Below are 102,299 nucleotides of genomic sequence, written 5' to 3' on the forward strand. Positions count from 1 at the left end.
TGGTTTGGAGGGAAAGCACATTACATAAATTACAATGTATGTAATTGTGGATATAACATTATTCTTCGTATTTAATCTTTGACCATTACTCTTGTGTTCATCAGTGTCCGACTAATTAATGACATTCTATTAAAAGACTGAGGAACCAAGAGTTACACTAGTCTTTAAACTGCAATGTGTTAAGTATAAGTCTTGGTACTTTTACTTTCTATAATTAAGATCATTTGAAGGTAAGTTACTTTGAAGTAAGATACTTTAAGGCACATATGTTGAATTTTCAGAAATTAAAAGTTGTGAGGACAAACCACCTAGAGCTAGAAAATTCGAACATATCACCCCAGTTCTCTCGTCCCTACACTGGCTACCTGTAAAATTTCGCATTGACTATAAAATACTTCTCTTAGCTTATAAATGTCTAAATGGTTTAGGCCCGCAGTATCTTACTGAACTTCTCATACCTTATCGCCCGTCACGTACACTTCGTTCACAGGATGCCCATCTACTCTTTGTTCCTCGCATTAAGAAAAACACTGCAGGAGGAAGAGCCTTTTCTCACAAACCTCCTCAACTCTGGAATAGCCTTACTGTTACTGTTCGGGGCTCAGACACACTCTCAATCTTTAAATCTAGATTAAAAACCTACCTTTTCAAACAAGCTTTTGGTTAATCACTCACTTTCAGGTTACTCCTTCTATATTGGTGTTCGGGCTGGTTTTCATATTATCACTGTTCTGTATTAACCCTGTCATATCACCATAGCTACAGCATTCTTAGTTAGCGTTGTAGTACCAACACACTGTCTGTCGCTGGGTTCTCTTGCCTGACCAGTGGAAGCTTTTTTCGCAGGACAAATTTGCCCGTTCTTTACCATGACCCTACTAACCTCTGTATTTTTATTTGTTCCCTTTGTCTGGCTTTCTTTCTCCTGTCTCTCTCTCATGCTTTGAGATGTCCTGCTGCTCTCCAGGTGTTGCCCTGATCCAGCCCGTGTCCCGTACAAGATCCTGGCCTTGTCTCATCTACACTATCATGCTTGGCCATGCTGTTTTATCTCAGATTAACTCTGCACCTAATTTTAACTCACACAGAATCCCTGATCACCTCCTCCTTCATCAGACTCATACATCACTAATATCATCATCCTCATCGTTTTCTTTTCTGCTTCTCCATCATCACTAATATACTACATTTATATTACTATAACCCCTTCATCGGTCATCATTTCACTTTTACTTCTGTTCTCTGTTGTTTCTCCGGTGTCGACCCGAGGAGGATGGGTTCCCCGTATGAGTCTTGGTTCCTTCCAAGGTTTCTTCCTCGTGTGCTGAGGGAGTTTTTCCTTGCCACTGTTGCCCCTGGCTTGCTCATAGGAGGCTTGGACCAGGATCTCTGTAAAGCTGCTTTGTGACGACTTTTTGTTGTGAAAAGCGCTATATAAATAAAATTTGATTGATTGATTGATTGACCACCTATTTATTATATCTTGGAATTCATTAGAAATGTTGGATGAGAAGATGTACACAAACATTTGTTGATATATTTGTTCAAATTCCTCCAGTAAAAACCTTGCCTATAATTACTTAACTGCTTTATTAAAAATGAGGATGAAAAACATGTATAGATTTTTTTATTACAAAAATAATTGGCTATTTACATCAAATGAATAATGAAGTGACTGACTGAATAAGAGATTGCGTTCCATCTGTTTGGGAAAGGTGACTCCTGAAAAGATTTTGGTGTTTGGTTAAAGCTGTTTATCGGAATTTTTCAGCCAGTACTGCAGCGTAAGCTGACAGGTACTTGTCTGTCGCTGCATGTGCATAAGGAGAGAACTCTTCCCCAAGGTAGCAGGCTAATGTCACCAGCATACAGTGATTGAAAAGCTGTGGGGAAAAAGAGGTTTTATTCAGAGAAAATACATTTTAGATTTTTATCTTTAGAATTTATATTTACGAGAACATAAATGTTTTATATTCCGTTGAAATAAAATATTCTTACTTAAAATGATGGTTTAAACCTTTTTTTTTTTTTACTTCAAGCAGTTTAATAAAATCCATTCAGTACGAAACAGAACAATTTCTAAAGTCTGTGAATAACCATGTACAATGGTTTTCCATCATAAAGAGGACACCTGTATATGAAAAAAAAGTGAAGGTGGGATTTACACAGTATAGCACATGAATACAACATGATATATAAAAACCTTGAAGTTGGTGGGATGTATTCGGAGTTGGTAGGCATGGAATCTGCTGAGATAGCTGAGGTTGGATGTGAACTGGGCAGTGCCAATGTGTCTGGTGCCATCAGCTATAGCCTCTATTATGTTTTTCCCAATGGAGCGCAAAGCCTCAGACTGTGCACTCAGGTCCAGATGAGAGAAATATGTCTTAGTCTTGGGAAATGTTGTAAACATCCTGAGAGGTAACACACATATACATAATTTATTAAATCTACTTAAATTCCTAACATGTTTCTAATTTTACAGCCATGAAATGCAAAGAAAATTATGCCAATCCTGACCATAACAGCTAGATACACACAGCTCTGCTGGTTAGTTTTTTTTTTTTGGCTTCTCTCCTCATAACTATTATAAACTGATCAACCATAACTTTATGCCCACCCCTTTTTTATAAACTCACTGTCCCTACAGAGGAACTTTGTTTTTCTGTAATTACAAATTAAAGTCCAATTTCAATGGTCAGGAACCACACAGGACCACCACAGAGCAGTGGTGGTGGATTATTTTCAGTGTTGCAGTGACACTGACGTTGGTGGTGGTGGTGTGTTAATGTGGGTTGCGCTTTTACAATTGAATCAGACACAGCAGTGCTGCTGGAGTTTTTAAACCCTGTGTCCACTCACCGTCCACTTTGTTAGACACGCCTACCTTGTTGATCCACCTTGTAGATGTAATGTCAGATACGGTAGCCCCTCGATTTCTGTACAGTTTGTGTTGGTCGTCCTTCATCAATGGACACTAGACTCTGCCCACAGGATGCTGTTTCCTGGATGTTTTTGATTGGTGAACTATTCTTAGTAGAGCTGTGACACTGAGAGGCTAAAAAAAACTCCAGTAGCTCTGCTATGTCTGATTCTCTCATACCAGAAAAACACACACTCCCACCACATCAATCACTGCAGCACTGAAAATGATCGACCATGAAAATCATACCTGCCCTGTGGTTGTCCTGTGAGGGTCCCGACCATTATGCATTATAACAACATTGTGATATTTTAAGATAGATAGAGAAAGTAAAATGGTCTAAATAAACATTCAAAATTTCTCATTTGTGATAGAGGCAGGGAAGAGGAAAGAAAAGTAGGTAGAGGAGTAGAAATAGAGGAGCAAGAGATAAATTTAAGTGATTTCAAAATGCAAACACTGATTCTCATATTTTTAAGCCTATGCTGTGAATAAAGTTGATTTTTATATTCAATTTATATTTATAGCTTCTATAAATGTGACTGAATAACATCATATTAAAATTTTTTCAAAAATGGTACAAAATGTTTATATTACTTATATTAGTCATATTTAGTTATATATGTCAATTTATCTAATAACACTTGAGCACTTTTGAATGCTACATGAAACTTTTAAAGGGCCTTTAAATAACCATATTATTTTATATTTTAAAGGACATTTAAATAACCATATACAATATTGTATTATAAATTCCCAAAAATTTCTATATTTTCATGACCCTTTTAGTTTTTAGCGTTTTCTTTGATCAGTATTTAATTCAGTTTAATAATGAATCAGCAAACTGATATGTCAACATATTTTCAGTTTGTAGGTCAGTCTGCCCTTTCTTATCACAGATGCCAGCTTAATCTTCTGGCATATAATATCCTACACATTCATTGTGTAATGTCCATACATTGACAACACTAAGGTATCCCAGTCCACATATAAAAATTACGTGTATGAGACATAAGTTCTACTTCAGTGCTATTCAGATACTACACAGAAAAAGGCAAATTTAAGTATCTACACTGTACGATATGGTGCTTATGATTTCTGAATATAATTTCCTATATCAGTCCTGTTCTTAAGAGGTGACTGAGTTGTTGTAACACTTTTACTTTCAACAGACACATCTAAATCGTCTCATTTCAACCTAAGAAAACTTTCAGCAAAAGAGATAATGCCAGCCTGGACAAAAGCTGGTTACTTAGTTAGTCAGTCAATCAGTTAAAACATTACTCAGACAATAATAATTTATTCAGTTAGTCAGATAGTTACTCAGTCAATAAACCAGTTCAGTTACTCAGTCAGGTAGTCTGTTATTCAGTTATAAAGTAATTAACTAAGTATTTAACTTTGTTAGATATAACGGTATTTAATATCTAAAAGACGACAGAAACAACCCATTGAATGTGATAGATATAATGAAGCACTGTGGTTTGTGCAACATAGATTAAACCTGTTACAAATCTCAGCACTAATTCCAAAAGCAATAAACTACACTAAAATTCATTTTTGAGAATTTGTCAAACAAACAAAAAATAATAATAAAACGGACGTACCTTAAAAGGGCTTCAGAGCCAATGTCTTCCGCCACTGGAATGAGTTTATCCCACAGCTCTATTAGTAACTCTCTCTCTCGCACTGACAGCATTGTTGCATCCTGTGAGGAAATATACTTTTAAGCAGAGCTGTTTTAAAAATATTACAGTGGAAAACTGAAGAAAATTATGATGAAAATTATGAAGCAACGTTAATGTCAATGTGACAAAGCGAGGCTCGGTTCAGCAGAGGAGTTTTGTCACGTGATCTCCTGCAGCTCTGCGTCATTCACTAACTACTACCTTTTGGCAACACTGATGGAATCACTACAGAGGAGGATCACACAGTCATTTTAATTCGTAGAAAAAAAATCACAGATACAACGCAAAAACTTTCGTTTAATTGCTGAATATTCAGGCTTATTTAGATATGCATTAAAGAAATGTACAATATGTATCCCAAATAAAGGCATTGACAGAAATGGAGGATGGAACATTGCTATCCTGAGTGAGTGAATGTGTGTGTGTTGCCCTGTGAAGGACTGGCGCCCATTCCAGGGTGTCTTCCTGCCTTGGTTCATTAGCATCCTGAAAAAAGGACTTTTTCATCAGCAAACATATTTTCTATTAATGAAATGGGACAAGTATCTGAAATTTCAGTGTACACACACACATTCACATTTGAGGTCAATATGGCCATCTCACCTGGTCCTTTTCCATTACCTAGGTAACAAATGACTAGGAAATCTGTCTGTTTTTGTTAAACAGCACCAGATTAAATTTCCAGCATAATTAATCATCACTGAATATCACTCTCATCCGATCATCTGCATTCCATGATAGCCTCTCTAGCCCATTGTAACTTTTTCTTCTCTTTAGGTGTTACTGTTGTTTTTTGTTGTGCTCCTTCTTTTATTATTCAGTATTATTCCTTTCAACTATTTCTTATAGTTCTGACACAAACAAAATAGAAAGGTTTTTTTTATGTATATTGATTGAGGTTTCTGTCCTGATGCTTTATATGTAACTTGGTCTACCTCTTTGCTTTCCCTTTTTAACCTTCCCATTTTATTTATATTTCCATTCTTCTTGAAGGAGTTTTACAGTAATTTCAAATAGTTCAACTGACAATTCTCTAGTTGGGACCATATTTTCTTTCAATTAGCCAAATCCAGCTCATGTCCAGCTGCTCCAAAGTATCTCATTAATCAGGGCATTTATCTAGAGATTATGTCATGTGCCACAATGCTAATGTCTATCAAAACTGCACACCATGTAAGGGGTCCTTGCTGATGCTGCTGGCCTTCATTATACACTATAGAATGTAAGAGAAAAATAAGAAAGAGAAGGATTTGATTAACAACCATATTCTAACTAAAGGTTGTGTACTGTATTTTTAAAGGAATGCATTTCTTTACTAATAACTACTGAGCTATTTATTAAATATTTATATTTTTGTCATATTTTGTCACCTCTCAGCTATACTTCAGAACCTGAACTCTCTTTTTTGTAAACTGTGCTAAATGTCAGATTCTCCTTAGTGAAGGCATGGTTTGTGTTTCTGGGAATAGGCGTGTTCACAGGCCTCCAGTGTTCTGCAGATAAAGCCTCCGAGTTGCCCATATCTGTGGCTCAAGCTGGGGGGCGAGGATCTAGAAGAGGGTGGAGGGCTTAATAATCACCCTCACTCACCCTTTATGCTGCGTCATTTAGCACACCGAGTATTTTTCGTGACTCAGCACAGTCAAGGTCCCATCATGGCACTGTTATAAAATAATTATAGAGGATATGCTGAAGACTGCTCTAAAATTCTGATGTTAACAGTCTGCTAATATATGCCGTTGCTCCATACTTTCCCAATTAGCTTACGTGAAGTTATCAGATTTGGTTTCTGGTATGTATTTGATAAAACCTGAATACACTCAAAGGCTATACTGAACAACCTAATTCTATTTTCCTGCCTACAAGACCTACAAGCAAAGTAAAGCTGCACAGTAAATTGTAAGTTAATTGATCTCTTTGCCATTCTGTTCTCCCAGAAGTCCGTAATATTAAAATGAGCTTTAAAATGACTAATTGTAGTGTGCAATATATCATCACTATCAAGTTATAAAAATGTATGTCCAAAAAAAATATATATAATATATATATATATATATATATTATATACGAATATATATATATATATATATATATATATATATATATATATATATAATACGAATAGGCGGCCCGCGTTCCATGTCCGGATAGGACAGCGTCTGCGTAACTGATAAAATGTTAAATGCTGTTTAAATTTGACCACAGTGTATTAAAAATAATAAAAGCTCTTTTGGGACACTTTCGGTTTTTCTGTAAAACCAGAAACTTTAATAAGAAGGGAACGATTACCGTTTGAAATATTCTCAAGACGCTGAACATGGATTCTGTTTACTGATAAAGTACTGCCCTTCAGCAATAAGAGCCATTCAGATTGCTGTTAACGGGTAAAGTCCCGCCCTCCAGCAAATAAAAGCCAATCAGATTACTGGTTATGGAAACGCAGTAAAGATATTAGGTTTTTTTTTTTTAATGATGTATTAGATGAATTATTTGTACATTTTACTTGAAAAGAGTATTTGTTGTTAATTATTATTTATAAATCTTTTGGAAATATGTTGAAATGTAATTGAAAGTGTAATTTGCTTTAACATTCAGTTGTTAACTACATAAAATGTTGCTATTACTACAAGACTGCTATTACTTCAAATGCGCAGGATATGGCACTGATCATAATGCAAGTTATACATTATGTTCCTGACCTTGGCTTGGGAACATTTTCTCTAAATGGGCCTTAATGAATTTTAATTAATTACTCCTGATGTAGACTTTAATTATCATATTAATAGCAAAGGTGGTTCTAGAAATTCCATGAAAGAACTTTTATTTTTATATGTGTGAGGAAGAAAAACATATTTCCCCAGAGTATCCCCACATTATGTGAAAGTTAATCAACAATTTTTAATGTTCCTCTGTAGCTTAATGGGATGGGACAGTGTTGGTCTGTGTTTTCTTCTGTCCTCACTCTGGTCTCCATCCAGAGAGAATTAGAGAGGCCTTAATAGAGACTGAGCATTTGCTGCATTAGAGAACCCTGAGGAGTTGTTTGTTTGCTGAACAAACCTACCTTCTGCAGAGATCTGTAACTATTGAGTTGAAGCAGTTTGGATTTGATACTGAGGTTTCATAGGATCTGTGCATTGACATGGAAGATTTACATGTGCCATCTACCCAAAGAGCATATTTTTTCTACATGTTTTATTTCTTCCACATACATTTTCAGTGAATAACCTTATTTCTAATCATCAGCTATAATTGCATGGTTTATCCTGCTGTTACATAAGCTTGTGTGGCATCAGAATTGCAGTGAAATGAAAAATCAATCCAGAAGATAGTCCACTTTTTACTTTTTAAAGTGGAAGATAGTCCACTTTTAGATATCCAAGTCTGTGGAGTGATATAGCACCATTATGTACTTTTGGAAAGACCTGGAATGGCTTTTACATATACCATCAGTTTCAGAACAATTTAAGATAATTGTTGAAGGGGACCTTAAAAAAGTAATTTTTTAAATTAAAATTAAAAATTTTATTTTAAATATTGATCTATATCTTATACATGTAGATTTATATCTACAGTCAAAGTACACTTTCTACTATGCACTTTGAAATATTCGTTTTGATTGGCTAAAGATTTTGCACAGTAATGTACAAAATACAATATGCTTTCCTGATTGTCATTATATAAACATTATTGCACAGAAGCAAAACAGGCTGAAAAAAACTACAAAAGGAGAGTCCATGACAACCTCCAAACCAAATGTGTACTGATAAAACAGAATAAAAATGGATTTGCAAGAATCAGCTTAGTCTGTTACACTCCACCAGCAATGGCATTGATTACCCCCCAATCCACCCCCAACCCACATTGAACCCACATTCTAATTTATTATTATTATTATATTTATTATTATTATTATTATTATTATTATACACAATAGCTTAGAATATTGGAGTACAGAAAACAAAAACATACAGTTAAAAAAATAGTGCAGGGGAAGCACAAAAATGCACAAAGGGCTTGTACTTTAGTCTAACTTATATATATATATATATATATATATATATATTGTGAATAAACCAAAAAAATAAATAGCTGTATTCTTAAAAAGTATTCTTCTGTATCTTAAAAAGTTGTAGTCCTTTAAGTAAGTTGAAAATGTATATATGCGCAGTGAATTGAGCTATTTTATACTCTCAGGCAACAAAACAGCTGTTTAGACCACAACATTCCTTTAAATAATAAAATAAAATAAAATAAAATAAGTATATAATTAATAATTACCCTAAGATTCATATACCAGGATAGGTATCCTGAGATAATTAATTTGAGAAAGGAAAAACTCAAGTCGCAAGCAGTAGTTTTTTTCCATTATGTATTTTCAGGGGTTTCATAGTAGAGCTGTATTTGATTGTTTAAATACATATTTTATTTCATTTAAATATAAAAACAGTGTTTTTTTTACAAGTACTCATTGAAAATTGATAAAAAGACAACATATTGTCAACAGGAACTTGATCAAACAGTTTGCATCATTCCTTCAGACAGGGAGGATAGCGAGATCGAGATAGGTGCCAGTAAGGGTGCAAAGACCATTGACTAATTTTAAAGGTGTTTGTAAAGCAAAATAAGATTTGTGTGTGTGCTTTTTTGGTATGGCATTAGGCTTTTAATATGGAAATTATATATGACAAATAGAACATCTATTAAAAACGTGATCAAATTTAATGTTTCCTCATTTCTTCATGAAGGTCATAATTTGTCTGCTGATAATGATCCACAGCCTATTACTGAAGATAAATAAAATACAAATCTTGAAACTAACATTAACACGCTTCATCCAGAAACATTTTAATTTAACCTTTTAATGAACAAAGGTGGCGCAGCAGGTAGTGTCTCAGTCACACAGCTCCAGGGGCCTGGAGGTTGTGGGTTCGATTCCCACTCCGGGTGACTGTCTGTGAGGAGTTGGTCTGTTGTCCATGTGGGTTTCCTCCGGGTGCTCCGGTTTCCTCCCACAGTCCAAAAACACACGTTGGTAGGTGGATTGGCGACTCAAAAGTGTCCATAGGTGTGAGTGAATGTGTCTGTGTTGCCCTGTGAAGGACTGGCGCCCCCGCCAGGGTGTATTCCTGCCTTGTGCCCAATGATTCCAGGCAGGCTCTGGACCCACCGCGACCCTGAACTGGATAAGTGGTTACAGATAATGAATGAATGAACAAAATTCCTGTTTCCTGTGGAGCCTGGGAGGGGCAGTGAATAAATATTAATTAAAGTGAACAATTTATTGTACTGTAGAAATTGGTATTTAGCAAAGGGGATTGTGGCAAAGTTGATGATTTTTATTATCAGTGACCCGTGATATCCAAAATATCACCCCAAAATACAAAATGAATACAACAGAGGGACAAATTTATCATAAATTGAAATAGGAAGGTATAGAGCATCTGCATCTTACATTTACATTTATGACATGAGTAGATGCTCTTATCCTGGGTGACTTATAGAAGCACACTGCTTTCTGCTTTGACAGAAATATTTGCTCAACATTTAGAATGCAACTGTTCTTTCATCTGGACTCAGTGAATTGCAAGCAGGCTGTAAGACACAATCACTTCTTCCTGTCTTAGTTTTACTATCAATTTCAAGGCTTTAGGTTCCTTTACTTACTCTTTAGTTATTCTACCAATTTTTTCTCACAGTCAATAAAGACACGCTATATAATGACTACATGCATCAATGATAAGTAATTGTGACCTATAGGTGGCACCGGAGTGTTGTTTATAGGAACAGAGGAAATAGAGCCAACACCATTGTATCACGCACATGGTAAGTAATAAGAGTTCATTTTATAGGCAACATTTTTAGGCAACGTTTACAGCACTTTATAAATTCTGAGGATTTCCTTACCAACTGCCGCCTCTCCAGTGGGTTTGCTTGCTCGAAAGTCTAATGTGTTTTACTAAATCTCAAATGTCTGTAAATGGGTAAAAAGTTATACAAATAAACAAAACATGAAGTATGTTAATGGTTTCCTATACATCCCATAGTTTGTAAAAAGCTATTTTAAAGGCAAAGTCTACTTTAAAGGAACTGCAGTTCTCTCTAGTTAGTTTATGTTCAGATGCTTTTATAGTGGAACGATATATTTGAAGATAAAACCGACTGTTTGCATGTGGCTGAAGTTGAACTTGTCTGTAAGATTTTATTCACAGTTTGAATTACCACCGAAACTCATTTGCACATGGAGTTGTTTCGTTTTGGAGCACTTTCAATCTGTGTTTTTTTTTTTCATGCAGTTAACTCTCAATTAGACTGGGTTCCTAACTAAATAATCAGAAACAGCAAAACAATAAAACAATATTACGTTCAATGTTTGCAGGTTTCTTGGCTGTTTTGGCTGAGAGTCTAGCATGTCTAAGGTTTTTTTCTCATTTAATTACACTATAGTGATTTGTAAAACATTAGACCAGTTTTCAGCATGCAAACAGACTGGAAAGCTAGCGAATGTAGAGGAATCTTCAGAATTTTTTAAACAGTGATAATTGATTAATGTTGAGGACATTTCCTTTACCCTCCCTGGATCGGGCACTTGTTGTGGCGGAAGAGCTTGTGTGGTCTCTTGTGTAGCTCCCAGTAGGGCAAACACAATCCAAGAAGCAACTGTTAGAACTAAGTGTACCCTGCCCAGGAGAGGGTTACTGGGACCTACACCTGGAGCCAGGCCTGGGGGTAGTTTCTGACGGATATCGCCTGGTGGCCGGCAGCCCACGTGACCTGGCTGGGCTCAGCCCAAAAAGGCAGCGTGGAGAGATCATGTGGTCTCACCACCTGCAAGATCCAGAGTAGGGGTGTGGTGCAATGCCCACCGGGCACAGAGTGGGGGCAAGGGGGTCCCTGTTGTCATAGCGCTTGGTAGCGGAAACTGGTTCTTGGTACGTGGAACGTAATCTCATTGGGGGAGGGGGAGAGCCAGAGCTGGTGCATGAGGTCGAGAGAAACCAGCAAGATGTAGTTGGGCTCACCCACACAGTGTGGGCTTTGGAACTCCAAGACCAATAGGGGTTGGTCTCTCTCCTACTCAGGAGTTGCACAGGGTGAGAGGCGCTGGGCAGATGTGGGGATACTCACAAGTCCCCAGCTGGCGGCTGTACAGCTGGCTTCGGCTTGCAGAGAAGAAAATTTTTGACTGTTGTGTGTGCGTATGCACCGAACAGCAGCTCAGAGTATTCTTCTTGGAGGTAGTGAGTGGAGTTCTAGAAAGGATTCCATGCACTAACTATATTGTTTTGCTGGGAGACTTCAATGCCCACGTTGGCAATGACAGGGAAGCCTGGAGAGGAGTGATTGGGAGGAATGGCCTGCCTGATCTGAACCCGAGTGATATGATGTTACTGGACTTTGGTGCTAGTCATGGTTTGTCCATAACAAACACCATGTTTGAACATAAGGTTGCTGATAAGTGTACTTGGTACCAGAGTACCATGGCCCAAAGGTCAATGATCATATTTGTTGTTTGTCATGTCTTCTGATCTGAGGCCATATGTTTTGGACACTCAGGAAAAGAGACGGGCTGAGCTATCAACTGATCACCATCTGGTGTTGAGTTGGATCCGATGGCAGGGACAGACCTGGTAAGCCCTAATGTATATATAGTGAGGGTGTGCGATGAGAAAGTATAGTGGGAAAAGCTGGCAGAGGGCTCTGTCGGGATGGATTTCAATTCTCACCTCCAAGAGAACTTCTCACATGTTCTGGAGGAGGTAGGAGGAATGGAGTTTGAAGTCTGTTCCAGACTTCCACTGTGGAAGCAGCTGCATGTAGCTGTGGTCAAATGCTTGTCTGTGCCTGTTATGGTGGCAACCCAAGAACCCCTTGGTAGACACAGGGGGTGAGGGAACCTGTCAAGTGGAAGAAGGAGGCTTTTTGCACTTGGCTGGCTCTGGGAACTTCCAATGGGTACTGGTAGGAGAAAAAGGCTGTAGCTGTGGCAGTTGCTGAAGCAAAATCCAGAGCATGGGAGGAGTTTGGAGAGGCCATGGAGAATGACTTCAGGGCGGCCTCAAAGAGGTTCTGGAAAACACTCTGACAGCTCAGTAGTTGGAGGGGGGGGCACTGTCCAAGCTGTGCTCAGTAAGAATGGTGAAACTCTAAACTTGACTGAGCGTATTGTTGGGCATCAGAAGGAGCATTTTGAGGAAATACTTAACCCGAGAGACATGCCTCCTGTGCAGGAGGTAGGACCAGACGTGTCTGGGGTGTTAGATTTCTTTTCCTTGGCTGAAGTCACTGAAGTGGTGAAAAAGCTTTGCAGTGGCAAAGACCCAGGAGTGGATGAGAACTGACCCTAGACTTCGATAGACCCCCGTGTTGCGAACCAATAAGCCCAAGGAGTGGTGACCCTCTGGGCTTAATAAGGGGATGTTACAAATGGTCTCCCCTCTGGAAGTCCCCAGAAATTAAAGATGTACAAGAGACACTGGAGAACTGGTAAGACTTAGACCCTGGTGCTGCGATCCAATAAGGGTGGCAACTCTCTGGGCAAAAGGGGATGGTATGAGGGGCCTCCCCAGTTTTGGAAGTCTTGATCCGCAATTTCCATAGGCTCTGGGGCGATGCAAAAGTGATAAGCCAATTCCCACCCCTTGTGCTTTGAGGGGCCTGGGTGTTTCTTCCATTCTCTTCCATACGGTAACTATATCCCGTACAAGTTGTGGTATACCCAGAGCACAAGGGGTGGGCTTCTAATCTGATCCCATGTTTAGAACAATCCTCCCTGCCTCGTGCTCTAGCTTCCGTGGCTCAAGGAACAGGGACCCGTAATAGACTCCATCCCCTTGTCCAAGTCTGTTCCGAGGGTTAAAGACATAGACGATCTGTTGGCTTGGTGGTTCATAACACTTCCAGGTGATGGGCACCTATTCCGGGAAGATTGTTGGATGGCATCTGGCTGGAGGTGAACGACTCACATTGGCTATAGGGGAAAAGCGTAGCCTATCCTCATGGACCAAGGACGAGTGGATCCTCTTTGGTCTGCATTGACGGCGGTCTATCTACGAGGCCGGGGGCAGGGGCGTGAATAAGTCAAGCCCCTCGGCTAAATGGACAAACTGCTCCGGTGGCATATCACTGAGTGGTCACAGACCCTTAGGCTCATGAGGTAACAGCATGAAGCCAATCCTTATAACGGTGTGGACGAGTACATAACCTTCCTGTCTCTTGCTGGTTAGGGATATGATGGGATGGTTTAATGATCATACCGCAGTGACCATGCACTGGGTAGGAGCATCAGCCTGGCCTCACCTGAGGTGGACATACCTACCCAGCCAGGGCACTGTATTAACAGGGTCTCAGAAAATAAAATGTCGACCAGGTGATGCGGAGCTTCTCCCCATTGAAGAATGGGTCTTCCTCCTTGCGACCATACAACCGTTTCACTGCTAAGGTTTGACTGTAAGAACAACGGCCAAAAGGGGAGACATTGCTCACACCAGGCTGGGCCCCTCCCCTTGGTTGGCCTCAATGTGGTACCGGTGGGTTGTGGTCTAGCCTGGACGGACTCCCTAAATATTAGGGAGGGGTGACGGTAAGCTGATCTGTTCGAGCTTGTTCCCTGCTGTGGTGGGAAGATGGTAAGGTAAACAGTATCGTGACAGGTTCCTGTGTTGCGTGCGGGCTTCCCCGCCCTCCCGACTGAGCTGATACCGCCAGTAGGCCATAGTACCATTGCATGAATGGATGAATAAGATTGCCACTGTACCTACCTACAATCCAACGAAACCACAGCCAAGGGAATGGGCTTGGCAAAATCAGCGGGGAAAGAAGTCTCTTCACAGTGACAGACTAGAGTCAAGTTCAACAGGGTCTTAAGGGGTGTAGAATAAATCATCCCGTCCACTCAAACATTTGTCAGGAGAGGTGGGGACCCCTGGTGAATTGAAGGAAACTGGTTGAAATGGGGCGCGAACCCCTGGACATTTAGCTGACATCAGTGAAACTACTAACTTGCACTCATTTGTTTTATGTGGTTATTTGAGTTTATATTATTTAGCTAACTTCAACTAAGACTGAAAGTATGCTTCAATTTTCTCAGCTGCACAACCACAATCTTGCACTGCGGGAGAGATTTTTTTGAATTGTTTTTTTGTCTTTCAAATTTTGGTTCTGCTTATTTTGCCCCACCCCACTACAATTTGACTGGTTATCTCTCTGAAGCAATAATTTTTTCTTTCTGCCCTCAGAGCAAATTTGTTTAACTAAAACTCCCATCTGCGAGGTTTGTGCCAAATCTGCTCGCAAAACTCTGGGATTAGGCGCACAAAACTCTGAGCTCACAGGCACAACACGTGCAGCTGGTGCACCAAACTTAGAGAGCATGCGCAAGAACTCAGGGCTCATGGACAAACATCAGAGCTGGATATTTTGTTTGAAAGTTATAGGTTTTACGTTTGAGATTCATTTTTTTGAATGATTCTTTTTGGCGCACATGAGATTCCATACTAAACGTAGAATGTGCTTTTCATTGGTCTAATGAAATTCCATTATATTTTGACTGGACATCTGAAAATGTAAGGGGGATGAGACTATTTTAGACTTAGAGCAATAAGATTCTTTCAGTTCAGATCGTATTGTAATTAATGAACAATTTAAATAATATTAATTATTATAGTTATTTTAAACTGGTAATACACTACTGCAAAACACACGGACAGATTCTGCTTTGCCATTGTTCAAAAAGGCTACTGACAGGCAGTTCCTGATGGCAGTTGGCTTAATAAATGTCTGACAAATTAAAGAATTTATCTGATTTACTAGAGTCGAAAAGGATTTACAAGTGCATACTGGTCCCCTGGCCTGTGTGTTCCTTATTTTGATTTCAGAAAGTTGGCAACTGTTATGACTGTGTATTTTACAGATATCTGTATATAATGGGTTAGTTGTCTTTTTTTTCTATCTCTAGATGGATGCTCTAGTTGTTTTTGTTTTTGTTGTTTCTTTTGTATAAGCAGTGCCTCCTTTTGGCTTTGGTTAATCTGTACCTCATCAAAGAAATTTCCTGCTATGAGGCAGTTACCACAGATCCCCCTTAAAGCTTAGCACCCCAATCATAAATCTCTAGTGACGGGTCTGTCTGTTGTTCTGAAAGGGACACTCAAGATTATGCATCCATTGATTTTCTGTAATTGCTTTTGCAAGTCATTGTATTCTGTTTTTTTTTTTTAATGTTTTACACAACATCACAACTTCATAGGAATTGGGGTTGTATATACAGGGGTTGGACAATGAAACTGAAACTTAGACCACAATAATTTATTAGTATGGTGTAGGGCCCACTTTTGCGGCCTGAAGGCGGTGCCGTGTATCAGGATGACAATGCACCAAGATGACAGCAAGACTGGTGAAAGACTGGTTTGATGAACATGAAAGTGAAGTTGAACATCTCCCATGGCCTGCACAGTCACCAGATCTAAATATTAATGAGCTACTTTGGGGTGTTTTGGAGGAGCGAGTCAGGAAACGTTTTCCTCCACCAGCATCACGTAGTGACCTGGCCACTATCCTGCAAGAAGTATGGCTTAAAATCCCTCTGACCACTGTGCAAGACTTGTATATGTCAATCCCAAGATGAATTGATGCTGTATTGGCCGCAAAAGGAGGCCCTACACCATACTAATAAATTATTGTGGTCTAAAACCAGGTGTTTCAGTTTCATTATCCAACCCCTTTATATATTTCATGTGAATTACTGAAATAAATTTATATAATAATAATAATTATTATTATTGTAATATTATAATTTATTTAGATGCACCTGTATGTGTAATAAATCTGACACGTTTGGTCTTTCTCAGCATGCCACTGGTAGAATACACGTTTAAAGCAAATTACTGCAATATATAAGTAAATAGCTCCCTAAAGAAATTACAATCAGGTCTGTACACAAATCATAGCATATAAACAGCACTAATTAAGGTGATTAATTATTTTATTTTGACTGAAATCAGTATCTGGAAATGAACTGTCTTATTAACCCTGAATATATGTCCATTTGATAACAATGATTATAAAGTTTTTGTAGATAAGACCTAAAACTCTCAGTACAGTCCTGCAATAGTTTTGCTCATAACTAAAAGGCATGAATTACAGTGTTGAAAGGGAAAACATACATTCTGAGAGTTTATGTTGGCCCCATGCTGAAAGCAGCTAATAAAAATAATGTCTCTTTGACTTCACTGCAATTTTGCCAGCTTTATATATAATGCTGCCCTATCTAACTTGGTTTTGTGGAACACCACTTTTAAGTTGCCCTATCTCATGGGCCCTATCCAAATCTGTCAAAAGTAGCATGCCAATTCTTGGAGCAGACACCTACTGACCACTGTAGCAGGGCCCATGCTCACAGTTGCTGCCAATCAGGTGCCAATCAGGGGTACCAGAAGCTCAAAACAAGTGTCAATAGCAATAGCAAAATAAGCTGTTTGGCATTGGCAGAGAGGATTTGGCAATTTTTTTCATGGGTGCAACCCAAATACTCAACTCTACTGCTCATCCCACAAATGCATGTTCCTTACAAATGTGGCACCATTTAAGATAGGAAATGAACCAGTTTAGGCTACTTTTCTAGGTGACTATTAAGTATGTCATGGTCAAACATAAGCAGAAATAAGATCCAATAGCATGAGGATGGCACAATTTCCTTCATCAACAGTGAGTAGCAAGTCATTTGTATTCTTCAAGAGGGCTGATGGCAAGAGGGCAAAGCCTTAAATCCAGATTGAAAAATCTCAGAAATACCATTTGTATTTAAAAGTGGTAAAATCTGACAGTATACAACCTTTTCCAACAATTTAGCTAAAATAGTAATTTGGAAACAGGCCTATAGTTACTAACCACTGTAGCATCAGGATTATGCTTTTTCAGCAGTGGTGTAACTACAGTATGCTTAAAAGAGGTCAGAACAGTACCATTGACTAGGGAGGTATTGATAATGTTTAGAACAGAAGATCACAAAATATTAATTGCCTTTCTTAACAGTTGTGGAGGCATAACATCAAGTGTTTTCTGCACTAAATCTGTTATTTCAGATACAGAAACAGCCCCAAACTCTTTAAACAAAACTGGGCATGGTGGGGGAGATAGAAAATCTAGACCCAGAGACTTTAAATTATGCAGTAGAATATACTGTGACATCACTGGAGGCAGGAAAATGAGAAATGAGTCATTACCGCCTTTATGCAATCTTTATTAAATTGTCTTACAAGGGGACTAAAAAGTCAGCAAGAGTACCAGTAGCAATTTTTGCCTGTTTTTAGAAAGGTACAGGGGCACCACATGTCCAAAGACTCACTTCTTTGAGACGGTGAACACCCACAACACCCCATTTCACTACACACCAGGCTCAAACATACATACACAACACTCAACACAATAACACCCCCAAATAACAGCATTAACATGCTCAGCTTCCCCACTAATGAGCGCTGCCACAAATATATTTAGGCAGGAATACACCATATTTATGTGTGTTCTCTGTAGACTGATACATAAAAAACCACATATAGATAAACAACAAAACATGTAGTTTTTCCAGTGGTGTTTTTGCATAAAGCTTTGGCCCTGACTGTCACCAAATCACAGCATGTGATCCCCTTATCAATTTTTTCCCCCAGATTTCTCTGAGTGTAGTTTTTATTCTTGTTGAACCCTATTGCAGAACGTGGCACGTTTCAATTATAGACAAAAAGCTCATGCTCCAAAAAAACCTGCCAATTAAGTTCTTTAAATGTAGGCTACTACCCTTGATCCTACCTTTCAGGCTCTTTTCTGTTCTTAACGACGTGCAGGAAATCCAAAAACCCTTTGGCTTTGTGGGGCCTGATTACAATGCACAGCCAAAACACAGGCCTTCGTTGCATTACTGTGTTCAAAGCCCCAGCAAAACCACAAACAGGAAGCTGAATTTTAAATGTCATCTATTTACTTGTAGGTTCGTTAAACTCAACACATCTACACATTATGAGTAAAACCCTCAGGGTAGCAAGGTACACAAAACAAAGTATTATATATTGAATTAGGCTGGTATGTAAGTTTTTTTCTCTTATGGAGTAGTAATGAGACTGGTAGTGTGAGTGTAGAGATATAGGTTAAACACTTTCTTTCAGCAGGAGGACAAGGAGTTTAGAGACAACCTGACTTATACAGCCTTTAAGAGTCCAAAGAAAAACATATATCTCCAAAACAGCAACTTTATACAAGGAAAAAACCTTCTTAACATTCATTAGAAGTCAATTTATCCAAAATTTCTTTAAGTGAAGTTATGCTAATAACATAATTTTGGGAGTAGGACCACGCCCGAACTCCTCCTCTCAGCCCTATATATACCCTGCAAATTCACGTCATTTCTGCGACAGACAAACTCGCCTCATTTAGTTCAGGGGACGGATCTTGACTCGACTGCTTCACGACGTGAGCTTGCTCCTCCGCGCTGAGCCATTCCTGCTGATCCCCATATTCGGAGCCGTGTTCGGCCTTTATCAAGCCCACTGAGCCTCCTGTTTTAAACTCGCTCCCACCTCCACCCTTTTCTCATATTACTTTATCCAACGGGGGGGGGGGGGGGGTCCGGCTTCATACGCATTCATAAGCCGCCCTAAACTCTTCCCCAAAAGACTTCTGAGTTTGCCTCCCCGTTTCAGCCTCTGCGGGCGTGGTCCGTACTAGCAAAATAAAACCTTTTTAATGTCCACTGGCCCATTCATTTATTGATAGCATGAAGACAGCGGACCACTGGTCCATTGAGGGCAATGTTGGAGGTCATTTTCTGGGTGGACCATTTGTTAAACAGAATTTTAGACAAAATGTCACATTTTGGCATTTTTCCATTTACAGTCCAGTTATTTATTGTAAATTAGATTAGCAAATAAATCCAGTTCAGGGTCACAGTGGGACAAGAGCCTACCTGGAATCATTGGACGCAAGGCGGGAATATACCCTGGAGGGGGCGCCAGTTCTTCACAGGGCTATTGTCAACATTTTAAGCATAATCACTTTATATAAGGCCTATTCATTTTGTATCTCTCATAGTTGCTGTTAATATTTGTATTAGTTTTTATTTTCTGAATAAAAGTCTTATTAAATAAAAGTTTTATTTTCTGAATAAAAGAATTTAAAATCAATTTGAGGAGATTAAAAACTAGTTAAATATGTGTCTTTTACAGAGATTCTACCCTAAATAAAAAAGCAAATAGTTTAAGTTCTTGAATAATGTATGCATACTTCGTCGTAAAAGAATATAAAGTTACATCTATCCTCACAGTTATAATGTTTTGTGCAGCATAACTGTTATATGAAAGTAGCTGCCTCAAGCATGCATATAGCTACGTTTTCACCTGAAACACCTCCTCACCACATGACTAGTGTGAAGATATGTTTTCTGAGTACATGTAATGTGTGAACAGATCACTTGAATTGAGGGTCATTGTTGTTCTCATCATCATGATCATCATCATCTTCCTTTCCGCTTCCCTACCTTTCAGTTGAAGTAAATGTAAAAAGTAATTTTGGACCATTTCTTAGTCTTCTTAGTCATCATGAAATTTCTACGCAATGTGATTGAGAGCTTTGGTATTAACATTCTGTAGTAAATTTAAGTAAATAATTGTAGTAAATAAAAATGACAGTACATCCTCTAAAATACTAGAGACATTTGTGAAAAAAAATGATTTAAATTTTTTTCAAAATTAGTCCAAACATAAGCTAAATGGTGTTTACCTAAACCAGGTTCTTTGGGCATTGAACTAGTACATTGTTATGACCATGAAACCAGGGCACACAATGACATACATTTACAGATAATACTCATCTTGTATTATTGTTCTATAGATGAAAGTGTACCATTTTATTTGTTAATTAAATGTTTAGTATCAGTTTGTCCAAATAATGATTGTTTCAGGTAAAAGGAGTTTCTTAAGAAGATTATTCATTCATTCATTCATTCATTATCTGTAACTGCTTATCTAGTTCAGGGTCGTGGTGGGTCCAGAGCCTACCCGGAGTCATTGGGCAGAAGGCAGGCACACACACTGGAGGGGGTGCCAGTCCTTCACAGCGCAACACACACACATACAGACACTTTTGAGTCGCCAGTCCACCTACCAACGTGTGTTTTTGGACCATGGGAGGAAACCGGAGCACCCGGAGGAAACCCACGTGGAAAACACACCAAACTAAGTCACCTGGAGCAGGACTTGAACCCACAACCTCCAGGTCCCTGAAGTTGTGTGACTGCGACACTACCTGCTGCATCACCGTGCTGCCTATTATTATTATTATAGATTTTTCCTATAAAATTACACTAATTAGCTTATAAATCGACATACTAATTTTTCTTCTGGTAGGAACTGAAACATTCCTATCACTAGACCATCCTGACAAAGATATATTATTTGGCCTGGTGCCCACACCACTGCACACAATTTAACAAATTATCTAGCTCCTGGCACTGATAACCTTGGAGAGTGCCAGCTCTCCACCATGCCCTGCCTCAGAGCTGAGATTTTGTGGAGCAGTCGGACTACATTCTCTGGAATGAATGTGGCAAGGCAAGGCAAGTTTAATTACAGAACACCTTTCGTACACAATGGTAATTCAAAGTGCTTTACAGAATCTGTATAGGGAAAGTACAGAGATATTAAAATGACCAAATACACCAGTAAACCCAATACATTCATAAATGATTTAAAATGATAAACTACAATTAAAGAAATAAAATCTCCACAGAACTACTTCCCACAACAGCAACCAGTGTTTCCTCACAGTTACAAAATTCTGGTCTTCCCTCACCTGAGGGGTTATAACAGTAAACCTATAATACCATTCCTTCATTAATGGTCTTCCCTCCCTTCAGGATATAACAATACAAATATCAGCCTTCCCTCACTTGAGGGGATATGCGTAAAATAATTATATTAACAACAATAACATTTAAATTAAGGATTAAAACATTAAATGCTAAATTGACTATGATAAAATAATGACAACAGTGCATTAAAAACAATGCATTGAATTCCATCTATACCTCTGGAATGTGTTAGAATGACATTTCATTCATTCATTTTCTGTAACTGCTTATCCAGTTCAGGGTCATGGTGGGTCAGGAGCCTATGCGGAATAATTGGGTGCAAGGCAGGAACACACCCTGGATGGGGCACCAGTCCCTCACATGGCAACATACACACTCACACCTATGGACAATTTTGAATTGCCAATCCACCTACGAACATCTGTTTTTGGACCATGGGAGGAAACCGGAGCACCCGAAGGAAACCCACGTGAGCACGGGGAGAACACACAAAACTCCTCACAGACAGTCACATGGAGCGGGAATTGAACCCACAACTTGAGCTGAGTGACTGTGACACTACCTGGTGCACCACAGTGCCACCCCAGAATGACATTTATGATCCAGTATTTCTGGACCTCATTGTTTATTTTGAGTGAAATTTCTACAGTTGGGATTTTTTGTAAAATGAACTAAAAAACAGATTCTATAATATATTAATTCTGAGTGTTCTTCCAACACTTTTTTGTTTTAAATTATTTGACAACTGAGGATTCCAATTGTTGAAGTGGACATTTTGAAATTTACAAGACTTTAGCTACTTTTAAACTTCATGGCCATTGTTGTCTGATTCTCCTCTTGATGTGACAAAAGAGACATATCTAGACTGCAGACAGGCCAGTAAAGCACAAAAATTGTGTTTGACTGTATGAAGCCACGCTATTGTAGCAAGTGTAGAATGAGGCCTGGTATTGACTTGCTGCAATAACGATCAATTTCCCAGGAGGGACATTGCCTTGTCACTCTAAGATCCCAAAATTCACCCTCACATCAATGCTTCCTTCACACATATTCAAGTCACACATGCCATGGACATGCTTGTATTTCCCTAACACCACAGATGTTGAATTTTGCACTTCTCACAGATGATAGTCTGGACGATCCCTTTAGTTTTTGTCACAGAAGACTGAATGTTTTTCCTGAAATGTGGAAACATCTGACTACAGCACGTTTCCACTGTCTTTCCAACCATCTGAAACGAGCAGTGTCCATCATAAAAAGAAAATCAGCCTCAGCAGTGTTTCTGTATAGAACTTTATGGATTTCTCCTTGCTTTTTTAGGTTGAATTTCATGGTGGCGTGGCAGAACGTATTAAGTCATGGCAAATTTCCAACAAATTATATGACAAAGTACTCCTGAGACTATATGACTACAATTATCAAGGTTAAATAAAGGTTTCTCATGCATTGCAGCACCATCTGAGGGCTTGGTGGTCACTCATATTCCATGGTCACTTCAGGTCTAACATAAATACTGATATTATTCCTTATTCCCTGAATCCACTTTACAAATTTTGTACAGTAGATGGTGAAAGAAATGTACTTTTTGATTTGTTTGACCATTTCTGCTTGAAAAGAGCGTCCTTTATGGATGCTCTGTTTTTTTAAATATATGTTTAATTTCAGTACATATACCTTTCTACTTTCTGGCAGTAGGGTTTGTAATTCAACATCTAGTGTAAACCTGAAGAACATTAGAGAGTTTGCTGAACAACACTGAGTTGTCTGCATGAGGAATGTACAATCCTCTGTCTATAGAAAGCAACATGAATGTCCAGCAGTTCACCGTAACAAGAGATTCAAGATGACCTGGACCTGCAGACTAGGCCACTTAAAACTTTATATCTGATTATTTTTCTGTTTAAACAGGCTCTTTGAAGTTTGAAATAGAGTCTGTGGAGCATATGAAAGTTGGGATATCTCTTACAGACGACACAGCACGTGTTGACAGACCGCTCACAGCATTACGTGCATTCTGTCACATATACATGAAGGTCATATATCATCCAGGAGTGTCCTGAAACATTTTGTCATATGTAGGGATGTTCTGATTTGTTCAGTGACTTGAACCCATCATATTTTGGTGGATCTGTCCCGGCTAAATTTGACCTAATCCAATTCTAAATACACATTTTACTCCACCACGCTCTGTTTATACCATTTTCAAAAAGGTGACATAAATGCTAGTTGTTCTCTGGTCCAGTGTAGTGCCTACAATGATAAAAGACAGCAGACTCTATCTTTGTAGAATAAGCAACTATTTATTTTTTCACACTTGCTTTGCTTTGTTCTTAGGCATCAGTTTCATCACTATTTGGTAAGAATGAAGCATTGTTTTAGTGAGCTGTAAGGGCATCAACAAATTTGTCCATATCTGTATATGGTGGGGTATGGATTGTTCTAACTGTTTACTCTGGGAGATTTTGCTTTAAGACCATGTTAAAATGAACCCAGCTGTGGGGAGGCTGTACTTTAGCCTGGCTTACTATAAGTGTGAGCTGTTTATGTGCTTCAAAATAGGGTACCTAAACAAAAGATGGGGATTAAAATACTATGCAAAAATAAATTTCATATTCAGCATTTGAAAAGCATTTACAGTATTTAAAAAAGATACAAAATGCATCTTCATGGTAAATCTTGAGGAGCATCTGACTGACAAAAAGCATTTGATTATATAAAGAAAATATTTTATACATGTATACTCCTACTTAGGTTATATCTTGTGCTCCCCAGCACACACAAATCAGTCAAAAACAAACGACTTACTTCACACACTGACCTCAGGAAGTCAACCATGGAATACTTTTGTGCTCAGAATCATCAGACTTGATTATTCCTGTATAAACATTCTCGTTTATGTTTTGGTTGGACCTTCATGAAATTCTGTTGGTCAGCAGACCGGCAGCAACATCTGGATGCTTCTCCAATGAGCCATGACCGCCATACATTGTAGGGCCATTACTTATTCTGTCAAGAGGTCAGGAAGACAGAGAGGAGAATTCAAGCCACAGGGTCAGAGGTTATGTCTTCTTTATTTAAGCATGCCCCACTAACCATCAGCATCTTGTAGAAATAGAGTTATTGCTGCTAAAAGCATGCAAAGAGCCCAGTTATTTCCTTGAGTTCTCTAATGTTGTTAGTTCTGTGCTATGGCTCATTTGGCCTTTAGTTAAATCCTCTAAATATCTTGTTGCCTCTGAATGCTTTTTTACAGAAGGATTGAAATAAGTAATTTCATATTAATTTATACAAATGCATTTTATTTAAAGTTATTTAAGGCAAATCTTCCACAAGCGTGGAAAGTTCACAAAAGTGAAAATAGGGACTGTGCACTAGCTGGTGTACCACAAAAACTGTAACTATCAGATAAAGTATATTAAGTTTTAATCTTTGAGAGACAGGAGGAATCTTGTTGCACTCTTGCTTCAGATCAGATCTATCTTTCCACTATAAGAAAAAATTCGAAAGGTATGTGCAGCTGTCTTGAGGACAGAAAAAAATCAAACAAAAAACAGGTGTTTTCCGACATCAATTTATGAATTTGGGGCCAAGGCAAGGCCTCTTACAAACCTGCATAATTTATAGCAAAAATAAATACATTTTTGCCATGTCAGTGTTAACCAAACTTGATCCCAAGATGTTTCATTCCTTAAAATGACTGGGAATGGGGACACAAAAACCTTTCTGCATCATTTACTGTGAGCACCAGGGCTTCCCCACATGGGTAATGATGCTAAGGAGACAGAACCACGTGTAGCGCTCAGCCTGCCCTTGTAGTTGGAGAGCAGTGCTGCAGCAGTGTAGTTATAAAAATTTCAATTATTATTATTTTTTTTTGTTTTAAAAAGCTTTTGGCTTGAATTGCTGTTCTTGTCTCTCTGCTTTTTTTCCATGAAACTGAAAAATGAATACCAAAAATATTTATTTTTAACAACAAAAAAATAAATAAATAAATAAATAAATAAATAAATAAATGTTTCTGTCTGTAGCATAGGCTATTAATGTTATATCGTCAAAAAAATGACCACATGTAGTTTTGGGTGACCAATTACATTTAGGGTAATAGGAATTTTATGTTTGGTTTCTTGCCACACTATTGCTTTAAAACATACTGATTGGCGAAAATGTAAATTAATAAGAAATGTGATGTCACACTGTAGTAAATCCCTTTCAAAATGAATGCAGACTTTTTGGAGTGTGTTTAGGCACCATCCAGACATCTGTGTATTTTTATAAACAGAGATTGTCCTTTCTGTTTTTAAAAATACCACTGTCCAGATGAATATGAAAAGCATTGTGTTATAATACTAGTCCAGTAGAGGCGGAACCTCTGTAAGAGAGACATCAAAACACCACAAGCATGAGAGAAACAGTGGTGTAATCCCAAATCTCCAACTTAGAGAGAGTTTATGATAACCTCAGTATTCAGTGACATAAAAGGCTGTTTTCATGTGGACGGGAGGTCAAAACACACATGAAAACCTCCATTTTTATATTATAGGTCAGTGTGGAGGAGGTCTTACACAGCTTCAAAATGTGTTAGTGGTAGGTAGTGTCGATGTCAAATAGCTATAGAGTTCTGTGTTGTGGGTTCAACCCTGCTCTGGATGAGTGTGTGTGAGGAGTGCAGTCTGATGGTGTCACAATGCAGGTTTACAGAAGTTGAGAATTAAAACAAAATTTAAATACATATCCCCTGGTGAGCAAGCCAAAGATGGCAGTGGCATGGAAAAACTCCATTGATGCTGAAGGAAGGAACCAAGACTCACAAGGGGGACCCATCTTCCTCTGGTCAGACAAACCAGGGTAATACATTGGTATGTGGATTGGCTACTCAAAAGTGTCCGTAGGTGTGAGTGTGTGTCGTCCTACAAAGGACTGGCGCCCCCTCCAGGATGTGATCCCACATTGCACCCAGTGATTCTCTGTAGGCTCCAGACCAAATGCGACCCTGAATTGGATAAACGGTTGTAGACAAATAATTTATTTAATTATTTATTAATTAATTAATTATCAAATAGCAGTTCAAGAGAATTTACCAATCAGATTTTTTGTGTCAATGTCATTTTTATTGTGTTTTCTTAAATATAACTTTTTCACAAATACAATTTGTAGTTTTAAATGTGGGTGGTTCAATTTTTGGCTTTTAACTTTTAAAGCTATCACCTTCAGGAAGCATTTCCCACTGAGTCTGTTGCCATCTCTACTGTTGACTACAGTATTGCTGTTAACCTGTATTTGGGCAGTGTCCATTGTGAGTTTACAGGTTTTAGAGCTGCACTGTTGTTTAAAATCAGTGTACCTCAAGAATTAATGAAGCTCAGAGGCCCCTAACTTTCCTGCCCAGAGACTGATGGATTTATGGACTGTTGGATAACTTCTTCCTCTGCTGAGGGCATTGTAATGGCTCTTTATCTCTTCATTCCCCTTAGGCTCTGGGAGAGTAAGGGTCTTTCTCTTCCATCCCTCAACCATCAAGATTGCACTCTCAGGCCCTCAGTAACCTCTACGGTAGTAAATTTTATTCCCTCTGTGACAGACAGAAGCAAAAGGTTTCTTAAGCAGAAGAACATTTTGAAAATTTAAATGCATTTTCATGCAACGTATCTTTATTTTGCAGATCAAAGAGTCTTTGCCTTTATCAATTAAAAAAATCCTCTAATATTGGAAACTGCTATTTCCCTTATGTTCATTTGGCATATTGTTCCTTATGGAAATGGATTGTCTTGACACATTTTCACACATTTCCCTCAAATGAATCTGTTTAAAATGTCGAACTTAAAGGGAACACCTACAATTGTTGGGAACTCCAGTTCTCTCTAGTTTGTTTACGTTCACAAGCTCTGTGTCTTTTAAGGTGGGATAGTATGTTTGAGAAAAAAAATTATTTTTGTTTGTATGTGGCTGAAGTTTAACTTATCTGTATGTTTTTAGTCAAACTCATATTACCAATGGCGGTGTCTTTGCTGTTTTTCAGCCATGAGCAGAGAAATAGAGAGAGAGGAAACCCAGCAGTCTGACCGAGCAAGGTTGTTTTTATTTTCTTTCGTTTACTAATTACTAATTACTGAGGTTTAATAAAAATATATTCAACCAATTTGCAGCACACAGACTAGAAATCTGAGGAAACATTTTCTGCATTTTATGTATAAAAAGTGTTTTTTGATTACAATCATGAATGTCGACTTTAATGCCCATTTTCAAAACTATATGTCTCTGAACATTTGCTCCTCCAGAGTTTTTAAACTGTGACCTAAGTGATTGCGATATTGTTTATGCTTACATATGCACTGAATTTCTAGTTTGTTGTGTACACCTAGTAAGTACTCACAAAACCCATTTCCATTATGTTTTTGGTAGAATGAAATAAAAGCAAATAGCTCTGATTTGGTAACCTTTTGAAATTTTATTTCCACTGACAAATGTACAAAGAAAATGCTTCTGATATTCTCACTGACAAACTTGATTGTAAACCAATTTAGGAACATGCAAAAATGTTTGGGACAGAAGCATGTTTACCAGTGTATTACATTAACTTTCCTTTTAATTCACTTTTTAATCTGGATTTGATATGCAAGTGAAATTTTTGCCATTTCTTTCTTGTTTCAACACTCAAGGTTCTCTGCAGTCTTTGCACCATAGGTGACAGATCTGCCCTACATGGACTTATATTTCTCCTGATTCACTGAATCTTATCACAGTATTAAGTGTGGTAGATGGTTAAAAACCTCAATTCCTTTATTTCAGTTTCTTTATTTTAGGAATTTCTCTTCTTCAATTTTCCTACAAGTTTATGCACAAATTAGTGAGCTAAATACCATCTAAATACCAGCAAAAGTTTGAGCCTTTGGTGGATGCTCATTTTATGTTTTGTCAGTGTTCATTGAAAAACTTGTATTTAAACACAGCACTTGTCCTTCATATGTCAGAGATTTCATGATGAACGGACCAATAGAAATGCTCCAAAATGACTTCTTAATTAATCTCTTTTTTCTCCTTACATTGAAAGTGTCACACCCTTGTCCTGTCTTGTCTGTTTTCCCTCGCCATGTGCTCACTTAGCACATGGCTCTGTTTGTTATTGTCGATGTCTCCGCCCATGTCCCGCCTTTGTTCAGCTTTCTCATCCTTGTCTCATTTGTAATCCTGCCCCCTCGTTATCTGTTTCAGGTGTCCCTTGTCTGTGAGGTATATTTAAGTTCCTTTGTGTGACTCCTTCTTGGTTGGACATTCCATGTTTGCCTGTCTGTCTTGTTGGTTCTTTGATTTGGTTCATCTCCCTGTGTATCTGTCTGTTTCTCCCATGTGCTTTGTGTTCCCATTAGGTTTGTCTGTTTTAGCTTTCTGTCTAGGTTTGTTTAGTTCTCCTTGTACAGATATTTATTTAGCTCTCTTCATCTAGGTCTCTGTTTAGTTCTCTATTTAGCTCTCTGTCCAGTATTTGCCTCTGTCAGTCCACCCAGAAAGTCTGACAAAGTTTGGAGATAGAAATGTATAAAACTTCATTCCTATTTTCTCCTTGTACCAGCTTTATATTGGGTATGTGGAAAAAAATTATTAGGGAGAAAATTTAGCAAAAATCGGGGAATAAACTATATAAGAACCATTTTTAAAAAATGGCCAGTCAAAACATTTAAAGTTTTTTCTTCACGTTTATAAAACCAAACATTTATGGAAACAGGATTTGTAAATTTGTTGCCTATTTTATCAGAAACACCAGCCAATTTATTGCAAACAGATACATACATGCGTTCACAGTAGCCCATTTGTTACAATGGCATGCCAAGTTCAGTCTCTGACCACATTATATGGGAGGTGAAATATCCTCAGTACAGCTATGGTGCCAATATTGTGTTTTTTGCAAATATTAGTGTGAGCATTTTCTTTTTAAATAAAGTAAACAAAATGTATCTTATAAACTTAACGTTTCACGTTAATGTCTGTACATGTTTCAGAACTTGCAAGGTTACTGTTTTCCCTTTAGAAGAATGGTTAGATATATCTGAATGCTTACATTTTTCTTTGTCAAGCAGAGGTATAACCACCTTCAAAGATGAAAGTGGCATATTACCATGCACAGCACTGTCTCTCTCTGTGTGACATCCTGGTCTGTGAGCCTTTGGGTTTCTTTTTTCAGTGAAATGTTTGTAGCATGTGGTCAGATTGATATTAGGATCTGTCATTTACCAGCAAGTCGGACTCACTGTTATGTGAGATCTGAAAAATCTAAGCGACTCAGTATAACTCATCATCACAGTGTATCCAAATTTGAACTTGGCATAGGTTTGTACTAATTACCTTCTTTTGCATTTACGAACGGTCACTCCGTCATATGAAGATTCTTAATTGCTGAAAATGTATAGCTTTTATAATGCAATTTTCAGAACATGTTGAAACAAGCTTCATTGCCTTGTTAGTTCTGTGTTAATTAAAGAGGAAGGGGAGTTTATGAGACTCCATCCATTAAGCTCTTTCACTGTTACTGATTAACAGAGGTTTAGGGGCCTTTAAATGCTCTCACTGCACTGACATTTAATCATTTCCTTTCCGTCTTTAGCCATTTATGCAATGCTCAACCAACTTGTTTCTACAATGTACTGCTTTATATGTGAGGATAGATTCAGTATTGTTGGAGAGTGATTAAAAAACAAACAAAAAACATTTTAATACATTGTATATCTAAATGTTTGTAATGATTTGTTACAGTGAATTCAACTGCTTTGAGGTGAACTGTTGACACTATTAATGTCGGAAACTATATGATGATACAATTGAGTGTATATTAACTTTGGTCATACAGAGTATGGTAAGGTTTTTAATGATCTGACCAGGCAGACGTGATTAAAGAGGGCTGTACAATATCAGGAGTGAAATACTTCATTCTTATATCCTTGCACTCTTCCGCTGTTCCACATATTGTTCCCCATTTCCCTCTAACATTCAAATGCATTGTTTAGAGGAGAAAAACATAGCTTCCTGTCACAAGCACATTTCAAGCAGCCCTGGATGTTGAAATCCTGGATCAATTGTAATAAACACTACAGAGCTAAATAAAGAATAAAGAAGTTAAATTCAATACTTTATATTGAATACCACAATTTAAGCTTTACTGATACCATGTTTTGTAACTATACTAAGTCCCTGAAATGAACAGCTAAACATACGGCTTTCATTGGATTCTTTTGGACTAACCACCCATGAGCCAATGAAAGCCACGTTCAAAGCAAACTCTTGATTAGACTTTGTTAATGTTCTTGTAGCTCAGTTCAATAAAATACTTGCAAAAATGTTCCAGCATCTTATCTAAAGCATTCTCAGTATAGTAGAAGTACACATGTAGCCAGATGTTTTTAATAATGTTTTAGTCTGTGTTTTGTACTCCTGTGCACAGACAAACTGTGTTATACATAACTAAATAACAGTTTTTTTAAATATATAACAGGTTAATAACAGGCCTCTCTCTAAACCTGACTTAAACCTGAGAACCACACATGTCTGTTTCTGTTTACCTTAGCAGAGTGTGTTCAGAATGAACCTAAAATATGGTTAACCACTTGGCTAGTTCTGTTGTCATAGCAATTTTGTGAATTTAGCTTTACTTGTAGATTACAATGTGCAGCCTATGAGACAGATGAACTGCAATCATTTCTATTGAATCCATCTGCCCAAAGGTATAATCTCATCATGAACAGCTGTTTTGGACTAGGCCCGGTCAAACAGGTGTTGGGAAAAATTTGAGAAAGACATGTCAAAGAGTTGTGAATGTGGATATTTTCTAAAAAGATAGTTGGTGTAGATGGATGGAGGGAAAGTGCACCATTGGAGACACCAATGGTGACAGAGGTGCATATCACCCAGGCCAGCATTGGGGAGGGTCAGTGCTGGAGCCTGTGCTTACCCCTGTCTTCTTTTGCACAAGCATTAATGCCTCCTATTGCTGATTGGATGGAGTAGTGTTTCAGTGCTTGGTCCGAGCAACTTTCTTTGTTTCCCATTTACCAAGCCAGATATATGTACAAACAAAGAAATTTTCCTGCACATAAAACCACTGGAGATTTAGCCAATGATGAGGAAGATTTATAAAAATGAGAATTGGATTAAAATTGTGTACAGCACCTTTAATATAGGGCAGTTTTTACTACCCTGAATTTAACCCAAATGGCATATAATACATTGTGTTCATTGATTCTTGTATAAAGTTCCATATATCATTCAACACACAACATTACCAGACCACTACCTTAAGCGTTAATAGGCCTACATTTACCTAGTTTATCTGTAGGCAGAATATTTGAACAGCCTACTGTATATAAACTGACATAAAGAACTAATTGTTTGAGTGTTTTACCATATTTTAGTATTTAAAAAACACAGAACCTTTAATACATTGTCCCAAACCATTCACAGGCACATTCTCCAACATCATCTTTGAGCAGGCATCTGAATGATGCATTGAAACACTCATAGATTATTAATCAACACTGGGTTAAATCACAGGTCAGATTCTAATGCTTTCCATATGTGGAAAGCCACTGTCTTCTGTGTATTCTCCTATATCTCTCTGCAAACCCCTCTTTGGCACATCACTCTAAATCTCTACAGCCCCTCCCAAATGGAATTATACATCACTAGTTTCTTCCTGAAGGGTATTCACTGTCTTTTATCATTTTTTTAAGTATGTACAAGCATACAATAACATGCAGATGTTTGAAAACACTACTGGTCAAATGAAACATTTTCTTGATTTATCAGGTGTAAAAAAGGTAGTGTATGTACTATATTATTGCTGTCCATTCAAAATTGTGTATCTCCATTTTGTGGTCTTTCTTCTTCACACAATTTAAAAGTGCAAAATATCAAAATGTTTGTGTTATTTAGAAACAAGACATTTGTTGTGTTGTACCAAGTACAGTACCAACTATTGTCAGCTTGCCGTCTTTATATTGTCGAATGTTATTAAGAAATGACAGTTCATGTGAGTTTTGGAAATTGGAAGTGGAGGTGAAGTGGAGATTTGGAAGATAAAGACATTTTAGAGAAAACTGCTTGTACACTCGGTGTGTTCTCCCCGTGTCCGTGTGGGTTTCCTCTGGGTGCTCTGGTTTCCTCCCACAGTCCAAAAAACACACGTTGGTAGGTGGATTGGCGACTCAAAGTGTCTGTAGGTGTGAGTGTGGGAGTGAATGTGTGTGTGTGTGTGTGTGTGTCTGCGTTGCCCTGTGAAGGACCCCTCCAGGTTGTATTCCTGCTTTGCACCCAATAATTCCAGGTAGGCTCTGGACCCACCGTGACCCTGAACTTGTAAGCGGTTAGATAATGAATGAATGAATGAATGCTTGTACACTCTCAGAAAAAAAAATATATGGTAGAGGTACAAATTGGTCACTAAAGGTACAAACTGTGTAAATGTACCTTTAAAGGTACAACAGTGTTTAAAAGTCCAGTTTTGTTCCTTAAAGGTACATTACATTCTCTTCTCCAGAAGCAGAGATAAATGTTTGTAATCTTTCATTTTAGAACTGTGTCATATAAAAAAAACTTTAAAAAAGTCCTGGAGATGAAATGGAACATATGAAATCAACACAATTTGTACATATACAATTATAATAAAATAAGGTACAATTATGTTCCCTAATTAAAGGAACAAATATGTACCATTGAGGGTACCACCACAGTGACAAATTCTCTGACAGTGTATGCTGGTAAGTAATACAAGTAAGAGAGGCAAATCAAAACCCAATAAGAAGAATAAGAAGCTTTGAAGCATTGCTTAAAGGTGACAAACAAAGGCCTCATCACAAAGTCAGTGTTTTGAAGTATGCTACAGAATATCTAGGAAAGCCAGTTGAGCTTTGCAAACAAGTACTGTGGACTGCTGAAATCTTTGGCAACAATCTGCAAATGTACACTTGAAGAGAAAAAATAACTTAATTTAATGAAAATACACCCTGCCGACTGTGAAGCATGGGGGTGGATTTGTCATGCTTTGTGGTTGTGTTGCTGCAGGTGACATTGACAAAATGGAGGAAAGAATAGGTTCAACACAATGCCAGCAAATGTCAAAATGTGAAAATGAATAGAAAATGCTTTGTACAACAGCAAAGTTGTGCAAAATACATTAAACTCCAATGTGGACAACCTGAAAAGGAATAAACTTAAGCCTTTATATAACCTTTACAGGCCTGAGATCCTAATATAATAGAAAACTCTGGATAAACATCATATAAAATGTGCAGGCAAGAAGACCCAATGCACATTGTTTAACAGGCCACGTTGATGATTTAGATTATTTTATATTTCAATTAGTTTATGTTTTGGAAGACAGTGTATCTCTATTAGTAAATTCAAATTTATTTCTATAGCGCTTTTTACAACCTAATGGTGTCACAAAACTGTTAATTAAAACAAGATTAAAATGAATATGCCCAGTTGAGTAAGCCATATGCGATAGTGACAAGGAAAAACCTCCTTTGAAGGGACCAAGACTCATACAAAATTATAAACATGGATTTGCAGATTTTTCTCAATTAATCTCAAAATAAATAAATAAAAATAAAATTCAGGGGAAGACAATAACTTTCTCATCTTCCTATAATACTATAATATCATGGACTAAATATGATTATATTCAATATAATATAATGAATCGTCCATTTGGACCATTTATATTGCTTTTTAAACCCTAAGCATTAAAATTCACATTTATTTTCACCACTTTCACCAAAGTCTCAAGCATTTTTTCTCATTTCCAAATTGGTCGTCTTAATACTCAGTACCAGTACATGGTAACAACCTCCTGGTTGAAGGACCTCTAACCTAAACACAAGTTCAGAGGAAAGATGAGAACTAATGGCAAAGGGCTGTCCTGAAACCAGCAGTGGAAAGTCCCAGCCGGAAGTTTGTCCATCCTGCTGGAGGAATGCTTGTGTGACCATTGCACTCCTGCTGGGGAGGGGGTGTGTCCTCATGCCGATACTGTACAAACATCTCACTTTCTATAGAGTTTTATCTCTTGGTAGCAAGAAAGTCTCTTGCAGAGTTCTCAATGCCATGCCTTTAAAGGGGACATGCACTACAACCCAAGAAAGCATTTAACCTTAAAAAAAAGACTGCATTTCCTCCCAAAAGATTTAAAAAGTCCTCTATCCCTTTTTTGACCCTCTCTTGGTGCTTCCTGAATCAGTATGGTATGTTTCTTCATGCTGGACAAATGTCCCTTTCTTTCTGTAGATTTTCACCATCATTCTTTCCTTCAGCTCATTGTCTATGACACAAATCTTGCCTCGGTTGCCACGGTTACTCTGTGCCAGTGTGACTGAATTGGTTTTGCTGTGAAAGCACTGCACTCAGGCCTCTTTTTTCCTGAAGGTGAATATTGTGGAAAGTCAGTGATGTAACTCTAGACTGCAAATGAAATGAAAAGGAACTGAATATTTTCCCCCCATTATCCTCTAAAATTGAGCCCCCAGAAGACGCCCTAATAAACCTGCCATTGAGGCCCTTCTATTTAAGAACTTCATCATCTATCATCAGTTTACTTTCAGGTATTTAATTATCTGACCACATAAAAAGATCTTTGAGAGTGAAATGTTAGCCAAAAAGTATGATTCTTAATAAAATTCAACCATAAAATGGTACCCATTTGCTTCTGTGTGAAACAAATAAATGATCCATGGAATATTTTCTCTGCTCACACAAAATGTATTTGGTTAACTGAAACATGTTTGGAGTCTGCAGACATACATTAGATTTATTCTACAACTGTGAGTTTAATAGATCTCAAATCATTCTGTTATCTCTGTCATGCATGCATCAGGAAGTATTGCCTATAATAAATCGTTGGTTTAAAAATCAATATTTCAAAATCAGTATTTTTTAAAATATGGACAAAAATTCCATTTTAATTTATGGAAACATCTGTATTGATCTAGAGTTCCTAATATGGGAAGTATGCCGACATGGCTTCAGGAGTTTATACAGCTAACAACTAATGGATGCTTGTATCAGCTAGCATCATTCTCTATCTTTGTGCAAAGTGTATGACTAAAACACTTGGCTGAAACTAAGCTGATGACATCCCATAAAAACTTCACTGCAAACAGTAGTATCAGCCATCATAAAACTGGAATGTTGCTTGTAATTTGACATTTTTTAATACCGTCAATCTGCTAATCTGGTGGTTATATGTTTTTGGGGTTTTCTTCATTTGACACAATGCTCTATAGTGAGAAACTATATTATTATATATAAGAAAATTAAGGCCTCACTCCATTTGAGCTAAGGAGAGAATCGTTTAAATTTGTAATTTTGCCACATTGTGGCTCTAAATTTGACAAAACATTATAAAACAATTCAAACCAAGAGTAATATGTAATAAAACAAAATTATTCTTTATTCATTTATCAAAATGAGTCGAAATCAAAGTAGTGTTAGGCTACATCTATATTGCAGTTTTGCAACGTGTAAGCCTATAAAGGTTTAAAATTTTTCTAAAAGGAAAAATAGGCGCCTTTGCAACATCATTGCAGTCTGCAGTTGCTAATATAGTGACAGGAAATTTAGGCTGTGCACCTCTTGTTTACGCCCATGAACGCTGTGATTGGCTCGTCGCTGCATCTCATTTGCCTAGACCCCGTCCACTCCCAAACAGTCTGGTGAGTGGGTGTGTTTAGAGTACACACTGCGCTCGCTACTCATAACAGTCAGGCTGTACAGGAAATCCAGTTCTAAGTTGGAATAAAACCACCAAGAACGTCATACTTAACTACCGGGTTTAATAATCCACACTGCTGTGAAAAACACAGGCGTTTATTTTAGAAGCTTTAGTCATGAAATGACCGCCCCCTAAGAGATAGAAGCGCCAGCATCCCTCCACACAGCGGTTAATGGACGAAGCCAGACACTTGAGAGTGAGCCCCCTGTAAGGTATGGTCATGATTTCGGAAGCTTGTAAATAAAAAGTTATGTAGCTTCATATAAACAGTCTACTGCTGTGTGCAGAACCGCCTTTTGTCTGACACATTGGGTTTAGAAATTGGACCGAATAACGCTAGACATTGCACGTCTGAAGTTGTAAACGTGTGTATGTGTACAAGGAATCACGTAGTGTTTATTACCAATCTTGTACTAAGTGATTACAACATAAAGTGAAGACGTGTTTTAAGGTTTTTACATTGTGAGGGTTAGGGTAGCGGTTGTCGTGGTTAAGGCAGGTCAGGGTAAGTCTCAAAATTACTGGAAGTTATATACTGTCCCCATAATTTACCAAAATTTCTGTGTGTGTGTCAGGCACGCCGTTTGTTTCATCTTTAATCGGGTCGTGCGGTTAATCATGTCTCTCTCACTTAGTGTACCTTCAATTTTTAATATCTTTTGGAATTTCATTCTCTTTTCAGTGTTAACAAAATATATTTTGCATCTGCAGCAGTACACAATTTATTTGGGAGCAACATCTAAGGATGAGGATTATAACTCGGCATTAGGAGCTTTTTTTTCTAGGCTGCTCTAGAAAGTGGAGATACGATACAAGAAGAACAAGTTTACGGTGATGATTAAACTGAACCATTTTGAAAACAGTGACTCATGGAAAAATCTGTCAAAGGTTTGATCTATTGTGAGAAAACAATTAAGTTTTATTTAGTGATTTTGCAGAATTATTTTGGTATGCAGCCACTCTGCATAAAGCGAGCTTCACAGTAATGACGTCTATATATTGCGTGATTAGGTTTATTTCATCAGGTGTGTTGAGTCTGTAACATGTTTACAAGCTGCAACACAGTTGTAGTTCATGCTATTAAATAAACATCACCTATAGAGTTCTGTAATCATCCAACATCCAGACAGCACTTATGTTTCTTTGCATTCAGGCAAGAAAAACTATATCCAACTGACCTCAAAGGTATCACTCAAGAAAAAACACATTCAGTGCTCCATGGCCCAGTGCTTTATAAACCTCAAGACCAAGTTTGGCATTGAGCATGCTGACCTTATTACTCATTACATTTACTTTACTTTTTGAATATACAAATGAATGTGCACAATTGAAGGGCTGTGTCAACACTGTATAATGAATTGAATAATTATAATGGGTGTCTACAAATCTTTGGAAGCATGGTGTATTTTCACACATATATCTGGTGTATCTTGTATATACGCAACTTTGTAACATTGAATTCAGAACGTTTCAATGTCTTCAATGTCCAATTGCTTAAGCTTTTGTAACACATGCCTCATGAAATTGTAATTTGTTATTGTGAAAGAAAATCAATTTTTGATCTGCTTTGTTTTCTTAGCACTCTTTGATGTATTTCACCTCCAGCCTGAAATTTAATCAATAGATCCGGAGACTTTTACGTCACTCATCTCTGCATGCTTGAGTGTAAAACACTGCTGTTGTGTGTGAGTGATTTAGTGATCCATTTTGTGCATTTATTGTAGGCTTGCACTTTATTTTTACCCATAGACTTTGATGTGGTCTGATGTCTTTGCTGACTGTCCGTATTACAGCTTTTAAATCATTGTGATGCCTCTCAGGCCTGTAATATGGAGAATAGAGCATCTATTGTTGCAACTCTGGGCTCAGTACTATAGAAAATACACTGTTAATTTTAGGGGTGGGGATAGTGGGTAGGATCTACACCCCTCCAACGTTGACTTCAATACAGTGCTCTAAAAAGGGAAAGAACAAAAATCTTCTTGGCTTCAGCCTTTAGTTTGAGGCTGGTAAATATAGACTGAATGTGAATGTATATGGTGAAATATTATGGTTAGAAATTGACCATTTGACACACATTCAGCAGCTGGGTTATACACTGCAAAATAGGTCAAATTTCCATACAGCTGTGATGAGAAAACATTAGTTAACACCTATTTTGTTTATGAAACATTTCTGTTCAAAGGCACTCGTAAACTAGCCTTAAAGACTCCAACTCACTTCCTGCAAATCAACTACAAACCCCATTTCCATCCCCATGGTTTGTTTACTTCCCCACATAAACCACATGAACGTGCAAGTTGGGTGAATGAGTTCCTCTTCTGGGAAAAGTGACTTGCTCTTGAAACCAGTGTAACTGCAGCTGAAGGGGAAAAATATATGTGATAGAACATTGCAACTCACTCACATTTCAACCGAAAGGATGATTGTATATGGTACAAAATGAATGACAGTGTCTTTAAGGGTATGGAGGATTATATGGGCTAGTTCAGGCCCATCCCGCTTTCCTCAATATACAGATCAAAAAGCCCTGTAAAATAAGGCATGTTCCGAATTCTTTTTTAGCAATGTGATAGTTTACTGATTACTCACTGCTTTGTGTAGGTGCAGTTCGGATTCGCAGTAGTGATATACTACAGTAAGCACTGCAGCTATTTTCAGCAAATTGCATGCTCTTTTTAGAATTTTTTTCTTAGTCCCATACTTCAGCAGACCCCTCCTCCAACTGAAACTGTACTAAAATAATTGGACGTTTAGGCATTTCTGGGTGGTTTTATATTTTGTTCTGGTTTCCGCTCTCTCTGATCTAGCTGTGGGTGAATCAAGCCTTGACATGTTCCTAACCCTACAGTTAATCAACCAAAGGGCTTTTATACCATTGAGAAGCTCTTTTTTCAGCAGCCACACTCCTATTTCTACAGTAAACATACAGATATCTGTGTGCTCTGTAGCTGTGTGCACTGAATATCATCTTTATCAGCAATGTGTGTGCTTTACGTTAGCTGAATTGGAAAAGATGGAGTCATATATATATAGTGTATTTTTGAAGCTTTCTCTTTATGCTTTCAACCATTTTTATACAAAGGACAAAATAAATGACCCAGAAGCTCTGTGCGGTGCAGGGTTTCTTTATTCTGCCCGTCATTATATCTGTTTGGTCTTTGAAGCCTGACTCAGCACTACCTGAAATAAAATCACAGTGTAAGCTGCATTAGTGGTGTAGTTGTGTTTAAGCTTTTCACCATCAAGGATTCATAGTGAGGTGTTAGCTGGGAGAGTTCTGGCAGGTCACAGAGGCGGGAGCCAAGTCAGCTGCTTCTCTTCTGGGAGTGCTCTGCTGCAGGCCTTTAACTTGGTGCTTCCTGTAGAAACATACTGAATTCAAAATACCTTTATCTGACCCTTACTTCAAGTCATTTGACTGACCTGTGTTAAAGACACTGATTAACTCCATAAATTAGGAAAATTACTTATATAAGGTAAACAAATGTGGTGTACACATGCTGCGTTGGCCTGATGTTTAAAGAAGTGGGATTGGGACCGGACAGTTGCAGGTTCGATCCCCACGACTGTTAGAAAATACTGGCGGCAAGGGGCGTGAAGGGACACTGCTGTGTCCTCCCTCATATGTCATGGCAGAGGTGCACTTGAGTAAAGTGAATTAAACATGGTCACGTGCACTGGGTTTGGCTGCCTGGCTCGTGTGTGTGTGTGTGGGGGGGGGTTGTCTGAATTCAGGTCACATCATAGCACTGAGACAGCTCTAGTCAAGATAACAAATGATCATCTTCTTGCCTTGATAAAGGCTAGGTATCCTAGCATCCTGTTGGTGCTACAAAAGACAATATTCTCCTAGAAAGGTTAGAAAACATGGTTGGAATCACAGGGACAGTCCTATCATGGTACAAATCTTACTTAACCGAACATTATCAGTTCGTAAATGTAAACGATTTATCTTCCAATTGTTCTAAAGTAACATATGGAACTCCACAAGGCTCTATTTTAGGACTATCATTTTTTACATTATACATGATATTGTTAGGAGGCACAGTGGTGCAGCAGGTAGTGTCGCAGTCACACAGCTCCAGGGACCTAGAGGTTGTGGGTTCGAGTCCTGCTCCATTATGCGTATTATGAGCCTCCACAATTACTCAGATCACAGAGTACTGACTTTTTAATAGTTCCCAGAATTCAGAAGGCTTCAGTTGGGTGAAGATCCTTTTCTTATAAAGACTCCAAACTCTCGAACAATCTTCCAGAAAATGTTCAGGACTGAGACACAGTCAAAATGTTGGTGCTGTTGTCCTGCCACTTGCACACGATTGCTTAGGTTTGTCGACTCTGGAGCGGAGGGATGCCAATGTTTCAGGTCGCTCCCGTGTCTGTGTATCCTTTAGCCTTTAGTCTTTAGCCATGCTCTAGTAATGTTCACATTCTCTCTTTTACATACACCCAAAAAGATCAAAACTAATTTCATCTCCCTGCCCACCTCTCTGTCTGGACACTGATGGATGACTTACTGTGGAGCTCTCCTGCTCCCCGCTTCAGACCAGCTGCCCCAGGCTTACTAGTCCACTTACCTTGAACTAGCTGCCTGCCCTACATTGAGTTTTCATGCAGTCCTAATTATTACAATTAAGAATAATTATAATAATAATAATATCATCATCATCATTGCTTACATTATGTATACTATGACTATATCGGTATACATGAGCATAACAGCAAACCTGTGTGATGTATATAAACCTTTTATTAATAATTTGTCAATAAAATTGTCAATAATTTGTAGGTAGATTAATCAGAGGAAGATAGGTTCCCTTTGTGTGAGCCTTGGTTCCTCCCAAGGTTTCTTCCTCAGCTCTGAGGGAGTTTTTCCTTGCCACTGTTGCCCCTGGCTTGTTTACCTGTCTGTTTGTCCGTTTGTTTTGTTTTATTTTGTTTGTTTTTATTTATGTACATATTGATGTTAAAACTGTACTGGAATTCTGTGAAGCTGCTTTGTGACAACATCAAATTTGACCTTGAACCATTTACTCCCCTGCACTCATCACAATTTCTACTAAATCATTTAAACTGCCCCTGTTCTAAGAATCAGGTCAGAGACTGGTGTAAGCTGTCTACAAATCTATGTGCATAGATTTGTAGACAGCCTTAATAATTTTCAATTCAGCTACTTTCAGATGCCCCTGAAAGAGATTCAGTTGTGCTCCAGTGTGATTTACACACTGATTGTGTGGTGGTACTAATCAATAGAATAGGGTAATTTGGCTTTAATAAAAGAGAATACATGAGAGAAATTGACAAACACTGTGATTTGCAAGAAATGTGTTGTTAAAATAAAGTAAACAGGCAATGCATTGAACATACATAGCCACCACAGGACTGATCTGCTTTCTGTCCATTTAGTGCTATTTTACATGATTGGAATGATGACCCACTTAGGCATAGACAGGTTGCAGTCAAGATTTACACCAATCAACCATCATATTATAACCATCTCCTTGTTTCCACACTTACAATCTATTCTCTGAGCTCCACTGTCCAGACTGGAACACTTTGTAGTTCTGCAGTTACAGGCTGTAGTCTGTCTGATTCACTCCATACTTTGCATGCTTTCATCCTGTTCTCCAATGGTCAGAAACCCTACAGAGCAGGTATGATTTTGGTGATAAATCATTCTCAGCATTGCAGTGAAAATGACATGGTGGTGGTGTGTTAGTGTGTGTGCTGTACTAGTGTATCAGACACAGCAGTGCTGCCCGAGGTTTTAAACACTGTGTCCATTCACTGTCCACTCTTTTAGATATACCTGCCTCGATGGACAACTTTGTAGAGACAATAGCTCATCTGTTACTGCCCACAAGATGCTGTTGACTGGAGATTTTTTGTTGCTGAACTAGTCTCGGTCCAGCAGTGACACCGAGGAGGGGTTTAAAAACTCAAGCAGCTCTGCTGGGTCTGATCCCCTTGTATCCGTGTAACACACACTCACTCATCTCTTTCAGGGAAGACCCTGTATTTTTCAACAAGATAATGCCAGACCACATTCTGCAGCAATCACATCATGGCTACGTAGGAGAAGGATCTGGGTACTGAAATGGCCAGCCTGCAGTCCAGATCTTTCACCTATAGAGAACATTTGGCGCATCATAAAGAGGAAGGTGCGACAAAGAAGGCCCAAGACGATTGAACAGTTAGAGGCCTGTATTAGACATAAATGGGAGAGCGTTCCTATTTCTAAACTTGAGAAACTGGTCTCCTCTGTCCCCAGACGTCTGAGTGTTGTAAGAAGAAGGGGGGATGCCACACAGTGGTAAAACATGGCCTTGTCCCAACTTTTTTGGGATTTGTTGACGCCATGAAATTTTGAAACAACATATTTTTCTCTTAAAATGATATATTCTCTCAGTTTAAACTTTTGATCTGTGATTTGTGTTCTATTCTGAATATAATATTAGATGTTGGCACCTCCACATCATGGCATTCAATTTTTATTCACAATTTGTGTCCCAACATTTTTGGAATCCGGTTTGTATGCAGAGCAATCTACTATCTATAATTGTAGAACTAAAAAGTGCTTCTGTCTAGTTAGTGCAACTGAGAGAATGTAGAGACCACGAGAGTAGAAAACAGGAGGTGGTTTTAATGATAAGGCTGATTGCTGTGTGTGTGTGTAAGAGGCATGAAGTTGCTATGCACATTGTTGTACATTTTCTTATATTGGTTGTCAGATATTTTTCATTCATTCGTTCATTCATTATCTGTTACTGCTTAACCAGTTCAGGGTCGGGTAGGTCCAGGGCGTACCCGGAATCATTGGGCGCAAGGCAGAAACACACATTCACACACACAATCACAACAAAGAACACTTTTGAGTCACCAATTCACCTACCAACGTGTGTTTTTGGACTGTGGGAGGAAACTAGAGCACCCGGAGGAAACCTACGCAGACACAGGGAGAACACACCAATCTCCACACAGACAGTTACCTGGAGCAGGACTAGAACCCACAGCCTCCAGGTCCCTGGACCTGTGTGACTGTGACACTACCTGCTGCACCACAGTGCTGCCCTGTCAGATTTTGTGAAATAATAAAAATACTATTCCATCTATTTGCACATTTAGGTGTATTTTATTCTCAGTTACACATATATTATGATTTATTATACAATAGAGGATTATCTTGCAGTATATAGAGAATCTCAGAATCAAACTACTCTTTCTATATCATCCTTATAAAGGGCAATGTATCGTGATAATATCGTATTGAGATGCCATGTGATTCCCACCCCTACTCACCAGCCAAAAAACAAAACTGATCCTCGGACCTTCTTATTTGCAGAAGGCCTTAATTAGCACATACTTGTCAAATATTTTTTTTCTCAATGGCTATTTTCCTTTCATGCCTGAGCTACATCTGTGCACAATTATCATTTTATTTTCATACAGTGCAAGCCAACAGAGGAAGCACTCAGTGTTAACGGCACAGTTTGAAGATGCCTCATAATGAACTCTATTGTGAAAGCATTTCCTTTTCAGACTAATGTATGAACTGACCCAAGGAATTTGAATAGCTAGACAGACCTGGCCCATCTGCTGCTGTAGACATGCAGAACTTACAGCATCTCTTTTTCTGACCTCTTCCCTCTGGTAAAAATGCACTGTGACAGAACTCACTATGATTTTCCAACAGTGCAAATCATCCATGGCCATCCAAATCCAGGCAAAGCAAAGCTCTGCTTGCTGTTAGTAACCAGCTGCTATAAATGTTGACGGAAGCAAGGGATTTTGCAGTAAAAAGAAGAGTGCTGTTACAGCGGTCTGGTAATTGGATGTGTGGGACTTACTGGACAGGATTAGCTGACAGCCAAAATCTGTTGACACAGAGAACATTCACTCAGTCTTATCGCCATTTGAAGCACCAAAGCAAACTCTAAGTGTAAAACATGTAAAAGGGGTCACTGTTAAGAACTATAGCTGCTTGCTGGTAAAATTGATTTCTGAATATAGACAACGGTAAGTGGTAATGTTTATGTTTAAGCTCACCTCTATGGATTTCTTATGTGCATTGTATTTAACCTGACAGTACAATGCACCATTCTAAAGTCGGCTGGAAATGTGGATCCTTGTGGCTTAGAGACTGGTTTAAGATTACCACATTCTTATATGGTCCTCTAAATGTGGTTAATTTCTGGATGTTCCCTCAAGGTTAAGACTACAAGACATCAAACCAAACTGAAAACATGAAGGATAACACTAACTTTAAACTGAAGGAACAAACAGAGGTCATGAAACCACTGTTGGAAATCAGGAACAAAGAAACAGATCACACATGCAAACAAGAACACGAGACATTCACAGTGACTAACTCAGAAAGACTTGATTACATGAGAACCTAACACAAAGCACACGTGACTGATCTGTCTCTAAGCAACAGACAATTCACAAGTTCATGACAGAATTAAGGCAGAAAACACATGAAGGAGTCTGAGGAACAGAGGGGCTTAAACAAAGAAAAACATGCCAGGCAAGGTGAAGGAGCGTGAGGACAGCAATACAACATGGCTACAGAAGATGCCTTCTATGCAAGATATGGATAGTTTGAAAAATGAAGGTTTTTGTCTGCCTGTTTTGGCTTCTTGTCTACACGAAAACAGTGTGTTAGGTCATTGAAACAGGGGTTTTCGATGAGAAAACACAGTTGTCACTGTGCTCATTGGGAAGAGGAAAATTTATATTTTTGGCTGAAATTAAGATAGCTTCTCCCTCCCTATTCAGTGAAGTACATAATTAATTAAACTACAGTGTATACTTTCAGGTAACACTGTATTTCAATTTGCCACATATAAATATAAATTATGTTGTATCTGAAATATATAATGCAATATTAAGATCTAGATTCAGTAACTTCATTCAATTCATTCAATTCAATTTCACATAGAATGATTTGGGCTTTAATGTCTCTCTTTAAGAGCTACTATGCCCCGCTACTTGACTGGCATGATAATGCAACAGTTTTTGTATTCATCTGCACAAGGATCAAATCAAAAACAAATAGAAGGAGTTTTAAAAATATCCAGAACTGTGTGGACAGGGCCTGATATCAATTCCCTGCTGGGGTGAGCTCACATCAGTACACAAATTGGGCAGGATTCAAAAACATTTTTGCCTATGTCTGTAACAGTAGTAGAATTTAAGTTAATCGGGATGAAAGGTTTCCTTAAATTTTGTAATTTCTGATGTTAGTGCACTAACTTGGGAATGATTTGATTATACTATTATTCATAATTAACTAGTGTTAATGATAAAAAAAATGTCCTGTGTCATGTTTTGCATTATATGAAACATTTTAGAGACAATCACTAGTCTCAGTCTTCATATATTACAAGAAAGAAATAAAACTTATGAAACAGTGAAATGTACCAACATTATAATTAAGTTAAATACAAATGATCTGTGTGAAACATGAGCTACAGGGTTGTTAGCATTATACTGATAAAGAACTGAGAGTGAATTGTGAATAGTTTTTCCTAGCACTTGAGGGTCTTGCTGGATAGATAGACGTTTACAGATTAAAGGTTAACGTTTACAGATTAAAGGAAGGTTTTGAGATGCAATATATGGAGAAAACGTATTAGGATAGATCACCTAATCATGGCATACATGCGTTTCATTGGGACTCTGTTGCCACAGGTTTATAAAATCAAGCACAAAACAAGTCAGTCTCTTTTTACAAATATTTGTGAAAGAATAGATTGTTCAAAGCTTCATTTCACTGATGGTACTGTAATTGGATGCCACCATTGCAACAAGTCAGTGTATGAAATATCTTCCTTCCTAGATATTTCATGATAAGCTGTGAGTGGTGTTATTGAAAAGTGGGAGTGTTTAGGAACCACATCAACTCAGCCACAAAATGTCAGATCATATAACATTGTGCCATGTATTGGGCCCCAACATAGCTGTTCTCGTCTTGTTTCTTAGGCTGTACACCCACTTTGAAAAACTTGAGAATCTTAGCTGTAGTGTGGTTGCATCTGCTGTTGCTGATCCCCTTGCTTGATTGTCTCAAGGACTAAGATCTGGCCATGTTTCCAGCAATTGCACCCCTCACTCAGGGCATTAGTAGCTGCAAATGCTCAAATGGGAAATCAAACTCTGCTCTGTTAACTCTGTTAACCACTACACTATACCAACCACAATGAGTTGAATTCACAGTGGAGAAAATCTACAGAGTTGGGTACCAGAACTCTGTCTGTCTCCCAATGGTCTGTCAGCCCTTTTAAGCTCATTGGAAGGGAAACATATTCTCTTCATTTTGCTTTCTGGCAGTAGTCTAACACTCGCATTGGAAAGATGCATTGAGGTAAGAGCTTTCCAGCAAATATCACATTTTGTTTTTCCAAATCTGTAATTGCTTTGAAAGTACAATCAACTGTGGATTTGTGAAGGCTAGTGTTTCTCTTTAGGCTGTTTAGATAACTTATCCAATTAATTTTGCCTACATTTCCAACATTAAGCAGTGCTTCGCCTCTAACAGCCTGCAATCAATACAGATAGGCCACATATTGAGTCCTATTTAATGTAGACTGCTCCAGGCAGCCATAGCATCGGAAAGTATTTAAATGGTGATCGCATGTTTTTTAGGCATGTGATTCAGCAGCAAATCTCAGCTTCATCCAGCAGCATAATGGCTGCTTTGTAGACAATGAGACATTGTCAGAAAGCCAGGAGATATATCGAGAGGTTTGCAGCAAAGCTAGTGTGTGCCTTTGTATCTGGCATTATACAAGGGCTTTCTTGTTCCTTATTGATATTTGAGAGGTACCACATATACCACTTGTTCACCCATTCATCCTGGTGTTGTGGTTTCAAGTCCCACTTCTGGAGTCTTCCGGTGAGGAGCTTGTTGTGTTCTCCCCTTGTCCATGTGGGTTTCCACCGGGTTTCCTCGCATAGTCCAAAAACACACATTGGTAAGTGGATTGGCTACTTAAAGTGTCCCTAGGTGTGAGTGTGTCACCCTGTGAAAGACTGGCATCCCCTCCAGGTTGTGTTCCCACCTTGTGCCCAGTGATTATGGGTAGGCTCCAGACCCAGTCGGACCCTCAACTGTATAAGCGGTTACAGACAATGAATCTGACATTTTTTGTGTCTTCTATCAAATTTGTTGCCAGACATTTTTTTTACATTACAAAGTAAAACTGGTGTTCATATACCTGCTCTGAGAGAAAAGTTTGCTGTCAAAGTAGATTTACAATACATGAAAAAGCAATGTGTTAACTGTTCAAATCAATCTGAATTGGTGAGATGAATTAGTTCTACCAGCAGAGCACATAAACAAAGTAGCTCAATAAGAGCTTGTTGGTTGACCTTGTGCTGACAGGCCATCTGGATGACTACAGAGTGCCCATTGCCATAATCAGTGCTGGAAGCAAGAGGCTGAAATGGTGAACAACTCTGGCTATGCAGAAGTATGTGAGGCATTTCCCAGCATGTGTGTGGAGCACTTTGCCAGGCTGTGTGCCCAGACTAGCAAGCAGGTCTGATCAAAATCTATTTTAGTGGCCACTCAGTTGGTTCCTGGAGGCACATGCAAGTGTTTCATCTGCAGCCAAGTAGCCTGCCAAATGTGTCATTATATTTGTCTGTAGCTGGTGGATGTATTTGTGGGTTCTTGCCATTTTTCATGACTTCATTTCAGTCTCTCCTTGAATAGTCCTTATTTATGTGTGGAGTCTGTCAGAAGTTGTTGCCTTTTCCAGTTTCTGCACAGAGGGTTTTGATGGGCTTAGTAAACCAACAATTTTTTTTTCTAATTTGGATTTTGGTTTTTAACTGAATCATAAACTGACTTTAACTGACTTCTCATAAAATATGACCCTATGAATTTTATTATATTTTAATTAACTTAAAAACGCAAAAATCTGTAAAAACTGGGCAGCTATAGGATTCCTTTTGACACATGATGCATTTACTTCCGTCAGCATCATTTCTTTCCCATGTGCCTGTAGAATTGTTAGAATTTGTATTGTGATTAGTAAAGCAGGCCGGTGTCTACATACATGGAAGTCTGGATGCAGAAGCTGCACATAGCATAAATAATACAATAACAAAGAGTATCAGTATTGATCTTTATTCATTCATTCATTGTTTCAGTCAGTTCAGGGGCGCGATGGTCCAGATCTGCAAGGTAGGAACACACCCTGGAGGGGGTGCCAGTTCATCGCAGGGTAACTCACACATATGGACATTTTGAGTAGACAATCCACCTACCAACGTGTGTTTTTTGGACCGTGGGAGGAAACCAGGTCACCTGGGGGAAACCCACACAGACATTGATTTTCAATATTTCAATATACATTATTTACAGCATCAGTTACGGACTGACTGACGTTCATTACAGCTCACTCAATTTAAAATTTTGTTTAAAAATATTACAATATTTACAAAGCCAATAGGTTTATTTTTTAATGGTGATGTTATGTTTCTTTGTTTTTCAGTTTTTCAGTGGATTTTATACTGTTCATATTGATATCAGAATTATATCATATCGACCAAAACTAAGAATTATATCGTGATATAAATATCGTCCAGCTCTAAATAGAGCTCAGGGAAAATGTGAAAGTTATATATAAATACAATATACTTTGAGAAAAACTACAAAAATACATTGTAAAGATATCCTAATATGGCTTTAAGGTTAGAGTTGAAGGCTTGGTCTGGAAGGTCAAATGTTCAATCCACAGTACCCCTCATGACGAATGCAAAAGAGGAACATAATAACTGTCTTTCTTCTCCCTCAATATCCATAACTGAAGTACCATTGAGCAATACACTTAGCAACTGCTCCCTGGGCTTTGGGACTTATTGTTGTGTGTGTACTCACTGCATCTAATGTGGATGCTAATATATAGCATACATAAAAAAAATGTGAGAAGATCGCACTCACAGGAATGATGGCTGTACCAGATGAGGTCATCTAGCAATGTCTAGAAGCATCCAGAGATCTTCCATTCAAACAGACCACAACATATGGCCTTAGTAAAAACACTGACCGTGTTTAGCTTCTTTCATCAGGAAGGAGGGTTACAAGTTGTGACAGGAGTCAAGCCTGCATTAAGACTAAAGAGGGATTATTATAGAGGATGCAGGTTCTTGTTCATAGCATACAGATACTTTAAAGAACACTGAGGAACACTTTAATAAATAATCATTTATTTATGTTATTCATATTTTTCAGGACACTGTCTGTTGGAAAACACAACATTCAAGAACATGGCTAAAAGCCAAGAGCAGACTAATAATGCTAAAATTTGCAAAGAAGGAATGCATTTATCTGAACATGACATTATCTGACCTGAGTGCTGTATACATAGGCTGGCCAGTATGGAGCTACTGACATTGAAGCAATGCATTTCATCTGACAAATACTTTGATCAATAACAGCTAGTATAATCTTCATAGAAAAGCATACAATTAAGTAGTAAGTGTGGAGCTGCTACACATGAGAATGAAGTCCTTATGCCCAAGGCCAAACATTGGTGTGATGGTATAAAGCCTCCAGGGGTGGAGTATTAAAGTAATGGACAACTCCCGACATTAGTGTAATGCTCTCATGGCTGAATGCCATCATCATATTCTCACAGAAATATTCAAAAATCTAGCATCAAGATATCGTAGAAGAGAATAGAAGAGAAATGTTAATGCAGCAAAGGCCAAACAAACATTCTATTATTAATCTTCATTGGAGAAGAAATGTGGGATTAACAGGTTCCCCTAATCTTTGTCACCATACTTACACATTTACTCATGTAGAATATGTTCATTTCCTGGTAGCTTGTGTATAGACTGTAGGTACTTACTTTCATCTTTTTGTCTGACTACATGTCACACAGTAGCTGCAAGTGCACTTTTTGAAAATGTGTACTTCGGAAAGCAGTGGCATTTCAGTAATAGTTCCCGTAGTCCAAAATTATGATTGGTTTCTTGTTGTGGAGTTGGAGTGCGGTGTGTGTGTGTTCAGGCAAAACTACCATTTCTGGTCAGAATCAGGCAGCCCACAGCTGATTTCTGTGTAAAAGTATGTTTGTGTGTGCAGACACAGAGGCTAGGAACAGTTCAGATTAATCATATATCTTACAGTGAAAACTTTGTGGCATTGGCTAGAAAATCAAACCAACTATCTATCTATGAATCACTCTGTTCTTTCATAATAACTGGTGCAAGGTTAAACAAGGTTTATTCAACACTGGCTAAGCCCTGTCACATAAGGAATTTAGACTATGAACTATGTGGTTGTAATGAACTGAAAAAAGACAGGTTGGAAATGGTTACAAATGTGCCACAATGCTAACATTAGCTTTGCATGCCATTACATGAAAATAAACTTGGTTTAGCACAGTGGGTAACACTGCTGACTTCTATAAAGCAAACATACAATATTACACCAATAAAAGCTCTCAGACAAGACAACACCAAGTTGTCCTCCATCTGTAACATGTTTAGAATTGTACGTCACCATGGATATGAGCATCTGCCAGATGCCCTCAGTGTAAATAAATTCCTCCTGATCTGTCCTTTGTTTTGTGACTTCTTTTTTTTTTTTGGATTGTGACTTATTACATGCACAAAAAATATATTTCTGGAAAACTGAGTCTGAGCCAAAATGTTTTTATTAAGTTGAATAAATTGTTTGCCAACTCACAGTAAGCTTGTTCAAGCTAGTCTATCGTCCAACATGAACTATGAAGAATGCATAGATAAGTAGAATATATTTTTAAAGATTTAATAATATTGTAAAAACTCAAAACACAGTGCAAAGTGCAACACTAAGTAAAATTTGATAATTTTACTCCCGCCCCCCAACAACACTGTCCTAAAATGAAGGGGGAGAGGGAATAAACGGGGGTGATTTCCTAACCTCCTCCTAAAGTTACATACTACAGTTTCTGCAGTGCTGAAACTGGACTAGAGTCTGGTTTTAAACTGTAATTTTAAGCTAAAAATAGTACCTAATGTTCCTTTAAAGTGAAATTTGTGAGTTCCTTATAAACATAATAAGGAATGTGTAGTTTTGTTCAAAACCTGAGATTCCTTAAGCACTGTTTTTAATGGGTTTCTTTGGGGTAAGATTTGCAATAGGATGAAGCAGGAGTGTTGCCACAAGACCCAATTTCAAATATTGTGTTCTTATTTCCTGAAAAACACATCCGTTGATTCAATAACACACCTTGACATCAAAGTAAATCTAGTACAACTAAGACAACTTGTATTATTCAGACCCATGCGCGTGCCTAGTGCTATATTCCATTCTCCAAAAATTGGAAATAGCTCAGTGTAGTCAGGAAGCCTGGCTAGAGCAGCACCTGGTGTTAAATGGCACATAGCCTGTTGGCCTTGGCTGGAGCACTTGGACCTTTTTTGGTTCTTGGACCAAGTGATTTTAAAGCCAGACAGTGGCTTCAGTAATGAAACAGACTTGTTTACTCAGAAAAAGGTAGAGGGATGGAGTTAATTTTGATCTGTTTCTGTATATGTAAAGCAGAGAATGGGAACATTTCCAGAGTGTGGCTAATGACTCATGGCTAATGACGACAGATCTCACTATGAAAAGCTTTAACTAAAAGGTGAGAACCAGAAGGACCCACAGATGCAGGAGCATCCTGAAACACTGGCATCCCTCCGCTCCACCGTCAACAAACCTGAGTGATCGTTTAAAAAGGTGGGACGACAGCACCAGCGTCTCAGTTTACTATAATTCCCTGTGTCCATGGACCCCTGGATCTCCCGCCTTTATTTATGGGGGAGCATTAACTACCAAAAGCTAGCCTAGATTTGAAGATTGTGATTGTGTCTGGGTCCCAAACATTTTCTTGAAGATCATTCCAGAGTTGGGGGGCTTTAACTGAATTCTGGGAACTATTAAAATTCCAGTACTCTGTGATCTGAGTAATCGTGGAGGCTCATAATAGGAAATAATATCTTGAAGGTATTCAGGAGCAAGCCCATGTTGGGCTTTATATGTTAATAACAGAATTTTGTTATCAATGTGGAATTTAACAGGCAGCTAATGAAGTGATTCTAGAACTGGGCTGATATGTTCAAATTTTCGAGTTTTAGTGAAGACCCTGGTTGCAGCATATTGAACTAGTTGAAGTTTACTTAAATTTCTGCTAGAGCATCCTGACAGTAGTGTGTTACAATATTCAAGCCTTGAAGTAATAAAGGCATGTACTAATGTTTCTGCATCATGCAGACAATGTTGCGAAGATGTGAAAAATCTCTCCTAGTGATAATGCCTATGTGTTGACTGAATGACAAATCCGGGTCAATTATGATGCCAAGCTTTTTTTGCTGCTGAAACGGATTTAACCGTAAAGTCAGCAAGATTTAAAATTAAATCTGATCATTTATTTCTGGCCAATATTGGACCCAGAAGCAGAACTTCTGTTTTATTACTGTTTAGAAGGAGGACGTTACACAACACCCAGCCTTTCACGTCTTTTACACAGTCCTCTATTATCTTTAATCTTTGTTTGTCATCAGGCTTGGCTGATATGTACAATTGAGTGTCGACAATTGTACAATTGTAACTCAAAATGTAACACACTTTTATAATTTATAACTTTTAACTGTTGTGTAGTATTATGAATGACAATTATCATTTTATTTTACTAAATAAATAAAAATTAAGTAGTTGTCACGGTTGGGCAGGACAGACAAGGGAGGTGGACGTAAACGTAAGGAATCTTTGTTTAACAGGACCCAAAACAAACACGAGCAAGGAGTTTCACAAACTAACCACACGAACGAAACAGGAACAAACAGACAACCGAGAACAGGGGTAGACATGGGAGACACAGAGAAAGAGAAACACACATCTACACACACAAGAACCTACCGGGGAACACTGAAACAAAGGGACTATATATACACAGAGCACTGACAAGGAACACCTGGGGACAATAACGAGAGGGCAGGACTACAAAGGAGACACTGACGGGAGGGCGGAGCTAAGGCAGAACTAGGGCAGACACAAGAACAACAACCAGAGCCATGTGCTACATGAGCACATGGTGAGGAAAACAGACAGGACGTTACAGTAGTTCAAAAATGGCAAGTGAGAACAATTTATTTGTCACTCATTATGACTTTCATCAAGGGAAAAGCTCTGCAAAAGCATGTGCACTTATTTGTTCTGTTCTTGGGGGCAATCACCAGGAAATCACTGGGCACAAGACAGGAACACACCCTGGAGGGGGCTCCAGTCCTTCACAGGACAACACACACTCACACATTTACTCACAGACTCACATGTATGGACACTTTTGAGTTGCTAGTCCACCTACCAACATGTGTTTTTTGACTGTGGGAGGAAAACTGAGCACCCGGAGATACTCATCACAGATAGTCACCCGGAGTGAGACATTATTTATTTATACACATAAAATTTTGATATGTTCACTGTTTTTCTTGAAATGATGAAAATTTTGAAGCAGAGCAAATACATGGACTTAAATGGAGTAATTAGAAAACTGACCATCAGTCAGCTAAGCCGTTTTGCGGATCTTTGTTGAGTGGTGAAAGTTCCAGTTATTTCTGCCTAAAGTCAAAGTTTACTTGTAACACATAAAAACATAAATGGGTCAGCCCATTAAACATGTGATCATCCTGTTTTGTACAGTTTTAGAAAAGCATGGGTTATTTTTATTTTTTAAATTGTCTTTTGAAACAAAGTGATAAGCAAATTGCAACGGCAGTGATTTATTATACACTATAAAATCAGTTATACATTAAATATTGAACTAAAGCTTCATGTGGGTGTTGTTTTAGAGGCATCTTGAAGAGATGTGCTAGCAGGCTTCACACTTCTCAGAGGAAGCATATACTAGCCTCCACCCTTCATGATTCGAAGCATTGTTTGATTGGAAGAGCCTTAACAAGTGGGAGGAATTGGCAGTGAATATATTTTGGACAGTGTAAATTGTTACAACTATATTTTACAGCCTTCTGTGATATCAGTATTGCAAAGGTTTGTTGTTTATTTGGTTTTATGCAAATATATGTTTAATACTGTATGATTTTTGGATTACTAAATGTATAGGCCAATGATCCTCAAACATTTTCTCTAGTACCCACCTTTTGTAGAAATTGCAACTTTTCTTTTGATTGAACAAAATGCATGACATTTGTAAAGGTTGATTTGTCACTATTGAGTTATGTACCTCATTAATTTGCATTGTGGCTCTGTGCAATAATTCTGCAATAGCACAGCAATAATAATAAAACTGTTGTGGTGGTGGTGATGAATCCAATGCATTATGAGTTACTGTCATAGTTAAATTTGAGTTTTCTTTGAAATTGTACAATGCTTAACCAAACATAAAGAACTGACATAATGAATAAATACATAAATAAATATGCATATACATACATACAGAGGATTTATGTGTTTGTGCTATAAGGACAAGGCATTGACAGCAGTTTGTCACTCGACCTGTAGTCACCAGCTGGAAATGAGGATTTGGGTCTTACATAAAGCAGCAGTGTGTGCTGCTTTGCTGCTTTTGTGGAAGGTTCACCCACATTTGTGTGTGTCTTTGTAAAGTGTCTCTCTCTCTCTCTCTCTCTCTCTCTCTCTCTCTCTCTCTCTCTCTCTCTCTCTCTCTCTCTCTCTCAAGCCTGGCAAGGGGAGGGGATCCAGCATGGCTGAGCCTGATGGAGAGAGTATTGTTGGTCAGCAGAGAAAGAAGCCACCCTGGCTCCAACTGGATATCCCTATTACACATAGTCCAATGGAGGAGCAAAACTTCCTGCAGGTACTGACAACCTGGCCCGGACATATTTTAAAGGAGCAGTTCCCAAAGCAGGGGCATGCCTGCGGCAAGGCAAATGACCTATTTTGAGCACTGCTAGCAAAAGATGGACAAGTTTATAAGAGCTACACGTGCAGCAGATGATGAGTTTCTCAAGGGAAGATAAGCTGAATCATATCTCAAAGGGGAGGGGGGTGTGACAATATTCTCATCTACAAAAGGGGGGCATGGCAGAAAAAGTTTGGGAACCACTGTGTTAAAGGATATGTTGTACAAATTGTTTTCTGTATTCCTTTTTTTCATGCCATAGCCAATTGTGCAGACTTTCCAACTTCCCTTATACCTATTATTTGAATTACGAAACTGGCAATTTTTGTTTGGGTATATTAAAAAATCGTGGGCTCAATTTGTGGCTGCATTTAGGTGCTACACTCTTAGAAAAAAGGTGCATGTAAAAGGTACATTACACAATGTACAGTATAAATGTACCTTTAAAGGTACAACAGTGTTTAAAAGTCCAGTTTTGTGCCTTAAATGTACATTTAATTAAATTAAATAAAGGGGCACATTAAATCAACACAATTTCAAAATCTACAATTATAATAAAATAGGGGTGGCACGGTGTCAGGTAGTGACAGGTGTCAGCGGTGGCAGGTAGTGTCGCAGTCACACAGCTCCAGGGGCCTGGAGGTTGTGGGTTCAATTCCCGCTCCGGGTGACTGTCTGTGAGGAGTTGGTGTGTTCTCCCCGTGTCTGCGTGGGTTTCCTCCGGGTGCTCCGGTTTCCTCCCACAGTCCAAAAACACACGTTGGTAGGTGGATTGGCGACTCAAAAGTGTTCGTAGGTGTGAGTATGTGAGTGAATGTGCGTGTGTCTGTGTTGCCCTGTGAAGGACTGGCGCCCCCTCCAGGGTGTATTCCCGCCTTGCGCCCAATGATTACAGGTAGGCTCTGGACCCACCGTGCCCCTGAACTGGATAAGCGGTTACAGATAATGAATGAATGAATTATAATAAAATGGTAAAAAAAAGTACAAAAAACGTAAAATGTACAATTATGTTCCCTAATTAAAGGTACAAATATGTACCCTTGAGGGTACCAGCACAGTGACAAATTTTCTGACAGTGTACCTTCAGTTTTGCTAATTTCAATTTTTGTCATTTGTTAGTTTTGTGCATAGAATTAAATGCATCAGTGACAATGAGGGTGGAGTGGTGCAACAAGGGGGTCTCACACGAGCCAGACAAATCATTGTTTTCAAACCATTTTGGCTGAAATAGCACTAATGCATCTCCGTCCTTAGATCAGTTCTTAGTGCAAAGTGCAGAACAGAATTTTCTTCACATCAGGCTAGCACATAAAGACTTGTCCTCTAAAATATGTTTGCCAGTGTCTAACCAATTACATCTAAAATATTTTTACAATAAATACAGGACTGTGCAAAAGTCTTAGGCACATAAGATAATTATATATATTTAAATGAATGCCTTCTCAGTACGTGTGGTGCTTGTATAGTTATATATACTCACAGTAAACACAAAACAATAATAATATAAAACAAATAAGAAATATAACATTTTTCTATAAAGTAGTAGGTGTGAGTGAGTTTAAGAACAATTTTTTGTTCAGATTCTACTTGATTGCATTAATTTGTTAAATTAACTGCACACATTATAACACATAAAAGTAGGTATTGGATAATGACCTTAAATAATATGGATGGCAAATCTCTGTCAGGAGGAGAGATTTGGAAAAATTTAAACCAACACATTCACACACACAATATCACACGTACTGGAATAATGTTATTTGTTTTTATTCTAGAGCTGGGCTTTATTTGTTGTTTGTTTTTTAGCAAATAAACACTTACTGCTCAGATAAATAGCTTTTTAAATCTCAGTCTCTGGTGCCTTATAATTTTGCACAGTACTGTATATGTGCAAAGTACTGCACAATTACACTACTATCCAATTTATATTACATTTTTCTTACACAATACAAAGTTATATTACACATATACAATTAGTAAATAATATAAGACTTATAAAGTTAAAATGTACAGTAGTGACTTGTTGCAGGTGCTTACGAAGGTTATTTGTCATTTTCACTCTGAGCATTACCCTAGATGGGTTATACACCTTTACAGCTCTGTAGTAATGAATTACGTTTTGTATTAATACTTCTGTATGTTCCCTTCCCAAGCCATGGGTGCGTAACAGCTTGTACCTACGTAGTGCCAGTGTGCCCACTGAGAACATCCAGATCAGGTGCCCACCAGTGGACCCAAATGCCTACCGCAGATCCTCAGTATTGAGCAAACCCTCCATCTCCCAGACAATCAAAAGGTACATACATCAATACAGAGCTCTCAAAATTGATATAGTTCATCACACAGAATAAGAAGCATCATCTAAGCCTTGTCTAAATATCATAAAGTGTTGTCTGAGAGATTACTGGTTAATATGCTGTCCTACACTCTCAGAAAAATGTTATGGTACAGGTACATTATTGTCGCTAAAAGTTAAAACAGTATAAGCTTTAAGGGTTCAACAGTGGTTTTAAAGACTTATTGTGTTCCTTTAAAGGAACATTACATTCTTTTCTCCAGACGTAGATGTGAACATTTGTAATCTGTAATTGTAGAATTGTATAAAATATGCATGGCTTAAGTTCAACTTGTCTGTACATTTTTATTCACTGTTTGAAATACCACAAAAACTCAGTATAACTCAACATCTCTTTATTGTCTAAAATCTCCAAATACCCTTTCTGTGCCGTGAGCAGAGAGAGAGAAAGCCTAGCATAACAGAGCGAGACAATATTTTTTATGCATTTACAGACACAGGGGATTCATAAACACATTAGACTGGTTTTGAGCATGCAAACAGACCTGAGAGTTAGCAAATGGTCAGGAATCATCCTTAGAATTTTGTAGAAAATGTATTTTTCAGCCTTAAAATTGTGAATATTTCATTTAAAAATCTTGCAATTACAATTAATATGTCATTTTTTAGTTATGTTACCTAACTGAAAAAGTACTAAATATGTACCTTATTAGGGTACTACCAGAATGACTGGAAAATGTACCACCACAGTGACAGTTATTCTGAGAGTGTAGAGAGCACAATTGGCCTCACTCTTTGGGTGAGTAGGATAGCCCTCCCTCTCCTCCCATTTCTCAGTGTGATAACTGGAGTACATGGGCATCTGTTAGCTTACATAATAGATCCGACAGAGTTAGCATTCTCTTTTTTAAGCATTTTGAGCTATCTAGGGACACCTTGTTGCAGCAGTATGAAAAATTGCTATTCTCTGTAAACTTGTGCTTTTCTGTGCTAGATTACTTGTTCGTCCCCATTTGCAAAGCATGTGTCTCTTACCATCTGCTGTGGCACTGATTCGTCCAGCTTTTTTCTGAAGAAATAAAATCTGTGTACTGCTGCCTTATCTTTCTGAATTATTTCCTCTGTAAACCTTTATTATCAGAACATTTTCATTTCTTTCTGCAATAACCTTTTCTATCAGAGCTTGTAAATCTCTCTCTTTTTTCCTCTTTTTCCATCTCTTCTTCCTCCTGCCTCCCCCTGCTGGGCCTTGTCTCAGCCCGACAGGGAAGAGAGTGCATTTTGAGCAGATGAGTACAGTTCTGGTTAAAGGCCAGTTCTCCAGCCGCCTGGAAGCCCCCAGGCGCCAGTCTCTGCCACAAATTGTCCTCAGGTACTGTTCAGCAATTAGGAAACAGAAATGCCTTCCAGAAACTATACATTACTCAATCTGAGGGATTTTTGAGGAAGTGTTTTCAACAAATTGTAATATTTGTCACTGCTGTTAATGTTTATTTGCTTAATTTAATGGAAACAGCAACAGATGTTCATGATCCACATAAAATTGTGTGTTTTTTAAATAATTTTATTATTTTTTTTTACATATGTACCTTGTTTGTACCTTGTTGATCAACCTTGCAGATATAAAGTCATAGACAGTAGCTGGAACATGAGCTGTTGGCTGTGTTGGTTGCCTTCTAGTCCTTCATCAGTGATCACTGGATGCAGGCGACAGGATGCGTTTTGTTAGATATTTTAAGCTGGTAGACTTTAGTGGCACTGCAGCTCTGAGGATGATCTATTACCCAAATCATAACTTCTCTGTGGTGGTCCTGTTGGGGTCCAGATTATTCAGGGGCAGTGTGTAAGGACACAAACAACCTATGCAGAGTGAAATATGGACTCCAGTTTGTAATTATAGAACTACAACATGCTCCTGTATGGGCAGTGGAGTTGTGAGTATTGACCGTGAGTTTGGAAACAAGGAAGTGGTCATAATGTTATGGATGATCGGTGTATATAATTTTAGCTAAAATAGTTTATGTCACTGGAAAAATCTATTTTAGTAAGAACTGTTAGAGAAGAAAAATGAAATCATTAATGAATTAATGTTTGGATTTTAACTTTATGCTACCCAGACCCAAGTCATCCACATAGCATTGTGTGACTTATGATGCCAGAACACACACAGTCCAACACACCTGAAAGGAACTGAGTCTGGGGGATGTATGTAATCGAATAAAATCATATTGACTCCATGATCAAAGCTATATATCGCTCATAATATACATTGGATTGTGATATTACAAACTTAAAATGTAACTTTAATGGTACTCTAATCATTTCAACCACACAGCAACCGACAAAAAGCACTTAATAGCAGAATCGATGTCCAAAGCAAAAATGTGAGCTACACTGGCTAGCAGTTAGCAGGCACTACCACTGGCTCATCGGTAACTTTCAAAAATCAGATTATAACATTTTGTCGTCAACAAAGATTTGGTTTTATCACAATGTTTTATCTCTAGCCATTACAACCACACAGCACCTACAGAAATCAATGTCTAACACTAAAGTTCACTAATTAGGCTAAAGTTAGCAGTCGCAAACCCTGGCTCACTTATAAGTAACTCTTAAAAAATGGATTATAACACTTTTGTCAACACAACTTATCACTAACTAACACAGCAACACATCAAAGAAGTGCAACATATTATTACTTACTAGTACAACAACAAGAAGGCATCTGTTTTGTGTCCTCGTGTCTCTTCAAGCTCACTACTCGGAGTAAAATCATTCCAGTATTAATTCTTGAATGATGGCTCTCACTCTCTCTCTTTCTCCTTCTTGCTCCCTCAGACAACTTGGTCAAATCACAACCTCTGCCATAATGTCCATAACCAAGCTAGATTGTAGCGAGCTAAGCACCTGTGAGATAAGTGACGCAAAGCATTTCTCAGCTATCACTAGAATCCTGCCCTGTGATGAAGCTGTAATTTTAAGGTAATAATACTACATAGTGATCTTTTAAAGTTAGGATTAGGCTTAGGCTTTGTGTTCAGTGTGGCTAAATTTAAGGTTTGAGATAGGCTTCCATTTAGAATTTGAATTAATTTAAATTGAATTAGATGTTACTGCTTTGATGTTGTCATTTTGATTTTTCATTCAGTTGTACTTTACAACCAAATTAGTGGTACATAAAGCCATGCACGGCAATTTGTTATCTTCTTATTTTTATGCCAGATCTATTGCCCTGCATTTTTTGAGATATTATAAAAGCTTGATTCGGAATGGAATACTTTTGGCCAATTTTCACAAAAATGTGCTACAGATTTACTACTACTACCATTGCTACTGTTAAGTATTATTACATATATGTTATTTTACAGAATATTTAAGAACTATTAATAAAAACCCAAACAGTAAACAGTCCTGGAGTTTTGATAAAGCTTGAATTACTGTACAGATATTTAGGAATGTTTGCAGTTAAGTGTGGTTAAGTAGTTAAGTGTATTGGTTGGTGAATTCCTTTTTTTTTTTTTTTTTTTTTTTTTTTTGTCTTTTGTGTTTTGTCTTTTGTGAAATGGGAGACTTAAAGGAAGTCAGACTTTAAGTCAGCATAATCATCAAAGGCCCCAGGCTGTGGCAAGTCCAATTGTGGCTGTGCAATTGTCATTCACAATCTAAAATATTTTTTCAAAACATGCCTGTATAAATGTTCTCAATATATTTATTTGGGCAGCCCCCTCCAGGTTGTGTTCTCACCTTGCGCCCAGTGAGTCTGGGTAGGCTCCGGACCCACCGCGACCCTGAATTGGATAAGCAGTTTCAGACAATGAATGAATGAATATATTTATTAATAATATAATAATATCTAAATAATATAATTAATATAGCAAGTTAAAATTAACTAATAAATAATACATCTGTATATTGATTGCATAATAATATTTCAACTAAAAATAATGTAAAAAATGATGGGAAAAAAACTGTATGATTCTGAATTGCAGCACAGGGAGTGCTATTTCTCAGATGTTCATTCAGATTTAGGGATTGCTATTTGGGAGTGGTATTGTGCTGCTTTTTGGAGTTTTGTGTGTGTATGTGTATGTGTGTGTGTGTGTGTGTGTGTGTGTGTGTTTGTGTGTGTGTGTGTGTTTGTGTGTGTGTGTGTGTGTTTGTGTGTGTGTGCATGTTTAAATAAACAGTGCCCGTACTTTTACTTTAGTTTTCATGTAGAGGCCTGTCTTTCTCCAACACCCACCCCCCATTCCCTGCAATGCACACCCCTCTCTCTCTCTCAGTGGAGCTCCTATTTCTGAGTGTGTTTACACTCTTCAGACAGGGCTATGAAAAGAGTCTGATGATCAGCCAATCAGAATGTGGGAAGGTGGAAGATGCATCTGTAAGAAATAACACTAAGTATGTGTCAGAGCTGCTTAGTGGCTTAGTGTAAGACAGTGTTTTAGTTGAATTTAGGCTGAATGGAAGTTATTGTATTAGATGCTGATGCATTGTGCTTTTTCAGAACTCATCCATGACCGTTGCTGCCTCAGGGAGTGAGGAGAGGTAGGTGGATGGAGAAACTCTTACAAGGGCTTTACTAGTGTGTATAAATATCTCTCTGTGTTTTTGTAGAATGAAACATGCTCTCGTTTTTCATTCCTTATTTTTGTCTGGTTTTGGTCAAACAAGCAGGATTGTTTTTGAAAACCCTAACATCCTCACTTTAAACAGTTTGTAAGTGTTAGTTTCTGGTTTATTATTAATTTACAGCTTAACTGCTTATGGTATAACATATGGCATACCATATCAGATTGGCATATCATAGTAGCATATCATGGCATATATATATTTAAAAGAAGCTAAGATCAAGTGATTACAGTGATTTTTTGCCAGAAAAGTAAACTACAAGAAAGCTAAATATTTGGTGTCCAGTTAACTTTGTGTTCACTGTGCTAAAACAGCTTCTTATTTTGTAGCTGCATTGTTACTACATTATTTATAAAACCATTGGGATTGGGACAATTGGGATATTTTATAAAATGCAAAAAAATAAAAATGTGTGATTTGCTAATTCTCTCTAAGATTGTTTAACTGATAAAAGTAAATATAAAAACTTGAAGACTTGTCAAAAAGTTGAGACAGTCATGTTTACCACTGTGTTATATAGTCATTCTTTTGATTTAACTGTTTAACCACTTGATTTAACTGTCCTCAGTTACGAAATGATTAAAGCTTTTCAAGAGGATTTTTGTGCATTCTTGCTTACCACAAGACTTCATCCGCTTAATAAAAAAAGTCTGTGGTTGCCATTGTCTGATACACCTGGTCATGATGGGCCATAGGAGACTGATCAGTTAAACACATGCATTGCGTGTCTGTGAAGCCATGTTGTGAAAACATGTGCAGGATGAGGCCTGGCATTTACGTTTTGTTGTAATGGATGTGTCTCTTTAAAATCCCAATATTTGTCTCCACGGATACACCCCTCCATACCATAAAGTTAATTAGAGTCAGCATGGTCTCTTTTGTCTTTTTTTTTTTTTTTTTTTTTTTTTTTTAAATTGAATGATTTAAAATTAAAATATATAATGAATATTATACCAACTTTTTTTAATTGTTGTGTGTTGCAGGCATTAAGTTCTAAATTATAATTTTCATTCATTCATTCACTATCTGTAACTGCTTATCCAATTTAGGGTCGCGGTGGGTCCAGAGCCTACCTGGAATCATTGAGCGCAAGGCGGGAATACACCCTGGAGGGGGCGCCAGTCCTTCACAGGGCAACACAGACACACACACACACATTCACGCACACACTCACACCTACGGACACTTTTGAGTCTAAATTATTATTTTATATTTATGAATTTTATTACAGGTGGCATGTTAGTGTCACTATCACACAGCTCCAGGGTCCTGGGGTTGTGGGTTCGAGGCCGGTCCTGGGTGACTGTAAGGAGACAGGGTTGAGTGGTTGATTGGCTGATCCCTAAGTGTGAGTGTATGAGTGAATGTGTTTCACCCTGCAATGGACTGGAACCCCCTCCAGGGTGTGCTCCCGCCTTGTGACCCATTGCGATCCTGAACTGGACAAATGGTTACAGACAACGAATGAGTTAATGAAATTTTATTTTCAGCTGTTAAGTAAAAACAGTTTTTTTTGTTTTTGTTTTTTTGAGTAGCAAAAAAAGCTTCAAGCTAATTATAACATTAGAGATTCTGGATTTTATTGCATTTTACAGGATCCCTGGAAATGGGATGCTTTTTTTGTAGATCCTAAGCCAAACTTGATGTAATATTGCCTGGCTTAATATTCAGACATACACACATTTCAATGTACTTTTATTGCTTGATGCAGCCATACTCTATGTGTATGTTTTAATTTAAACTAAAATTGGAGGACAACAGTATACCTGATGCCCAATATTTTGTAAGGGCCTAAAAGACCCCTGCGGCCCTCTGTAATGATACACAGCCTTGGTCTGTTATTACAGAGTGTTCAGAAAGAGAGCCACAGTTTATTCATCAATCTGAATACAGTAAAGATCAGCTCAGGCCACACTGGAATAGAATATTTTTGGAAAATTACTCTGATTTTATCTCTTTTTTTATATATATGTATTGTTTGACTTTGTACAGCTCAGACACTCATATAAGATTGAGAGCAAATGTTTAGAAGACGAGGTCTTTTCATGCAGAATATCATTTGTTGTAGCCCAGAGCAGTATCAGTGAGCATTCTAGGATTTCTGACTGAGCTTTATCCAGTAATTATATGCAGCCAGATGTCTATCATCACTAGAATAATAGTGTGACAGGCAGTGTGGAATTTACAATGGACTAAAATAGGCAATCTCTTAAAGGCTCTGAGAACCAAGCGAGGTATACCAATTAACATTAGATATACACTATACAGTACCAAGAAAATGTGTGCGTATCTAGACATATATCATTTTTCTAGGTTTTAAAAGAGAGTTGCTTCACTTTTGATGCATTATCAGCCTCTATTCTGTTAGGAAGCTTTTGATTAGATGTTGAAGATGTTGAATGCTTTTGTGCAAGGTCATGTACTGATATAGTGTGATTGGTTGTGGATCACAAAAGCTAATTCCAGTCCCAATATTTTAGGAGGAATGCAATGGAATATTTGGTGCTTGCATATCTTTAGCCCATAGTTGGCATTAGGAATGGTGACTTTAGACTCTTATATAGCTGTTCCGTAGCATTCTATTTGATTTTATGCTTTTGTAATAAGATTATACCAGTTTTGTGTGAACAATTGGCTGTGTCGACAATAATAATTCACTAGTAATATTTTGTGCATAATATTAAATGAGATGTTGATTTGGGTTGGGGAACAACAGCATGCAGATGTTGAGAAGGGACCTTAAGCTATTATTAAGGGCTCCTGCTGCATATAAAAGTCAGGTTTTTTTTTTTTCTTTTATGCAAAGTGTATTTTCCTTATTAATAAAATATATTTCATGAATGCAGTTATAGGCAGGAATAAGTAAACTGAAAGAAAATGTAAACATATGTAATGTATTTTATGATAAAAAAAAATGATGTCACTACTACTTTGTGCTCACATTCCTGCACTGACCATAGGGGCACTGCAGACTGGTTTGGGGTCAGTAAGGATGCAGACAATACTCAAAAATGGCAGAGGAAGAGACTGCACCATTGCAACCAGCGCTACGGCAAGCTGAAGCCTCAGGTGATCCGTGAAATGGACCTGCCCAGCCAGGACAACATCTCCATGACTAGCACAGAGACCCCCCCACCTCTATATATCCCCCCAGCACAGCAAGGCATTCAGAAGGTCTGACACTTACTATGACCTAACAAATGTTATTGCAATGTTCTGTACACTACCATTCACATGTTTGGCATCAGTTTGAATACTAAAAACTACTGTAGAGCACACATGTAGAAGAGGATTCTATTGTCCCTAGTGGCATTCTGCAAATTACGAGATTTCCACCTTTGCCCTGCTATATTAAAATTACTAAATACAATATACAATATTAATTACTATTATTAGAGCTATATTAAAATTACTGTAATATCTGGATTGGCTTATATTTTAAAATGCCATTCATTTAGTGTAATCTAAACTAACAAGAAGTGTTATACTATTCATAATTTGGTCCCTTCTGATTGTTTTAAAAACAGTTGAATAAATTATTTCATGTCTTGTTTGATGTCTTGTCCTTAAGTTTATTAAAATCTTTAGCATACATACAGTGCACTCCCTAATTATTGGCACCCCTGGTTAAGAAGTGTTCTTTGGCTTCTAAGAATTTTTTTAAAAATAATATAGGACAACAATGCAAAAACGAAATGTAAGCTTTAATTCAAGTGCCTTTATTTGGTGGGTAAAAAACAATCACACATTAAGAAAAATCTTTTGGTTGAAATCATGTGTGCCACCATTATTGGAACCCTTGGTGTTAGTACTTTGTACATCCTCCTTTTGCCAACAAGACTTCTTCTCCTATAACTCTTCACAAGATTGGAGAATACAGAAAGAGGGACCATTCCTCTTTCCACAACCTCTCTAAATAGTCCAGAGTCCTGGGGTCTTCGCCTATGCACTCTCCTCTTCAGCTCACCCCACAGGTTTTCTATTGGGTTGAGGTCTGGGGAATGTGATGGCCATGAGAGGAGCCATATTTTGTGTCTTATGAACCATTTTTGAGAGGATTTAGCCACATGTTTAGGGTCATTATCTTGCTGAAAGACCCAGTGATGACCCATCTTCAGCTTTCGGGCAGAGGTCACCAGATTCGGATTCAAAATTATTGATATTTCAAATTCATGATCCCATGTGTCCTTACAAAGTTCCCAGGTCCTTTGGAGCAGAAACAGGCCCACAGCATCACCGATCCTCCCCCATACTTAACAGGGGGCATGAGGTGTTTTTCTGTGTACTCATCCTTGGTGTTACGCCAGACCCACTTATAGTGTTTGTTGCCAAAAAGCTCTATCTTGGTCTCATCTGACCAAAGCACACAGTCCCAGTTAAAATCCCAGTACCGCTTGGAAAACTCTACCCATTTATACTTATGAGTATAACTCAGAAAAGGCTTTCTCCGTGCATGCGTCCCAAACAGCTTGTTGGCATGTAGATAGCGCCTAATGGTTGTTTGGGAAACTTCGTAAACCCAAGATGCTACCATTTGATTCAGTTCTCTTACAGTGAGCTTTGGAGAACTTTTTACTTCTCTTACCATCCTTCTCACTGTGCATGGTGGCAAAATACACTTGCTTCCTCTTCCAGGCTTGTTTGTCACAGTTCCAGATGTTTTGAACTTTTTGATGATTGCTCTGACTGTAGATAAAGGCATCTGCATGTGAGTGGCTATTTTCTTGTAGCCAATGCCTGATTTTTTTTTTTTTTTCACTTGAGTTGAAGGTTGCTTTTTTCTAAATTTTTTTTCAGAGTGAGATTATGCTTCTGCAATAAAACATTATTTTATTTTAAGGCTTTTAACACATTTTAACTAGAGGTGGCAATAATTATGGAGGGCGCTGTATATAAAAAAACTTTATTATTAACTCTACACTTTGGAACGGTAGTGCAATGCACGTTTATTCTGTATCAACTGACATTATTAAAGAAACAGTAAATTACTGTTACTTTTTCAGTATAATTGTGATTCTTCATTGATCTGCAATAAGGAAAATATAGTCTCAGATGTTGCTACACTGAGCTGAGCACAGCAGAAACTCCCTATGTAAATTTAGGAGGAGGGTTCCCTGCCCCTCCTCTTTGATTTCAGGGCAGTGCTGCTATTACACTGCCTAGTGTTCCTTTAATAATGCATTATGCTCCTGATTTGTAACACATCCTGAGTGAGGTTTATAACTGAGATATGGGCTTTTTGAGGATATTCAGTCTGTTGTATGTTTTGTTTGTTGATGCTTATGACCTGTTCCTCTGCAGATTGTGGACCCACTGGCACGGGGACGAGCCTTCCGAAACACAGAGGACTTGGACATTTTCAACGGGTTCCAAACTCCCATCACCCCCGGTGCCATGTCTCTCTGCTCCTTCACCAGCTCCCGCTCTGGCCTCAACCGCCATCCACGCCGTCGCAAGAGAGAGTCTGTCGCAAAAATGAGCTTTAGAGCTGCTGCTGCCCTGGTCAAGGTCTGAACTGTGCCAATGTATTCATACTTATAGACTTTTATTTATAGGTCTTACCACTAAATATACCACTGAGTATAAATATACATTCTACAAAGAACACAGTTTTCCTGTTTAAATATACATTTACTAAGTTGCAGAATTTAACATATTGAAAAATAACAAAAAAGTTGCCTGTTGCAATAGCCATTTTTATGATTGATATATTTTCCCAGAAATAATTGTGATAAACAGTATTATTGTCATTTTAATATCATTAAATACTACTTATATAAAAATAGTAAAATAGCATACACACCTTAAAAAGAGCAATGGACTTTTAATTAAAACATTCATTCATTCATTCATTATCTGTAACTGCTTATCCAGTTCAGGGTCACGGTGGGTCCAGAGCCTACCTGGAATCATTGGGCACAAGGCAGGAACACACCCTGGAGGGGGCGCCAATCTTTCACAGGGTGACACACACACACACGGTCAATCCACCTACCAATGTGTGTTTTTGGACTGTGGGAGGAAACCGGGGCACCCGGAGGAAACCCACGCAGACAACACACCAACTCCTCACAGACAGTCACCCGGAGCAAGAATCAAACGCACAACCTCCAGGCCCCTGGAGCTGTGTGAATGTGACTCTACCTGCTGCGCCACCTTTAGATTATAAAATTAGATTTTATAAGATTAGATTAGAATTAGATTATAAAAAAAATTAAATATACTAAATAATTAAAACATAAATTAAATTGCAGTTTTTAAACAAATCCTCATAACTGCTCCAGAATAGAGAGACATGGTGCGTATTCCACAGAGACCTGGGGCGCATTTCTCTGTTTAGCTAGATAACTTAAGCCCAAAGTCAAGCCCATCCAATAGGTAAAGAGCTGAGGAAGATTCCTATTGGACAGTTTTCAACTTTGGGCTTAAGATATCTAGCTAACTGAGAAATCCTACTTTGTGGAATATCCCCCAGAGAAAACCAGCGAACTGGATAGAGTGATTGGCTAAAATATTGATGACTGACATTCTTATGTAAACAAACATGCCAGGAAAGACAATGGAAAATATTGAAGAAAGCAAACATTTTGGGGAAATGTTCATACTATGGTACAATAGGTCAATAATGTAATTATTGTGACAAGGCTATATGCAAAAGTTATACAAAAATGTTGCTATTTTTTTCAGTATGTTAAACCTTAGTCAGAGAATTAGTAACATTATATAAGTGAAAACATATATACAAACCAGGTGTATTCAATGGAATAACTGTATATTTTGCACACACACACACACACACACGCACACATATATATATATATATAAACTTTTCTAAACACCTTGTGTTTTATCCCATTATCAGTGGTTTGTCTCTTAACACATGGCCAACACCAACCTTATATTTTATGTCATATTTGATCAATATTGAAATAAAAATAAGAGAATCATGATTTGAGAGTTTCAACTTCATGAGTTTCAGTAAACAATCAGTCCAGATGCTAAATGAAAAGGGAGAATGGTCAATTTTAAAAGTGACGCATATTGCATTAAGAAAGGCCTGTATGTGCTGAGAAAAGCATTCACAAGCATGATTATCACAGATTGCTGTGGATAGCTCACTTTTGCATTCTTCTACCTATTCCTGTTATAATCTGTTATGTAAAAGTTGATCTGGATGCTTGTCTTGTTGGACCTGGATTTGGTGGGGTTCATTCGAGTGCATCTGCCCAAATGAGCAGGCCACAGGCCTGTAGTAATAATAACAGATGGCCAAAGTAATTCCCCTGGAATGCTCAGCTGTTAGTCAGCTACAATATTCTAGAACACAGATAATCCTCCTTTTGCAATTCAGTCAAAGACATTTTAACAGAAATCCTGTATTGATGATGATTATGATGATGATGAATGTTTCCAGGGACGTCCACTGAAGGAGGGTACAATGCGTCGAGTGCACAGACGCAGCTTTGCAGCAGCCAGCTTCATTGAGGAGGACACAGGAGATTTCATAGATGAGCTGGACACCTCCTTCTTCACAAGGGTGAGGCTGCTAGCTTTGAGTAACACACTGGGCTAGTATTAGTCCACACCCATGCAGTTAAAATCAAATTTTTCACCATAATATGTTCAGGTAGTGTATCCTCCCATGGTCCAAAAACACACGTTGGTAGGTGGATTGGTGACTCAAACGTGTCCATAGATGTGAGTGTGTCTCGCGCTGTGAAGGACTGGCGCTCCCTCCAGGGTGTGTTATCGCCTTGCACCCAGTGATTCCGGGTAGGCTCTGGACACATCGCAACCCTGAATTGAATAAGAGGTTACAGACAATAGATGAATGAATGAATGAATGAATGAATGAATGTTCAGGTAGTGTTTTTCATATACTTTCCAACTGAGTGTGGTGGAAGCATATATGGTGTCAGAGACAGGGACTAATTGCATATTCATAGATCAGTGTGTACTATATAGAGTTATATCTAAGGCTCTTTTATGGCATTAGCGGATTTCTTTTGAACAAATTTATAAATATGTTATTTAGCGTATCAGAGCTTTTAGGGGTTTATTTGATGACCATATTGGGACTTTTACATCTGATCTTTTACTCTATTTCAGTCACCCCCACAGGCTGTTCTCATTAACCATTAAGTCTAGAATTATTGTTGTCGTTTTGGCATATATTCAATTTAGCATTGACATCTATGTTCTGTAACTGCTTTATCTTATGCAGGGTCACAGTGGCTACCCAGCATTAGTGGGACCAAGGCAGGGACTGTCTTTAAAAGTCGGCTAAAATGTTAATGTGCATTTAAGAGAGCCACAGGGAGGGTGCGCTGTGGGAGCTGAAAACAGGTGGAGAAAAACACAAGCCCAGTAGCCCACAGCAGTTGAAAGTTTAGCACAGAGTTTGGGAAGGAAAGGAGAGGAAGAAAGCTGTAAATAAACAATATTCTCAGAAAATCCTTTACTCAACTTTGTGATCACTGGTATATGGCTTTTTATTCTCTAAATAGCTGTGTTTTTAACCTCAGTTCGCTGAAAAATCTGCTGTGGTGTGCTAAACCACAAGTACCTTTTAGCACCAGCTGTGTTTCCTAAGAGTGTACACTTATTCGCTTGATTTTGAACTTTTCTCTTACTTCAGCACCAATTGCTGTTACGGTTTATTAAAACAGTATACAGAATAGTGGTGAAATTGATTAAATTAAAGGATTTATCTATTTAAAATGTTTATTCACTTGCAAAGTTAATTATTGTGATAATGTATTTCCTAGAAGCCCTTGAATTATGCAGCATAGTGAAGAGAAATGCAGCCTGGTGAAAAATGTATTTAGTCTCTTGGAAATTCAAACAGGTGTTTAATGTTTAAGCAAGAAAAAGGAGAGTGAAACTCTAATTAATGACTCCTCTGTTTGCCAGCAACAAACTTAATTTCAGTGTCCAAAGAAGCATCTTGAAGTAAGTTTTTTTTTTGTCTGACTAAAGTGTGGTGTTGGGTAGCACTGTGGTGCAGCAGGTAGTGTAGAAGTCAGAGAGCTCCAGGATCTTGGAGTTGTGGGTTCCCGCTCCAGGAGACTGTCTGTGAGGAGTTTGGTGTGTTCTCCCCGTATCTGCTTGGGTTTCCTCCAGGTGCTCCAGTTTCCTCCCACAGTCCAAAAACACAAGTTTGTAGGTGGACTGGTAACTCACAAGTGTGTGTGTGTGTGTTTGTGTGTGTGTGTGTGTGTGTCACTGTGTGGAGGAATTGCACCCTCTCCAGAGTGTGCTCCTTCCTTGATCCCAGTGGGAAGACCCTGTATCCACCACAACCCTGAACTGAATAAGCAGTTACAGAAAATGAATGAATGAATAAAGTGTGGGGCAGCATGGTGGCCCAACAAGTAGTCACTGTGTGTGAGTTCATGAGTGTGTTGCCTTATGATGGACTGATGCCCAGTCCAGGGTACATTACTGCGCCCAGTGATTGTGAGTAGACTCTGGAGCCATTGTCACCTTGAAATTGATAGGGGTTACAAATGATGAATGAATGAAATGATGAATAAAGTAATGTGCGGCTTGGTTCCTTTGCATCTGAGTCAGCTGATTCATTCAGTTAAAAACAAAAGTTCCAAACTTGCCGCTCTGTTCCACCTTAAATTGTGTTTAAATAAATTTAATTCTAAATGTTTTGTTGTATATGGTCTGAATTTAATAAACCTGTTTGTTTGTTTGTTTAGGATGGACTGATACAAGAAGAACTTTCCACATACGCAGATGAAGTGTTTGAGTCACCCTCTGAAGCTGATGTTCGTGAGAATGACACTAACAAACTCTCTGAAGAGACAGACCTTACAGGTGGTGCCCTGGGCAAGACTGACCTAGAGAGGAGCCACTTAATGCTGTGAGCTTCACTAATATGCAATGCATATGCAATACTTTTACACATATTTTCTCTCCAACTTCCCTGTCACTTAGACTCACTATCTAGGTTTCCCCCATGAACACAATGCTACACTCTCAAAAATATAGATGCCACAAAGGTTTTTGCCATAGAAGAACCACTTTTGGTCCAATAATGAACCATTTTTGCTAATTCATTTAAATGGGTAAAAAACCTTAAGATCAAGTGATTGACTTTTAAACCTTTAAAAAGGTTCTTCACACTCACACTCCTCTTAAACAAACATGCTTTTTATGGAACCAAAAGCGGTTCTTCTATGGCATTGCTCTGAGAACCCTTTGTAGCACCTTTATTTTTTAGAGTGTACGAAGCTGGCGGAGTGAGACAGCCTTCTTCAGAATAATACAAACAAGCCACCAGGCCTTTTCAAACTAGGTTACACAATACCTCTGGAGAGCTCAGTATGTTTCTAGGAGAACGACAAACTGCTCAGACATTTTATGTTAGCTAAAAGTTAGTTATCATCATGCAGAGGGAAACACATTAGTAGTTAATTAAATATTTGTTTCAATGTTTTAAATATTGTTTTTTTTTTTTTTAATTATTAGTACATATTTGTGAATTTTGACACATTCCAACCTTTTGAACAGTAGTGTATACGCGTAATGACTCATGACCAATTGTTTGTATATGTTCAGTTCACTGAAATGTACTCATAGCCACTAGCTCAAAGTTTTAAAGCTGTCACATACGAACTACAGCTGCTGTGTCGTCCCCCACCTCTCTCTCTCACTCTCTCTCTCTCTCTCTCTCTCTCTCTCTCTCTCTCTCTCTCTCTCTCTCTCTCTCTCTCTCTCTAGACCAGAGAGGGGCTGGAGGAAAACACGGGATGGAACACTGATTCAACCTAAAGTCCGTTTACGGCAAGAGGTTGTAAGTATGAGCAGTCAGCGCCGTGGTCAGCGGATCTCTCTTCCCGTCAAGCAGCTCTTTGCTCGAGAGAAGCGCCCATATGGTCTGGGTATGGTGGGCAGACTGACCAACCGCACCTACCGCAAACGCATCGATAGCTATGTAAAGAGACAGATTGAGGACATGAATGACCATAGGTATCTCCTATCAGAATTCCTTGAGATCCCTGACATTTCCGTAATAATTTAGAAAATGCATACAAATTGACAAGCTTCAAGATTTTCTTCATATGTTTAAAAGTTTATGCACACTCCTTCTAATAATTGAATTAAGCTACAAACCTCGATTCTAGAACAAGTTGGGATTTGTTTAAAATGCAATAAAAACAATATTCTGGTTAGTTAATTCTCCTCAAACTATATTTATCTGATTAAAGTTTTTTTAAAAAGAAAATATATTTTTCCCATAAACATTGGTGTTTTGTTTCCTACAGGCCTTTCTTCACATACTGGGTAACTTTTGTCCATTTGCTAATCACAATTCTCTCAGTTTCAATTTATGGCATTGCACCTGTTGGCTTCTCCCAGCATGAAACTGTAGATTCTGTGAGTTGTGTCTATTATATAAAATCTTGTACAGCATTTTTAAGTATACATTTTAGTTAGAAATTAGAGTTAATATGGTATTTTATGTTCTAGGTTTTAAGAAATAAAGGTGTTTATGAGAATGTCAAATTTGTACAGCAAGAAAACTTCTGGGTTGGACCAAATTCTGTAAGTTGAGGTCACACATGTGACATTCTTATAATTTAATTTGATTTATTTAGTTTTCTGTCCTTTTCTTCTTTCTGTAACTTGTGGAGATATTTGCTATTTGTTTTTTGTTTACATCTTTCGTATAGTTTTCCCTGTACTCAGGCCTCCCCTGTACAAAACTGCAGGGTTGTCTCAGTGTGTCTCCGGGGATTTAATCAAGCTAATAAAGCTAGTCACCACTAAGCATTCTGGGAGTTGGAATTTAAGTGGCGGCTGCTCTAGATTAGAGATTCGTTGCCCTCTGCTGGTTGCAGACGGCACTGATGTTATGCTGCTCAGCAAGCAGCCTCTGGTCTTATTACACCAGCCCCCCACCCCCCAAACCACACACATTCTTGCCAAATTTCAACGCCCTTGATGCTTACAGTGAATCCAACTGAATGCAACAGCTAAAGACTTATGTGTGTATGAAAAGTAAAATGAGTTAACAATAAAAAATTAAAATAAAAGCATAAAATTCTGCTAGTTTACAGTGTATTACAACGTGACTTGTACAGTGATACAAAAGGTCTATTGTGTATTTCAGTACATGTTTAATGCAACACCATGTCCTGTACTATAGGAGGCACTTATACATCTTGGGGCGAAGTTCTCTCCGTGCATGCGGCAGGACAAGCAGGTGCATGACCTAATCCAGGAGAAGAAGGAGAAAGAATGCAACTCAGCCTGCTGTGTCCGAAATGACCAGTCAGGCTGCGTCCAGACTTCTCAAGAGGAGTGCTCAGTTAGTAACTTCATCATTCTATATCACATTCATTCATTAATTCATTCATTGTCTTTCATTTTTTTCTCTCTCCCCCTAACACTCTGTAAAGCATCCTTGGGTTTGTGAAAGGCGCCAGTCTTTAACAGGGTGACACAGACACACTCACTCACACTCTCATACCTATGGACACTTTTGAGTCACCAATCCACCTACCAACGTTTGTTTTTGGACTGGAGAGGAAATCAGAGCACCCGGAGGAAACCCACGCAGACACAGGGTGAACACACCAAACTCCTCACAGACAGACACCAGGAACGGGACTCAAACCCCCAACCCCAGAGCCCTGAAGCTGTGTGACTATATACACTAATATATATCACTAAAATAAGACATCCTAGATCTCAATGAATGAAATATTCCAGTTGAAAATCTTTAATCATTACATATAATACTCAAAATAAAAGTGGAAAATCAAATTACAGGCTGATCATGCATCAAAAGGAACCCAGGGCCCATTGCACCAGCATATGGTCTCACAATGGGTCTGAGGATCTCATTCCCAATACCTAATGGCAGTCAGGGTACATCTGGCTAGCACAATGCCTCCCCACACCATTACTGACCCACTGTCATGCTGGAGGATGTTGCAAGCAGCAGAACGTTCCCTGCGGTGTCTCCAGACTCTGTCACGTGTGTTCAGTGTGAACCTGTTCTCATCCATGAAGAGCACAAGTTGACAATGGCGAATCTGCCAATCTTGGTGTTCTCTGTCAAATCTCAATGGCCCTGCATTGCATTTATTGGGCTTTAAAAGCACAAGCCCCGCTTCTGGACGTTGGGACCTCATACCACCCTCATAGAGTCTGTTTCTGACAGTTTGCGGATATTAGTGGCCTGCTGGAGGTCATTTTGCCAGACTCTGGCACTGCTCCTCCTGTTCCTTCTTGCACAAAGGAGGAGGTAGCCATCCTGCTGCTGGGTTGTTGCCCTCCTACGGCCACCTCCCTGTCTCCTGGTGCATTGGCCTGTCTCCTGGTATCTCCTCCATGCTCTAGACACTGTGTTGACTGACAAAGCAAACCTTCTTGCCACAGCTCGCATTGATGTGCCATCCTGGATGAGTTGCACTACCTGAGCAACTTCTGTGGGTTGTAGACACTGTCTCATGCTACCTGTAGGGGTGAGAGCACTGAAAAAATGCAAAAGTGACCAAAACATCAGCCAGAAAGGATGAAGTCTGTGGTCACTACCTGCAGAACCACTCTTTTATAGGGGTTGTCTTGGGAATTGCCTCTCATTTCTACCCATTGTCTGTACCTTTTGCATAACAGCAGGTGAAATTGATTCACAGTCAGTGTTGCTTCCTGACTGGACAGGTTGATTTCACAGAAGTGTGAATGACTTGGAGTTACATTGTGTTGTTTAAGTGTTCCCTGAACAACCTTAAGAAAATACAGTGTAAACATCAATAGAATATGAATTTATTCTCTCTCTCTCTCTCTCTCTCTCTCTCTCTCTCTCAGAGTACATTGGCTCTGTGGGTAAAGTGGCCTCAGCACCCAAGTGCACCATATTTTGATGGTAAATTGCGCATGTATGGTTCCGTTTGTCACCAAGACCCTAGGTAGTATATTTTACCCTTTACATCCAGTATTTAACTGAGTGTTAGTGTGACAATGGCCTGTGGATGATGGCTGTGTGTTTGTCTATGTGTTATAATATCAGGACGTGCCTGGAGCCAGCCTCCGTCTCGCCTCATGAATGGCCTGATGATATCACCAAGTGGCCAGTGAGTAACTTTAGAACACATTACCGGTACACTAAGTAACATACATGAGTAGAGTTGTCATCATAACATCATAACTCTGACTTTAACTAAAACTAACCCTTGAGAAATTGGAGAAATTAAGAACTGGCTTTGACATTTCTTAATTTAAGGGGTTTGGCTATATATGTTTTGGCTTAGTTGCCCTGTGAAGGACTGGCACCCCCTCCAGGGTGTATTCCCGCCTTGCGCCCAATAATTCCAGGTGGGCTCTGGACCCACCGCAACCCTGAACTGGATTAGCGATTTCAGATAATGAATGAATGAATGAATGAATGTTTTGGCTTACATAACATTCATTTGAATACTTTTATTGATACAAATAAAAAATGGAATACACTTAATTATTATTAAACCCTAGCCCCTTTCTTCATGTTCTAAATAGAAGATTATAACGGAGAAATGACAAAATATATTATAGTCTAAAAACACACTGTTTTTGAAAGTAATTAAATAGTGGCTCACTAATACAATATGTGCTGATTAGGTTTTGAAATAATACATTGCTATTTTTTCTAGATTACATTTCCGTCACATGTTCAATTAGTATGCAGAATTTTGTCAAATTATTCATTCATTATCTGTAACCGCTTATCCAGTTCAGGGTCGCGGTGGGTCCGGAGCCTAACCGGAATCATTGGGTGCAAGACAGGAATACACCCTGGAGGGAGCGCCAGTCCTTCACAGGGCAACACACACATGCTCACACATTCACACCTATGGACACTTTTCAGTCACCAATCCACCTACCAACATGTGTTTTTGGAACGTGGGAGGACACCAGAGCACCCGGAGGAAACCCACACGGACACGGGGAGAACACACCAAACTCCTCACCGACAGTCACTCGGAGCGGGACTTGAACCCACAACCTCCGGGTTCTTGGAGCTGTGTGACTGCGACACTACATGCTGTGCCACCATATATTTTATATATTAAAAGGTTTAACATGTGGTTATATTTAAATATCCCTTGAAATGTACCATGCAGCACAGCCCTTTATTCATTCTCCCTATCATCAATGAATGGAGTGGTCACAGTAAGGGTCATTCTGCTTGTTTTCTATCAGATATGCACCAGATATAGCACTGGAAACCACACGAACCTGCCACATGTAGACTGTGTCATTACAGGCAGACCATGCTGCATCGGAACCAAAGGAAGGTGAGTGTGATCTTTAGGGCTGCCTACTCTTTTAGGTGCTGATGTTATTTGCAGCACACATCCAAGATGGAAGCCTAGATAGTCCACTTGTTCAATTGTTTTTGTCTTAAGTCTGAGTTTTTCTATTTTTTAAGTGCTTTTTTATGACATTTTGGATTCATTGAGTAGTATATTTGATAAAGAATATCCTGTCCTATTCAGGGATTTTTGGAAAATTGTTTTTCCTATTGGATGTTCTCTTTTAAATGTAAAGCATGGAACCCACCATCTTTGTTCTCTTGATGTGCAGTGATTTGTTGTTCCTAAAGTTCGGACTGAATTGGGAAAAACAGCTTTCACGTTTTCTGCACCATTTGCCTGGAATAATTCACAAAACAAACTTAAGATTGAAAACATTGTGCCGTTGAACAATTTTAAGGGACATGGTGAAGTCCATTGCGTCCAGATTGTCGTGTAGATTTTTATATAAGATGCATTTGTCTGAATATGTTTTTGTGTGCATTATTTGTTGTAACACCTGCCATTTTTGGCCAGGTAACCATTGAAAAAGAGATCAGTGATCTCAATGGGACTAACCTGGTTAAATAAAGGTAAATAAAATTTGTGTGTATAAAATATCAATGGTTATTGAAGGTGACTTTTATTAGTGCAGGTGTGAGATCACATCCAGAGAGTACTGTGACTTTATGAAGGGCTATTTCCATGAAGAGGCAACACTTTGCTCCCAGGTGATTTCACATATGTCCCTACAACTCACCACACTGTCATTGCATCATTGTTGCATTAGGAGCAGGCTAGAGGTTAACTTGCATTTGTTTTTAATAGACATGGGGTGGTATAGAAATTTCCTGTCATGACTTCACTGTGCTTTTAACTATTTTCAGCTTTATTGCTGAATTGTTCCAATATCAATCATTCATTTTTTTGTAACCGCTTATGCAGTTCAAGGTCGTGCTGGCTCCAGTGCCTACCTGGAATCACTGGGTGCAAGGCACATTAATAAAAACAAAAAATATAAAAGATAAAACAAGATTATATTAATCAAATAACCAGTCAGATACTAAAAACAGAATATACAAATGAAGATGAACAACCAGAAATGAAGGATCAGGGACCAGGGACCAGGAAGCCCACTGAGCCACCACCATTGTTATTAAAGTGAATTGCTCTCTCATAATGTTCATTATGCATTATGAGTCATCCTGATAACCCATATCTAAGAATCTTAATAAAATGTGAGCTATATTATAAATGCATTTATGTTCAATCACAGACAAAACCCAGTACACAGCATAAATGCCATAAAAGAAGGGGCACATAAATGGGTTGGATCACTTATCTATCATAGCAACAGCAAGTACAAGGGAATGCAGGACACAAATTTGTATATCGGCTTCAAATATCTAATTTTATATGAAATTATCATCAGCAATATTGTTGTCATTTTGTGAACATGTGCTGGGGCAGGCTTTCCAGGCAGAGTGTAGCAGTATGCTACTTAGTTCATTGGGACTTTTAAAGAGAAACAAATTATATGGGCTTTTACAATTATTAAATATTTAAATTGAACCATTATGCAAGGTAATATGTAAACTCAAAATTTTCCTGTTGTTAGCACACAATATACTGTAATTTTTGCTATACATTATCAGCAGAGGGAGTGTAGAGTTGGAGATATACAGTGTGTTGATTTCTTCTCAGCTTGTAAACATCATGGAGGATGGAGAAGGAAATCCACCTCTAGGTGGAGCTCAGAACTCACAAGTAAAGGGAACTCTGAAATTCTCTGACTTCCATCAGGTGCACTGCATGGATGATGTGTGTGGCCTGCTGCCTTTTCTCAACCCAGAAGTGCCAGACCAGTTCTATCGGCTGTGGCTCTCTCTCTTCCTCCATGCTGGGTGAGCAGATTGCTTCAAAGAAATCTAGCACAGTCCTCTAAACTTCTTTAAATGCTATTCAGATCATCAGGTGTGTTTTCTTCTCTTCTTTCTGCTCAGGATCCTGCACTGCCTGGTATCAGTATGCTTTCAGATGACCATCCTGAGAGATCTGGAGAAGCTAGCGGGCTGGTTGCGAATTTCCATCATCTACATCCTCAGTGGCATCACTGGAAACTTGGCCAGTGCCATCTTCCTGCCTTACAGAGCTGAGGTGCCGTACTTATAAACCCTCAACCTGTGGGTGAATCTGAATTGATGCTCAATATAACATGCATAAATAACATAAAAATCCATATTATTCACATAAAATGTTTCCACTAAAAACTATATAAACAGCAATATGAAAAAATCCCATTCTCCACATAGTATCCACCTGAGAACATAGAATTTCACCTCTTCAACCAGGAACTGAAACCTTAAGCGTGTGTTTAAATGTTTAGTGTCGCAGATGTTCATGTTAGTTGCTAGCATTTGTCAAAAAGTACAGGTTGCTTGGATATAATCTTTGTTATCAGAAAGAACAACTGAGATTAAGTCGCTTGAGAACATTTGCACAAATAAAAAGCAGAAAAAAGAACAAATAATAGAACATTTCACCATCCAGTAATCATGTCTGACACCATCATTTGTTGGAATTAATTATTTGATGTCCAAATAAATTCTCCAGTAATGGATAAATTCTGTACTGTACACTTGTTTTCATTAGGTGGGTCCAGCAGGGTCTCAGTTCGGCATCCTGGCGTGTCTGTTTGTGGAGCTGTTCCAGAGTTGGCAGATTCTGGCTCATCCGTGGAGAGCCTGCCTCAAGCTGCTGTGCGTAGTGCTTTTCCTTTTCTCCTTTGGTCTGCTTCCATGGATCGATAACTTTGCTCACATCTGTGGCTTCATCTCGGGGTTCTTCCTCTCCTTTGCCTTCCTGCCCTACATCAGCTTCGGCCGCATGGACATGTACCGCAAGCGCTGCCAGATCTTGCTCTCACTCACCCTCTTCCTGGGAATCTTCTCCAGCTTTGTGGTGCTCTTCTACTTCTATCCCCTCAAGTGTGAGTGGTGCGAATTTCTCACATGCATCCCATTGACTGAAAAATTCTGCGAGAAGTACGACCTGAATGCTCACCTCCGCTGAGAGAGCCTTACACAAAGCTCAGAGCACAGTGACCCAAACATTCCCCAACAAGCACCAGCATACTACTGTTGGCTGTGTGTATTAATGTTTTACTGTTCCAGAGTAGAACTCTAGATGAGCAAAATAGCCTGAGAATTTAGAAGCTTAGTGTGACCCACCCAACAGCAGCACTCTTAGACTCTTCGATCTGAACCTGAGTATAGATTTCAAAGGTCTTTCCAAATCTGAAACAAACCATAACAGCAATCAACTAGTGACTGAATAAGCATCTGCTAAATTACTCTATAAATAACTTACAAATGATTTTACAGTAATCCAAAATTAAATTTAAAGCATATTCCACTGCAAATATTTACACTGCCTTCAAAGCACATTCACATAAGATGTTGTATTTTTGCACCTTTTGAAACCGCCTACAATCCGACTGACTCCATTAATGAATCTAAAGTCTGAGAATGAAGCAGGGTTAAAAATAATCAAAATACAGATGCTAGAAACCAGAATATAGAGTTTGAACCTTAGCTTAGCCTGATTTATTATAAAAAAAGAACAGAGTTTTTAGTAAATGAATCTTTGTGCATGGAAAACACTTTGTGGTCTAGAAAACACTAATAATGAGAGACAAACATGGCACAATGCCCCACAGGTTTAATTTATGGGTGTTTATTAAAAAATGTGGTGCCAGTGTGCTCAGGGCTGAAGAAGCAGAAATCCATGAGAGGGATAGAGACTTAAGGAGCCTTCTCTAACAAACTGATTGTAGGTCAGTGGGGTGGTTCCCTGGAGTCTATAGCTGTTATGTATTGTTTTTGGACAGGCTCAGAGAAAAACCCTCCCCAGGGGGGAAGAGGACACTTAAGTGCCTCCAGTGCCTTGTTGATCAATACCAACTGCTGCCCTATCTGTATTCCATTAACTCTGAGCACTTTTGTTATTAACCCAATAATAATTTGTATACTACTGTTAAAGTGGTGAATGTTCTGGTAGCGTTTTAGCTGCCTGCTCACTTGTATTACAAAATACAATGGGAATTGATTTAACGTCTCGTGTGTATTTCATTCTTCTGTTTAAAATGGGGAGGTTGGGAGGTAAGTCTATGCATCAGAAGTCTTTATTTATTTCGAGTCATTCTCACATTATATTGAATCTGGACCCAGTGATGAAAGGGTTAATAGACAGATAGATAAATTAATTAATTCATTCATTCTTTGTCTATAAGCACTTATCCAGTTCAGGGTTGCTGTGGGTCCGGAGCCTACCTGGAATCACTGGGGGCAAGGCAGGAACACACCCTGGAGGGGTTGCCAGTCCTTCACAGGGCGACACACACTCACACCTACGGACACTTTTGAGTTGCCAATCTACCTACAAATGTGTGTCTTTAGACCGTGGGAAGAAACCCAGAGGAAGCCCACATGGACATGGGGAGAACACACCAAACTCCTCGCAGTCACCCGGAGTGGGACTTGAACCCATAAATACAAAAAATAATGTTATAAAAAAAAAAAAAGAATATAACTTTTTTTCCATAAAGTAGTAGCTGTGAGTGAGTTTGAAGAACAATGTTTTGTTCAGATTCTCTCAGATTGATTGTATGAATTTGTTAAATCAACAGCACACATTATTTAAAATCATTATTTATTAACCCGTAAAACTAGGTATTGGATGATAACCTCAAATAATATGGACTGCCACGAGGAGAGATTTGGAAAAACATACAGATTCACACTCAGAATATCACACTTACTGGAATAGTGTTATTTGGTTTTATTCTAATGTTGGGCATTATTTCTTGTTTGTTTGTTTTTTATCAAATTAACACTTTCTCAGTTAAATAGCTTTATATATCTCATAATCTCTGGTGCCTTAAACTTTTACACAGTAATGTATATGTCTTAGAGTTTGCACATGGAGATTGCCAGAGTTCAGAATATGTGTTATTGTGCAAATTAAAACCTCAGTTCCTGCAGTTCCTGTGTTTTTGACCACCATCCTCTTCAGGAAACTGATTCCATGTAGGATATGAACACACTGCCACTCTGACCATGATAAATTGGTTACAAATTATGAACGAATGGATGGATGGATGGATGAATGAATGAATGAATGAATGAATGAATGAATGAATGAATGAATGAATGGTGATAACATCAGCCTTGAACACATTGTAACAGTTCTCCTAGTCTGTTTGTGTATAAAGGGGAGGTTTGTGTTTTGGGTCTGCCACACTGCTGCAGGCTGAAAGATGAAGAGCATCTGTGAATTAATCGAGCTTCATCTTCACGACTCATTCTTTCTCCCCTACCTCTTCTGACAAAAATAAAAGGCTCCTCTCTATTGTGGGCTATGTTAATTACACCCCCCCCACCCCACCTTCACCTAGTCCCTAATGTAGCAAGCACAACACAACAGGGCTTGTGTTAGTTTAGCTGAGATGGTAATTAAGAGCAAGCAAATGAATGTGTGTGTGAGGGTGTGTTGGGCTCCAGGCTGCTTCTGAAGTTGCTTGAGTGTCCTTTTGCTAATCACACACTGATCACAACAATGTCTCTGTGATGCTGCGGTCTGGGACCACACAATGCAGACAAAATACCATGCTGCAATTATATTGGTACAAACAGAATTTACAAAGTGTCCCGTACATGCACTTTAAATGTATTAATGTCAAATTACAGGTCAATTTAGTTGATTAATAAGCTTATATACAGTACTCGTCTTGGGCACCTAAGATTCTTCTTATTATTATTTAAAATAAAATTTTAAAACTGGGGGTGACACGGTGGTGCACCAGGTAGTCACACAGCTCCAGGGGCCTGGAAGTTGTGGGTTCGAATCCAGCACGTTGGTAGGTGGATTGGCGATGCAGATGTGTCCATAGGTGTGAGTGTGTGTGTGTGTGTGTGTGTTGCCCTGTGAAGGACAGGCACCCCCCCTCCAGAGTTTATTCCTGCCTTGCGCCCAATGATTCTAGGTAGGCTCTGGACCCACCGCGACCCTGAATTGGATGAGCGGTTACAGATAATGAATGAATGAATGAATTTTAGGTAGATGTGCTTTTTGAGCTGGTGTGTCACGCATAAACAAAAAAACCCCAAAAACTATTTATACAATATTTAAACCATTTTGAAACATTCCACTATAACCAGTTTAATATGAAAGGCATCAAACTAAATCTCAGGCATTGCAAGCAAAAATTTGGGAGAGAATTGTCCAACATGACAAATGGTTCATTTCTTAGTGCAACACTGCAAAAAAATTTGGCCTCTAACATATGTTAGAAGAGATTCAGGATATTTGTAGAAATCTCAGGCAGTGTACGGAAAGGACAGATGCCTGGAGCATGACCTCTGTATCTTCAGAGAAAAACCAGTATGCTACTGTTATTAATATAGCCACATAGACTCAGGAATACTTGGGAAAACAGCTTTCACTTATCAAAGTCCACCACTGCATCATAAATAAAGCACTCTTATTATGCAAGGACAAAGACATATATTAAGTGTAAATGCTGCCAAGTTCTCTGTGTCTGGCTCATCTCTCATAGATGAAAAAATGAGTCCCAATTTCCAGCTTAATTTTTTTTATAGGTCAATACTGTTTCTGTTGTAAAGACAAAAGAGATCATTCAGACAGATATTAGCAAAAGCTGCAAGAAGTCAACATCTGTCATGTTTTGAGGGCCCAAGCATTTGCATCTGTGCCAAGTGCATGGGGGGCTTGCATATGTGTGAAAGTGCCATTGATGTGGAGGAGTATACTTGGATTAATAAGGGTTATGGAAAATGTAATGCAGAGAAGGATGTAGTTACACAGTATTCAAAAAGTCAGCCAATTGGAGGAATCTCAGCAGGCAGCATTTTCTACAGACATTCAAGTTAAACAAGGCTCCACATTTATGATGTTTCAGAGACAGCCCAGAACTCTCTCCTATGGCACATTATGAAGTCAGACAAAGGCAACCTCAGTATTGAGCAGTATTTTGTATCAAGCAAGAATGGGCAAAAATTCCTCTTGCAAAGTGCAACAATTATTTGAGAAATTCAAACTTTTTTTTGGCAGGAACATTCAGTCTGATATCAAATTTCCAGTGTTTTCTGTTTTATTCATTTTCTGTACAGAATCTGACTAAATTATTTTGTCAGACCTGAAAGATCTATTTATTGGAACCATGTTGGAATTGAAATTGCAACTAATCTAAGGCAAATCATTTTTGAGGCAGCCAAAAAAAACCACTCTGTTCCATACCTATTCATGTGGGGTGTCCTGTGGCACCTGTTAACAATTTTACACAGCTAATCAACCTACCAACATGTGGCAGGTTTTTATTGTGTTAAGAATCTAAATGGACAGCCATAGCCTAAATGTTGAAAGTGAAGTGGAATTCCCTCAACTGGCAGGATGAGCACCATAACCTATTTTTGGTTTCTTTTTGGATTAATAGCACGTTTGGTTAGCTGTTTAAACTGGTACAATCCCTCACCCTTGCTGTTTTATTACTAAAGATAGAACAATGTTACAGTTTGACAAAAAATTATGAATTTTTTTGGTCATTAATTCTTATTGGTCAAAATGGACCACAGCAAATGGCTAGAGGTTAATTTGCATATCAGACATCTTTGACAAACCTTCCAAGTGTTATTGCTTTTTATTTAATGTTTGTTTATGCAGCAGTCTCATATGTAATTCCAACAATTTGCAACAATTGCCATTGTTTATTTTTGTTCCAGCCCGTTTGCTCCTCCCTCCTTACCCTGTCCCCCTCATGCTCCATCATCTCCTTCCCTCGCTCCTGCTGAAGAACAATGGGACAGCTTAGACAGGGAGCCAGTTCAATCATAGTAGCCTTTATTTTTGCACCCCTATACATCAAACCTACCCCAGCCCTACAGAGGAAATTAGCCTAGCTTTATCCCCAGCCCCCACCCTCTCCAAACACTGCCCTATAGAGATGGTAATTCTAGGGTAAGAGGGCCATATTGCAAATCATTGATCAGCTTCAAATCAGCCGCCCCACCCCACCCCTCACTTTAGGTCTGCTTCAACATTCATTCTCTGATTAGCCCAGGTTTGTACCTCTTAAGACACAGGACTCTCTCTCTCTCTCTCTCTCTCTCTCTCTCTCTCTCTCTCTCTGTTCTTTATTTTTTTTTTACTGTCTCCCAGGTTCTGTTTTCCATCCCTATTGTAAGACATTTCTGCTGGAAACTGATTTCAATATATTGCTATACTATACATTTGTATATTAATTGTCAAAAGCTAAAATTTATAATTAGTATAATCTCAACATTTATTTAATTATTTTTGCTTAAATTAAGCAGTCCAATTTCCCTTTACACTGTGGTTTTCATAATAAATGGGCCAACAGAAGAGGTCAACATTTGTAATGGAAAAATGATTAGTACTGTAAACAGGAAACGTTACATTTCTTCAGCAAATTTGCCATTTTTGAGGTATGAGGTTTTGTTTCAATAGCATAGGGGTTCATGCACCAAAGGTACAAGACTCCTATAGTATTTTTTTTAGTTAGTTGGTTTGTTTCTTCTTTGTCCTCATATAATTTGGACATTTGTCCTTTGAAGTCTTATACAGTTATACTGATATATAGACCTACTTATCCTGTCTGTTTACTCTTTTAAACATTATTTCATGTTTTTTCACTAAGACCGGGTTCTTGTAACTTTTTCCTCCTTCCTTGGTTTAACATGTTACGGTACTATTATTGTGCCATTTGCATAAACACATTATATTCATGCTTTGCTCTCTCGATACATACAGTTATTGTCTGAAGTGGTTAAAGCTACTAGGAAAACCTTAACAACAATATTGTTTTGGTTAAAAAATAATGGATGTCGTCATGGGTCAGATGAGTCAAGAACTAGTTAGGAGTTTAATGGTTGACCTCTTTGGTTACAGGGGGACATTGTTGTCTTCCAAGCATGAAGATTAACCCGAGCTCTCCTCTGAGGGGCACTCAATTAAAACATCCTGATTTTTTTTAGATCTGCTGCTAGTAACTGAAAGCCTAAGAACACTAAAAATTAAACACGACTCTTTTTGTAAGTACAGTTCATGTTAATAGGGCTGCATTATATACACAATGTATTTCAATTTTGTATAACATTTTAATACAGCCTGTGATTTACAGTGTATTTTCTCTGTGCTTACAGTGTATTTTCTTGTACCTACATTGTAATATGGAGCATATTAGACTGCACTTTCCTGGTATTTACTATATAACTTCTCTATAAAAATCAGTACATATCACTGAGCAGTTTCTACTTGTACTAAGATTTACATGCAACAATCAATCAAGAAATCAATCCCCAGTTGTTGCTCGCTGTGCAGAAAAAGTAGGAACTACTCAGTGATATGTTCTAATTTTGTGGAGACAGATATTGTGTTTGTAAAATCTCTTATATGACGGATTATTTATTCAGATATATCCCCCACAGAACAGCATGAAATGTATTTGGATGCTCTAGAGACACCATGCCCAATGTAGTGTGGAAAACAATTCGGTACAGGCATTGAGACAATTAACAGATCAAGTCAATGACTCTTATTTTGTAAGAACTGTCATTAAACATAGAAAAAACGGGCAGGTGTGAGTTTGAAAAAGGCAAATACGTTACAGCTGGATGGTTTGGCTTTAAACAGCAATGTTTGTGGGGTGGTCTCAGTTGAAAATGTTTTATTGTATGTACAGGCAAAATGTATCACACCACACAATTCTTTGCACACTGCTGCTGTTCTTTTTGCCAGAGACAGGTCAGAATGTTCTTTCAAAATCACCAACTGCGAGTGTTGGGAATGGAACTTGGAACAATGAAAGAATGTGTCCTGGTTCTCTTGCAGATTATGTGGGGAAATTATAGCACCAGTAGGCACTGTGCGGAAAAGATGGGCTGGGGGAGAAAGTATGATGCGCTCTGTAAGGAATAGGGAAAATGATCTGAAATTAAAAAAAAAAAAAAGTGCATTTTTTGATCAGCGTTTAATGTACAATGAAATGTGTCTTCCATTTAATCCTATAGTGCAATAGGGACAGTGAATATAAACCTGCATTGCCAGCCATCCCCTGTATCTGGGGAAGAGTTGGGGGTTAGGTGCCTTGATCATGGGCACCTCAGCCATGGACTGAAGGAGGAGGACCGCCCCTCGGGGAATAGACCCAGAAACCTTCCAGTTCCAGGCCTGTTAGGCTACAATTAGGCCATGGCTGCTCTGATCATAACATTAATGCATAATAATGTAATGTATTATTATGTAATATTACAAGTAAGAATCCACCCAGATATCAAAGAATAATTGACTGAAACAAAGCCAAATGTGGCTTATCTGCAGTTCTCTTATGACCCACATTTGGCTTGGAATGATGGCACTGATTCAGGGTGAGTCAGGATGCCTCATCTCAACCACAGCTCCATAGCCCAAGTCAAACCCAGCTCCCATGTCTGGTCCACACAAAAATTGCCAGTGGTGTAACTGAACTGTAAGTGCCAAAACTGAGAAAGATTTGGTCCAAATGTGTCTGCTACCTGGGCACGCCATAACTGTTTATAACCTGTACATATTATATATTGGTGCTTTATAACGGTTTCATTATATGTTATTTATATGCATAAATAACATAAATAATGAAAGTTTTATAAAGCACCAATGTACAATATGTACAGGTAAAGATATTCACCAGATAAAGGTCTATCTAGACTTCAGTACAGGATCCATTTGTCCACCTCAGGTCACCAGAAAATGAATAAAGAAGATAAACTGCACATTTAGCATCCCATCCATATGAAGAAGATTGATGCTGAAGGACTGATGGGGGAGGCTACTGAAAGCTGACCCTGAAACTGGACCCAGGCAGCTGCACAGCAGGTGGTCAGTAGCAGGCTGTCTCTCCTCATTGTCCCTTAGACGGGGGAGGCCATCTCCCCCAGAGCCGCACCAGTCCTGGGCCTTGCAGGTAAATGAGTGGGGTGGGGTGGGGGGTGCACGTGTGTGTGTGTGTGTGTTACCACGCACCTGCTCCAGCCACCACAGTAGTCATGCCTGAGTGGAAGAGAGCTGCCCCCATCCCAACATGCAACTTATCAGCCACCTGTGCACTCCCTTCCTGCCTTGCTGAGGGGAAGAGTGCACCAGATAGACGACTTCTCAATAGGCATTAGTCAAAGCCCAGTGAATGTGGTGCCTTGACCCCAATATGACTGCATTTTGGCCATTATTGGTATTCATTTCTGTCACTTCACGTAAATTAACAAGGACTAATGACCTTTTTTGACTTGTTGACAGTGTGATGATAAAGCATTCTAAGGCCTTGTTTGTATGTTTAACTCATGGCTTGGTGCAGGTACTCTTACTTTTTAGATAATTTTGTGTAATTAATTCATAATTATGTGTTAATATTACATTTTTCATTGCCAAATAATTATGATCAAGATTAATAACTAAAAGGCATACCAGCCTGAGTTATAATTACTGGAATTACAAATTGTAACTTACACCTATGTTTCTTTTCAGCATCCTCCACCTTGCTGCACCTTTAGAGCAGTGAAAATCTATACATTATATTTTATCTGTTATACTTTAAAAATGTATTAATTTTTAAAATACGTATTTTTTTGTTAACTGTTCAGGACATGAAATCAACGATAGTGGTAACTTACCATACACAATAGAGGCAAATTGAAAAACACTGAAGCATAACACATAATACATAAGGCTAATAATGCCATACAGATCCATTGGCTCATTTGTGACTGGAACAGACACTGTGGGTTGGTGCAGTTATGATTTTTCCTCTTTCAACATCGCCACATCTCTCGGGTGTCTTGATAAGTTGGAAACTTCACAAACCTGTTCCAACCCTGCAATTTTAACCTATTGTTTTTAAAATCCCTGCCATTTATCTACTGTGGTTTTTTGGAGAGTTTAACGGCCACTTTCTGCCCCACGGCTCTGTCAATGCACCTCTCAGCTGTCAGCTCCAGGCCTCAGGCTGCTTGAGCCCTGTCTGGCACAGCAGTGCTGCTCCTGAGCCCCCCAGAGCCTCCTCAGACCCCTTAGCCTGACCCGCCATCCGCTAATTAGACCACTGCATGTTAGACATGAGCTTAATGAGGTCCTTCAAAGCCCAAACAATGCTGCAGACCAGAGTGACCTCAACAAAGCAGAGTCGGGTAGCACCTCACATACATACAAGATTGCTGGTTTATTTTATTAATTTATTTATTTATTTTTGTGACCAGTGTGTAAATGTTCTACTTCAAACAGATTTGTCAGTATATTGAATATTACCACATTAGTAATGCAAGCTGGTAGATATTTTCTCCAAACAGTGTTGAACCACTCTGACATTTTACTACCAGGCTAATTTTAAGACATAATGGAAACTTAACACTAGTTAGCATTAAGCCAACTGCATGCCTAAATCATCTCACACTTGCCCCATATCACATCTTGAGAAATCTCAAAAGGCTCCCTCTTTTAGTATTTAACGCTATGACAAATTATTAACAGCTAAAACCATTAGATTTTTTTTTCCGGTTTTCTCCCCAATTTATATATGGCTAATTCCACCCACTAAGCTAGGTTTCCAAAGTCACATAATGCTAATCTGGGATTCATCCTCCATGACATGTAAAGCCTGCCACTGGATCTTTTCAAACGGCTGCTAACACAACACATATCACCATAACTCAACGTGCTTGGAGAAGAATGCTAACAGCCAGTTTTGTTATGTTTTACATTGGCTATCGTTGCGGGAAAATGAGAGGACCAGTTTTGCTCTCTTGATTTCAGCAGGCTAAGGAATAGCTGGGGATTGTGATATCCAGATGAATGCGTCAACAGATAGACTGGTGTGTGTGTGTGTGTGTGTGTGTGTCAGATCCTTGAAGAAGCTAAGCATGACTTAAAAAAATGTCAGGAAATGTTCAATCACAAACATGTCTTGGTAGAAATATTATAATTGAGCAATCTTGCATATACAATTTTTTATGCAATTTCCTGTTTCTTTAAAATCCTACACTATTGTTGGCTAGTGGCAGACACACGTTTGCCACACTACAGCATTGTAATTGGAGATCTAATAAAATATCTACTTATGGTACTTGTGTCTTTTAACTACAGGAAAAGCTGGGTACATATTAAGGAGCAGACCTCCCCGATGCAGTCTCACAGCATGCAGGGTATTGTGTTATGGAATGAACCATTGTTCCCACACACAACTAATATGTCTAATCAGTAAACAGGGCGAGTGTGGACATGCCCTGGCTCAAGGTGTGTCCGGGGTGTCAGGTTATCATGCACCACCTTATTGTCATGAAATATCAAAATGGAATGTGAAACTGATAAAAAGATAAAACAATAATTGTGTTCCAGGGGGTCAAGCTGAATGATAGCATAAAGACTTTATGTACAGGATCACTGCTTATGTAAGCATTGTGACGGCAATGCTGCTCTTAAAAAAAACAAATGCACTTAATCTGCTGCCAGATCATGAAGAAGTACTTGTTGCAAGTAGTTTTAAGATGTGTTTTTCAAGATGGTGATTTTTGGGGCTTTATGCATACTAATGTTAGGTTTTCATTCATGCTGCATTTATTAAAAATATATATAACTAAACTAAACCTATATTCAAACTTCTTACAAATGCTTATACAGCATTTTGGAATGGATTTCTTCATACTGAAGCATTGGGTTCTTTCAAAATATTTATTGAACAGGCAATTTCACCAACAGCCTTTCACCTAGTCTCAGAAAAGCCCCCACAGTGCATGCCATGCCCTCAAAGGGCTAAATAACATGAGGACAATACACCCGTATACTCACTGAAAGATCACTGGAACACCTACTTTGTATCTACATTCACTGGCCATATAGAAGGACTCTGTAGTTCTACAATTATTGTAGTCCATCTGATTCTCTGCATACTTTATTATCCCCAGTTCGTCCTGCCTTTTAGTGCAGCACCTCAGTTACACGGGTAAAATGGACCATACAAGGTATTGTATATATACAAGGTAGGTCTTGTATAAATACAAGGTACGTCCTCTTAATCCAATGATCATTCAGTTTGTGTGTGTGTGTGAGAAGTGTGATGTGGAGAAGTCACCTTATAGAGCAACAGAGACAGGCCATTTATGAAATCAAAAGCTGAATGACATCATCTTGTATGAATTGTGGTGTCTTGTTGTCCATATGTTAAATGATTTAATGAAGAATGAACATTACAGCATTGTCAAACAAAGCAAATATATGCTGCAAGTTTTCTCAATAATTATATGCAAGTGAAGTTTCTTAGAAGGTAGGTGGCCGATTTTTAAATGGTCCATAAGGTACTGTCACTGGGCTAATTCCTTGACATGCACCATTTGAGGTAAATTAGGTAAGGGTGAATGAAACCCTTTCACTTATGCATTTATCATAAATACGATAGCCCCCTTTATTGTAATCCATCTGGTTTACATTTAGATTAGGAATGTTCATTAAGTAACATGCTGAAAAGCTTCATCAAAGGTAAATCAACAATGATAACAAAATGGACACTGCTGTGAATTACCGTATAGACACTGAGACAAATGCAATTTAGTCAATGATTTAATTTCTTTCTTGAGTGTAATTAATATAAATATTAATAAGTTTCTCACATGAAATTGCCCCATATTGTGTAGATTCTGGCTTAATAGAATATTTTCATTGGAAACCTAATTCAAATTTCGTGTAGCATTTCTGTAGCATAATTGACTTTGTCATAATGTTTGTGTCCTCTATCAAAGCTTAGTTCACAACATACCTTTAAAATGTGTTCCCAACATTTATTTAATTATTAATTTTAGATTAAAAATGAAAAAGCCTACTCAGTCCACTCAGCAAAATTTATGAAAGCAAACTACACATTCATGGAAACTTGCTTAGCAAACATTTCTGCTTTGGCTTCTGCTCAGCTTTCCACTAGACGTTAGATCATATTAGTGAGGTTGTGAATTAATCATTCCAACTTCATAATTGGCTGAAGTGCATCATTCGGAAAATGTGTGTCCTCAAATCTTTTGTCATATAGAACTGTGAGTAGTGAAAAAATGTACAGACATGGGATGAATAAGCATGCATTTTTAAGTAAACACAGTTCAAGTAACAGCACAGTTCAAGTGATATTGGTAGGCTAAAATAGAACTATGATAACATATACGATCAGCCTAATGAACAATATCTTGATCGCATATTGACAGCATTATTAATGTTAAATCATTGACAAGGCAGAAATGTTTTTCTATTGACTTTTTGACTTTTATGAGAAGTGTATGTTGTGATTTTCCACACTCACAGTGCACTGTGAGTGCACGTCCTGCACTATTGCCTTTTTTGACCGTCCAGTGAAATTTGGTCTCAGGTTGGAGGCTTGACGTTGGCATGATCTCATTAGGGCAAGTTCAGACATGCCTGCTGTGCCCTCCCAGGGCCTGGGCCAACCAAGTGTTTCTTTTTTAGCAGCTGTCACCCAATCATGACTGAGCACTTTCAATGACCTACCAGTGAAATTACAGCTTTGCTGATTTCTGTTAAGAGTGCCTCTCTAAACAAAGCAATCATGTGCTTCTCTGCAAATGGTACACCATCAGTATGGAACAGAGTTTAACTACTCACTGTGTGATTAACCTCCTGAAAGTTTCAGCTTATCTTTTTAGTAACTGTCAGCAAAGATCTTTAGTATCTTCAAAGATTTTAGTATAATTTCATCAAGAATATCATCATCATCCTCTACATTTCAGGGCAAGTAAACAAACCCAGTTGTCTCTGCCCACACCAACCATTCTGGATATACTTCCAGAGGGAGGTGTCCAGGGGGCATCCTTATTAGATACCCAAAACACTTCAACTGGGTACTCTCAATGTGAAGGAGCAGCAGTCCTACTCCAAACTCCTCACCCAATCCGAGGAAGTGTACCCAGCAACCCACTGGAAGAAAAAAAACCCACATTTCTACATCTTGTATAAACAATCTCTTGAAAACTTTGCTTTATGGCTCTGCACCCTCTTTACTACAACAGTCTGGTATAGTGACAGCATTACTGCACCTACAGTTTGGTCAACTTCACAATTTCTTCTTCCATCATTCATGAACAAGACCTTGAGAAAACAATCAAGTGCACACTGGAGACATACATGCAAAGCACCCAGAATGACAATATCATCCATGCTACCCTCTGAGCTTTTCCAGAATCCATCCTGGTTGTAGAAAACTGGAGTTGCCCCCAATGGAATAGAAAATCCTTGTGCCCTTTAATTTGCCATGAAAAAGTGAAGAGTTTCCATGGCAAGTATGTATGATCTGTATTGTTCCTGACCATCATACATATCTTTCCACTACTTTCTTTTGATCAGATTTTCCCAGCGAGGCTGTAATGCCCAGATAGTTTGCAGACACGATTTTGTCCACCTTTTTAAAAAATTGGAAACACCAACCTGGACAGCATGGTGGCGCAGCAGATAGTGTTGCATTCACACAGCTCCAGGGACCTGGAGGTTGTGGGTTCAAGTCCTGCTCCAGGTGTCTGTCTGTGAGGAGTTTGGTGTGTTCTCCCTGTGTCCGTGTGGGTTTCCTCCGGGTGCTCCGGTTTCCTCCCATGATCCAAAAGTACACGTTTTGGTAGGTGGATTGCAAATTACAAAATTACAAAAGTGTCCATAGGGGTGAGCGTGTGTTGCCCAATGAAGGATTGGTGAACCCTCCAGGGTGTTATCCCGCCTTGCGTCCAGTGATTCCGGGTAGGCTCCAGACCCACCACAACCCTGAACTTGATAAGCGCTTACAGAAAATGAATGAATGAATGAATGAAGAAAACACCAACCTGATTTGCCAATACAAAGGAACAGTTCCTGAGGTCCATTCGATATTGTAGAGCTATGTCAGACATAACAACCCCCAATATTGAGGGCCTTCAGTAATTCAGGGCAAATCTTATCCACTCCAGGGGCCTTGCTACTGCAGAGCTTTCCAACTACCTCACCTACCTACCTGTATTTGGCCAAGGAAATACTACCTGTATTTGGCCAAGGAAATGGAAACTGACACCCCAGACACCTCTGGCCCTAGCTCCTGCCAAGGAGGCATGTCTCTCAAGTTTAGGACTTCCTCAAAGTGCTCTATCCAATATCCCAACTTGAGTTTCGCCATGTTTGCTGAGCACAACTTGGAAATATCCCATCCTGAGCTGTGTCTTCTAGATCCACTGTGAGGCCACCTGTAAGTTACTTTTCCAAGACCTCTTCGAACTGTTCCTGACAGCAGTTTTGTTTATCATGAATGCAACTGTCAGTATTTGTTTTACATTCATTAATTGGCCAAAACTATGTGGACATGTCCATTACATCTACTACTTTTTTAAGAAATACAATTACAAATGCATGCACATAAAAAAATATGAAAAAACAAGCAATTCTATGAAGTCTACAACACTAAGGTAAGCCAACGATAAAAGCATAAACACAAGTAAAATACAACTGAGAATCTCAGCATTGACATTACATGTCAACAGGCCCATGCATGGCTTGGATTGTTCGAGCCTGTGGAGTCTGCACTTCAGAATTGACACTGATGATAAGGCACTCCATAATATCTATCTAGCAGTCCCAGAGAAAACTGTAAGCTTTCATTGCTGGCAAATTGGATGTACCCTTCAACAACTGTGGCTTTTTACCCTCTTCTTTAACTAAGCTCTCAGGCCAGCTCCCAAATGTCTGTCCAAATGGGCCAGACAGTACCATTCCCCAACCCATTCTTCTCTGAGGAGAAATGGAGGTTGCATTGCTTATACCTGCTAGCTATTGCTAATATCAACCGAGGGAGCATGATTTCATTCCCACAGCTAGATCATTTTGATTGAGGAAAGCCCATTTCCATTGCTGCTGCTTGGCAGCTAACAGCCTGCTTACACAGCATCTGAACTTTCCTTGGAATCATTTAAATTTATGTATATATTTTTTCATATTTTATACCCAATACTATGGAGTTCTCACCGCGACCCTGAAATGGAAAATCGGAAAAGAAGATGAGATGAGATGAGACTATGGAGTTCTCATCAAAACACTACTTTAACTTGTCAAAATCATTGCTTAGAAAGATTTGTTTTGATTTTGATTATGATTTTTTTTGTGTAATTCTCACACAGACAAAGGTTTTGCTGCCTAGTTTCCCAGGCTGAAAAATCTATAAGGGACTTTGAAAGCCACATAAATTGTCACATAAAAGTGACAATGTCATCCGCTGTAACGCTACATGGCATATCAGGCATGCATTGTCTGTGCTTTAAAATGAGTCTGTCCAGCCTGCTCAGACACTTAACAAAAGATTTACAATGTAGCAGGAACTGGGCCTATGAAAGAGGCTGCGGATGAATCTTGCTCAGCCCTGAGAGGTAACTCAGCAGGCTGTCTTTGTCATGTTAAAGGATACTAAAGGAAGTCCAAAGAGCCAGGATGCACATAAAAGAAATTAGGGATGGGGAGAATGCTGGGCAGCTTAACACTAAATGACAAGGGACAAATAGCTACAAATAGCCAGCCTTATTATAAAGTTTCATCAGTGGATCAGGAATGTTTAGATGGAATTTCATGACAGCTGTTTTCAGTACAAAAACTGATTTTATTTGTCATTGTTTCCTTCATCCCACTAGGACTAGATATAGCTGGGTGGAATATCCTGAAAAAAGATGCATTAATGACTAAGTACTGAAAACACTGCAGAATATATATTCAGAAACTTGCACACATAATCACGTCACAAGACATAATTAATACATTTTCTTGAACCTTTATTTATAAGTGACAAATTAAAAGCTGTCACATTGACAGCACATGTTAAATTCAATTCAATTATAATAGAGTACAATGAACAAACTGTTGTGAGTGTGTTAAAAGCTGTGTTATAAAGAACACCCTGAAGCAGGTTAAAAGTGAATAGTTCTAGGTAAGGCCCAGTCTCAGCAGACAATTGCTTGTGGTGTGAAGTTGACAAATTCTGGCCCATGCATATGTGCTCTCTTAAAGCCTCCCAATCAATAGTATCTTCAGACATATTCAAGCCACACTTGTGAGCATTGCCTCCCTACCCCCTTTACCTCTTTGGCACAGCTGATTTTGGCTTGTGCACCTTTCGCTGATAACAGTCAGAATAATCCTCAGGTTTTCAGGTTGCATTTCTTGATGCAGCAATAGAGTGTTTTAAATGACCAGAGTGTGTTAAATGACATTGGCTGCAGTATTAGTTATTACAGTAATGTGTCAGGTTCTTGTACAAAGGGCAAGAACACATGTAGGTCAAACACATTCAATAAAGATTTCTCTGAAATCCATGCATTGAGAAATATTTTTTCAGAACTGTCTGAAATCCTTTAATGATGTGTGGCAAAAAGTGATCCAAAATCAATTGTTGCTTGCAAAGCCAGAGCCTTTAATTGAGGTTCATTTTATACCCAGTCATTATAAACTCACCTCTTTGCTTTACTGCTTCAAAGAAGGTCCCAAAATTGTGAATCTTAAATATTCTATAAAATCTTACTTTTATTTTGCCTCATTCTAGCTTTTTCTAATTTTAATGTCATCAAATTCAAAATGTGTATATATTTGTCACAGTTGGCCCCTCTTTCTCCTTGTTTCAGGTGTGTTTTCCTGTTTATGTTTTTGTTCTTGTGTTGTTTTCCCCTTCTTGCATTTTGTGTTTCTCTCTCCAAGTCTCTCTTGTGCTTTCTGTACGTTTCCCACATGCTTGTCTTCTCGTTGGTCCTAGCCAACAGACTCCACGTGATTCAGTGTCCGTTGTGTCTGTGTTTGTTAGTCATTCATGCTGTCCCTCTTGTGTTTCTGTGCTGGTTTTCCTGACTCTCTTTGTTTATCTATCTTACCATTTCTCAGGTTTATTTCTTTAAACCCAATACCCAAATTGGAAAATGGTGATTTTAAACAGTATGCCTGATTCAGAATGTGTCTTTTTATTTAATGATTTCCAACTTGTGCATACACAACTTCACAGTAGGAGATATAATGTATGTCATAGTCATTAAATTGCAAGAATGAACTGCTGTATCCAGAAAAAATCAAGCATCCCAACCCACATACCATAGGTCTGCTTGGGTTGAATTGTGTCTGTGGACTCCCTTTTTGTCAGAATAAGGAGCACATTCTAGCCAGCCCTGTCACAAATCCCAACTTGGCGGCTGTCTCCAACATCAGACAAAGTTAAAATTCCCCACACATATATTTCACTGTCTACCTCAGAGCAAGCACACAAAGAAAATGATTTGGGTGCATGCAGACAAGAGACAAGGCATTTATTGCGGACACACAGGAGTCCACTCATCCATCAACTTCAACAGACTCAATGAGTAATTACTCTTCGGATACAAGTCGAACTTCATAAAGGCTTACCGTCAAATCACCTCAGGAGATTTTCTTTACTCCCTCCCTCTACTCTTTTAACAAAACATTTGTATTTTTGCCAACCATCACTGATCACATTAACCTATGGCCAAACTAAGCCTTATGTATTTGGCATGTGAACTATACAGTGTATCGTTTGTTCTTTCTCGAAAGACCTAGTGCTTTTGAGACTGTGCATAATTGGCACTAAGAGGAGAGAGAGTAGCTGTTTTTCTGGCATCGAGTCAGCCCGGCTCATTACGAAGAACAGAACTTTCTCCTCAGCCAGGCCTAAACTGGCAAGAGTGTGGATTCAAACAAGAGTTACAAAAGTCTTGGAATGATCACAGAGTGAAATGAGAGGGCTATTTAAGGTTTTTTTTTAAACCCAGCTGCTTCAGTGGAACAAGAGGGAAAACTTTCATGACAGAGCAACAAAGGAGCATTTTGGCCAATGGCTGCTCTGTGCATTTCACATTTCTTCCCAGTAAGACATTCAAATAGTTCCAAATGTCACAAACGTTTATAATGCACCTTTTCAGCACAAAAGTGGGGAACCACCTCTGTGGCGCTCTTCCAAAGACAGCTATTTGGACAGCCTCTAATCAAAACCTCTTAAAGGGATTGTAATGCTCACTGGGAAAGGATTAATGGATTTTTTTTCTTTAAGGCAGGAGTTCACAACATACCTTATTCATCATTTTATTTCTAAAAATTATTTATGTTTCTCATACTTGTATTAAAAATATATTGGATTGGTAAATTGTTATACTACTCATTTTGTAGAAACTTAATTATATCAGCAGATATTGTTCTTTTGTGACTAACTGAGAAGGTTAATAATATTAACCAATCATATACAGTTTTTCTGATCACATTTAACTGTACCACATTAAAATAGGACATGACTTAAACATGGTTTAAAAATGTATGTATGTATTTAAAATGTATTTATTAAATGTTTTCTTTATTTATTAAAACATTTATTAATGGTTATTAATTAGGTTGTGTAATAATTTAATAATATCGGGTGGCACAGTGGCGCAGCAGGTAGTGTCGCAGTCACACAGCTCCAGGGGCCTGGAGGTTGTGGGTTCGATTCCCTCTCTGGGTGACTGTCTGTGAGGAGTTGGTGTGTTCTCCCCGTGTCTGCGTGAGTTTCCTCCCACAGTCCAAAAACACACGTTGGTAGGTGGATTGCCAACACAAAAGTGTACATAGGTGTGAGTGAATGTGTGTGTGTCTGTGTTGCCCTGTGAAGGACTGGCGCCCCCTCCAGGGTGTATTCCTGCCTTGCGCCCAAAGATTCCAGGTAGGCTCTGGACCCACCGCGACCCTGAACTGGATAAGCGGTTACAGATAATGAATGAATAATTTAATAATCATTTGCAACACAGATAAAACGAGAGTAACTTCTTTTACGTCTTATAATAAAAGTGTTAAATATGAGCTGAAGCTGACAGGCTTAATGTCGACTGAAGGAGTAAGAATGGTATCCAGAGATGTGAGATTTAACAGTGTAAATGGACATGGGTTCACTATTTGGCAAACAGTAGGTTACTGTTGCACTTTTTATCTATGTGTTCTAAACGATTATTGATGTATTTTCATGCATTTACAACTGTTCATAAACAGATTGTAAACCATTTGAACCTTTATAAGTGTAGTCATATTCAAAACTGGTACCCATTTTAAAATAAGTGTGCATTAATTAAAGGTGCTTAAGGCCGTATTGAGTAATAACAGTCATACAGACAGTACTAAATGGTTATGTCTAGTCACATTTAATCATTAATTAACAGGAATAAGCATTATTTTAAGATGTTTAGTTCTTGTTTATTATCATTATCAATTTTTATTATTATTATCATTTGAGGGCAAGCCTGGTCTTATAGGTAGGGATGGTATCCACCCCACGCGGGAGGGTGCTGCCTTACTTTCTTGCAGCATAGCACATAGTCTTTTAGTTAGTCAGCAGAGTAGTGTAGATAGCTGCTGACAATCCAGAGCCGGGACCAGGCCGCAGACAGACAGGCTAAACCGACCGTCTGCGAACTGTCTTGAGGCGTCACCCAGGTTCAACTGTATTGAGACTGTGTCTTTCCCCCGAACTAAATGTAAAAGTAGAAAAACAAAATTAGCCTGTTTCAACAACCTAATCAATATTAAATCATACACAACACCTAGCAGCAACACTTCAGAACTAAAATTTGGGTTACTCAACATAAGATCACTAAACTCAAAAGCACTCATCGTAAATGATATTATAAGTGATCATAAATTCAATGTTTTCTGTCTCACGGAAACGTGGGTTAGACCAAATGAATATTTAGCACTAAATGAAGCCACCCCCCTAGGCTATAATTATGCACATAGCCCAAGAATATCAGGCAAAGGAGGTGGAGTATGTGTAATTTACCAAAATACCCTAGAAATTAGTCTTAAACAATGTGACACCTTCTCTTCTTTCGAGGTTCTCTCCACTATTATTACAAATCCGGTCACAAAAAAGGACGCATTTTTATTATGCAACATTTACAGACCACCAGGGCCTTACTTAGAATTTCTGAAAGAATTCAGCGATTTTGTTACAAACCTAGCGGTGTGCAATCATAAAGTTATAATTGTAGGAGATTTCAATATCCATTTTGAGAAGGAAAGTGACCCACTAAAAAAGGCATTTACCTCAATCTTAGATTCTATTGGTATTACTCAAAATGTAACAGGGCCTACACACTACTGCAGCCACACTTTAGACTTAGTTCTGACACTAGGTCTTAACATTGACAAAATTAATATCTTACTGCAATCCTCAGCAATCTCCGATCATTACTTAATTTCATATGAGCTACGTTTTAGCCATAATATATGTAGGAACCCTCGCTATTCTACAAGGCGTATAATAAAACCATCTACGTCCCTACAATTTATAGAAAACCTACCAGAACTATCGACCCCAGTTCCAACTCCATCAGACCCAATGGACCTAGATGTACTAACTGATTACCTAGAAAATACCTGTCGATCTACTTTAGAAAAGGTAGCACCACTTAAACATAAAAGTATAAGACAGAAAAAGCTCGCACCATGGTATAATGATAAGACCCGTACTTTAAAACAAACATTACGAAAACTAGAACGGAAATGGCGATCAACCAAGCTTGAAGTGTTCCATTCTGCCTGGAAGGACAGCCTTATAGAGTATAGAAATGCCCTCACTAAAGCTCGCTCAGCATATCTGGCCTCGCTGATCTCCAATAATAAAAATAATCTGAGAGCACTGTTTAGTGTGTTTTCTAGAATTACAAAAAATCAAGCAGGTTCTGAACAACTAATTCCAGCAACTCTCACCAGTAAAGATTTTATGGACTTTTTTAATAATAAAATTGAGAATATTAGACAACAAACTCAAGCCACAGGATCAAATCCATCCTGGCTGCCACCCGATGTGAATGATATAAAACATAATATAACTGTAAAAGAAAGACTTGAAACCTTTTACCCACTCCCACAATCAGAACTAGAGAAGATTATCACCTCCGCAAACTGTACAACTTGCACACTTGATGCAATTCCCACAAAGTTGCTCAAAGAAGTACTACCAGCTATTATTGATCCTCTTTTAACTATAGTAAACTCATCCCTTAGTCTGGGCCATGTACCCAAAGCTTTTAAACTATCAGTTATTAAACCTATGATCAAGAAACCAAATCTTGATGCTAGTACACTGTCTAATTACAGGCCTATTTCTAATTTGCCATTTCTGTCCAAGATCTTAGAAAGAGCTGTGGCCCAACAACTTAGTTTATATCTACATAAGAATCATATATATGAAAAATTCCAATCTGGATTCAGGCAACATCATAGTACAGAGACAGCACTAGTCAAGATAACAAATGATCTTCTTCTTGCCTCTGATCAAGGCCACGTGTCCCTGTTGGTGCTTCTTGACCTAAGGGCAGCTTTCGATACAATAGACCACAATATTCTCATAGAAAGGCTAGAAAACATGGTTGGAATCACAGGGACAGCCCTATTATGGTTCAAATCTTACTTAACAGAACTTTATCAATTTGTAAAAGTAAACAATCTAAATTCAAATTATTCTAAAGTAAGATTTGGAATTCCACAAGGCTCTATTTTAGGACCATTATTATTTACATTATACATGTTACCGCTAGGCACAGTTATAAGAAACCATGACATTAACTTTCACTGTTACGCAGACGACACACAATTGTATATTTCAGCCAAGCCCGATGACAAACACAGATTAAAGAAAATAGAGGACTGTGTAAAAGACGTGAAAGGCTGGATGTTGCGTAACTTCCCCCTTCTAAACAGCAACAAAACAGAGGTCCTGCTTTTGGGTCCAAAAGTGGCAAGAAATAAATTATCAGATTTAATTTTAAATCTCGCTGACTCTCCAATTAAACCTGATTCAGCAGCAAAAAATCTTGGTGTCATAATTGACCCGGATTTATCATTTGATCAA

General features: G+C 38.5%; 2 protein-coding genes across 5 annotated transcripts; one reads left to right on the plus strand and one right to left on the minus strand.

The window, feature by feature from the left end:
• Window positions 1-1,650: 1,650 nt before the first annotated feature.
• Window positions 1,651-18,462, minus strand: hbae4 (hemoglobin alpha embryonic-4). Its single transcript, XM_066666590.1, has 4 exons — window positions 18,418-18,462; window positions 4,531-4,631; window positions 2,204-2,414; window positions 1,651-1,883 (listed from the first exon to the last, which is right to left on the minus strand). Exons 2-4 carry the CDS (start codon window positions 4,620-4,622, stop codon window positions 1,755-1,757), a joined length of 432 nt encoding a protein of 143 aa, XP_066522687.1. The 5' UTR covers window positions 4,623-4,631; window positions 18,418-18,462; the 3' UTR covers window positions 1,651-1,754.
• A 17,765-nt stretch (window positions 18,463-36,227) lies between these two features.
• rhbdf1b (rhomboid 5 homolog 1b (Drosophila)) lies at window positions 36,228-81,614 on the plus strand. 4 transcript variants are annotated; one of them, XM_066663848.1, is made up of 19 exons: window positions 36,228-36,433; window positions 54,908-55,045; window positions 57,244-57,386; window positions 58,645-58,758; window positions 64,979-65,192; window positions 67,320-67,526; window positions 69,433-69,555; window positions 71,729-71,892; window positions 72,753-73,001; window positions 73,298-73,409; window positions 73,503-73,577; window positions 74,182-74,343; window positions 75,849-75,949; window positions 76,051-76,114; window positions 77,220-77,314; window positions 77,967-78,042; window positions 79,115-79,215; window positions 79,315-79,468; window positions 79,964-81,614. In XM_066663848.1, the coding sequence occupies exons 2-19, from the start codon at window positions 54,932-54,934 to the stop codon at window positions 80,381-80,383; spliced, it is 2,688 nt and encodes an 895-aa protein (XP_066519945.1). In that variant the 5' UTR covers window positions 36,228-36,433; window positions 54,908-54,931; the 3' UTR covers window positions 80,384-81,614. The 4 variants fall into 4 exon arrangements, with proteins under 4 accessions (XP_066519945.1, XP_066519946.1, XP_066519947.1 ...); XM_066663849.1 differs by lacking the exon at window positions 58,645-58,758 and having other exon boundaries at window positions 79,016-79,215; XM_066663850.1 differs by lacking the exon at window positions 58,645-58,758.
• Window positions 81,615-102,299: the final 20,685 nt, after the last annotated feature.

The sequence above is a fragment of the Hoplias malabaricus genome, chromosome 3 (genome assembly GCF_029633855.1).
Source record: "Hoplias malabaricus isolate fHopMal1 chromosome 3, fHopMal1.hap1, whole genome shotgun sequence".
Classification (NCBI taxonomy): Eukaryota; Metazoa; Chordata; class Actinopteri; order Characiformes; family Erythrinidae; genus Hoplias; species Hoplias malabaricus.

Coding starts and splice junctions, on each gene's coding strand:
- hbae4 (XM_066666590.1), bottom strand. CDS start 4,622: ATGCTGTCAGTGCGAGAGAGAGAGTTACTAATAGAGCTGTGGGATAAA. Junction 2,415..4,530: donor GGCTCTGAAGCCCTTTTAAG/GTACGTCCGTTT, acceptor GTTACCTCTCAG/GATGTTTACAACATTTCCCA. Junction 1,884..2,203: donor TACATCCCACCAACTTCAAG/GTTTTTATATAT, acceptor TTTTCCCCACAG/CTTTTCAATCACTGTATGCT.
- rhbdf1b (XM_066663848.1), top strand. CDS start 54,932: ATGGCTGAGCCTGATGGAGAGAGTATTGTTGGTCAGCAGAGAAAGAAG. Junction 58,759..64,978: donor CTGCCACAAATTGTCCTCAG/GTACTGTTCAGC, acceptor CACTGACCATAG/GGGCACTGCAGACTGGTTTG. Junction 69,556..71,728: donor ACACCTCCTTCTTCACAAGG/GTGAGGCTGCTA, acceptor TTGTTTGTTTAG/GATGGACTGATACAAGAAGA.